The 126751-nt window shown below is 40.1% G+C and overlaps 5 protein-coding genes and 1 non-coding gene across 9 annotated transcripts; 4 read left to right on the top strand and 2 right to left on the bottom strand.

The window, feature by feature from the left end:
- The first annotated feature begins 25869 nt into the window (after positions 1-25869).
- Positions 25870-25941, top strand: trnaq-uug. The gene has a single exon. It is a non-coding gene; the product is annotated as a tRNA-Gln (tRNA).
- A 2993-nt stretch (positions 25942-28934) lies between these two features.
- calcrl2 (calcitonin receptor-like 2) lies at positions 28935-58588 on the bottom strand. The gene is made up of 13 exons (XM_044039207.1): positions 58475-58588; positions 41708-41765; positions 41001-41175; positions 37224-37331; positions 36448-36560; positions 35658-35749; positions 35047-35173; positions 34727-34880; positions 31644-31704; positions 31259-31325; positions 30306-30524; positions 30066-30107; positions 28935-29846 (listed from the first exon to the last, which is right to left on the bottom strand). The coding sequence occupies exons 1-13, from the start codon at positions 58522-58524 to the stop codon at positions 29544-29546; spliced, it is 1569 nt and encodes a 522-aa protein (XP_043895142.1). The 5' UTR covers positions 58525-58588; the 3' UTR covers positions 28935-29543.
- Positions 58589-59770: 1182 nt separating this feature from the next.
- Positions 59771-80195, top strand: itchb (itchy E3 ubiquitin protein ligase b). Its single transcript, XM_044037599.1, has 24 exons — positions 59771-59908; positions 64164-64255; positions 64524-64665; positions 67190-67314; positions 67859-67993; positions 68336-68381; positions 68478-68659; positions 69089-69359; positions 70276-70371; positions 70725-70899; positions 71118-71187; positions 71312-71396; positions 71505-71633; positions 72606-72678; positions 73933-74004; positions 74196-74284; positions 74629-74788; positions 74899-75032; positions 75514-75654; positions 75992-76112; positions 76235-76339; positions 77008-77104; positions 77421-77493; positions 77588-80195. Exons 2-24 carry the CDS (start codon positions 64186-64188, stop codon positions 77685-77687), a joined length of 2691 nt encoding a protein of 896 aa, XP_043893534.1. The 5' UTR covers positions 59771-59908; positions 64164-64185; the 3' UTR covers positions 77688-80195.
- Positions 80196-81006: 811 nt separating this feature from the next.
- znf341 (zinc finger protein 341) lies at positions 81007-93595 on the bottom strand. 3 transcript variants are annotated; one of them, XM_044037596.1, is made up of 16 exons: positions 93550-93595; positions 92243-92362; positions 91100-91290; positions 90060-90209; positions 88420-88734; positions 88143-88326; positions 87734-87827; positions 87517-87607; positions 86826-87036; positions 85920-86170; positions 84969-85177; positions 84465-84561; positions 84248-84380; positions 82332-82443; positions 82184-82254; positions 81007-81679 (listed from the first exon to the last, which is right to left on the bottom strand). In XM_044037596.1, exons 1-16 carry the CDS (start codon positions 93578-93580, stop codon positions 81129-81131), a joined length of 2811 nt encoding a protein of 936 aa, XP_043893531.1. In that variant the 5' UTR covers positions 93581-93595; the 3' UTR covers positions 81007-81128. The 3 variants fall into 3 exon arrangements, with proteins under 3 accessions (XP_043893531.1, XP_043893532.1, XP_043893533.1); XM_044037597.1 differs by having other exon boundaries at positions 87734-87824; XM_044037598.1 differs by having other exon boundaries at positions 92252-92362.
- A 564-nt stretch (positions 93596-94159) lies between these two features.
- e2f1 (E2F transcription factor 1) lies at positions 94160-103472 on the top strand. The gene is made up of 7 exons (XM_044038633.1): positions 94160-95559; positions 96306-96405; positions 96727-96946; positions 97091-97243; positions 98074-98188; positions 98283-98565; positions 99649-103472. Exons 1-7 carry the CDS (start codon positions 95308-95310, stop codon positions 99888-99890), a joined length of 1365 nt encoding a protein of 454 aa, XP_043894568.1. The 5' UTR covers positions 94160-95307; the 3' UTR covers positions 99891-103472.
- A 231-nt stretch (positions 103473-103703) lies between these two features.
- Positions 103704-117514, top strand: LOC122777407 (protein-glutamine gamma-glutamyltransferase 2-like). Of its 2 annotated transcripts, XM_044038631.1 has the most exons (15): positions 103705-103860; positions 104148-104336; positions 106077-106313; positions 106401-106519; positions 107729-107857; positions 108953-109130; positions 109550-109685; positions 109810-109913; positions 111214-111450; positions 111790-111846; positions 113192-113248; positions 114410-114622; positions 114779-114939; positions 115510-115649; positions 116859-117514. In XM_044038631.1, exons 1-15 carry the CDS (start codon positions 103779-103781, stop codon positions 117016-117018), a joined length of 2199 nt encoding a protein of 732 aa, XP_043894566.1. In that variant the 5' UTR covers positions 103705-103778; the 3' UTR covers positions 117019-117514. The 2 variants fall into 2 exon arrangements, with proteins under 2 accessions (XP_043894567.1, XP_043894566.1); XM_044038632.1 differs by lacking the exon at positions 113192-113248 and having other exon boundaries at positions 103704-103860.
- The last annotated feature ends 9237 nt before the right edge of the window (positions 117515-126751 follow it).

Below are 126751 nucleotides of genomic sequence, written 5' to 3'. Positions count from 1 at the left end.
ATACACCAATATCCCATTAAATCTGGTATAAATGAGGGATGTTTATGTGATTTAAATAAATCATAACAGCAGTTCATTAAGGTGTCATGTCTGTGTGTGTGTGTTTGCATAAATCTTCTCATCTGAGCAGCAGATATAATGGATGTTTTTTACATTTATTTGATTGGACAATTTACAGTAACAGTAGCAGCTTCAATGGATTCAGTCATAATTATCATGAATAATAAAGAGAACAAGAATAAACATATTATAGTAAAAAACAAAACAAAGGGAAAAATACATACAGTATGTACTTTAATTAATTTGGGGTATGAGGAAAGAGATTATTATAGATGTTTACAATTGTAATGCATTTGTTGGCGTCAAATAAGTAAGCAAGAGTTGTTATTTTTTTCTCAATCATTTTCCTTAATTTTTAATACACAACACATGTATCGTGTACTCTTTAAAATAATATGAAGCGTAAGAGAAATGTCAGGAAAAGAAAAGAAATGTTTCATGTTGCTGCTGTCATGAATTATTTTGTGAATGCAAGAGTTTGTCATCTTTAAAAAGTGGGTCCACATAAAAATGTAGAAAACAATGGTCAATTGGATTGGATTATATAGATAATGTCAAGGCGAAAGGAGCCTGCAAATTAGATGGATGATTTGAATATTTTTTTTATTTAAAATGTCATTGTCTCATGACATGATATTTAAGATTCAGATTATGAATAGAATTTGCAGAAACAAAAACCAAAAACAAGGTTACTAATCAATTCAGATTTTTTTGGGGTATTATTTAAATATTCATTACTTATATTCATTACTATTTTTGCAAAGGTACATGGAATATCAAGATTGGGTGGGTTTGCCTGCCTGCAAACTGATGAACAATTGATTTTATTTCTTTGTGTTTCAATAATGGTGCATCATTTTCTGAATGTTGAAGTTATTTCTCATCATGAATTATTCATGAGTCACCTATACATAATATATGAAAGTTCCACCATCCTCTCCCCCCACCACCCCTTGATCTCTCTGTCCTAGAAACTCATGGTAACTGATAGTCCACACATGCCAGGAGCACGTGTGACCATAGCCAGTGCATATATGGAGGAGACGCAGAATCCTTTGACTATATACTATACAGTATATGAGGAAGAATTCAGCGTGTGCTGCCTTTACTATACTGTGTTGATTTATGTCATTACATTTAATTTTTTTGTTTAATCACACCATTGCTTAATTAAAAGTGATCCCTTCTCTAATCTTTTCCACGGTTGAGCCCCCAAGAAGCTGAATTTCTCTCTCTTTTTTTCGTTTGTTTTTCTTTTATCAAGGACACACCAGATTGACGTCAGCGCTGTTGTTAAAAGGACTCTGCCTATGACCTTTTCCAGAGATGGATGTGCATAATGACAACATTCCAGTAAGAAAATCCACAACATGCTCAAATTTCAAATGAGAGACAAACAATCATCTTTTTCATTATGTGGTGGATGTGTCGTTATTTGGCTTGCAGGTTAAAAACAACAAACATGAGGAGCATGAAGAGTTCTACATGCAAACCTTGTACTTTCATGCTTTTAGCTGATTTCTCTGACTGCATGCGGCCGATGTAAAGCTGCAGAAACACACTTGTGTCTCCATCATAGATGGAGTTTAATGTCATTACAGACGTGTATAGAGTACAGTATATACTATACTATACTATAAGATGTATTCTGTTCTACTATTTTCTACTCTATCATGATATATTCCATACATTAAATTATACAATATAATACCGTCATCATTTGCTCATCCACAGACTTTTCATTTATCTCAACTGCGTTTTGAATGCAGACATTTAAAATGCAAATACAAGGCAAATGAATCTAAAACTAGATTGCACAAGTGAACAGTGACAAAAGTGTGTGAGAGTGTGTGAGATTTCAGTGAAATGACATTTCATGATTTTTATTTGAGCGTTTCCATTACAGTGACCGTAAGCTTTCGCCTTGACTGATGGAGCAAGTTAATCCTTTAATGCTGAAAATAAAATGTAAATGTCAAACATTAGTGGTTAATCACACTATGGTACATGAGTGTTTCCACCACGAGCCAGTATTGCATCAACAGAACTCGCCTCTCGGTCCTCCCAGAAAACTCTGAAACAGGTTTCTTCTGTTTCTGGTCATGTGTAGTAAAACACTGAGTCAAGTCAAACAACAGCAACACTTAAACTCATCATAAATCAATTTTTAATCTCTCTATAACTAGATATACTATAAAGTAATAATAAGCAGAGTGTACATGTGCAATCCATATTTGTGCCATTCATGTGTGTAAATGTGCACGATATACTTCCTTGCAGCCAGCCTGTGTGTGCATGTGCAGGAATCTAGGCCATCCCTTGTGGCTTTGTGTCTGAGAGGCGGATCAGTCTATATGAGGGGCAGCCAGGCATATGGGCGTGTTTGTGTGGGACATGCGCACACGGGGATTCATCCACCACTGAGCGTGTGTGTGTGTGTGTGTGTGTGTATATAAGAGAGGGAGAGAGAGAGAGAGAGAGCATATACTGTAGTGTGTGAGGTAGCTGAGTCTTCTGAGGGTGTTTCCACTGTGCCTGCAGACGCACTATGGCACAACAGGAAGAGGAGACACTCTCCTCACTTAAACTGTGCAAACAGACACACATGCACACACAGAGTCACTCTTTTCCTCACTATCTGAATCTCTCCATTTCATTTCAACATCCCTACCAACACACACCCACACACACACAGAGGGCGAGCCTAGGAAACAGCTGGAAAAGCAAATAGTCACCAGCAGGCCGAGTCCTGGCCCACTGGCTCGCACAAATGACTGGACCTTTGCTTGGATGAATGCAGTCCTCACACTGGTTTTTCAGAAAACACACAAGGTTTGTGCAATTGCACAAACCTAAAGGAATGCTGCAGCAGTTGGCAAACACGCTGTTTGATTCACAAGGCAGGGAAGATTGGTAGCAGTGTCATCCTGGTGCCACAAGTCTTGCAAAGGGCAGGCTGGCAGCTGTGGCCACACAGAGGGTCACACAGACCGGGCCCGGTTGCCATCCCAGTAAGAACTAGGCCTTTTCCTGTGTCCTGATTTTAAAAGTGGACCCTCCTCATCTTGGCCTCCTCGTCCTCCAGCCCCCTTGACAGTATCGTCATCGGCTTCCAGCATCAATAAACTCGACCCATACTCACAGCAAATTCACTGCATTCTTTCCGATCAGACACAAAGGAATTTGAACGCTGGGCAGAGCCGGAACACGGGGTCAGTAAGTCATGAAATACTGTACGTCGTAGCTACAGTAAGACTTGTTTTCAGCTGAACTCATAAAGAAAGAGTGGGAGAGCGTTCAACTGCATTTCTTATATGAAAGATAATATTATTATTATTATACATACTGACATGGCCTCACCTTTACACAGATTACACAGTTTTTCTGAGCATGGACCACGTTGGACCACGCAGCAATCAGCTCCCTGCAGTGCACGCTGCTTCCAATCCTCACAAGCAGCCACATAAAGGAAACTCTACTCCCAAGATCAATGTGCAATAAAACTAAAACCAAGATCTCACTGACTCTGCACTGCACTCTGTAGAATGCAAGCATCAATCCAAAATATCTGAGCTACAGAAAACACAAACAAAAAAACGTCCTTGGCTTAAGTGACCTAATTTCTTTGTTTGTAGTTTTATTAGATGTCATTATGATAATGTGTTTGATCTAACCGGATTGGTTGTTGTTGCTGTTATTTCTGTTCTATATCATCGGTTCATTAAATGCAAAAACCCAGAGTGCTGATGTCATTGTCCTTCCTTTTTATAGGGACACAAAATGACGTGCCCGACATTTCCTGACAGAGGGTCAAAATGCATCTGCCGTCCAGAATAAAGTCACTGTTCCTTACAGCTCATTTTATTTGTGCAAAATGAGCCATTCAAATGTGTTGTGCCACACTTCACTAGTCCTTTACTCTCGTAAAATGAAAGCATTTGACGAAACATCAAAGACTCCGAGTAACTCACAAACGCACAGCGTAAACAATATTTTTTTGCTTTACTGAATAGCCCCCTCGGCCGAGGAGGAAATATACTTGATGGATTATTTCCACTCACTTCACCTCTTCAGGAAGCCTTTAATGAGAAGTGTCTGGGTTGGAGAGAGGATACACACCCAGCTGCGACACTTTCAGCCAGACTGCAAGCAGCCAAGTGCACACACACGGCTACACAGCTGTAAATCAGCTCTACCACAACACACCACCTGTGTATAACACGTGTCAGCCAAAATAGTTTCAGACAGTGTCCCTGGAACTGACGGTATGTCTGTGTCTGTGTGTGTGTGTGTGTGTGTGTGTGTGTGTGTATTCTTCCATTTCTTTTTCCTATACTCCTCTGCTGACAGTCTACTTTTGTGTCACACACCACACACGACACAGGGAGTCTGCTGCAGAACAACATTAAAATATTCCATTATGAGCTCCATTTCTTCATTTAAAGCAAAAGCACTAATTGCAGTTTACTTAATTAAATTGGTTGCCCGACATTAAACACGCACCGGCCACTTCAGGCGACAACAAACAAACCACGTTCACTGCACTTAAATCACCTTTCTTCGTCAGTCAGTCGTTGCTGCCGCGTGACTGGCCGATTAAACCTTTGCGTTAAGGAGCAGTTGAACAGACGTACCTAACAAAATGGTTTCAGAGGGTATAGCTTATAGTTATGTGTCGTTTTATTTAAAGCAGGGTTCTCAAACTCAGCATCTAGTCTTGTCAGGAGGGGGCTGGACAAGTGGGGGAAAAATAAATAAATAAATAAATCCAATTTTTTTTTTTGGGGGGGGGGACTATTTAGTATTGTTGGGCGATATGAATTTAAGATTGTTTAACAATATTCCATTATGATAATGCAATAACAATATTGGTAAATTAGTAACAATAGCTCACAGAATATCAAAATAAAAGTGTTTGTTTTTAACATGCAACAATAAATAGTTCACAACAAAATTGTATTAAGAATGTAAAATGAATCTTTTAATAAAAAAATAAAAAATAAGTACATAAATAACTCCTAACTTGACCACATGAAATCGACTGGAGTGCCGCATGTGGCCCGCCGGTCGCGGGTTTGAGACCTCTGTTTTAAAACATCCCCTGATCTTGCACCATGTCATTGTTCTTTGTCTCCTATTCATTGAGTTTTATTATTAATATTATCATCAAAAACAAGAAGTAAGATGCTTACAGGAAGAGTGGGGGAAAAAAGTTCTGCAATTGAGTGTGTTTACCTTTTTTTGTTGTTCATTCATAGAATTTAAATTAAATAAAAGCAGAGATTCTGAGTCCAGAAAACAAATCATCCTTTGCACTAGAAAATGACTCACTAAAGTATAGAATGAGGGCAACTCAAGCTCACTTTGAGTAACACAGCAACTGCTGACCTGTGTTTGTCCTCTGATCACAGCCATCACACATTCTATTGATTCTGTATCTGGAATATGGAGACAAATGACAACGGGAAGCCTCCTGATGGGTGGATAGAAAGGAGGGGGGGGGGGAGGAGGCAGCACACTGCAGACAGATGAGACAATAGACTGCCGCGTCATCGTTTGACAACCTCGATCAATGTCAAACTGTTGCACAACAGCAGACCCCTCTGCCTTTGTCCTCTTCATCTCGTGTCTTGCTGCTCCCGCTTTCTTGCTCGGCAGAAGTGATTCCTGACATGTTGCAACAGCGTGGTGCTAATATAGGACAACGCGAGACAGAAATATGGAAAAGATCATTTAAATCACTAATCAAATCCTTTGCAGTTGTATACAATATGTCTGTCATGTCTGATTCTACAACACAATGCTTGGACGTGACAACGCAGGGACTCCCCCGCCCCCCTCGCTCTCCCTCCAGGCCCTTGTGACCTCTGCCCTACTGGGATTCACTGCAAGTGGTGAGGAGGAAGCACAAGTCACAGCTTTAAATGACTCTCTCTGTGTTTGGAAACACTGGAGATCCCCTCCCACAACAAAGCCATGGGACGTTATTTGATTTGTCAAAACAGAGTTGAGTTTCCCCTCTGAACGCCAGGCTTTCCGCACATACACACTGTCTGCATCCTCCACTTTATTAGCCGCACATCCTTCTGAGAATCGTACATATAACGTAGCGTAACGCAATGCTCCCGTCAGCGACGCGTCAGAATCCGAAATGGACCCGCATATGAGAGAAGTGCCAACGTGAGGAGCCCAGCGCCACAGAAAACACGCTTTCTCCTGAGGATCCGCGGCCAGGTCGAGCGCAGCGAATGTATAAAAGATGAGGATTGGCTTTTTATAACACAGAGCGAGCAGAGCCTATGCCCACAGCAGGGTAAGACCTTTTTCATCTGAGTACATTTCTTAGCCTTTATTTTGGATGTTTTGTGGCATTTGTTCTGTTCCCTTTTGATTCAATTTCAGTGAACTATGAAATCATACACTCTCACTCCACACCGGCAATTTCTCACCACAGAGATTTCTCCTTTTATGCAGCACACCACACGTCCCACACTCGTTCCCCACAGCTGTGAACTGGCAGCAGGTTTCAAAGAGGACGACAGCGCCCATGGCCTTCAACCCGTCCCTGATTTCATTTTTCGGTTGACATGGAGGCTCGGGCTTGTTGGCGTTTCCTTGCACACTGAATGTGCAAGGAAACCAAATGTGTTGTCAACAGTTTCTGAATTCTAATGATGTGCTTTTATTCATTTTCTCTTTGAAATAAAAGGTTTTATGTTAATATTTCAATGAAAAAACTAATAATTGTCATGAGTTCATACGATGCTGATTAAGCTGATCATCTCCACATGACACTTAACTTTAGGTTAAGTAATTAACCCTAGTTCTGTGAAACACACGTGCAGTAATGGTTGGAACATGTGCCCGGAGTCGACCTTTCATGAAGCTCTCCCGAGTGTTGTCGAAGTGTTGTAGAAGTTACATACTGGAGCTTTAAAAACCCTTTTATTCTGATGAGCGTTTCACTGACACAGGAGTCATTTGCCCTCTCTGCCTTTTACGTGTGATATTTTTCTAAAAAAGTTTCCCCTTTTATTGATCTCTTAATTGCTGCTTATTATTGGATGTTTTAATATGTTTTTAACCTGTCTATTGTGAAGCGCTTTAAGTTGCATTTTGTGAATGGAAGGAACTATACAAACAAAAGTATTGATATTAATAATACTGTCAGCCCAATGCAAAACTTTTTTCCCTCTTCATAAAAAAGATTTTGTTGCAGCCAAAGAGTCTGCAGTTCAAGAGTCTAAGTTACTCTTGACAACTTTGCTGCTCTCTGCAGAATTGTCAAAACCCTTCTTTTCCCCTTTGAATATAAACACTTTATTTTCATCGAGCGCACTGTTAAATGCTTTGTGTTCATACAGCATTTTTCTAGTCTTGATGACCACTCAAAGCTGCTTTACGCTACATTTTCTATCACTCATCTTTCATACCCATCACACGCTGCCGACACAGCTGTCAGGAGCATCGTGGCGTTAAGTGTCTTGCCCGATAGATCAGCACATCTTAGATCCGTAGTGTCCTGAGACTAGTGGAGCTGGGAATCGAACCCACAACCTTGGAGTTGAAAGGCGACTTGACTACCGTCGGCCCACAGTCTATGGGTCTATATGTGTGTAGTTGTAGTTGTAGCGATTGTGTTTTCCCATCCTATCTCTGCTTTACCCAGGTACTCAAAATCGAGATGTGGTGACAGGAGACCGGGGATCGGCTGGTGCCTGATGGCGGAAGGCATAAAGACGTCCTCCTCAAAGAATCAGTGATAATACCATTCAACCATTCACTCTCACATCTACGGTTTACAATTTAGAGTGTCCAATTTATCTAATACCCATATTGCAGGTTTTTGGACTGTGGGAGGAAGCCGGAGAACTTGGAGAAAACCCATGCACACAGTACACTGTGAATTATAATAAAGTGTTCACAATATTCACTCTCCATTCGTGTCCATTCAAAAGACAGAGTTTCAGTGTAACCACGTGGACGGCTCAGAGCACTAACTCTCTCTCTCTCTCTGCTCGTCACACTCGCTAATGAACATTAGTCTATTCATGAGCAGATGCATGTGACACATCACAACATCCTAAAGCACATGCTAAGCTGCACGGGGGAACAGGAGCACAGAGCATGTGACTGTAGATTATACATGAGCAGAAAAAAGCAAGAGTGATTGAGGGACTGTTGTTGTTATGGAACGTGTAAATCATGTTACTTATATATGCAGTGACGTGCGGTCAGGGGAAAAGGAAATCAATTTGTCCACTTGACTGTTCTATAAATTAGTTTTCTGTATGATTTCAACATTTCTATGTTCAAATACACGGGGGAACGGTGCTGTGCCACACGCACTGACTGAAGCAGGCAGTTGGCACATGGCCATTCTCTTTATATCGCCAATATACACGTTTGATGACACATGTACTACACATGCTGACGTTCCACAGTCCGTCTGATATATTTAATGAATATGTACATCCGACGAGTGCCTCCCCAGTCATGAACCTCACCACACGTCACTCCTTTATATGTAGTTGTCATAATGATACAGCTGCTATCAGACTCCATTGGTTCTTTCACATTAAGTGATCTGAATCCACTTAAAGGCACAGTGTCTAAAATGTTGCAGCTGAATATCCGTCACCTCACTCTGTCCTTACAAGTGTGTTTGAGAACATATGAAGCCTTCAGTTAGCATCAAAAGTCAAAAGATGTTTAGTTTGTCCATTGTGGGCTACTGTAAAAACATCCTAGTCCAAAATAGCAAAATATTTTCAATTTCTGCCAAATGAAAATAATTTCACCTGAATTGTACACACTGGACCTTTAATACAATAAACGTCTTACATACGGCTCCTTTAATACTAAACATAATGGAAACAATTCACCATAACTGCACTTATTCTGGGGTCATAAAACAACAATTCATACAACCAGGATTTTATACATTTTAGGTATAGGTACAATTATGTTATCTTCAATTTATACCAAAGTGAATTTCACCTATATTTTATACACTGCACCTTTAGTTTAATTGGCCCTCAATTCAATTTAAATTCCACTTTAATCACATGTGATTTTGAATGTTTTCCTTTAACTTTAAAATTGGAAAGACTGATTAAATTATGGATATTATGGAATTTATTTTAAAAGTGCATCTTATTGTAAAACAAAATAATGAATGTACATGTGTTTATCTAATGGCTTTGTCCTTGTTTGTCTTCAGCCTCTGTGCAGATGGTCACTGAATGAGTTCACTCACATGAACAAATGGATGGACAAACGGATGGCCTCTGTGTGTGTGTGTGTGTGTGTGTGTGTATGTACATTACTGATATGTCCCTGTAGGTTATCCTGGTAAAGCTGACATCCTCTCCTCTCTCAGTCATACTCCAGCAAAGTGCAAGCTGTTTCCGATGTTTTGTTCTCTTTCCAAGACAACAGGTGCAAATCTGTGTATAAGCTCAACTGCTTTCCACATTATCCAGTGTAATTTCTCCAGAGGGACGAGGAGCGAGGGGGAGGATTTGAAGAGGAAGGAACAGACTTGAAAAAGAGTTGGTTTTCTCCAGATGTTTGCCGAAGCCAAATAGAAAACTATACGGTATGTGTGGGTTCTCCAGCGTGAAGCGAGGTTCTGCAACGTGCTCGCATACATGCAGTACATTGTGTTCTGCATGCATTTCTGCTTTGTGTGTGGTATGCGCTCAATGCGCATGTTGAGAGAGAAAATCCAGAAGACGAGGACGCGGGGAAACATAAACTGGCAACCTTGGGTGTAATGCCTCGGAGCCAGAGTTATACATAGAAAATTACACACTGCTGTGCCAACCCCTCCTGACTCAGGCCTGCAACAGTGGTACACAAAGAGATGCACACAAACACAGACAAGCTGCACACAGTTACACAAGCACAATAAAAGTGGGTTAAGTACAGTTATTATGAATTGTGTCAATTCCGTTTAGGATTAAAGGAGCTGTAAGTGAGACGTGTATTGTTTTGAGAAGGTCCAGTGTGTACAATTCAGGTGAAATTCATTTTGATTGATGATTTTACAGTGGCCCACAATGGACAAACTTGGTGCTAACTGAAGGCTTCATAGTTTCTCCAACACACATGGAAGGGAAGAGTAAGGTGAGACAACATGCAATTTCAACAATAAATGTTTTACACACTGTGCCTTTAAGTCATGAAATGACCATGACATGTTATCAGAGATTAAGGAAACATGTTAAATAGAAATACTGGCTTCACTGACCGCAATGCTGCAGCCAGTATATTCACAATTTATCATTTCATCCATCCATTTTCTGCTACTTTATCCTCCACATGAGAGGTTATCTCAATAGGCGGGGTACACCCTAGACAGATCGCCAGTCCATCGCAGGGCCACATATAGAGACAAACAACCATTCACTCTCACACTCAATTTAGAATGTCAAATTTACCTAATCCCCAAATCTGCATGTATTTGGACTAAGGGAGGAAACTGGAGAATCCAGAGAAAACCCCACGTGCACACAGGGAGCACATGCAAACTCCATGCAGAAAGGCCCTTGTTCTGACTGGGTCTTTTATCATTTCATTATATTCACAATTCATTGTTCCCCTTATAGCCTGCAAATTCTGTTTCTGGTTCTATTTGGTTTCTCAAAATACCTGGCAACATCAAGTGGGAGCAGGGCAATTCTCTACAGTAATTGTAATTTGGAGTGCTGTGTCTGATTTAAACTCTAGCTGCATATTTTACACACAGCCCCTTTAATTATACTGGTATAGTACAGTAGTTATTTTCTTGACTACTGCACATTCACTACATATATCCATTATTAGCTAAACAAAAATTATTGGATGTATAGGTTCCATAAATAATTCTTCAAAATCAGTTGATTGTCAATATTAGAGTCTTTTATTCTGAAAAACCACAGTTTGACTCGTCCATACCAGGATGACAGATGTGCAGAAGCAACGGGCAAACACACTCAATGCCACGTCTATGGAAACACACTGAAATGATTCGGGCAACGCAATAAAGTCCTTGATATGCTCGACTTAAATCTTTCATGTGAGGGGCAGAAGGAACTGTGTGTGTGTGTGTGTGTGTGTGTGTAGGGAAGTCTTAGTTAAACACAATTGAGAGCTGCGCAGAGGGTAAACTACAGCTGTTGTGTAAATGTTTGATGCAGCTTACATTTTCGATGTGCAGACAGACAATTGGACTTGGAGGACAGAGAATAGACAGTGCTCTTGGCTTACGAATCTGCCTTGGGTAAATATTTGACTGAGAGTGTCCCTGCTTGTCGTATTTGTTGCACGCCAGTGTGCAGACTAGAGGAGGCCCAAGGAGGGGGAAAGAGAAAGTGTTAGGAATAAGTCAGTGGGATAAGCACACACACACACACACACACGGACGTTACCTAAACTGAACTTTTCACTGACGTCACTGCACTGTATGTAATTTTACTGGATCAACCAGCTGTTCACACACATTTATCACATTCAGTGAGCTTACGTGGAGGTTTTTTTATTTTTTATTATCACTCAAAATGATGTACTTAACTAAATTCTCCCAACATGCCTACTCTATAATGTATTTAATGACTTAATGTCTTCATTTATTGCTCACTTACAGGGAGTACTCAACCTTATGGGGACACATTATCAAAGTCTTAACAGCACGTCCAACTCATCTCGGTCAGACAATTTTAAATGATACCATACATATCCAGAGCAATGACTGCGAGGTGATCTTCTGGAATCAAAAACATGCATTTAATGGATTGTTTGGTGTTTTATACTATGTATAAAACAAATCTATACTCCTCTTTAGGATTTTGTATAATATTGATCGCTACTTCAGCAAATAGTGGCTTGTATTTTAATCATATAAGTTTCCATATTAAAACTCCCTACTTTACTGTAATTTATGTCTCAGTGATTTTACACTTTTTTACTCATACTTTTATTTTACTTGATGTTCAAATTGTATTATTTTTGTATTTATGTGAGTAAAATTAATTAACATATATATATATATAAATAAATATAATGGCTATGCCATTTACACTGCCTATTTCAGGACAAGCAAAGGCTCTGTTTTAAAGCTGGGGTAGGCAACACATTTTTGTTGCTATTGATCACTAATGATTCCATTAACACCTCTCAGCTTTTTGTAAATGACGTGATCGGACTGAGACAGAATAAGACGTCTGCAAATTCTCTCGGCTCCGTTTACAGCCTTAAGGGAATATAGTCCATGACAGGAGATTTGGACAAATCACAGGACAGTTCAGAAAGAGAACATTGCTATTGGCTGTTCATCCCTTTGGTGGAAAGGTCACTATTCCACTGACACAATAAATCTAAGATAGAGTTGAACAACAATGGGTCAATATTGGTCGAGCATTTTGGAGATGAATACATTACATCTGCACATCTGGTGGGAGGAGCTAAGGCCAGAAGGCCTCAATCCCAGAATATCACCCTTTAATGATATGGAACCGCCTCACCTCCTACACCTTTAAATGCATGAACTGACCCACCAAGGTAAAGTATGTGTATGATAAAGTGCGAGACAATGTAAGAAAATATGAGTAAGGGTGGGGCCAACATTCCACAGTGTATTCCATTTGCAGTCGGAACTTGGAATTTCCAACTGGGAAATGACTCAATACAACCTCGCCAACCCCAACATGGGCCTCCAGGATGGACGCCACCATACAAACACTGCTACTTTTACTACTAATAGCACTTTCGCACCAAATCAGACCTATGATAATTGCAGAGGATATCTATGAGGATATATCTGATCTTAATCCCACCACAAACTCCCTGCCATATGTGAGGAATCCGCTGATTTGTTTCCTTTGTGGCCTTCTCTCTGCCTCTTTCCCTTTCAAAAAGAAGAATGGAGGCTGCCTCGGAAGGTTTTGAAAGTGTTTTGGGAGCAGGGTTAACTTGGTACTCGTATAAATCAGCATAGAGACCAAGCTGAAGGCAATTAAAAGACCAAAACCAAGAAAAATTACGAGACTCACCAGCCAACAGTTTTCGGTTTGTGTGGTACCGAGACAACTGGGAAACCCCCCTACACCCTCCAAGGGGGAGTTGGGAGGGAAGCGGGCAATCCCGGGAGCAGACCGGGGCCGGAGGTGACCCTCTTCGTCGTTGGCCCTGGGAACCTCAAGTCTTAAAATCACAGGCTTCACTTTTTTCCTGTGAGAATGCGCCACACAGATGTGGAGGGGTCATTTCTAAATTAGATGAGGTGTCCCGATAATACCAACCCTGTGTGAATAGGGCTATACACATACTGTTTAATACAGGGTTTCTCAATCCTGGTCATGGGGACCTACTGCCCAGGGACACACACCTGATTCAAATGGTCAGCTTATCAGCAAGCACTGCAGAAGCCTGATAACGACCATTTATTTGAATCAGGTGTGTTGGAGCAGGGAAACCTCTAAAACATGCAGGGCAGTGGGTCCCCGGGACCAGGACCCACTGGTTTGTATTTTCAGTCCAACTCCAAACTGTTTGAAACCGTCGCACTTTACTAGCGTGATGTTGTCGTCGCCGGTGTTGCTGTAAAACAAACCACTTCCTCTGTGCAGCACTGGAATGTGACCGTGCAACACGAGATCTAAACAATGCTATGCTGAGAAACACAGAGCGTGTCATGTGGAGCGGATAGGCTTACTCAGCTTTGTGTGAACTCATTTGACAATGACTTTTATCATTGTTTTATTTATATCAATACAATTTTTTTTATTATTTTGTGATCATTACATATGTAGTTTTCACTTTTCATGTGCCTTACTTTCAAATTAAACATATTTGCTCACATCTGAAGTAAATTTCCACTGCCGGTCAACAATATTATAAATAGCCAGAATAGGCCTTCTCTCTAATATCTTAGATCTCCAGTATTCCTGGGGTTTCTCTTTCTCTGGAGACGTTGTGGGGGGTCAGCCACTCTGTCTTATGTAGCTCACAACCTCAAAGAAACCTCATTAATCTGGGTTTCACTGGAAACTTAATGTCTCGTGAATGAGTCAGGAACCACTGGCTTCTTGTAATTTGGGAGCATAAAAATAGAGGATCTTTAATCTTGGTTGAAATTCTGACATTGCTCGGGGGCTTTTAGTCGCCACAGACACAGTGTACACAGACCTCTTAAAAACCAAGAGCATGAAGTCCAGTGTGTGGTCACAGGGTCTTTAAATGCTAAAACGAGAACATTAACACTGTTCTTCTGTCGGCAAACCACTTAACCTCTCCTAACCTGGAATGGATTACTGCCCAAGACTTTCTAAGCCAATCAGACAAGAGGAATCCCCAGAGAAACTGTTTGACCAGCATTTCATCCATCCCGATTAGAAGGTTTGAGAAACTGTTGTGACCTAAATAACCAATATATCTTTATCTAATAATGGTATAAAGAGTGTTATGTTTGTTTGTTTTTTTTGGGGAACTGTGTACACGTGTACATGTATAGCAACTCTACATACCTTTCCACGTTTTTATCAAGTCATAGCAGACACAACACAGGTGTAGTTGACATCGTCAGAGGCAAGGTTTGATACGGTATCATGCATGCTGGCATGACTTATGACAACTCACATTTGCCCTACAACAAGCCTGTATTTTTGATCTACTGTGAAATATGCTGGATATTTGTCCTCACTTGTTGAGTTTAACTTATAATGTAAGCAATTGCCTGGGGGGGCCCTAAACTAAGACGGGGCCTCTGAGAGGGACTGATTACTTCATGTGAGAACTCACTTAAAACTTCAGTGCATGAGTTTTAAATGAAAACAAATGTCTGTTAGATTCAAACCATTGTCAAATGAGTTCATACAATGCTGATTTGTCACGACCGCTTGATTAATCCAGGCGCTCTTGTCTTTGGACTTGTTTTTGTTGATTAACTCGATACCCGTGCTTCTGAAGAGCGAAACGTAGTGGATCGGAGTCTGCTGTGCATTTTGTACGGTTACACATTCAAAGATGAAGACACAAAAACAGACTTGGACAGGGTGACGCAAAGGCCAGTCTCTTTACTCAGTGAAAAATCCATGATCAGTGAACAGTAAAACCCATAGAGGCAAAACGGGCAAAACACTATCAAAGAAATGCATAGATGAACTGACAGGGGACACCTGAAACAGTGGAGTATTTATACTAAAAGAGGTTGGCAATAACAAGAAACAGGTGTAAACAATAAGGGTGGGGGTTAGAAATCAGGTCACAGGAAGTAAAAGATCTGAAATGGGAACACAAATCAATACCAAAATAAAACAGGAAATGAATGAACAAATCAAATAACCAAAAACATCACCTTAACAGATGACGGATGTAACCTTTAAAATTAAATTCCACATGACTCATATTTCTCAGTATAGGTGGTAAGATCTTGTGTAGCCCGGTGACATTTCTACACTGCACACAGGAAGTGATTTGTTTTATTCCAGGACAGATGCAAGCATCAGCAACGTTGTGCTAGGAAAGTGAGACGACTACAAACAGACTGGAGTATGACTGAAAACTGACTGGATAAATGCTTCTTGCAATGTTGCGCCTCTGTTCAACAGAGGCCTAATACTTGTACTAACATCAACAAAAGTCACTGGAAGATGCGTCATGAGTCTGCAATGACAACATACATTTGGAAACGGGGGACCATATAAGACAGTAAATAAGAGGTCTTGCATGGAGACCCCAGAATCCCCTGAAACACCTCCATTTCATCAACCATTATGACCAGTGATCAAGTTCAGTCACTGAACATGCTCTTTATATAATCCTATAGGTCATAAAACAATAGTGTAATCTCCAAAATCAATTTTTTCCATAATCACCTCCATCGATCAACTCAGTCAATCCAGCTATAACTCTAATTTTGACACATTTCTGAGGCTATTTTTGTTTTACTGCAGAATGTTACAGTGCGTCATTAAACTGACCCGTTTAAAGTGCGCATACATATTTCCTTGTCTTCGACGTGTTTCCTTATGTGTCTGTTTTATTTGTCTGAGAGTCTGGCCATTTCCTACACACACAGTCTTTGCTTACAGTATGAGCCTGTCTGTGGGAGTTCTCCTCGGTACAGTGTGCAGTCTGTGGGTTTTATCAGAGGCGTCTCACCTCGAGGGAGTCTGGGAGCAAAATTACACAGCTTCAGACAGATGTAGAGCTCTTTCTGCTTCCCAGGAATGACTGAGCAGTGTTTGTGTTGCGTGGTGTTTGAATAGTGCTCTTTTTGGAGTGAGCCTGCCATTGGTAAGTGGCTCCTCAAGAGTGAGGATGCATAATGACGCAAATGGATAAAAGTCTTGCAGCTATGAAATGCCAACACGCAGAACTGACAAAACCTTGAGGAGGAAAGACGCTGATTTGTCAGTGAATGCACCATATCCCACATAAAATGTCTTTTATCAATTACATAAACAAAACTACTTCTTCTGGAGTGAGAAAAGTGGTCAAAAGGCTCATTGAAATGTTCAAGTATGTTCTTGGCCACCACGTATTACTCTCAAGTGAGCTCCCTTTTTACACGTTTGTTTCCTGTTGTCCTTTTTTGTCAAGCCTCAACTTTAATTTAAGGCAGAGATAATATGAAAGATTAAAGGAATACTTCAGCTTTATATTACTAGAATAGGTGTTGTGACGATTGTGCTTCCCAACCTCAGTTTCCCCTGAGTCGAGAAATATCTTCATTCTTTTTTTCTTAATTCTTCTTGGTCTGAGCCTCGGTACGAGGGTTGAAACTGCTGAACGTAAAACAGTGTCCGCCATCTTTGCTAACAGTTATGCTAACAGGACTAAGTGTCACTGGTGGGCACATAACAAAGAAAAGAATGAAGACATTTCTCAACTCAGGGGAAACTGAGGTTGGGAAGCACAATTGTTCACTTCCCCTATTCTAGTAATACAAAGCTAGACACTTGGTCCTGTTAGCGTAACTGTTAGCAAAGATGGCGGACACTGTTTACATTCTGGGAATGAGGTCCTGTCCCCCTACGAGTGGGTCTAAAAACTGCAGAATTAGCGTTGTATAATACAAAGCTAAATGCATATGGGTGAAGTATTCCTTTAAGACTGAGTGCCACATAACTGTGTCAGTTCAGGAGTCATATTGAAAACACGTTGCATTCATATACTGTGTGTGTGTGTGTGTGTTTAAATGTATAGTCACAGCAGTTTACATGTGGATGGATTAAGCAGCCAAGTGTGCAGCAGTGTTATGTGTTACAGAGTTTGTCTTCTTAAAATATAGTTCAGGACTCAGAGTAGGTCACAGGCCTGTTTCTGGTATGTGACTCAGATTAAATTTACTTAGTCAAGCCAAGACTGCAACCAAATTGAAAGCAGATAGCTCATAAAAACCTCACCTTGTGTGGGTTATTTATTGTTTTTAACACATGGTTAGAAGGGAGAGTTCACTTTCACTGTATATATACTACATTGCATGTGTGTAAGACAGTTTCAATTGTTTGCTCATGTTACACGTGTGTGTGTGTGTGTGTGAGCTTTATGAAACACGACAGATTGAAAGCCTATATTAATTAATTTTACAGTATTACAACATTAAGTTCATGCAGCGTTACACAATAAATTACTGACATGTATCAAAGTGTTTATGTTTATTGGTGCACATATAAACGTTGGTCACAATGACACAATCACTGCATGTATTGTAACATATTAGAATGATAGAGTATGTCAATAGAATTTTCTACTATAACTATATGTGTCTTTGTCAACAATAAAATGTCATTTATGACTTTTGTGAGGCACTTTGTGACACATTTTATATACAAATATTGTGAATGACGATGTCAGTGGTATCACAATGTCAGTTGGCCAGGTGTCGATCTTAAATAATTATTTAAAAAATTTTTTAAATAATTATTTCAATTCTTTGAAGAAATATGACTGATTATTTGGTTTAATCGTATTATTGATACTTGAAAGGATGAGCAATAAAACACTTTGAAGGGGCTTCAGTCATTCTTGATTAGTTATAAACAGGATTGGACCATGGTTATAGTATGCAACCGTCAATTGACTGACTTTTAGTGTATTGTGTTATGTATAGTGTATTGAGTATATTGCACACTGTGTGAATGATTGAACAATAATGAAATACAGTATGTTGAAACATGTTTCCTTCTATAGGCCAAGCCCTCGGGCTGCTTTTGACTTAGCTGGAGTCTGAATGCATGCCATAAAATCTATGAAGACAGTTACGAAACAAATCCACTCCAATCTAATTTATTTATGAAGCAGGCTTCATGTGCAGCACAAATGCTGATAAACAAATTGTAAATATGCTTATTTAAGCACAACGGCCTACGTACGACTGCTCCATGTAAAGATTTCTTTAACAGCTTAGAAGGAATGTGGCAACTTCTTGGGACACTTAAAGGAAAAATAATGTAAATGTTTGATTTCAATTCAAACCAGGGTGACCTAAAGACTAAGCCAACATATAAGCTGATTTTGCCCAAAGTGCTATATATTATTGTAAATCAGACGTTATATGATTAAGTCACTGCACTGCAGGGTTGGACAGTAACTGCTGATGTGGCATGGGCTTCATTTCAGGCCACAAAGAAAGGTGTAGGTTGGTAACGATCCCTTGGACTGCACTGCTGCAGCCTTTTATTCTCTACATTGATTCCAGCACAGGAAGTAGATATATGGGATTGCTCTAACAAAAAGGACAAAATAACACACTGAAGACAGTGATTGGGAAACATGGTGGACATGTTTTATCAGCGTGGTCCTTTCAGCAAACATGCAGTCGTTATTTGAGATGGAGATAGAAAAAAAAACAAAAAAAACCCTTGTGATAGTGATGTCATTAAAGTAGCTGTGCTCAGCTCATATAAGTCAAGACTGTGCCACAATGAGCCAGCAGGGACCCTGAAACTGAGGCAGCCAAATGGAACTCAGCCATCACTAATTTCATTACTTACACCTGTGATTTTCCTACTGTGACCTGCTAAAACACACACATTTTGTTGTGGGGTTACTTCATAGTTACCCCTTAAAGCTGCAGTAGGCAGAATAGTTTTGTTCACAGGTTATTGAAAGATTGATGTGTTAACACACGTTTAATATATTTGTAGACTCTCTTGTTTTAGGTTTTGTTGCAGCGCAGTAAGTTGTTGCTGGTGCTGGAGCAGGGACCTTTCCACCAAAGCAAACTGTATGCAATGCAGCTGTAGAACATCCCATAACATCTGCTCTCTCTCTCTCTCTGAACTCAACTGTGTTGGTCAAAGTCTCCCATTACAAGCCTGATTTCTTCACAGCGTCTACAACTTGTGTCTGACTTTGACTGAAGGTCAGTTTGTTCTGACGGTCTGAGCTCTTCTTGGGCAACAATTTGTTTGGTATCTCGAAATAACACGTTGAATAAACTCGATCAAGCAAACAGACAGATGACAAAAACAAATATATGACCAGGACAAAAAACATATGAGGAGCCTGACCTCAAGACACGAGCTGAGTCAGTAACGCTCACCTCTGCTCAGACTTCCAGCACCGATGTCCCCCGGCTGTTTCCCTCTTGCTTTTACATTGCCCCAGCTGAAGTAAGATGGAGTGTCTTGCGTGAGAAGAGGACACTGCATGACTAGATCACATGTGACAGAGATGCAGTGAGGGAACTTTGCATGTCAACCAGCCGCGAGGGAGAGGAGCATGGGGGGTAGATGGAAGATGGAGGGAACAAAGAACGAGGAGGAGATCAGGAAATTGCCGAGGGAAAAGGCCAGTCATAGCCTTGAGGAACTGAGAGAAAATGGAGGCAGGGGATGTAGTGTTCTCATATAGGCTACTATACATCTTCAGAGAATACATCAGTTATACGAGATAAGAGAGTGAGAAAAAGGAAGAAACCAAAGTAGGCATTGTGTCAATGTGAAAAAAGAAAATCATTAGATGTGGGTCACCATGGGACCACATCACACCCACTGGAGAAAGAGAGTGTGAGAGACGTCAAAATGAGATCAAGAGAGATTATACAGAAAGATCAAAGGTGAGAAGCCGACAGGGGTCAAAGGGTGCTAATCTCGGACTCTGTGTGCTACATAAACAACGTCTCTGCCGTCCTGTCAAGGTTCAAGTCAGGTTGCGTGATCCAAACGGAGCATGTGAGGTCACGTGAGAAAAAAAACACGGCAGGACACCACAGAACAACAAGGGTTCACCAGTGAGTTTATGTGGGTTTGTGCAGCAGAAGTAGAAGTGAGCCAGATCAACAGCTGTGGTCATTTTTTTCCTAGTCCACTTGGAGAAGAGCACGAGCATTTGGTGCCCATGTATCGCTCTGACCCTGCTGACTCAACAAACTGGACAGAGCCTTGAGTGCACCCTTTAGTAGACATACCAAAAAATCCATTTCCACCAAGCAATACTATGCAGTTCAGATTGGTATGGTATGGTTTGGAATGGTGTACAATCCAATCTGTCTTGTTTTTCCATGTGTAGTGCTGCATTCAGCTACGGAAATATGCCTGAAATCATACTAGTGTGACACAGTGAAACTTACTAATAAAGAGAGTGAAAGAAATATACATGAGCCATGTTTCCGTTATGGTACAGTACAGTACAGTTTGGAACAGTAAAGCCTTCGGTCAGGCTTGCGTTTCGACTGAGAATAGTACCGGAGCAGCTGGACCCAAATTGGCACTCACCAGGATTCAACCTCCTTTGGACAGATGAGAAGATGAAGTTTATGCTCTGTCAGCATTAAAGAATTTTTGAAGTTCATGGATGGTATAGGAAGACATAGAATAGCACTTGACAAGGCGCCAACGATTCGCAAGCTAATGTTGTTTTGACACATTGCACTCAATAAATCGATTTCCTTCAAGTGCCTGCACTAAAAGAGCAGGAGTACAATTAAATGTTGCTAAAACCTTAACTTAGTAATGACTGACACCTGAGCACCTGAGGTCAGCTGACTTGCCATCTAATGGAGACAAACCCAACCTTCTGGCACTTTTCCATTACACGGTTCCAGCACCCGACTATTCTATAGTTTTTATATATAAAAACTATATATAGTTTTTTGCTTTTCCATTAGGGATAGTACCTGTAACCTTGTGGTACCTGCTGTGGCGAGGTTCCAAATGAGCTGACACTTAAATGTGACGTCAACAGACCGCCGGCCACTGATTGGTTAGAGAGTGTCGCCACTGGAAGAGTCACAAGCTCGTCATCTGAAGGACAGGAATTAAACCGAACAACGCCGATCTGTAGATTTAGCAAGGAAATTTCTAAAATGTCAGTATCTAACAGAGGAATCTAGTGTATTTAGTGACATTTAACGCTTCGATCATTCAGGAAATACTGAACTAATCTTTTTAATTAGCCGATTCTAACGATTCAGTTACACTGAAAAATAACTGTTTGTGTCGAGTTTGTGTGTTTGTGTCATGTATAAAATGGCAGTTTCGTGCAGCCGCGTTGAGGAGGCACTATAGTAAAACGACAAGCCTGATACTAAATTGAGTAGAGTAGAGCTGAGTATAAAGGAAAATATCCCTTAGTTGACCACTTTACAGTTGAGAAGTCGGAAAAAAATCATGCTCTTAAACTTTGGGCGAGCTATTTTTAGCCACTGTTTGCGATACCAAACGATAGCAACCCTCTACACAGTATTGAGCTCTCACAAACAGTGTAGCAGCATAACTGAGTATAAATGAGTTAAAGTGAAACAAATAAGGCAGAAGTGCACTTAACAGTAATTAGCAGAGTGTGTTTACTGTTGATGCGAGTGTCAGCCATTTGGAACCCTAGGTTGTTCCAGCTGAACCTCGGACTTCCAACTACAACTGGAAGGTGCCTCTATTCAGCCCCTAGCACTTAATAGACTGGGCGCACACAACGGACACTAATACACTACAGGAAATTCACATTTTCAAGAAAGTTCCCCTTACCAGTTTATTTTGGAGTAAATGTTAGGGAAGACTGCAAGCTGAGAAAAAACTGGAGGGAATAAACAACAAGAAAAACTAATTGAAGCTAAAGTTTCCACATGCAGTTTTCACCTGGAACATAAATCTTTCAACCACTAACAAACTTTCTCTGCGGGTAATTTAGGACTCACTGCCTGTCAGTCTCATTCAGTTAAAACCAAACGAGGCAAATCACAGCAGGACACTTCTGGCATGTGAAGTTAAATGGAAGGTAAAACTACTGTTCAGTCCAGCAGGATATAAAAAAATGTCTTTTATCTATATATCTACACATTTCTTGAGATATATGGGGCGTGGAGTAGAGATAATCACATAAATAGTCACAGAGAGGCTTCATATGCTATCAGTGAAAACATTCATGGTTCCCATGAGAACACAAATACATTTAAAAAACAGGCAGCTTGCGTTGTTTTTGCTGTTAATTTTGATTTAATGTTAGCCTATTAGTGTGTTTACTCCCACTATTACTGAAACAAAGCTTTTAAAATTCAATTTATTGCAACACTGCAAGAGAAAACCTACGGTTTTGACCATTGTGTTTTTGAAAAATCTCACAAAGAAGGATTTGACTTCAGCGGTCCAAACGCATTAACATGATAAATGCTTGATTTACCACTGCGATTAGCAGGCTTTTAAAACGGTTAATGGTTGTCACATTGTGTGTAATGGCTAAAATCACATTTCTTTATTGCCTTTCAATGCAATTGTCTTGAGCACAATTATCCAAATGTTTCAGTCTATGAGTAATAGGATTGAATCATGACGGACACGTCTTTTTCTAGCATTTACTTGGCTTTTTGTCTGACTGAACATCCAGCTTGTACAATAGTGAAGGTTTTTGCTTTAATGTGTTTTTTCAAACCAAATAAAAAAATCCCATGGGCATTCGAATTTATGCAAATATTAATTCCAGTATGGCAAATTACCTTTTTTATATTAAACTCTCTTGGTTTCATGTTCTCCTTGTAACATTTCAACTATAGGAGAACTCAACTTTTAACTTTTTTAGAAAGAGTTACATTTCACAAGTGAGCAAATGTATCTGGGAAAAAACACTGAGCACTGAGGCAGGGTCAAACACAAGCACAGTCATATACCGAGGACATAAACACAAAGGACAATTGTAGGAGGTTTACCAAGAACACACAAGATGACCTGACAGGGAACAAAGAGAAACACTGAGACTAAAAGATGAGGAGACATTGAGGCACAGGTGAAAACAACTAGGAACAGGTGGGAGAAATCAAAGCGGCGGGGAAACACAGAGGGACATGAAGCAAAACTAGTACACGACTAACAACAATTAAACTAGTCAAGATACAAAAGCAGAGAAATCACGGCAGGCAGTGGCATAACAACTTAATATAAGTCTCACCCCCAATGTGAAAAATGATAACTTACATGAAATGAAGTGAGCTCTAGAAACACGAGCCTCTTTGACTGCAGTAGCATCACCCCAGTCTTCTCTTCTGTAGGGATTCTGAAGAACTGCCATCTACGCTACAAGTAGGCATCTCATGTGTTGGACTGTTTGGTACAAGTTAATGGTACAAGTGTGTGTTTTCTGACCCCAAACTGTGCGCACATATTTCTCGCCATACAACAATTCCCTGATTCAACGCCGCTTTATGACGTCATCAAACATAGGTCTTCTGTTATGGTTCATATTGAGAGACCCCTAGTGGTAGAATTTACATACTGTGCTTTTACACAGCTAAAATCTGTTTTTCCTTGTGCCATGAGGGGTGAGCATCTGTGTCACAGGCTGGTGTCAGTGTCAATATTTCATACAAGCTTACTTACAAGCTTAAACCCAGAAACTATTACATCTACATTTTTTCTGGCGGTGGTCAAACTTCTAAAAAGCTTCTGGGAGATCAGAGTCAATTGCATACTTGTCCTGATAGCTGATTAAAACACTCTGCGTCAACAGAATCTCAAAGTGGAGCAAAGGTAAATGCACTGTTTGTTTGAACTGTGTCTTGGTCAGGTTGTAAAAAAAAACGCTTTGTACTGAGCCGATAGTCGAGTGTTACGGCGGCAATAGTAAAACAGCAGTTGTAGTAAATGACAAATTTCCGCCTAGTGGTTGCTTACTTAGAGCTGACCACCAGTTTCATACTCATATAACTTGACTTAAACAGAATGTAATGTTCACCATCACAACACTGAGGTCCGACTTATGTCCACACTAATTTGAGCACCTGATCCGTGAGGTTTGGAATTATTCTCTCGAAGTCTTCAAAGATAAAGCATTTACAAAACTGGATCATCCTGAGAATTCCCAGCATTCCTGAGATAAAACATTCACGAGGTATAATGTGTGATTTCTATGACGTTAACCTTTGACCCTCCCGAGCAGATGGACCACCAGAGAACATACTGTCTCCAGCCACAGCTGTCGCTGGTGCAGGGTGGCTTAGAAAAGTATAAAACTGCAGAATGTGATGAACCTCGACATGAAATGTTAAGAATATTGTTGATTGGTTTTCCCTGAGATGTATCACACCACAATTTCTTACCAAACCACATAATTGACTCTCAATTTTTTTTTAATAAGAAGCAAAATAGTTTGCTCTTCATATATTCTCATAGAGGACTGAGTGTTTTGGATCATTCTGTGAAGTCACATAGCTGTGTCTTTAAACACTGAAGTCATTTAACATTAACTACTTGCTGTGTGATTGACCTACTTCCAGCTGCGTGTGGTATTTAGGTTGAACCAGCGATGACAAAAGTCCAACAGCCTCACATGCAACTTCATTGATTTCGTTCACATTCCCACAATCCATCAGATTGATTAAACCCCTGTCCGCCGTAGCTAGTGTGTACATGTGTGTGTGTGTGTTTTCTCACTGGTCTTTAATGGGGCTAACAGAACAGCAGGTCAAGAGGAAATAATGTACTCACGTGTAAAGGATTGTGATGACAGAGCTGGGAGTGTGTGCATTAAGCTGCTGGTATAGACTAAGCTGTGGGACATCATGTGAACGTGTCCACACAGCACCACCTCTTTTCTCAGCGTGGATGGAGGTTTAAGGGCCAGGCTCACAGACACACAGTCAAAACATCTGAGCCACTGTGCTCAACAATATACTGTGGGAATCTGAATTGATTTTAGGTTGTGTTCAAATATAATTCAGCCCTACTTAGACACCCAGTGTGGTGCAAACTAAAGTGAGCATCAAACAATAACAGGAGTGTATATGTGTATGAAATGAAAAGCATACAGTGAAAGACAGAGGATAGATAATAGTGCAAATGAAGCAGCTCATGCATCACAAAGACACAAAGAGAGTTCGAAAAAAGTGATAATAGTGCAAATGAAGCAGCTCATGCATCACAAAGACACAAAGAGAGTTCGAAAAAAGTATACAATATAAATAAACTCGATAGATAGACTCGATAGATAGATAGATAGATAGATAGATAGATAGGCCCTCTGCTGCCCCCGTGTGGCCATTTTATTTGTAAAAAAAAACACAAAATGTCCTTACCACAACCATGCGAAGTAACGTAGCAGATGAAATGTTCTTCTTTAGTGCTTGGTGGCAGCTGCTACCGTCATGTTGCATTAATGCCTCCTTCGAAATTCGATAAATACATACCATAACGTTGCGTCACGTCCGCGTTGTACGCAAGTCAAGCGAAACGTTGTAGTAGTACGAACGTTACCAACATTTGCCACAGTTAAGCCGCAAATATTGCTGCCTTCGTTTTCAGTTATGTAGTAACCGTCGATTTTATTAAACATTTTATTGAACTTGTAACTATATCTAACTTTATAACAACAAAGATGGTGCCCATCACACTACCTGGTCCTATGGTGTAATGGTTAGCACTCTGGACTTTGAATCCAGCGATCCGAGTTCAAATCTCGGTAGGACCTCATCCTTTTCCACCCAATACCGAGTGGTTTGTCGATGTTACATTTCAATTTGTAATTTTAAATAAACGACATTCGCGAAGACAATAAATGTATTTATTTATTTATTTATTTATTTATTTATTTATATAAACATACTAGTGTACCCGTTCAACGTCCCGTTTATCTAATAGCCTAGCCTGCCAAGTTGGACATACATTCGTTGCGGTTGTAAATTCACGAAGCAGCACTTTCTTGTATGACAATATCCACCTGAAAACAAGTAAAACATACAAAAAATATTAATGTCAAATTCAGCTGAATGGTTATATGAAGATATAAAAGCAGAGAGGAAATACTCAACTGGCTAAAGACCTAGCTGCCTCAGGCTTCTTCAGTGCATTACAGTATTGCAGCCATGTATTTAGTCATGTTATGTCAGGGCATCTATCAAACATTGCTAAACAAACAAAGCCACACGGTCCAAAAAAACAACTTTATTTCCACACAAGAGCAGCAGCGTTAAATTACAGACAAGTGCGTGAATCGAACATTTCTTTTGACAGTTTATTGGAATGTTTCTCGAATTTCTGTCCATGAGGGCAGTTTCTCTACTGGGCAGCATTGGCAAGATGTGTACAGAGTTGGGCCCTTGACTGTGCAGAAGTGAACATTACTCTTTAATAAAACCACATCATGCTCTCCTGTTTTCTTGCCACGATTATGGTAAATTCCCTATGAGTATACCCTGCTGTATCCACAGTATATTTGCTGCTTGCGCTCTATAAAAGATAAGACTTGCTCACTATTCCAGTCTGCTCTGTGTACATATAGCAAAAACATTCATGAAGGAAAACCTTTTCGTTAGTGATGTGGGAGTTAACAGTACTGTTAACTTTCTTTTTGTATATTTTATTAACAGTTATTAACAAACCATAAGAAACAATATTCTAACAGCCACAGTAACAATAATATAGAATTTGACAAAGCAATGGGTAAATGATAATAATAAAATAATCTCCTTCCCAAGTCAATTTCATAAAAAATAGAACAAAAACACTTATTTTTTCAAAATGTATGCACTAATTTGGCACAGTCTCACAGACTACAAAAAGCTTTATATACAGTATATGTACATATATATATACTGTATATATTCAGCGGAGAAACATTTAAAGATGGTTTTGAAGCCTCACATCAGATTAAGATCCACTGTTTTATAACAATACAATTTATCTCTCAAAACCAGATAAAAATATAACAAATTGTAACCAAAATGATGAAAAGCATGCACATGCCCTGTAGTTACACGCCATATCTGAATCTGCTCCGTGTGTGAACCCAGGCATTGTCAAGGAAGTGATTCAGAATTACAGACTTTGAGCGAGTGAAATGATTGCTGCACTCCAACTCTCTATTGTGTCTGTACACAAAGCTGGTCTCCTAGTTTGAATTAGAAAAGTCATGACTTATAAGCCACAATGTTTACCACTGCCTCATAGGCTGTGGAAACAAACTATGAAAGACAGAATCCATTTTAGCTTTGCAAAAACATTTTTTTTATCTATTTTTTAACTATTTATATAGGCAAATTGTGATTATAAAACGACAAAAAATGTGGCTCTATTAGCTATGTTAATGATGTAAGACAAAGGATGACAACCAGCAGTGAAGTTTAGGGAAAAAAGGGTGTCGTAACCCTCTTAGAAGGTAAATGTACATCACTTCCCTGAGGGCAATGTACCCGCAACCCAAACTCAGCCGTGCTAATTGTGTTTTTCTGTCTGCGCCAGTCAACTGGGAATCCTTTATTTAATTAACTAAGAACAAGTGTAGCTTTCCGGCTATATGTCTGAGACACCATTCTTATCAACCTCCTTCAAGCCATACCTGCCGCTATTTTGTCAACAATCACAGCCTTCAGGGAGGTTTCCAGCTATACATGAACAGGCAAACATATCTAAAACATACAATGTCAATGTCATTTTTTTTCCGAGGGCTGTTGAAAGGGTGAAGTCTAAGAATCAATCTCACATTTTGACCTATGCTCTTAAACAAGCCTTAAATGCCACCATCTTAGGCCTTGTCTACTCTTTGATATGTACATTTTGGGTTGGTTTTCCAAGTAAACTCTTTTACCAAAAAAACAAAACTCTGAGGCAAAAAGCTTTGTTTGGTGCAATGTGACAAGGAAACCAAACTACCACTGCATAAACACATGGCACTGCAAAGAAGAGCCAGCTCATCTCGACAGGAGTCATGTGTTCACCTACATCTGAAGGACAAAGGACACATTTTTGTCGACGAGAATGTACACATTCTTGTTGGTGTGTGAAAGAGGAGTGAAAGAAGCTGTCCATGTCAACCTGGAGAAAGCGCTGGCCTAAGACACCAACGATCTGTAGCCTACAATGCTGTCCTGAGCTCTCTTCCAAAAAGGAACAACACATGTGAACTCCTACAACCTCGTTCACACGTTGCCTCAGGTGAAACTTGCAACCTGAAACTGCATTGTTTATCATAACAACTCCCGAGCCAGGTTTCTAGCCTTCAGAGGCTAAATGGCTATGGATTTTTCCACCTGTTAGTCAGAACTGAAGAAGGATGAGAGGTGAAACGTCTTCAACTTAACGATGACTTTGACCTGGATGACTGCGAAGCCTCACATAATACCTCAGTGTATGTTCTTTTTATGTGTGATAGGAAGGAAACACATCTATCTCCCCCTCACCTGCCCACAGGAGTGCCCCAAGGCTAAGTGTTGGGGCCCCTTCTTTTTGTAACACACACCACCTCCTTGGCCTAATTATAAATACATGGCTTATGATTATCCTTATGCTTGCCTGCTGATTAACTTCTGGGAATGCAAGGGTGGAGTGGCTCAGTGGTTAAGACCCTACCTTGTGTACCAAAGACATCATGGTCGCGAGTTTGATTCCACCCCTGGCTAATTGTACTTGATTCCATTGTAAGTCGCTTTGGATAAAAGCGTCTGGTAAATGACATGTAATGCAAGGAATATTATGTGTCATTCAAGGCACTAACTGACTGATAATTTCAGTTACTTGCCAACAGGAAATCAGAAATCAAATGTGAACTATTATTTGGTTTGCTTTTATGATGATTCACCCAGTTAATACGATGATTACCTCAGAGTGCTGTCGTTTTTTTTTATTCTCTGAAAAGAGCTGAGATGGGAAGCCTGGGTTTCCAGTGAACAACAATGACCATATTTCTTAGAAAAAAGCATATATGTGCGTGTGTGTGTGTGTGTGTGTGTGTGTGTGATCACATGCTTAGGCAATGGCATCCATTGGTCTGATGTACAGGTAAAGCGTTTAACAGATTTCACAAACACTAACATAAATAGATAAATTGACTTAAAGAAACACATTGTTACATAAGGATTAGGATAACAGCACATTATAATTGAATCTACTCTTCAGTTTCCAAGAACTGAAAAAGTTGCTTTAAAAATGTGTGTGAACACAACATGCTTTTTAAGTGCTCTTCAGATATTAAGGATCTTATATACATACATACAGTGCCCGATCAGTTAACCTTTGTTTTGAAAACAAACACCCTACAGAGTCAGTCTTTCTGTGTCACCTCCATGCTTTGAACTGTCAGATGTCGGTGGTCTCCAGCTTGTTGAGCATCTCCAACTCCCCGTTGCTGCAAGTGCTGTTGTTCTTTTTCTGCCCGTTGACTTTCTGCTGCACCTTGGACAGAGAGAAGCCGCTTTTCCTTTGTTCAGCCGGCACAGCAGCAGCAGGCGGCTCAAAGCTGATGGTGGCACGGCTAGTTTCGGTGATGGAGGAGTTATTGTGGGAGTTGAAGTGGCTGTTGGAGTTGGGTGCTTCTCCCCAGCCTATTTTGCTCCTGGCAAACTTCAGCTGAGTCCACTTCCTCCGCAGTGCTGCCTGCGCCTGGACATCCGAAATATCAGTTCAGTAAAAGACAAAATGCAAGATCAGGGTCTTCACATGAAAATAAACATGTTACTTTATGCTACTTTTAACTCTATTTAGACTGACAAGCCATGCAGTATAATACCTTTTACATACAACAGATGCACCTGAGGTCAATGTCAATGTCTAGCAGTTAATCGTGTCATCTACTAGAATAGCAATATATTTTTAACATACCTCAGCATTGCAGAAACAGAAGATAATTGCCACCAGGAGTCCCTGCAAAATGGTGAAAAATAGATGAATTATTCACACAAATAGAGCTGTCAGTGAGATTATTTCTGTCTGATTCAAATGAAAGAGGAACAAGTGGTTCTATCATATATTGGAGTTGAAAATTAACATTTTAAGGGTTTAACATTTAAAGGGTTTGTGTCACATAATGGTCTGAATGGCTTTCTGTGCAGTGGACGTTACCTGGAAATGGCTGAAGATATTTAGAAAAAAATCATAGATGGCACGGCTGATGCGTTCCTCGGGCATCCAGGGGCAAAGGATGAACTGGACTCCCAGGAGAGGGATGAGGATGAGGGTGGCTCGCACTGCCTTCATGTAGGCCGTGGACTCGGCGCAGTGCGTCTCCTTCAGCTTGGTGATCAGAACTCGGACGATGTTCAGGAGAAATAAAAAGTTCACCTGTGTGTATTGACGGTGGGTGAGAAAAGAGACATTATTTATACGTATTTATATTCTTACTGAGTCTGTATATACAATATTCACTATATTTATTCATGCATCGACCTGCAACACTTCTCTAGCCTTCATTCGTTGTATATAATGTACATAACTTTTTTGGTTCATAATGCTTTTCTGTTTACCTTTCTTTACTCCCTTGCTTGTTTTGTGTTGTCTAATTTTGCTGCCTGCACACATCTATCTTAACTGTTTTTTGCTGCTGTAACAAGTTCATCTCCCATTTGAGGGAAAAAGTATATCTTATCTTATCTTATCTTATCGTATCTTAAAACTAATCAAAAGTAACTAATTTAACCTTGGTGTAGACACAATGTGATGCACTTTACATCACGGCTACGCCACTAAAGCAAGCGATGGAGTTCAGGTTAAGGAATTAAACCCAATTCTATGAAGCATTGTGAGGTAATGAGATAGTGGAACACATGTTTCAAGAGAATGGTTGGAATATGGATGTAGATTTGTGTGGGGTTAAGTCTCGGATCGTGACAGTAGCAGTGTTTTGGTGACAGAAGTTACACACTGGACCTTTAAGTGGTGAACTATTATCAATTATTTGTCCCTGCCATACACACTGAGTCTTCTTATGTGTGTTTACTGCATACTGAAACTGACTGTGTGCTTACATCTGCAGTGTGGAGTTTCAGGTAAAAGGAAACGACGTAGTCATTACTCACAAACAGTGCCGCTTGAATGGGTCCATGGATGATGTAGAGCAACTGAGTGTGTGAGCTGATCCAACATCTAAAACACACACACACACACAAACAACTCTAAACTCAAACTGAAAGTCCTGACTGTGTCTAAGGTGATGTAAAAAAAAAAGGCCCAGGGGCATAGTTGAAAGCTTGTATCACTCATCAGTAGCACGAGACTCAGCAAAGAAAGAGCTCACAGAAATTCCACTTGCTGAGGCAAATCAATACTAATACCTCTCAGGGGTATTAGCTGGAAACAGAGGAGAAGAGAGCAACAGGAAAGCAGAAAGAGGGGAAACTACTCTTGAGATTCAGGGGAGTAAACATGTGTAACATGTACAATTATCTCAGAGCTTCATCTTACGTGTCGTCATAGAATAACCCGCGAGCCACAGCATATGTCGCTGCAGGAACGATGGGGAAACCTGGGGATGAAAGACGGAGAGAGAGGAAGGAGAGAGAGACAGAAGAATCTGAATTACATCCTGAGATTTCCAGCTACATCACAAACATGATGAGTTAACATCTTAAAGTGGACATATTATACCCTATTTCCCCCATTAAAATAGTTCCCTGGTGTCCTAATGAACATGTCAGTGACATGCTTTGGTCAAAATACCATAAGGATGAAGAATCATAGTAGTTCAATAACCCTGCTAAACCCGCCCCTTTCAGAAGGCTCGGTTTTCGTGCAAGGTCCCTTTATATGCAAATGAGACACAGGCAAACACACACCCACTTCTTCCAGGGGGTTTCTGATTTGTCCTCTTTACAGCGCTTTACAGCTCTATTCGTCTCCCCCTCCCTCCACTAGTTCTCTGACAATATCAACATGGCAGCGTGCGCAGAAAACAGCGAGAGTGCCGTCACAGGAAGAGACGTCCTACATAAGGATCGAGCCGAACAGTGCCGAACTGTAAATCTGTTAAAAACACTTATGAACAGAACTGCTGATCACCACCGCTGATCGCCAGCGGCGCGCTGAATAAACTGTATGTTGCTGTATCAGACCGGAGACTGTGCTCCGGAGACCTCACCACCGCTGACCACCTCCGGTGCTCCGGCGAGCTGGCGATCACCGTGTAACGCGCTACCGCTGTATCAGACAGTCTCCGGTCTGATACAGCAACATACAGTTTATTCAGCACGCCGCAGTTTAGGCTATCGGTGACACAGAGAGTGTAGCACCGCTGCACAGAGAGTGCAGCACCGCTGATCGTCAGCGGCGAGCTGCATAAACAGCTGCTTTATGTGATTGTATCAGACTGAGTCTGTGCTCCGGTCATGGAGGACGTACTGAACAAATATGTTTAATTAGGACGTGTCAGAATGGTCAGTTATGAGCTCTATGTGATCTTTTCTTAACAATGTGTGTGTTTGTACGTCGGTGAAATACGTCCCCTGACTAAATACGGCGACCACTGGCCGCAGTCTGATGCGAAGTGGTGCGAACACAAGTTTGCTGACTTTGTCCGGCACATTAGCTTCATATATAAAATCCTCTGTAAAACACTGTGCTCCACTGTGCAGCCACCAACAGCACACTTGTCCCTCCACGTTGACATAATACCGCTCTTCCTCCCTTCGCCTGCACTCTCGCAGGGACAAGGTGGAGCTAAGGTGGAGCTTGCGAAGTAAACGTACTGGTGGGGCGGTAACATTCGCGGTGAAATGCGCATGCTGACGTCATAAGCGCAGGGAATTCAACATCGAGCGTTTTATCGCCTATACTTACACTAAGCGGAACCACGAAAACATGACTGAGTATTGTTTTTCCACACTTTGGCGACTGGTAGGGCCCCCAGAGTCCCAAATATCAGTATTAAAATGGTTAAAAAGTTGATTTGGCATAATATGTCCCCTTTAAAGGTGTAATTTAACATTGTATTCACGCTCATTCAATGAAGGGAAAAGAGTTGAGATGTGGAGTTTGATGCCATTTTCATGTCTCACCATTCGTAAGCCAAGAGTGGCAGTATGGAAATCTGGCTCTGTACACATCGACTGCATTTAGAAATCGGTGAAATCTTTGGGTAGAGAAATTGGGGCCAATGTTGAACTCTTTCAAACCTCCACCACATGAAAAGCGAGGTCCATTTTAGTCCATAGTTTTTTATGTTAGTCGATGAGGAAATACTCCTTCTTCAGTACAGTTTGAAGTCTTCTTCAAAATTGTCATTATTTTTTAAATTATAGTCCCATTTTGAATAAAATAGACAATTAATCATTATGTGCTTTAGGGTGTGGTGTGACTGACGGTAAGATCCACCCTCTCATTGCAATATTTTCCATGACTGAGTTAAAAATAAAGGAATGACGTGCCATGCTCATTACAGGATGGTTACTAATGAAAAAATGTCATAAAAATATGTGAGCTTTCAAGAGACATAAGATACTCAACTTCTAAAGCATAAGTGCTGGCTGAAAATGGTTGCACAGGCACAACAGCTGAAAGCCTGGATGAGAGTTTCTCATGAAAAGAACACTTGCACAGAACACACAGCTGTCACAATTACATTTTTGATGTTGGAAAATGGATGCTTTCAGCACAGTAAAATATATAGGCTACCTGTGAAGCTGCATTTATACACCCATATAGCATAATTACATAAATGGTTTACATTATATAAAGCTCCACTGCGGAGCCTCTATCATGCCCCTGTGGACTAAGAGAGAGATAGAAATGATGTCTGCTTTGACAGCAAATAAACTTTTGTCTACAGTACATCAGTAAATGATGTGCTGTATATTGTCCCATGTGCAATCATCAGCCTTTTGTGCAGCTTCAAAGGTAACACAAATGTTGTATTTTATTTTGAAAGAATTACTGCTAAAATGAAAGATAACAAAATGTGCATTTTATTTTGAAAGAATTACTACTAAAAGGAAAGGTATCATAAAAATGTGTATTTTATTTTGAAAGAATTACTACTAGAATGAAAGTTAATATTTTCTGTATATTTTGAAATAATTACTTCTAAAATGAAAGATAACAAATGTGTATTTTATTTTGAAAGAATAACTACTAAAATCAAAGATAACATAACTTGTGTATTTTATTTTGAAATAATTACTACTAAAATTAAAGATAACAATGTGTATTTTATTTTGAAAGAATTACTTCTAAAATGAAAGATTACAAAATGTGTATTTTGACTAAATTGAAAGATAACATAAACATGTGTATTTTATTTTGAAAGAATAACTACTGAAATGAAAGATAACCTAAAAATGTGTATTCTATTTTAAAATAATTACTACTGAAATGAAAGATAACATAAAAATGTGTATTTTATTTTGAAATAATTACTACTAAAATGAAAGATAATGCAGAAAAGTGTATTTTATTTTGAAAGAATTACTACCCAAACATGACCACAAGATGGAAGCATCTCACACTAAAACACCACAGGAACATGGCAGTGAAACGTCTCCAGACTCACTCACCCCATCCCAGGACGTAATACCAGAAGAGCTGCTGCTCGCCAACAAACACGGCCACGATGATGAGCGTGTGGAGGTAGATGCCTTCACACAGCATCCAGAAGTAATTGGAAATGGATGCATATTGAATCAATGCGGCCAGGACTTTACAGCCCACCTGAGGAACAGGAAACAGTAAAACCTTTAAATGTGTCATGATGGAAATGAACTCCCACTTCCACTCTTTTTTTATGTCGTTACAGCCATGTGTGTGTGAGATAAATACATAGTGAACTGTAATCCATTAGTGTCTCTACGATATGATATATGATGCAGCGGCTCACCGGGTCGCTGGCGTTTATGGTCTGGTTATTGGCAGTGAGCGAGAGCCACATTATTGTGACAATGGAGTTAAAGATGAAGGAGAGGAACATGTTCTTGTGGAGGGAGATTCTCTGGCAGCTGAGACTCCTAAAAGACAGAAGCAATCATTTATTAGTTATTGGCTTTTAAATGTTCACATGAATATTCCATTACATACTCTATACATTGAATACATACCTTCCAGGACCAATTAGAGCATGAGAAAAGTAGTGTAAACATAAAAAACTTGTACCAGACAACAGACAACTAAGACACTGCAATAAAAAAAAAAAAATTGCACTTATGACTAGCACTTCATAGTTTGTTCTACTTGAAGCTCGTACTTACTTCTAGCTCTTATTTGTACCCAAATGTTTAAATGCACTTTTGTAAGTCGCTTTGGATAAAAGCGTCTGCTAAATGACATGTAATGTAATGTAAAATGCAATAAATAGTACTAGTAGAGTGCTGTACTTTTTATGGCAACTGCTGCCCTTGACACGCACTGCCCTCCAAAGGCAACAAATATGACAGAAAAGGTAAAACACAAGGTCAATCAGACCAGACACAAGAAAACTGTCATTAGACTCACTTGAAGTAGGAGAAGATGATCAGACAGATAATCAGCGAGACAATAGACAGACCATGACCCACCATAGCCAGGTAGTAGAGACTGATGGCAAACTGTAGACAGAACGATATAATAACATGATAAATAGAGATTACATTAAAAACAGTTGGTGTTTACATAAGGAAACCTCCGTACAGGGAACATGTGCGAACAATTATGTGTTTCCTGACTGGTTATGTATTTAGATACATTAAAGTGAAATTTCTATTTCTTTGACTTTGTTAAAAGATCTGGATCTGTAGATTCTAGATATATAATATGAGGATGAAGGGAGAAATTAGTTTTCCTTTATTATGTCTAACTGTTGCATAGAAAGAAAATACGGACAACTAAAAGACCACAAGAACATTACATGATCTGGCTGTTACGGAATTTGATCAGATCTACAAAGAAGATAATAAAAAACATAATAGAGCGAGTTGTTTGCAGTAGTTTATGCTCTCCTGTGTGATTCACCGAGTGTAGACTGCGGTTTAATTGCGGGGTCATGTTCTTCTGTATGAGATCCAAGCATGTGTCGTGTAACTTCTGAAGATCAGATATCAACATCTGTTAAACACCCTTCTGGTGTTGTTTCCTGTGGTCGGCTTAGATTTCCACATCATGCCGATGCATAAGTGCGCTGTTGCACTTTGCATTTTGCCCTTTCACAGTTAACAAAAAAATACTCAAGCAAAAGTGCTGGACTTAACAGCAGTAATCTAAAGTTGTTGATTTTCATACACAGAACTCTCACTCCATTGTGTTTTACCTTGAGTTTATCTTTGGTGTAGGCCTGACACTGGGTGTAGTTGGTCCACACTCTGTTGCTCTCTGGATGATGGAACCACTGGCCATCAGGATTACACACTTTGGTAACCTTCTCTGTTGAATACAACATTAAAACTTGTGAAAATATTCATAGCTGTTCGATTTCGGTGACCTCAGGTGCAAAAAAGACTATTTTAAAACTCACAGTAAATGAAATCTGGTCTTATTTATGAACTTTGCATGAGTTGACTTTCTTCTTTCTAAGACTTTCTGATATTTGGACGTTTGGGACTTTATTTTTTAATGGTACAGTGTGTAAAATGTATTGGTGAAGTAGCATGTTGCCCCTGAATATCTGTCAAATCACCTTTCAAACGCTCAATCATGGGAAATGAAAAACAACAATTCACACAGTCAAGGGATGTGTACACTTTTTAAAACATTAAGTATGATTATTTTATTTTCACTTTCAGTCATTTTCTTCTTTTTTTTTACACACTGTACCTTTAATACAGAAATTGGTGCTTAAATTCAAGAAACAGAGGGTTTTTTCATGGTTGAGAGAAACATCCTCTTCAGTCCCAAAACTTTAGGCGCCATGTTTGTAAAAGGAAATATCTTACACAAAATTACACACTACACTGATGTAAACCCTGTCATATACTTTATCTCAAAAAGTGCTGAAGAAACAAAATAATATGCCACTAACCAAACACTTCACATCTGGACTGTATGTGGTTCTTCATGTGTGTGTGTGTGTGTGTGTTAAGGCCTCACCAGCTGGGTCAAAGTCATGAAAGTATGCAGGACACATCTGCATGGCAGTCCCTGGACCAGAATCCCCCCAGCACAGCCAGCCGTCCCACGTACGGTTACAGTATGTACCTGCAGGAAGCAGCAACATGGACTTACAGAGCTTAACGTGTGTGTAAAGCAGGGGTCTCACACTCAAAGCACCTGAGGGCCAGTGAGCATCTAGTCTGGTCAAGAAGGGGCCAGTCTAAAAACAGCTGATCAGTAGTGGGTGGGCAACTTGACCTCGAAATAATAACATGATATTCAATCATGACACTGCAATCACTAAAAGTGTGATGATATTTCATAGACTTTCAAAGTAAAAGTGTTTGTTTGGATACTATATGATGTATAGTTTGAAACAAAAAACAGAATTATGATGCAAACTGAATGCACATATAGCGAATTAAGTAAATAATAACATGGGGACAATTTTAATTAAACAAGCTATAATTTAATGTTGAATATCACAACTGTAGCATAAAGATCTTACAAAGAGTCACAACAGTTTCTCTCAAGTCTTCTGTTAAGGATTTTTAAGGCGTGTCTAAAAACGTGACTCCTCCCCTGACACTGTTACAATATGAAAACACTGCTCCTCCTCTACTGCCTTTGGTTTGCTAGTGAGCTGAGGTACTGTAGCCTCAATGCCAAAAATACACAGGAAGGTTCTGACCCTTTATTGAATTGAATTGAAACAGAGAAGAAGAACAGGAAGATGAGCAGACTCCTGCTGTGAAGCTGCAGGTGCCACTGATAGAAAAAGAGGAAGAGAGAAAGAGAGAGTTTGGAGGACTGCGGCTCTGTGTTTGTGTACATGATGTCCTTGAACTGCGACCAAAATGGTGAAAAAGTCACTGTCTACGTGCTTGTTAAACAAGTGGTTTGATACTGGAGCGTTTGTGTTTATTCTCGGTACAAACACTGACGGACAGCCGTGTTCTGCTGCTTTGGTCTGCAGTGTTCTTGTATAGGTATCTTTGTGAGGACCCAAAAAACTTCTGTCACCCCTTAGATGGTTAAGATTAGGGTAAAGGAATGCATTATGTCAATTACTATGAATACTGTGCAAACATGTGTGTGGATGTGTGTGTGTGTGTGTACATGCATTTATATCTTTGTGAGGACATTTTGACCTTGTGGGTAGATTTGGCCTTAACTTTAAAGGGCCTTTTCAGGGCTAAGACTTGGTTAAGGGTTATTGTTAGGCACCTTGTTGTAATAGTTAAGATTTATATCCTCACTAAGATATAAAAACAAGTTTGTGTGTGTGTGCCTCCTCCAGTGGACACGCCCCCAGCATCACAAAGGACAGATTGTTGCTGAATTTTACAGTACATGATTTGAAAACAAATATTTAAACACTTAAATTTGGCAAGATGGTTAGTCATACATTGTCTGTTTGCAACAACAATGGCACAAACAAGAACTGTTCATTATGAAATCTGTGTAATTATACGGCATAATTATAACCCATTAATTTCACAGCGATGTTTGCCCATGTAACGCAACTAACCCTGTCGTGTCCATTTTTCTGTGTTTGCGTGGGATGTGCTGATCTCTGGTGAGGAACTGAGGCGACAACACCCCTGCTCATGCCAAACACCCTGATCTTCTTTTTTTAATCAAAGGAAATCACAATGGACATCACACAGAACTGGATAGAAATAAATCCTCTGTATGAAAATGTTTAACATTAGCAGAAGTAGAAACTAATATCTGAAGCTAAAACTGGACTCATAATGTCTTTTTTTTATTATGGCTGCATCAATTCCAGTGTCAGCATAATAAAAGACAAAACCCAGTCTCCTTTTATTAGACATCACAGGCCTAAACCTTCTGTAAACAGAACTGTGAAACATGCAAAATGGCTGACTGTAACTGCCACTGCCATTATTATACTGTTGACTGTGATTTCAGTATTCAGTATGTTTATTAGTACATATTTAGTTGTTGTATGTCTTTATGCAACACATTATTTAGTGATGTATCCATTTATTTTCTATTGATTATTGTCACTATTTTTACTTCATGTGCCTTTATGTATTTCTAGATTATTGTTTTTGTGTTTGTGTGACTCTGTATGATGAGGTTGGGGTTGAGGAGAGAGTGATAAATGACGATGGATTGTGATAAATGTACAGCATGATGTAAAATACCCTAGTTTAATATCAACTTCTTTTCCTCTGTGCTCTTCTATTAAGAATGGGGGTCGGGTCATTTTGAGCGTTCTTTTTGTCTTATGTGTTGTTGAATCAAAGTTATGATTCATTTTATGTCACATTTTTAGTAGCAATAATTGTGCAGAAGTCACAAAATAGACCATTTTTCATTTTGTTTTGTTGATTTAAAAAAAAAAAACAACCCAAGTGAACTTTGAACTGTGACATATTTCCAAATTTCTCGAATTCAATCCGATTATAAACATTTTGAGTACTTATTGCTCAGGTGTACTTATATACTTGATGATTTTTTTTCATCAAATTGCCTAAGGATATAATACCCTCTGTATATACTGTATGTTTAAAAAGCAGCCAAAATGCTCTGTGTTCTAAGGGTTAACCTGCCTTTTATTGTTAAAAAGAAAACAAAGTGCTGTGTATAAGGCTTTAAAGCAGGGTAACTCAGCCTTGCTCCAGTGGAGCCACAGTCCTGCATGTTCTAGAAGTTTCCCTGCTCCAACACACCTGATTCAAATCAGCTCGTTATCAAGCTCTGCAAAAACCTGATAACGAGCTGTTCATTTGAATCAGGTGTGTTGGAGCGGAGAAACCTCTAAAAACATACAGGGCAGTGGACTGAGAAACCTTGCTTTAAATGTTATTTTGTTTTTTTAAAGAAACAAACTAACCACAACATGGCTGTAAGGACTTATGAGATTTTAACAGTGCGCGTTGTTTAATGAGTCCGTGCTGTCGGCGGCCCACATCAACTGAGAATCATAAAAGGTAGGCACTTGTTTTAGATTTTTAATAAACTGCCAGACTGAATGAGTCATAGATTATCTACTGAACATAAACGGCGTTACACCTACATAAACCACGTGCCCTTACTGCGGCTCGGCCGTCAACAATAGACGGAAGCCTGGCGGTACCAGGCTGCACAGTGGCATGTTGGGAAACGGAGCACAAAATAACATTTCAAAGGCAGCTACTGAGTACTGAGCAAGTGAAGTAGTGGTAAAGAGACAAAGGGCAAGTTTCCTTTCTTTCACACTCACTTCCTCCCTCTCTCCTTCTCCATCTCTCTTTCACTCTTTGTTAATACACAGCACAGCCAGCACTTCATATATCTAAATCTGCTGCTATTAAAAAAGAGTTATCAGCACAATGTCCCATTAAAAATATTAAAACCCTAGTTTTAGTTTTCAGGTGATTATAAACTAATGACAACCCTGTCCTGAATATTAGACTGCATTTCTGCAAATCCCAGTAGACTAGAAACACTGGTTGGTTTATTATATATGGTGTAAATATACTTGGTTTATTTCATGTTACGGAAAAACATCACCCATGATTAATTAAAGAGAAGCGGAATAAGCCTTTTAGACCATGTGTCTCATGCAGTGACTCGTTTTCCTGCCATTAGAAAACTTTTATTATGATTTTATTATTATTATTATTATTTTATCGAGTGTTACGGGAATACAGAAATGTTCTATGCACTGGAACAAAAATAAACCCTACCCTAAAAAAAGACCATTCAGGAGACATTACAGCTGAAACTATGATTTGTTTATAACCAAAACACACTTCCCACCTTCATCTGTCCGCGGTGGATCCGAGATTATCTTCAGGTAACACTCGAACTGAGCGGCCAGGATCTGGTGTCGGGTCGTTCCTAGCACTGTGGATATGTCGCTGAAATTCTCCTGCTGCCCGTGCACTTCTTTTTCAACCACCACCACGGAGCCCACGTCCTCCGCCTGGGACACCTGCGTATAAAAATACACATTTAATCTACAAGCAGTAACAGCATTGGTCATTTCAGTCATATAGTTGAACTATTTTTATGTATAGTTACTCAAAATGTATTTTAGCTGTCCACTATTTTACTAGACAGACATTTGATTCAGTCATGGTTCCTCTATGTCCTCTTTCGTGGGTGTCCTTGTCTATAAGAGTGTGTCTCCCCAGTGACTTTCTTGTTATATGTCATATTTCATTACTTTTTATTGTACCTCTTTGTTTTACACATTCTCTCAGAACTTACATGGAGACTGCCTCCAAGTGAATGTGGTCCCATCCTTCTACACAACAGAGGTGTGACTTCACTGGCTACACAGTACATTTTGCAGTGTTAAATGAACACTGTGAAAAGAGTTAATTTAACACTGTGTCCAAGTGTATTTGGTAGAATTGGTGTTATTTAATTTTTAGTTATTTAATCTTTACATTAGACAGTACTTCTAAAAGCATGTGTAAGAAGAAGAAGTAGAAGAAGGATGATCAATTAGTTGTACTCACCTCTGGGCCCAGCACCAGGGCAACTATCAGTGATATTATTAGAGTCCTCCACATGTCTCTGAAAATGAAAAAAAAGAATAAAAACATTGTCAATTTAAGATATTTTATGCATTTTTTTATATACACATAAAGAAAAAGCTTAAAAAATATGTCTAACTTTTTGACAGATAGACAAATCCCCATAAAACATAATATCCTTAATATACAGTTATTTAAAGTGTAATATTCTGCATATAAACTATTGAAGTTGCAATTTGCACAGCGTACGTGTGCGATGCCATGGCTTTGCATGTTTATTTACAGTATGTATGTTTTCTCATCTATCTGGACAGGAAGTGCATGCTCCAGTGGTCATTCCTCTTCGACGTCCACTAAGGGTCAGAGAAACATTTTGGGGCAAAAAAGGGGAGCAAGTTCCTGTCAGTGTTTCCTATTTAATGAGCCAAACAAGGGGTGATAGATACATACAATGATACAGAAGAGAGAAATAGGTTACAGTGGCAATAGTATATTAATAATTCCAGGCAGAAAAAAGATAATTTCCTTTATTGATGAGGAGGAAAACTGTCCTGTGTCTTTTATGTCAGGCGCTAATTTCAGACGTCAAATTTAGTATTGAATGAAAAATCTGACACATATTCTTTTTTTAATTTATTTTTATAGTGCAGTATAAGAAAATCATATATTTTGGGCTGTCCAAAAATAGATGCTGTCAAGGGATAACAGCGGAGAGAAATGGAATTTAAAACAGGAAATATGAAATAGAAAGTGGCTAAACCTTTAGCAGCAAAATAGGTTATGGTTGAAACGGAAGTCAGAAAGTTCTTCAGTGAGGCCACAGTAGTGAAAACACTTTGGATAACAGAACAGGGAAGAGAGATGGGCATATAAAGGAAGTGGAAATGTAGAAAACACTGTGTGTCAGGGGTGTGAGGGGTTTTCTGGATACAGTGTCTTAAATTATACAAAAAAAAAGAGCTCATTGTACCTGCTCTACTTATTCACATGCAGAAAGAAATGCACAGCACAGCAGTTTCATGTCCAAGTTATGGAGGTAAGAAGTCCAGATTTAACACAGAGACAGCTTTGTGATTAATCACACTCGGGTGAGCATTTTATGCTTCATTTAGTGCATAATGTTCAGTGTCAGATTGTAGAGAAGTAAACTCTCCTGATTCACTCCCAGACACAAAGGTGATTATTTAAACATTGGAGGCAAAATACCACCTTTCACTAACTGTTTGCAGTGACACATGATTTGATGATGGGAAGGCAAATCAGACATTTTCAGCATGTTGTGGATTTTGTTTGATTTAATCTGTGAAGAGTATTGTGAAAACCCCTGTAAACCTCCGCTTTTGTGAAGGTTTGTTATCTTGTAGTGTCAGACGAGCTGTAATCCCAGGTATCAGTCTCTCGCTACAGCTTTATATTTAATTAATGGTCAGACATGAACGTCGTATTGTATCTTCTTGTTTAACTCCGTGCCAAGAAGCAATTAGTCAACAGACTGAAATCAACAGACAGTACAGCTGTATGATTTAGCACACATGCAATGTAAAACAAAAACAAAGATATTTGAAATGAATTGTCTTTGTCCCTGAGCAGCCTGTCACAGCTAATATCTGCAATAACACAAACATCTGACATCTTTTTCTTTGGACAGAAAGTGTGGATTTCACTAGAACCTTCACTTTCCTTTTAATAACATATCACAGGGAGGGATTTCTATTCATTTAAAATGTAATTAGCAAATGAATTTCCTTAAAAGTTTATAAAATATACCACAGTCTCACTGGTCCTCATTTATCAAACTTGTGTACACCTGGTCTGAGCTGGCGTGAGATTTGACCGCACAACGTCCATAATGATAAATGCTGATCTTTGCATGGAAATGAGCATACACCTGCTTATGGTGCACATGTTTGATAAATGAGGACCACTGTGGCTGTGAGCAGCTCCTGCTGCAACCCTATATCTGCCTTAAATGCACCGTGCAGTTAAAATGGAAAGAAAAACAAAGGAAAAATAGCTAGTTTGTTGCCAAAATTTGTCATTGTAAAGAGGAGGAAAGGACTTATAATTCAGCATCACTCTGTCCAGACCAAACACTCCAAGTCCTGTGGCTTCCTCACAGCAAGTGTGAGTAATGACAACACGTGCATCAATACATATCTGTTAATTCAGCTGCTTACGGAATGAACTCTGTGTCCCTGCTCTACTCTGGAAGAGAACTGGCTGAATGGGAATATAATTGAATATTGTCATCTCCTGCTGTTCAAGTTATAATTCAGATGATAACATGGACTGTATTTCAATATGAATGTTTTATGGATAAAGTTAATTGGATTTACTTAAACTCATACACTTGAGGCAGGATCGGGGCATTGGATCGGGGGGCAGTGACAGCAGTGATGCGGTCTGTTGTGGTGATGAGGGAGCGAAGCCCGGAAGGCGAAGCTGTCCACTGATCACCAGTTTTGGGTAATAACCAAAAGAATAAGACCGCAAATACAGGCGGCTGAAATGAGTTTCCTCTGCAGGGTTCTCGCAGCTCTGGTTTAGGAGATCTCACAGCTTGTTCTCGAAACATCACCCGCGCAGAACTTTTTTCTTGTGTGGTGTCCGACAACTATGGTTGAAGTGGTTCGTGTAGAAAAGCAGAAACTTCCCCAAAGTTCTGCACTCGAGTTTCTTGTGAAGTATGAAATGTCCTGGCCAGAACTAACTTTGTTCTTGTTCTTGCCACCTTGACAGAACAAACTAATTATGTACAGGCCTTTAAAGATAGAGTGAGTGGCTTGGAGTAGAGCCACTGCTCCTCCACAAGACGACCCAGCTGAGGTGGTTCGGGCATTTGGTTAGGATGCTTCCTGGAGGTGTTTCAGGCATGTCTTTCAGGGAAGAGACCTCAGGGCCATGATGGAGAGATTATATCTCTCGGTTAGTTTAAGCCTTGTGATCCCCGCAGAGGAGCTAGCGGAAGTGGCTTGGGGAAAGGGCTGTCAGGGCTTCATTGCTAAGTATGCTGCGCCCGTGACCCGGGCCTGGATAAGCAGAAGACGACGAGGACAAGGACAGTTGGATTTATTGAAGCTGTGTTAGTCACAAAGAGAGAGACAGGGCAGAGTGCAAGCTGCTTTACAATGAAACATAATCTTTTAACATAACTGCGCTGATTTCTGTGTGTGTGTGTGTGTGTGTGAGAGAGAGATTGCTGTATTGCTATTCATGTGTTGTGTGCATCCGTCAAGCCTGATTTATCTATTTATTTCTATCACCCACCCACTGCGGACTGCTGCAAATTTGATGACTGCTTTCCCGCCTGTATAGTAAAAAAGGTGGGAAACCCCTTCTATAAATGATGGACAACTGCACACAGAGACATTCAAAACACACATTCATTTGTAATTACATCTCCATTCATTAGGCACCAAACAATGAATGTTGTTCTATCTGCTATGTACACAGTTGTGTCTAGCAATACATTGTTACATAGCCATGATATTGAAAACCCAAGGACACACACAATCTTGCATTAGAATACCTTGGCAGAACTCGACGTTGGCCATTGTCACCAATGAACACTACGTACAATCTATCTGTCAACTGCAGCCAAGTGTGTTGGCTCCTTTTGCTTTTTGGTAACAATACAAACTAAAAGGCCAGTGCTTTTGTATTTCCTTCATCACAATCCTTTTGTCCCTGATTTTCTCCAGGGTCATCACCTCTAATTATTCACCGGGGTGATTCAGAGCACCAGACATAAACAAGACTTAACAGAAACGAAATGTTGGTGCTTCACTGGTCTCATGATTCAATTATTCATTTGTATCCACAAAACACACACCTAATTTAAAATCTGTACAAGCAATCAGATAAACATGATTTCCCCAGACTCCTCCTTTAGAGATGAAACAAATCACACACATCTGCAGTCGTGCTGCAGCTTCTAGCAACTAGAAAATCAACCGGCAGTGTTACATGGAATCAATTATGTACTGTTACTGCATTGCAACTGAATCTTCCATGTCCACATCGAAAAGGTGCACCATAAGCCTCTTTCACACCAAAATGAGCAATTGTACCAAAAAACGTATCTCGGGCTAGCTATTATTACAAATACCAGTTGATTAAAAATGCTCTACATGGTATTTTGCACACTCAAATAGCATAGCAACATGTCCTCACATAAACATGTAACATTATTATACGTACAACTGACTTCATGTGAAACTAATGAGACAGAAGTGAAATGAACAGCAAAAGTATCATATACAGATACAGTATATACAAACCTTGAAATCAAGCCTTGCATATTTGAACCTGTGCGGCGCAATAATGACTGAAAAATCAGCAAAGAGGATCTGAACATTTTTGTTGAATTTAAATAGATTAGAACAGCATACTAACTTTTAACAAGAGCTTTTGAATTATTAATTTTACAAACAAACACAGCAGCACACACCCATGAGATCAACGAGCTAGTATACAACATTTCTTAACAATTAATTCTACAGTGGTGTGGGCGCAGAACTGGGAATTAAATAACTAAGTAACTTATTCTTATTCTGTACACTTGATTCTGAAAGTGTCAGGTAAAAAAAAAAAAACAGCATGGCATGGCAACATTTTATGAATTTATTTTAGGAATTTATCTTCAATTCTTCTACAAACTTCAACTAAATAACATTACCATGTTTCCAAACGTTGGACTTCTTACCCGACATACTATTTGATAAACTTGTACTACTACACAGTTCCTTTCAAATTGACCAGTGGGAATTGGGTTTTTAGAAATAATTTATTTCAACACCCAAGGTGATTTTCATCTCATTTCTCCTCTCATGTGGACATGGAAGAAATATGGCATTCAAAATTGTGTCAAACAAGTAAACACCCTCTCATTCACACTCTTGGTCAGTCTTTCCCTCCCTGCATGTCTGTCTGTTCTGTTTGTTCTCTTCCTACACGGTCATCTATCAACATTTATCTGTCACACGTTGAGATTGTGAGTGTGTGTCCCCTGTGCTTCCAAGCCACTCTGGCTTTCATTACATTTGTAGAGATTGCCTTGTTTGTCAGCTCAGTTGTGGAAAAAGATGACGACAAAAAACACCAAAATTGATCCTTGTTGGAAGTTGTTTCCTTCTTTCTAATAAAATATACAATTGGTGAAACAGTTAATGGAGCTGAGTGTTTTCATAAACCGCTTTTGCAAGTGCCATCTCACAACTGCATGATGGGAAGTATATTGTGTTTTGTCGATTTAAACAGATTAATGAGCCACAATGTTGTTGTGCACTGCAGTTCATTGACGTCAGTCCTGCACATGCACTATCCTGCTGCCACACTATTACTCACAAAGTATTCAAGTGTTCGGTGTAATGGATGTTTTTGAGAATGTTTGTGAGTCAATATCCGTGCTTGGATGGAGGGGAAATGCTTTATGAAAACGGCTTCACACCCCTCTGGGAAGTATGACCTGTGCAGCTTCTGAAAGCCGACTTGCATCTTGAGTTTGAGAATACAAACTCAGCAGTGTCAGTGAATGACCCTTTTACCATATGCAAAAAAAAATGGGTGTCGTCTTCCAGATTCCTCCAGAAGCCAAACAGGAAGGAAGTATTGAATATCCACCAGGGGGGCGGTTACACTGGTTGTAAAAAGAACTTAGATGATTCTGAAGGCTTCAAAACAAATGTTCAGATTCTTACGGGTGACATCATGACTGGTTGAGTTTGCATTTCCTTCCCCTGATGTACAGTTTTACCATGATTACTGCTCATTTTCCCTGTGCATAGTCTTTTTTTTCCCTTTTCCACTAGCGACAGTACCTGGTGCGGGGTACTTTTTGTAGTACCTGCTCAGGCAAGGTTCCAAGCGAGCTGAGGCCATACTATGCGTGACGTCGCCAGACTGCTGGCACTGAGTGGCATCACAGGAAGAGGCGTGAGCAAGACAGCCGGCGAAGACTTAACAATCCTAAAAACATGAGTTATTCTAACAATTATTTCCAACAATTACCAAGGAAATGTCTAAAATCTCAATATTTAACAGGAGTCTGGTGTATTTGTCTCTCCCTCCTTCTCATCACCTACTAGCCACTCCCTCCTCATTACATGTCATTTAGCAGACGCTTTTATCCAAAGCGACTTACAATGGAACTGAGTACAATCAGCCAGGGGTGGAGTCGAACTTGCGACCATTGCGACCATGATGTCTTTCGTGCTTTGAACTGTCCATTGCAAAGGTGAAGAATAAAAGTCATTTCCGACGTCTGCCTACGTTTGCTGCATTTGGTTCCTCCCCCGACCCGTTACAATATTTAGCGACAGCACTGCAGATCGCGATCTGCCGCTGTATTTCAGTCCAGTGACCGTGTCAGACGGAGTCTGTGCTCCAGTCATGAAGGAAGTACTGAACAAATACTTAATTAACTGATTCTAATGATTCAGTTACACTGCTTCATGAGTCCCTGGGCCCTCGTTTGTGTGTGTCACTATTTTGCAGTGGACCAAACTAAACCGTGCCAAGGCCAGGCGAGCTGGGACCATAGGTGGAAAAGGGGCTTTAGACTCAAACTTGGACAAATTTGCCCTGTTTCTGCATATACCAGCCTGGTTATTACAATAAGTTGGATAACCACTGCTCAAGTGCGACGTTACTACTGTTAAACATTTCCATGGTGTGCGTTGACAATAACAATAAAATGTCCATCCATGCATGTAAACCGCAAATAAACAAAACCTGTATAATACATAAAAGCGCCACAACCAATGATCTACAAAAAAGGCATGGTTACTGATTGTGTTGGGAAATCTTCCAAAAAGCGCAGCACTTTTCCTTTAAAGGCTGATTTCTTTCTCTGGCTTAATAGTTCGGTGGTCTGAACTGGAATGCACGGTTTTCTTGTCTGTTACCAGCTGTAGAAACAACGCCTAATCCAGCAAATGAAGGAGACTCATACTAACACAAAAGAACACACAATAATGCTACTGGCAGCTTCATTACAAAATCATCCGTAGCAAGCTTAAAAAAACCCTCATCAGATGACAGCGGTGTCTCCTGGCAACCAAGGTGCTCAAGGTAAGTGATGTTTGTAATGAATTGGCGTCTTTTGTATGCATGAATCACACACCTCGCAGCGCACACACACAGTAATCAAGGTGATGGAACTGCTCTATTGCTTTTGGAAGAAAACACACATTGATGAAAAAAGCTGCCAAGCTGTATAGACATTAAAAAACTGCTTTCAGTGATGGGGCATTCAGGTCAGCAAGGAAGTGGAAATTTGGACACGGTTAACAAAGGAAAAACATGTCTGTCTATTTATAGAGGAAGAAGATTTAATGTCTTCTGCTACTTTATTGATGGTGTCTGCACACCAAAGTTCATTATACATATGAACTTATAATGGACCCTAATTAGACAAAACTGATTCTGAGCTAAGTTGTCAACCAAAGATTTCCTGAGTGTGTTCACATAAAAAAGGACTGTTTTTCTGATGTCCAATGTTATGACCCCAGGATCGTTTCTGTCCCTCTGTCTCTATCTGCATGTGTGAGTGTGAGGGGTTGCAGGTGTGCAATATTGACTGATTGTGTGTGAGGGTCAAGGTGGAGCTGAGTTTGTTTGCTAGGAAAGTTGTTTGGTGATTGTGGATACAACGCAAGGCATCGTGGGTAAACACAACCAAAATATACACATGTGTAGAACAATACACATGTCCGGGAGAAATGTCTGAGCCCATTGTTGCAGCGTATATGTGTCATATGTTTGCATAAAACAAAATAAAAGACGTATAAAAAAAAAACAAGACCGATAGGAGTACTTCTACTCGTAGCTGAGAGAGATATTTTACATATTATTATTATTTCAGACAAATATGAAGAGGTTTAATCAAGGTTAAAATCAACACTCGTGGCTGCCAAATGCAGGAAGGACAGCAACAGTCTGACCCTCTTAAGAGATCCTGCACCAGATAATCTGCACCAGAGCAGCTTGTAAGTGACTGGCAACCGTGGCAATTTACTTTGAAGCGAATTATCATGGTACACCCAAAAACCCAGAGTTAAACCTGAGTTTTCCTCACTAATCTGGTTTTGTAGTACAGGCCTCAGGGAATAAAGGAATATAAAGTATTTTGGCCTCAGAAACCTTGACCTATAAGTGTAGAATTGCTCAAATGCGGAAAGTAAACGCACATTTCTTCAACTAAAGAATTCATATGGTGCTTATGGTTGCGGGACGAATCAATGTCATGTCATTCTGGAGGAAATTAGAAAGTGAACCTTTATTTCTGCGAGCGCAAACTGGAGGTTTTAGTGCACATTCACACTCCATAACTTGCCGTGTTGGGAATCTTGCTGTCATTATCACAAAAACACTCGAGTAGTGACATGCTTTGTAGTGCTCTCTCTTTCTTGTTTTCATTGGTTGACTGGAATTGTATTCCTGTACCCAACTACCTTCACCCCATCCTGGTTTCTAATAGACTGGAGTTTTTAATAACTTTGATCAGATTTGATTGGACGCGACACATTGGTCGGCCTCTCTAATCACATTTTTGAGGAGTTCACATAAAGGTGACTGCAGATTCCATACTGATTGGGGGCTTTTGTCAGCAATTTGTAAAACGTGTCAGCCACTGGAAAATCTGGCTAAAAAGTCTAGCACAGCCTTTCACAGAATGAAGGTTCTTCACATAAACATTCATGTCATAAATATCTTTTATAAGGTGCAACAAAGGCCATTTGGGTAAAAAAAAGGCTTCTAGGCTTTTAAACATTTCAACAGCTGCTGCAGAGCGTTAATTAATACAAAAAGCATTTGAGCTACAACTTCTCCTTTTGTTTTCCAACAAGCATGTGGGAAGACAGAGACCCTGGAGAGAGGAAATACAGTAAGTGTCTATGAGTGGCAGGAACTTAGGAACATACACTATATTTTATCAGATCGAAGCTGCAGCTTTCTCAGTAACTCATCTCTGTCACACGAGGGCATAATCAGACATAGAGTAGACTAACCACATGATTGCAAGCACATTTTGTGACTTCTCAGACTCTGTGTGTCCAGTGTGCATGTTCCCTTGTAGCACAACACTTTGCAGTCCAGTTGGTACTCTTGTTTTGGTTCATGGTGTCACATTTCTTTTCATCATATTATTATTATCATGGCAAACATGATGTCTACACATATGATACTGTATGTAGCTAATCTGGCTAATCTGTGAAGGGCTCACATAGACCACTGCAGGCATGGGTAGATGACCACATTCATACCACGCAGACCATAGTGGACCTCTGTGCGGATGCAGATGTGGAAACTATGATTCAGGCTGTAAAGCCTCATTGCTCTGGTCCCTGTTGTCCTTGCACATATAACAGTAATGGAGTTCCTCTTGTCTGATTGTTAGCTGTCTTAGAATGGATGTCAGCTTCTAACACAAACAAGCCCTCTGGTCGTCTTTATCCCAGTTCCTTTCAAGAATGGCAGCACCCCACATCCTTTAACCTCACAGTGAGTCATAAAGCTCCCATGGGATCATCTGCCATGTGGATGAGATGATGAGAAATCCAAACATTGCTGTTTTGCTGCCCCCGATTTCGGTTTATTGGCCCTTGCCCCCAATGAAATGGACTACAGATGCTGCTGTGATGTAAAACAGGATATTGCTGTGACCCCAGAGACTAATATTGTTTGAGGTATGAGCAGCATAAATGTAAAAGACGGCTAAATCAAAGATTCTAAATCAAGCTTTTAATCTGTTCAGCAGGAACACATTATGCTGATATTAGCTTTCGGGAAATGCAGTAAATGGATTCTAAGAAGAACTGTAATAACGAATTTGAGAACATACAGAGACATAAGCAGATATAAGATGTGCTTAGAGGAGAACAAAACAAAAAAACTAAACCTTTCAATGAGAAAAAACTGACAGCTGCAAAAGACAAAATGTTATTTTATCAGTCATTTGCAATTAAGAGACTTAAACACACATGTTCCAAATGAACAATCACAGAGCGTTGTGCTGCAGATTGGAATGTTTGCCAGAGATAAGATAAAATACCACAAACACAACACTCGGGCGAAGCAGAGGGAGCAGAACACACAGCCAATTACTCCAGAGCTGGCCAAGAATTAGAAGCAGTGGCTTAACCTTTCGTCTCTTTGCTGGACTGGGAAAATATCACCAATAGGTGGTCACTATCACATGGTCACGTGTGAGTACAGTACATTCAATTTCAATCATCTGCAGACCAACAGAAAGACCAAGACTTTGCTATCAAAGAAGACGTGCTGCTATAAGCCATCAAATATTGACATTTGGAGAGGAAAAACCAGAACAGTTTTTTATATTTTTGCTTAAAAAGACAACAGTGGGGATTAGAAAATGAACAAAAATATCAAAATAGACTAAAATTATAATATAATATATATAATATATAATATAATAATAATAATTTTCACACATTTACACATTTTTAAAACAATCCATGTTGATAATTATTTTATTTTATTTTATGGACAGAAGACAATAAATAATGGTTCAGGGGTAAAATATTCAAAGTGATTGCATGTGTCTTATTAACATGATATCGATATTGAACCCCTGTTGTATTACAATTGGAGAAAGTTATATGGCCCAGCCCTAATTCAGCTATATCATTCTTTCTTTGTCTCTCAGTCATGACTTCAATAGCTTCAGCACTGACACTGACTTGGTCTCATAGGTCAAACTGTCAGAGCTCTCTGTTGTATCTGTCTATGAAACAGAGAAAGCTCTGTGTGTGTGTGTGTGCTGCCCAATACTCATGTGCATCTGCTCACATGCTACTTCCATTTATTTGTATTGAAAATCCACAGACGAAGCAACTTAAACCTTAAGAATATGTGTTTGTGTGTGTCTGTCTGTATGCGAAGGAAGACGGAGGAAGGATGGAGGTTGAGGAGGACGGTTATTATCTTCCTCCGTCATCCTGCAACCACTTCCTGCCTTCATTCCCCTCTGCACGTTTTAAGAGGCCAGCAGGTTAAAAATAAGCCATTGTTAACACACACACAAAGGGACGTGGAAGGGGCTTTCACAGTGAGGGGACACGTCTAACATCCTCACAACCTCAATATGAAGTCACTGAAATGCAAGAGAGGTCACTAGTAGATGTAAAACCCCCCCAAAAAGATTTCATGTTTGAGCAGCTGGAAGTAATTTTATCATAGTTTATGTGGTATATTCTTTGTCTATTATTTTATCCTCCACATGATGGTCGTGGAGCCACTGGAGCCATTCACAGCTGACGTAGAGGTCGCCAGTCCATCGCAGGGCCAACATAAGCCGTGTCTCCATCATGGCACAGTTTGGTGCAGTTTGGAACGGTAAAGCCCTCGGTTTGACTGAGAACAGTACCTTTACTTGATAGGCGGGCTGTCCGCTGGAAGATACGTCGTGTGACACCAAACAACGACACAAAAACAACAGCTGAGGACATCCAGGAACTTGTTTTTTGTTGTTTTCTGCTTGGTTTGTCGCCGCTTGTCAAGACATCAAGCTTTGTATGAGAATAGACTGGGGGCCCTTTGAAGAAGGGAGAGATGGTTTTCTGTCGCCCAGTCAGCTGACTGTCGTGGGTCTAGCTCCACCTGTACTGTACCGTACCATTACTCTGGAACCCCAAGGGAAGGGTACTAAAAAATGGAACAGTTGGGGACCGATATTTTGGTGTTTATTCATTTGGTGTTTTTGGGAGTGTGGGAGGAAACCTGTGTGCCCAGAAAGAACATGCAAACTCCACACAGAAAGGCTCTTGAAAGGACTGACAGCTCATTTTACCCACAATTACTCATCAAGGAGAAGTGCAGACGTGTTTTTCTCTTAATATAAAAGCAAAGCTAAAACTAATGACATTAACAATGACTATTATTACATGCGTAAGATCTGGATCCTCAATAGAAGAGCATCAAAAAGGCAATCCGGCCATCATAAACATTATCAGTTACACCTGTGTTTGACGAGCGCTGCTGTGGGGAGAAGATTATATCACTGAGCAGCCCGGGGTCAAAAATAATAACATGCATACACCGTGTGCTTGGATACAAAGGAAGGTCAAATATTGCTTCCCTTATAACTCTTGGCTTTCATTACAATAAAAAAGGTGCTGACATTGTTGTGATGGCACAACACATGGAGAAGTGAAGCTGCCTGCGCTGACACAACAGACGCCACATGGCGTCAAGAAAAGTCCATTACTAAAGGAATAAAATCAAACTGTGCCTTTAGCAATAAAACGTATCTCGCTTATCTGAACCTCCACAAGATACAGAAAGTCATGATTGTTCATTTAGAGTCATGTCTGTGGACAAACACTAAAAAGCTGTTAAATAATCACTGTAAAATAGCCATGAAGAATCAAGTCAGGGTTTCCTATTTCCATATGAAACACACAGTAGTAGACTGTCTGGGTCAGAGGCATTCACAACAACAGGGACATTTAGGCGAGGGGTGAAGGCAGGGTTGAGAATGCAGAAAGCAGGACATTTGCCCTCTAGCTCTCTGTGAATTATCCATACATGTTTCTACTGTATTCTCACATGAGCTCTCCTGGACATTTCCTGGAAGCCTGACGGGGCATTGATGGACTTCATTGTCACCTCCAGTCCCTGACAATTAAGGGAAAATGTCCAAACTTCAGTGCACGTCCGAAAGCAGGAGCAAATCCGATCCATCTCCTCAGCTCTCCTCACCAGCAAAGCTTTTGGCTAAAATTAGCTGCTCACTGCTACTGGAAAAGAGAGTGATGTGAGTCCACACGCAAGACTGTAAAGCAATGACCCCCAAAGGAGTTCAATTACAGGTCAAAGAGAGAACTTCAGTGCAGCGGGTAGGGGGTAACTGGAGAATTCTTCTTCTCAGATGTTGTCACATCAGTTGATGTTAAAATCCCACTGTTAAAAGCTGCAGTGTGTTGGTGTTGTTGTTCTTATTCTGCCTGTTTTCTTATTTGTATGCTGCATCCTTCATATGAAAATGGGCTCTGTGAAGTAAAACTATCAGACCTGACTGAGGGAGTGTTTGTGTGTATACAGCAGCAGTGCAGCCGTGGGGGTAAGGGCAAGAGGTTTTTTGTTGAGATCAATAGGCAGATTTGTCTTTTGCTAATCCCATTGGAAACTGAAAACCAAAGCAGAAATTCTGGCCTGAGGAGTTCAGGTCAGCTGATGTCTTGCTTCTCCAGTTCTACCATTTCACTGATGACTGAACTGACTATTACATTACATGTCATTTAGCAGACGCTTTTATCCAAAGCGACTTACAATGGAATCAAGTACAATTAGCCAGGGGTGGAATCGAACTTGCGACCATGATGTCTTTGGTACACAAGGTAGGGTCTTAACCACTGAGCCACTCCACCCCCACTAGTCTGTTTTATTTTGCTGTTATCATTAAGCAAATGTTTCAAAATTTAACATTTTTAAAAAGTGCTACAGGAATGAAGTTTGGTATTTATTCATTAAAATCTGCAGATGATACAGTGCTAGGGTCACACGGTGGTGTAGTGGTTAGCACTGTTGCCTTTCAGCAAAAAGACCCAGTCAGAACAAGGGCCTTTCTGCATGTTCTGTGTGTGCGTGGGTTCTCCGGTTTCCTTCCACAGTCCAAAAACATGCAGAGGTTAATTGGACATGAATAATTTTGTTCCAGGTCTTTGTGCTTCATTTTTTTTCCCACTGTGAATGAGTGCACATCTTTTGTCCCCACTGATAAGTCTAGCGTTTCTTACTTTCTGCAGAAAGCTGGCTCTCATCGGTCTGGTCCTGTACTGTAAATCGCTAAAAGTGAAAAGTCAAAACAGCAGCCCCCGGGATTTACAGCGACAGTGCTGTCCATGTATGAGTGATCATGGACTTGCTTACTTTCCCATCACTGGACCCAAAATAGTTCCCCCAACTTGGAGCTGTGCCAAGTGGTGTTTTTCCCCCCACATTTGTATTTTTTTGTCCCCAGGGTTAAAGAAGCTGTACAACCAGTAGTGATCAGAGAATAGAGGCCTAACTCCCAAGACATGATGGTCAAACCATCCCCTCAAAAAATCATCTCTATCAAACAACAAGAAGTCTTTCCTGAGAGACAGCAGACGAGCGGAACCTGCGGGTTGAAGTAAGGAAGGAGAATATCATCACTGCTGCTGCAATAACCACAGGAGCCATAGAAGTCTCCCCCCTCTCAGTCAGTGTGGGAGCGGACACATGCCGTGCTCAGAGACGGTCAGCCTGACACCATGTTCACCACCAAAGCATTCACATAGATTCTTTGTCCATCATGCTCCATCTTTAGCCCATTTACTTTGAATTGTCACAGAGGAAAAAGAGATCTACTCTGTTTAAAATATGGGATGTAGTTAAAAAATTTCCATGAACAAAATAGTTCATTTGGATTCCACAACTCCAGAAAAACAACTTATGTTTAAGTCCTGTGGTTTCTTATTGTTTTTATTTGAGTTTTACTAACAGTGAAGCTGGCATCACCCACAAAGGACTATGAGAAACAGAAAAAAACAGTGTTTTAAGTGTTATGTCATAAATATATGTCTTATTTGTGAACAAATAATAACGTATGTTGTTGATTTAGCATGATTTCAGGGAACTGGCAAACTTGCAATTAGTACACATAGGGAAGGTTCTTTAAATAGAAATCTATTTAATAACAATACTAAACTGGACTTGAAATGACTTATCTTTACGTTGCTAGTTCAAATGAATGCTTGATAAGATCAGTTTAAACAGCAAATTATCATAAGATAAACATCTAAACCTTCTGTGTTGAACTCTGTCTTGGCTCAACCACCTTGAAATGTTTCAGTGAAGTAAATCTCTGCCCCTCAAACTAAAACCCTCACACCTCCCTATTATTTGCAATAATATGCTTTACAATATGCAGCCTTGACATGTCAGTCATCCAACACTGAGCCTAAAATAAGCACAAGTTATTTTTTCGTGCTTTGACATGAGAGAGGAGCGGGCTTGTTTGTGTTATGAAAAGGAGGGAGGGCTAGGAGTGGGTTGGGGGTTGGGACAAAAGTAGCGGCCAAAATACCTATTAATACACTGATGGCCTTCTGGCAAGAGCAGGCTGTTCCAGCCAAAGCCACAGTGGGACAAAAGTTTCCCACGAGCAACTGTAAAGACAGGGGTCAGTCCAGTTAGGAGCTGGTCTGGGATCAATGTCCTGGGAGTGACCGTTACAACCTGGCAACTCTACGCTCGCGAGTATTCCTGAAAACACTCTCTGCTCAGATGGCACAAGTCATAAACAGAAACGTCCAACGCAAACACAGAGAGAGCCTTTGATGGTGAAATAAAAGCTGCCTGGCAAGTTCTGTGGAGGCAGTTACAACGCAGAGGATGTCACTCTTTTAACATCATAAACAGTGTGTGTATATATATATATATATATATATATATATATATATATATATATATATTAATATATATATATGTTTATATCCTGCACTGATCAGGTACAACAAGGCAAGACATTATGTCCGCAAAGAGTCTGTAGAGTTTACTGGTGATCCCTGATGTGCATGTAAAAGTGGATGAAAATCACCCAGGTGAAATGCAAATTCTCAGAGAACATAACAAAGCACTTGTTATGTGAATCCAGTCTGAGTATGAGCACCTCCATCTACACTGCAGTGTTCTGAAACATGTTGATTTGGTGGGGGGGGGGTTGGTTGGACCTGGACTGGAGGATGGAAAAGATTACTCTCGCTGAACAACTAATCAAACTTTCAAATCAAAATTGAAAAATTAGGAAACAATTATCAAATGAAAGGGGCTGCAATTGAATCATGCATTTTTCTGTATTGTTTTATGCCATCATTAAATATACATCACATGCATATTTGATATCAATGCATTAAAGTACAGTGGTTACTTTAAAGGTGACTCATGTTGTTTTAAATCTACAACAGTAAATATTGTTATAATATAATATAATATGTAATTTTCCTGAAATCGTTCAGCCCCAAAAATCATATCAAACAACACAAGTCTATAAGGAAGATACAGTGTGTTTAGGGAGAGATGACTTTCAATAAATGACTGTCATTTTGTCCATCACTTCTGTCTCTCGTGGGTCACATTAAACACTGTGTCTGTTGACTCTGTCTATGTGTTACCTTATGTTGACCCCAAAGACCTTTTATCCAGCTGCTGAGGGTCATATTATCAGAAAATAATAACAGCTACACTCCAATATTTTCTTAAATTCCTATTTATATAATTTTGTAAAAGTACAACAGTAGAATAGGGGCAACAGACCAGCTGAGGGTGTGACCATCTTCACCCTACATGTAAACTGTGCTTGACCCCATACAGAAACCAAAAAAAACACCACAGTGGTGTGCCTTTAATTCTGTATAACATTTAGTGTCTCTGTCAGTGGTTCATCACAGTGAGTGGCCTCATTGTGTTTCATGGTAATAAACACAGACCTGACACTGTAATTAAATAACACATAAAGACTATCACTAAATGAACAGACATGTTAAAGTAGTGCATTTGTGATTTTACTGACATTTAACACAACAATCCCACAATCACCTGCGTTCTCTTTCATAAAAGCTAAACAGCGGTTTCATCCTGATTTACGTGGATGGACATGTATTTCACACGACCACAATTAAGTGATGAAGATTCCTAACAACAGTAGAATAAGTCATGCATGGAAGCCAGACTTTGTAGAAGCACAGACTTGTGTCTTACCTGTTCTCTGAGTGAACTGTCAGACTGATTTTTCCTCCAAATATCCCCATGCTTGCATGATCCGGGTGGAGAAATGTCTCATGCTGCCCCTCTGTCAACACTACACTGACAAACCTCGACCACTCACAGACAGCAGTCAAGCTGGGCACGATACCAAATGCCAGATTTCCTGTCAACACTTCCAAAATAAAACACTGCTTAAAAACAAATTGATTTATTTTTTTAATGAAACGAATTTATATTGTTTCTGTGACAAAATGCAAATTGTGCATTTTCATAATAACCCAAAAGTATTTAATTGAATTAGATTACCAAAACATTTACTTCGAAATTCCTAATGACGTTGTGTTAATGCAATTTTATTTTACTTTATTATTTCCATTGTAAAATTTTAGGCAATATAGTCCCAGTCCTCACTATTCCATTTTGAGTTTTAGCAGCAGCAGCAGCAGCGGCAGCAGCAGCAGTGACAGAATATTTCCACAGTCTGTCTGATTCAATATCTCAGTGGGCGTAATTGTGAAGAGCCTAACTGTGTCACACAATAGCCTAAAACCACGAGAGCAAAGAAAATCTATTATTACAGAGTATTAGACCACTGAGAAAGTTGTCAACACCCACCGTGAAGGGAGCACTGTGATTCATCGTGGGCTGCAGCAGCAGTAGCCTCCTGCACGGCGCAACAGTGCCACCTACTGTTAGAATTTGTTTGAAGTTGGATCGTCACAGTGAATAAAAACAGGTAGTAAAGTTTGAAGGGAGCGCTATTGATTGCAAATATAAGATCAGTTGGTTACATGATGTTTTTGTGTTTGTTGTTTTTTTGTTGGTCAAATTGATTTAATTGCTATTGTATTACAGTTTGTATTTCATTTATTTTTCAATCGTTTAAATAAAAACATTGTGTTATATGTGTTTCATTTGCCACAAACTTTAAATTACACAAAATGACATTAACACGCATAAACCTAAGGGAGGGTGAGCAATTTTGTCTCACTATATGTGAGTACATGGGATATATATTTTTTTTCAATTTACTGCTTAACTCGTTTATTTGTCTTCTTCTTGTGCTTTTGTTGTACCTTGGTTTTAAGTAAAACTTTCTGATTTGTATTTGTGTGAAAAAAACAAAACATGATAAGACGATGACGATAATTAAGTTGTGGGCACCTGAACGCACCAACAAGTTTCCTGGTCGTCCATTGGTCCGTGTAGTTCTAACTCTGGACCAATCACAGCATGGAGGAGGCGGAGCGTGCACCAGGCGCGCGCCCCACCTTGTTTCGGTCACGTGACGCGAGCATACGAAGATGGTGGAAGTTTCTTCTTCCGTGAAGTGAAACCCGGACTGAAACCTAAACATCCTGTTGACCCAGGGCTGGGAGTTGATTTCTGCTTCACCAGCTTTGTTAAACAGCTTCTCTTGTGATCAGGGTAAGCGAAACAATTAGTTATTAATTCCCTCTGCGGTGGTGGTAGTGGTTTTGTTTTTCACAGCCCTCGGACTTTGGGATTTCCAGACAGCCATGATGATGACATTAGCTCGCAGGCTAGCGGTTAGCCGGGCTGGGATGGTAGCAGCAGGCTGTCACAACTGACACTCAACACGCACAGCGAGCCCTGCGACCACAGCGCAACTGTAGATAAACAACTGTTTACGTTAGCGCACGTCGTCGTTACAAAAGAAATGGTACACCGTTTCTAGAAGTGCGATTAACTCAGTAAGTGTTAGCTCCATATCTAATGCTAGTTGCCTGGATTAAATTATGTAATCTTTAATGGCGTTATTGTGTTATTACAGCAGACAGTGGGGTAGATGTATAATGATTACAGAGGGGTGAACTTTGTCAACAGTCATTAGCAGCAAAGTTGTTCCTTTTCCTCAGCTACAAGCTATCACGTGAAAGAAACAACACTAAACTCAATTTAATAGTGATTCCTTCAACAGATACATAGAAATAAAATACTCACCTGAACTATGAGTTAAAAACTCAACGACCTTTGACACCAACCAGCACAACAATAAAACATATAATATTGTGACAGAAACACTATAGGTCAGTGTCCTGTTTTAAAAGTTTACAAAAAAAAATAACTATGGTCATTATTATGATAATATAATTATAGTTCTTATTATTTTAAGGTTCAATCTTTCTCTATGACATCAATGAAGACTCACAAATCAGCCACAGCATTAAAACCAAATCCTATATTAGACAAGTAAACTGACATTAGTGTTGTTTGTGTGGGCGGAACCAGTCGAAAGTCACAGTTTTCCAGTGTAGCGGCAGTAGTTGAATATTGCTGCTGTCAAACTTCATTTCTGAGAACTATGAGACACATTTTCCGCTTTTCAGTGTCCCCTAAATGCAGCTGTTGAGACTGCTTAGCTTCGTCTCACTGGATAATTGTCGTTTTGTGGAAGAAACTGATAACAGTTTTGTTATTGTAATTACTCATCTGCTGCAGCCTGGCACTTTTGATTGATTTTCGTTTTCTCCTGCCACTGTCTTCCTCCACAGTATGAACAGAGGCCCTGCTGTTTTTTTGTTTTTCTTTATCTTCTGTTACTTTCTTCCTCTGCCTGTAACGGAAACATCATGTTTGATTTTCAGTACTGAAAGAAGTGATCATACTAGATATCTGCAGTAATCCATGATGATTGTGTGGTGAATTATTTCAAACAACCCAGAAATTGATTATTTAAGCTTTTGACAGAGCTCTTGATCGATGTCTCCACATAACACAGAAACCAGTTTATCTTTTTACAACCACACTCAGTTGATCATTATGAAGTTATTTATGGGGAATATGTACCATTGTACCCATATGTACCCCAAAGGGTTTACAATTTATGACTATGTTATTCTCAGTGAGTGAGTATGTAAGACGTTCATATTGTTCATCAATGGCTCCTTAGGTGAGATTAAAAACAATCAATATGTAGAGCTCTATAGCCACATAAAGGGAGCAGTTTAAGTTCATATTAAATTTAAAATGCCTAACACATGCAGGAGCACCTCAAAACATTTTTTGGCCTGTGGCTGATTTTATTTTGCTGGTTTAAATAAATTAGTCAAGGAAGGTCATTTTAGAGTTTAATATTCAGCGAATACTCAACTAAACGTGGGCAGCTTGTTCATGAGGCTGCAAAGTCAGCAGTTGCAATGAATTATTGACAGAAACTAAAGCTGTAGCCAAAGTGAAAATTTAGCCAGGAGCTCCCTACTTTCTCCTGCTCTGACTTGTGCACAGTCCACATGAAGAGAGGGACTGATGAGCATGCATTATTCAGTGATCCACCAGACTAGATTTTACAAGATCACTGCAAGAGATTTCCCTTTGATTGACACATTTCTTGTGGCCTTAGTAACTGTTGATTTACTGAGAAACTGACAGAAAGTGTACAACTATAATTGATTTTGTTTTTAAAATGCTAATTAAAGTTAAAAAAAGCAAACAAGAAAACAGATAGTATTATTGCTATTGCCAGTTATCCTTGTAATTATGTTTCCAGCAGTGGAGTTTGTGAAAATGTTTCATTGATCTAAAATTAAAAGCATCAGGTCTCGGTGACGGCTTCTTTTTTTTTAAAAGCTGCCTGTTGACAACTATGTTTCTAAAACTGGACCAAGAACGGTCCATCACTGAAGATGTAAACAAGCTGTGCAAATTTTTCTACATGTTTTAATCTTCAGTCTGGAATCTCCAATAAGTGTAGCAGCTATGATTTGTAATCAAAGTTGACACCTAACTATATTTTAGCAACTAGTAATTATTTTAATTATTAGTCGGGTATTTTCTTAATTAATAAATATTTTCCCCCAAAACTTTGTGCTCCATGCAATTCATATAGCTCTCATTCTAGTTTGGTTAACATGGATATCCACATTTGTTTCTTTAAAACATGCATTCATTTCACCTCATCATTATACAAAATAAATTATTAACAATAAAGAAAAAAAACAACTAAAAATAGACATTTAGTTCAGCAAATTACATCTTCAAAATGTTTTGGTTTGCCAACAAACCAAAAAAAAAATTCAGTTTGCTGTCACAGAGGAGCAACATATTTAAAGATGAAAGCACAATAGTGTATGAAAACAACAACAACAACAATAAACAATCAAAAGTAGTTGCACTGGTCAAGATGTTTTATTAAACACACCTTCCTGACATATAATTAGAGGCAACCCACCACAACAATATGCTTCCATAAACTGAACACTACCACCATTGCAGCATGCTTAGTCATAAATGTGGCATTTGTAATTCTACAATTACATGTTTTTCCACTCGGTTAAGCCTGTCTTCTTTTTTTAAAAAAAATGTGTTAATGTTTCTCTCAACACATAAGCCTTTAAGAGGGGCATTTTTAACTTATGCAAGGATTATGCCACGCAATGTCTGTGTAAGTTATTTATAACACGGAAAGCTAACCTGAACCCACGTGACCTACTGGACAACCTGCGGGTTATGGAGCAACACAAGCATGACTACGAGTGTCGCTGCTTGACATTGTTAAAGTAGTATTTGGCAGGTGATGAACAGTGCGTAAGTTTCTCCAGACATGATGCTTAGAATTCAGGACAAGTAGTGTACCTGTGTTCAATAGACTGATTAGTGGAGTGCTGCAGTGATGACACAGGATCTCTGGAACTCACTCTTAGTAATATGCTTAGGAATAACCTGTTTTGTTGAATTGGGATAAGCCCATACAATATTCAGAATCAATTTTATTATTGTTAAGGAAAACATCAAATCTGATATCATCCAAAACCCAATTCACAGACTGTTTTAATCCAAAGTGATTTACAAAGTGGCACATGTTGCCTGCACGGCCATTAGGAGACACTTAGGGTTGAATGTCTTGCCCGGGGACACATCGGCATGTAGAGTAATGAAGAAAGGGATGGAACCCATGACCCTCCACCCCAGAAGTGGTTCATTAAACACAGGCTGTAAAGACAGACATATGCCACCAATGTCATGTGATCACAATGTAAGGCCTGTTTCACACCAGATGCGTGTGCAGCATGTGTCGCTCTTTTCATTTGGGCAAACATGTTAACAATGAGACTGTTTACACTGACTGCCTCTAGCCTGTTTTTCACGCAGCACAAATACACAATGAAAATCATCTGTCACCCCAGTTTCAGTGTCTATATCTGTCACATATGCATGTTCATTTCCTGCTTCAAAGTAGGGTTTCAGTTCCCCGTTTCTTTTGTTTGTTCAATGTTTTTTGTAGAATAAGTGCACCACTGACAAATGTTCACCCTCAAACTGAAGAGTCCTGACATTTCATTTAGTGCAGAGGAGTATTTAGAGAACCTATAAGAATATATTATAGTATTATATTAGTAGTAGTAGTAGTAGTATATTTCTTTTGGTTTTTGTAAGTGTAGTCATTAAAACAAGTCATCCAGAACCATTATTCTGAATTAATTAATTAAATCAGTGACTAAAGCTTATTATGTAACTCAGTTTCGGCCTAATGTGCCATCAATGTAAAATATAAACAGATGAAAGTGTTGCGTGGTAAAGCCGTGATTATTGATTGATTATTGAGGCGTGGTTACGTTTTCTTTCATATTTTGGGCTAAATATATACCTGATGTACAGTAAATGATCTCATCTGTTAGAAAACAGATGTATCACCTCTGTAATGACATTGTCTGTGCTGCAGGCCTTCATCCCAGCCCTATGTCATGGCCAGTGGCGTCACCAAGCCGGGCACTTCCAATGGACACCCTATGAAGGCACAGCTGCAAATCATTGGTAAGGACTGCTCAGTTTTAAATCAGCTGTGAACCGTTGCATTTTTCCCCTCACAAGATCCTGCCTTAATATACAGTATGTTTATTGGAAACATGTTTTTATTCTTGAGATTGTGAATGCACTGCTTCATGAGCCACATCAAATTTGACCTAGATGGTGCTTTATAGTTTTAATATTCTGGTCGTCCTACCTACCATACCTCATCTTTACTTCTGTGACATCAGTCCTGACTGACTTTCTGCTGCGTGGTCTCTTCTTACTGTTTCAGTGTTATCGGCGAAGCTGAAAGAGAACAAGAAAAACTGGTTTGGTCCCAGTCCTTATGTGGAAGTGACAGTCGAAGGCCAATCCAAGAAGACCGAGAAATGCAACAACACCCACAGCCCCAAATGGAAGCAGCCGCTCACTGTGTGAGTCTGAGATGATCAGAAACATATGATATTCGATCACATGACAATCACACCATAAATATTCTGTTAAAAGCTGATAACATAAATAATTCCAGTGTGACCTGTGTCAAAAATGAGAAGAGAAGGCTTATGTTTGAATGTTTTCTAACCTTAATTATTAGACATCGTAATAGAGCAGCTTCCTAAAAGCTGATGAATCGGCACATCAGTTGAGTTGACCCCGAGATGACCTGTGTAACTGAGCTTACACTCTCTCCCTTTTTTTTTTAACAGCGTCAGTGTGCACAGAGTCATGTAGGAGTTGTGCCATGTCTTAAATTACAATTTGTGAAGTACAAAACTAACTGTGATAGACGTAGAGACAGGTGATGGAAACAAACCAAGGGAACTGATTCCTTCAGCTCCTGTGTTCAATGCTGTCAGCAGCCTGGCAGAAAAGACTCTCAGCAATGGGGTTGGATTTTATGACTGACCCATGACCAAGAGGCCAACTTTCACTTACTCACACTGCTGTTTGTTTCTCGACTACACGGTTTGGTTGGTCATCACAGCACGGCTGCATGAAACTGCCTTGACTTCGTTTTATACGTGACACACACAAACGAGTGACTAGTGACTTGTATAGCAGTTGCTTTCGTTTAAAAAGATAAGTTCAGTACCTCCTCCATGACTGGGGCACAGACTTCATCTGACACAGTCACTGAATGTATACAGTTGAGGAAGAAAAGGACTCTTAGCTCTGCTCATACTGAAAGACCATGCACCCAGTGTAACCAGTGAAACTGCACTGGGTGAGGACGTCAGCTGAGGAGGAGGTAGTTGTTATCATTCACATGTTTAAAAGAATGTGACCACATGAACCCCCAAACCACTTGTGAATGTGGTTTTTATGATTGGATCCAAAGAGGCATTCAGGACACATTGGTTGCACGCAGACCTGTACTTAGTGCTGTTCACTTATGATCGAATCACTCGGAATGGATGTTAATTCCAGGTCTGAAGGGGTCTGTGGTTTTTCTCTACCCTGCATTCAGTCACTTCTCAACAACAGCTGCAGATCCTGGAAACTGCCTAGTTGGCAGAACAGAACTATATGTGAACTTTCTGTGGCTTTACGGTGTGTGAGACCTCCATCATTAGTTATTATGGATATTGCACAAAATATTAAAGGTTTTTAAGAAGAAACGTGTTGCTCATTAAGAGCGCTGTGGTAGTTCTGTGGTACTTTAATTTTGTTTTAGTAGCTTTTAAAGAAAAGGAAGCGCTTAACAGGTTTTTCTGTACTGCTGACTGAAGTGAGGACAAATCCATTGTTACATTTGAAGTAGTTTGAAGTATGTGGTTAATGCGGTCCTTAGAGTTTTGGCTTTCATCAAAGTAAGGGTTTGAAAAGCTTGCTCTGCCATTTTTCCACTACTTGCTTGCTAACTTCTGGCTGCTATAGTGATGTGTACCTCTGTGATTTGTTGTGTAGACTCTGGTAATGGGCTGTGAGAGCACAAGCAGTGTAAACACACATGAGCAGGTCGGTTAGTGACGGATTGGTACGTCAGCCAGTCTTTTCATACGGTCTGAAAATAACGATCGGTCATGTTTGTTATAGTATTACAAGGTCTTACTTCCTTTAATGAGTGCTTTCAACAAATGGCAATTCCAGACCCTAGCATTAAGAAGCATATCACTAGAAATGATTGCTGACATTATGTTTGCCTGTGTTTCAAAATATGATCACTAGATGTTGTTTTCTTGCAGATGGTAAGTGGTTTACAGTAAAATGCAAGGGAATGCTATATCTGTATGTTTAGTAATAGCCTGCAGAATGCCTCACAGTGGTGAGAAAATGAGTTTGGTTCATTGACATGAATATTGTACACCGAATCCACTTAGTCCATCTGACTTCCTGCAGTGCAGCATATTCACACATCAGATGTCCATTCAATTTTAGCCTGTGCGGGACCTTCTGCTGTGCACAGTGACCTTCTTAATATAGACTTCTCCTACAGTTTCTCTTACACCCATGTGGTTGGGGTTATTAAATGTCAAGTGTTTACTATGGGATGTAACGGGATCTGAGCCCATATGTCGACAAATGTCTTTTCCTGGGGGTGCTGAAGGGATCTAGCTAAACAAATGTCACAGTGATGGTCACAGACACTTATTGTCTGTGGCTTGTTTTCTCCACAGGACAAAGATTGTTCCTGTCCATTGTCCAAGTCACTTTTAAACCAGCTAAATGATTTTCATTAAAGCCCACTAAAAGCCCAGGAATGACATGAACTATTAGCATCTGTTGGTTATGATTACAGTGTCCCGCAGGATGTCCCATGTGGGGAAATGGTTATACATTTACATCGTTGGAGCTTAAAACTGTGATTGATATCATGCTATAGTGAGGACCTAACTGTTATTTCCAGGAGAGTGTTTTGAAATCAGATCCTCAGTGGACAAAAGCAATCACTCCGTCTTAAATTCCAATGGTAAATGCATCATAATAATCGATTTATTTATTTATTTGTTTCAACAGGATTGTGACTCCATTCAGCAAACTGTCATTTCGCGTGTGGAGCCACCAGACCCTGAAGTCAGACGTGTTGCTGGGCATGGCCACACTGGACATCAGTGACACGCTCCAAGCTAATGACATGAAAAGTGAGTGTATGAGACTAGGCCGATTACCTCAGTCTAGTATGACTCGCATTGCTCGATCATTGCTCGTCTATAGATGAAGGACACGGCATGCAAATGATGATGCATCATTTCTGTTTGTGAAGACCAGACAGAGGCATGTGAATAATATCAACAATGGAAATCACCCAGATGCAGTTGAAAAAGGGAAGTAGTTTTTCGGGGGTTTAACAAACCTTTTTTGAAGTAAACAATACTGCAAGATTTGATCTGGTAACTACGCTGAAGGTTGCTGCTTGGGTTTTTTTCTGCTGCTCCGGTAACCTCTCCCCCTAAGAGAGATGGACAAGTTAGTGTGTTAAACAGTGCAAGAGACACAAGGATGGGCCGAGTGAAACATTAAACAGTAAGATTCCACCTATTTGAAATAGTGACAAAAAATAAATCAATATGTGGCAGTAAGAGTTAACGCATTGGCAAACTGCCACAAATAAATCAATATAGCAAAGCATCAACACATTTTAGTTTTTGTTACTCTGACCACAGTGTGTGTTTTGTCTCGCTTTAGTCGCGGAGGTGGTGCAGACCTTACAGCTGTGTGCAGACAGAGAGCAGTCAGACGTGGTGGGAGACCTGTCCGTCTGCTTGGACGGCATGACTGTTGACCCAGAGATGTTTGCCTTGGCGAAGGCTGACCATCACAGTGAGTCCCTAGAACGGGTTTTCATCACAAACACACACGCCTGTTTGAATATTATCCAAGTTAACTTTTATCTGTTATCACATGCGTGAAAGATTCCATAACGATGCAATTGTCTAAGAAAATTGAAACTACTGTGTGTTCTAATATCTGAAGGCTCTGTGATATGACAGCCACCTTGTCCTGTTTATTGATTAGATCATTTATTTATTTACTTAATTTTGGTATTTCTTGTTTTTTTTTTTAAGCAATATGCTTTTTGATGTAGATTGTGGTTTGGATCGACATCATGTCTGAATATGAGCACCTCTTTACAGCTTTATTCATCTCCTGTTTTTACTTCAGGTTCATCAAACGGAGAATCACAGCCAAATGGCGATCATGCCTTAAGGTACAATATTTGTTCCTGTTTTCGCCCCAATTCTTTCTAGTCTAACATTTCTGTCTTTTATCATCATTAAGCCACATTAAAACTTGCTCCTCACAGGCGAAGTCGAGACAGCTCTCCAGCTCTGGGTAGTGTTGAGCACAGGTCTTCTCCCAGTGGTCGGAGGTCAGTGAGCGCCTCAGGCTCTCCCCTGGTGTCATCAGGGGGCTCAAAGCCTCTCCGGCCACCCAGGCCCTCCAGACCTCCTCCTCCAACCCCCCGCAGACCCAACTCCTCACCAGGTAAGACATTTACTGAAGGAGGGTCCTGTCCTGATCTGTCGCTGACATGATTCTTCCAACAAAAGGCAGGAAACAATGATCAAGTGCTCTTGTTCTTCCACTGACTCTGAGTCATGACCTAATTCCTGTCAAAGACTGAATTTACAGCTGGGCCAACTCTTGACTCACCCTGACTGACAATGCACAGTTTCCTTTTAATATGACCCATAATCATAGAGGCAGTTCACCGAACCAGAACTGATAATCAGGCTGAAATGTGTCCTGTTGCATTAAAAGTTAGTCCTCAGTTAGGTTTATGACCGTTTCATTGGCAACTGAAGTTGCAAAGCCAGTCTGTCTTGACAAAATGAAAGCTATATTGTGTTGTTGTTGTTGCACACTTGTGTTCCTTACAGTTTGACTCTTAGCAATGTCTGACTCTTTCCACAGCGTCTTCTAGCAACGGATCCACACCAGCTGATGGCAGTGATGTTCAGTCAGGTTCAGACACACCAGTACGAACATCGGCCTCAGCACCTGCATCAACGCCGGACTCGAGTCCATCCGCAAGCGCAGACAGGAACTCCACACCTGCCTCCAGCTCTGGAGCAGCAGCAGCAGCAGCAGCAACAGCAACAGCAGCAGCAACGAGACAGCCAACCATCACACCTGTGGTCCCCTCCAGGGTCCCCGCTGCCAACACTGGCCCGTTACCTCCTGGGTTAGCTCTCTTTTTTATAACCTTCCTTGTTCCTTAACTGATCATACATTGGAAGAGAGGGGTGACTGCTGTCATTCCTGTTATTACAGCAAAACTTCAGGGATGTGTCATCTAATTTAATGGTTTTAATGTCATTCCTCATCTGTGTGTGATACACACAGTAGAGGAGAAGCAGAACAAAGATAAAGAAACGGTCCACAAAAACTCGTCATGAATAGAGTTGTTAAGAAATAAATCATTTATAGATTCAGGGGAGGATTAGTGTGTTGCAAACAGATTTGGGCAAATTGGCTATAGGTGGATGGACGTACAGACACTTAATTTATTGGTCACTGTGGGGGAATTTGGCAACGGTAAAAATCTGAACATATTTGTCCTCATAAAATAATGACAGATATAGTTGCACTTGGCACTAAAATTAAAAAATTTACAGATGAAATTAAAAAGGTAAAGCAGTCCAAACAGAAAAAGGAATCTATGATCGTTTCACAAAAAACTTAAACCTAAAAGAATATTTAAAGAAGACTAACAAAGCAGCAATGTCTGCACACACAAGTGACGGATATATTCCTGGTTGAATGTTTTTCTCAATATAAGCACATCGTTATTAATATGAATTAGTTTGCAGAAAACAACACAGCCGTGTGTGTGTGTGTGTTTGCACACAACAATCACATCAGTGTTTTTAACATTTATACCCGTGTTTTAACTAAAACACCCTATCATCACTGTCTGGTCTTCCTTTGTTGTCTGTGTATTTGGCCTCTGACTTCAGTCCTTTTGAACTGTTACGGTGTCGTTATTATGGCAATATTGTGACCGTTCCTGTAGATTTTCTGCCTTTTTCATGACTCATCTTAAAGCTACTTTAAATCTACCTAGTGTTCTGAAGCTTATTGTTGATGTGTTTACCTAGATGGGAGCAGAGGGTGGATCACAATGGCAGGATGTATTTTGTCGATCATGTGGAAAAGAGGACAACGTGGGAACGCCCTGAACCATTGCCCCCTGGGTAAAAAGTCATTTTTTTGATCTTTCTCTTCTTAAATGCAGAGAGTAGTGGAATGCGCTATAGGTAAAATAAGACTGTGTCTTTATGTAGGAAGATGTGGTTGCTGAACACAAAGTAGGTGAAGTAGACATTGTCTCACACATATCCTCAGGCAGGAAGAGTGTCAATTTCACCTGCACATAATCATGAGCAGGATGTTACAGCCAATGTTTATTATTTGTAGTTGTCTTTAATTTCTCAAGAATTCCTTTTTCCAGTGTTTGTTTATTTTGTCATCTTGTCAGTCTCTTCAAATCCCACATTAGAGCGATGTAAAAGGAGCACATCTCTGATCGCGTTTCACTTGTCTTTAGCTGGGAACGTCGCGTCGACCAGATGGGGCGCGTCTACTTTGTTGACCACATCACACGCACCACCACGTGGCAGCGCCCTACGATGGAGACGGTGCGTAACTACGAGCAGTGGCAGCACCAGCGCAGCCAGCTGCAGGGCGCCATGCAGCAGTTCAACCAGAGGTTCATATTTGGGGTGAGAGTCCTTCTTTATGGAGTCATACTATGTGATGGTCGTTAACAAAGCTGCAGCTGGTTGAATGAGTGTGAGATTAACTCAAATCGAGGTTATTGTTCAATTCCATCTAAAGCAACCTGTTTATGTCTATGATATTATTGTTATGACAAACGCAGCATATTCTAAAACATCTGTATTTTATTCATTTTGAATTGTTCTGCTTATCTGCGCCATAGCTACAGGACCAAGTGTCAGCCAATCAGAATAAGGAGTATGATCCCCTCGGGCCTCTGCCACATGGATGGGGTAAGATCTTTTATTATTTTCAGGTTAAATACACACATATGATTACCTGTCATAATAAGTTTTCACTTTAAACCAGTTCAGGGATTATATGCCGTCTTCCACTAACTGTTCCTTTGTCTTTCAGAGAAGAGAACAGACAGCAATGGCAGAGTTTATTTTGTGCATCACCCCACACGGTCAACGCAGTGGGAGGACCCGCGAACACAGGGGTTCGTTAATGCGTTTCTGTCGCGTTCGAATAACACGCATGCGAGTCGAAAGTTTAAATCCACCTTACTAGAATATGACATGTTTTTCCTGATATAATCTTTCTTTAGGTTGCTCAATGAGAAGCCACTTCCGGAGGGCTGGGAGATGAGGTTCACAGTCGATGGAATTCCCTACTTCGTCGATCACAATAGGAGAACGACCACATACATTGACCCGCGCACCGGAAAGTCCTCGCTGTATGTATTCCGCCATAATGTGTTGTGATGTGATGATATCAAAATGTCAATTCCCCCCCCAATCATAGACATGTATGGTTTTAACAAGAAGCTAAATCTTATTTGTTTCCTGTTTTCGAAAGCCTTCAGGAAATGAGGATTGTTCATTACTAATGAATCAGTTGGCAAAGACACAAAAGTAAAACACATGGCCTGGGAGTTCCTTCATTAAGAATTATATTTGTTGCTTAGAGCCGGTGACAAACACATCGTGGAGTCAGTGTTTCCAGTACTTCTGCATGCCAGAAATGAATGACTGATGGTTGTTTCCATTCAGATAATATCATTCAGAATGTCATGGAAAGAAAGATATGAAATAATACATTTGATTTAATGACAAAATAGTAACTTTTAAATAAACTGTTTTATTAGATTGAGCTGTTAGTTTTTAATACATAACCATTTGCTTTGTTGTAACAACTAGTTATGTTTCAGCAGCTTGTTAACACCATGAGTCATTGTCTCTGTGTTTTTAGAGCTTGTGATGCCTAAGCTTGATGTGACAAATGGGTCACCTAGTCTCTCGTCCTTTGTGACACCACAGCTGATTCATCATATTAACCCGTGTGAACTTAATGTGACTTGAGAGTGGTTACTTTGGTTTGGTTGCAGTGGTGGGAAAACCAGTTTGTTGTATGAGTGTGAAGAGGTGCTAGCAGTAGCTTTTGGCTAAGCACCTGTCCGTGGCATTCCCCTCCGTTCTTACTGCGTCACCTCAGGATTATGTTTTCCTCAGGTGAGACTGAGTGAAGACTCTAGGTCAGTGATATAGATGTCAGAATATAATAGTGTATTTTAACACAAGCGTTTCACTCAGAGCAGCTTTCATTGATACTATATAAAGATACTATATAAAAACAAACATGTCAAAGTAACATTTAATCATTTATAATGTAGCAACATTAAGAGTCTGTTTGTTTCTCTTTTTTTCAGGGAAAACGGACCTCAGATCACCTATGTTCGGGACTTTAAAGCCAAAGTTCAGTACTTCAGATTCTGGTGTCAGGTATGGGTTACTGTGTGTCAGTGTGCTGCATGATGATGTTATTTTTTCATTATTCTTAATGGTAAACTGTGCATGAAGTGTCGGTTTCCTGTGAATTTGGTGCCTCTTTCCTGATCCGACGGAGAGATTTTCGTGGTCGTTTCCCAGCAACTACACATAAACCTGCCTACCTGTTTGTGTACAACCCTGTAGGAGTGGAAAGATGTCACATTGTTGGATTATGTGTCAGTCTTTGTGTTTGTTTGTGTGCTCCACACTGCCTTGAGTCAAACACACACACAGATCTCCACCCTTTGATGTGTGTAAGACACAGGCTGAAAGCAGAGGAGAAAGGTGGAGACAGCTTGGATTGTTGTCATAAAGGAATTCCCCCTGTGGTGATTTAGAGAGGCTTAATAGTGTGGAATGAGGTTTTATTGCAAACACACTTGTGTGTACGTTTACATGCAAATGAGCAGCAGAAATCTACCGTGGTGTGTCAATCACAGAGCCAGAACTGAGTAGAAAATCTTGGCTGACAGATCCGCTAATGTATTGGCGACTGTATGCTGTACTGTAACAATTATCTCAAATTAATTTCATACCATAACGATGAAGGAAATCCGTGTCCGACTGTGAATGAATAACTTTGAGTCACGTCACACCTGTGAGGAAAATGTAAAAACATTTAATCATACTTTGATGTAGGTGCAAAGAAAGAGCCTGTGTGAGGACGTGTCAGATTTACAGATTAACAGATCCATGATCAACATTTCCTGACCACACTGTCAGAATAACCCTTGAATTACTGTGAGGTTTAGTGTAACACTTGATGTACCATTATGGTAACGCCGTCCTATTTCTAATGCAATTTCCTGTTTTGGTTATACCAATGGGAAATGCTACTTAATACCTATATACGTATAACACCTAGTATTTGGTATACTAGTAAACTGTAGAATAAAATTGTTTTACTGTACAATTACTTGTCAATTAAAAACCCATTGACTTACTCTAGTATCATATTGTTACTTTACTGCAATGTATACATTATTTACCCAAAGCAAACAGTACTATGCATCTTTGAATCTGCCATTTCTTTAGAAATACCAATTCAGGGTAATTTGTTGAAAGCTTTAACATAAAATATGTAACGTTTCAAAGCCTCTTTTTGGGAACCACATCACTATAAAAAGTGTTGTTTTCCCTCAGCATATACTCGGTACAGTAAAACTTGTAGTGATAGCCGTGACCTTTTCGTCTTCTCTTCTCCAGCAACTGTCGATGCCTCAGCACATCAAGATCACTGTGACCAGAAAAACCCTGTTTGAGGACTCGTTCCAGCAGGTGAGATGATCCTCTGCAGCTACACGGCTAAATGAAAACCAGGAAGACCATTTACCACTATAGTCACATAGTAACTGGACAGCTTTTATGATGCAACTTCAATGTCCTAATAGTATATCAGTGTTTTAACTGCAGAGAATGGACACTATATGTTAGAAAATATGTGCTGATACTTTACCATTCTGTTTCAGATAATGAGCTTCAATGCTCAAGATCTGCGAAGGAGGCTATGGATCATCTTCCCTGGAGAAGAAGGCCTTGATTATGGAGGCGTTGCCAGGTACGGCAGAAAATATCATAGCAACATGGAGTGCAGAGAAGAAGTTAGAGTTCTCTCGAAATAACAAAATCAGATAATATTTAATTGATGACAGACTATTTAAACATTCTCTCTGCTGCTTGAACCCTGAGGGTTAGATAATTAGACTTACAAAACACAGTATTTTGAGTTTGACTTCCACAAGAAGCATCCACTATAAGACTTAAAATGAGATATAAAAAGCTGCAAAAGGGTTGCAAAGTCATATCGAAGTGTTAAATATTCATTAGTCCACTGCTCCAAAAACTATACGCCCAGAGAAGCGACATGGTTGTGTCCAGTATTCATTCCTGTCTCTTCTGCAGGGAGTGGTTCTTCCTGTTGTCCCATGAGGTCTTGAACCCCATGTACTGCCTGTTCGAATATGCCGGCAAAGATAACTACTGTCTCCAGATCAACCCCGCCTCCTACATCAACCCCGACCACCTCAAGTATTTCAAATTCATAGGACGCTTCATCGCAATGGTTAGTCATTTATTTATCGCTCAGTGAAATTTGCTTTGATGTGGCCGAAGCAAAACCAGAAACCTGTGGGATGTGGGAGGTCAACAGCGTTTTTGTTTTTGTCCCCTCAGGCTCTTTTCCATGGCAAGTTCATCGACACTGGTTTCTCACTGCCATTTTACAAACGCATCCTAAACAAGCCGTTGGCCCTCAAAGACCTGGAGTCGATTGACCCGGAGTTTTACAACTCTCTCATCTGGATCAAGTGAGTACACACACACACACACACACACACACAGCCCTGTTCAAGGATGATTGATGTAGTTTGTGTTACATTTTGTTTTTTAAAGACCCTGTAAAATGCCAGAGCTGTTAAATGTTTCCATATGTTCTGTAAAAGAACGAAGCTATGAAAGGACTTGCCACAGATATTGATCCTCATTTACAGCAGTAAACAGAGTTAAATGTGCATCAGAGCACTTGTGCGGCTGGAGTCAGCACTGATGCTAATGTCAGCCTCCAGGTTCACTCTGAAGTCATGAGTGCCGAGTATGGTTGATTACCAAACTCTACTACATTAAATCTCCTAATGAAAACACTGTAACTCCTGATGGATGAGTGTTTCTACAACTCTCATCTCTCTACTATCTGTATTGTATAGCTCAAATTTTAATATGAGCATGATGTATCACAGCTACAAAGTGAAAGGACTAGTGGTTAAACTTGCCGTGTTTGCTGCTCTGTAGGGACAACGACATCGAGGAGTGCGGGCTGGAGATGTTCTTCTCCGTCGACAAAGAGATCCTCGGAGAGATCACCACACATGAGCTGAAAGAAGGAGGTGGAGACATCCAGGTCACTGAGGAGAACAAGGAGGAGTACATCAGGTGGGTTTTATTACCATGTTACCCGTTACCTTACTTACACCACTATTAGCATGAATTTGTAGGTTAAACACAGATGAAAAGGTTGAGCGATTTTATTTCCTTTTAGTCATGCAAAGTAACTTTGTGTTTTGTTGCGTTCTTTTAGTCGTGAATGTGTGTAACCAAAGCCTCTGAATGCAACAAAGCAGAAGTGTTATACACAATGCTTACACTTTTTATTGTACCTTATAATTACCTGTATGAATAAAGGTTACATAAGAATATACAATAAAAAAATGGACAGTGAAAGTTTCGTATGACGGCTGCATGTATGCTTGTCTTTGTCTCGTGCACACAGGCTGGTAGCAGAGTGGAGACTGTCCCGAGGAGTGGAGGAGCAGACGCAGGCGTTCTTTGAAGGCTTCAACGAGGTCCTGCCTCAGCAGTACCTGCAGTATTTTGACGCTAAAGAGCTGGAGGTGAGAATGAATGAGAAACTCCGTCGCTCACAGGATACAGAACGTGTTTTACATCTCTGACTTGTCTGACACCTGGAGCTGATGCATGTGAAACGTGTCAATGCCGCTGTGTTCCGCTGCAGGTCATGCTGTGTGGCATGCAGGAGATCGACCTCGCAGACTGGCAGAGAAACACCATCTACAGACACTACGCTCGCAGCAGCAAACAGATCGTCTGGTTCTGGCAGGTCAGTGTCAAACTGAGTTATTCTGCTCATAAATATACAACGACTTGAGTGCTAATGATTAGATATTAATTGATTTCTTTACTAATTAACAGTGAGTGATATCCTGACTTCTGGTGACATTTTATTGAACATTATTCCCAGGAAGTAACAATTTGAGTCTTTTATTTAACTTTGTAATGCAGCACCTTCTGGTTTTGTAATTTTCGGTTGTTGCTGGTTTTTGTACACTGCTAAAGATGGCTTTCATTTATTTTCTTTAAAAAAATTCCATGCACAATATTTCCATGTTATTTTTATGTGTTTCGTTAACACATCATTAAAACATTGCTGTTGTTTCAGTGTCCATAAAGATTCCACATTTTCGTTCAAGTCAAAAATGGCGAAATATTAATTGCAGATGAATGGTTTGCATCTTATTTTGCAGCTATTTGTCCTCAATTTGTTGTTATTAACGGTCATGTTGAATTTTAGCTGTGGTGCTCAATGAATGTGTTTATAAAATGTTATTTCCTTAATACATGTGTCCCCACATAATAGTATTTTTCTATTTTAACTGATTTAATGAGCTGAATTGTCAGTAACCTGGTGACACACACTGTTCTTTCAGTAGCTGATCAGTGTATTTATAATGATCAGTCTTTAAAAAGCTGTCTCTTTTTCCTCTGCAGTTCATAAAGGAGATGGACAATGAGAAGAGGATGAGGCTGCTGCAGTTTGTCACTGGCACCTGTCGCCTGCCTGTAGGAGGCTTCGCCGACCTAATGGGTAATAATAATTATGTCGGAATCTGTCTTTATTTAGCTCCAAGGTGTGCATCGCAATCCATTTGTGTTCCAGTGTGATTTTGTGGGATCAAATATATCTGTCCAATATCATTTATCTTCACTTATAATGTATAGAATTACATTTATAATAACTTTTCCAGTGCTGGAAAAGAGCAGTTTACCTTTTACTAGACAAGACGGTAACATTGTGAAGCTCTGAAATGTTTTACTTGTTGTTTTACTGATATTAAAAAGAGCAAATTATGAGTTATGTTATGTTGTATGTGTTTGAAGTTGACCTGTACTTCATTATACAGGAAGCAACGGTCCTCAGAAGTTCTGCATAGAGAAGGTGGGAAAGGAAAACTGGCTTCCTAGAAGTCACACTTGGTGAGTTCATGCTAAAAAGTGAAGAATCCACAGGAAACTGAATGCAATCGCTTCTTTTTAAGCTGAAATCTCTCTTGTCATGTCCCTTCTCCAGCTTTAACAGACTGGATTTGCCGCCCTACAAAAGCTACGAACAGCTGAAGGAGAAGCTGATGTTTGCCATCGAGGAGACGGAGGGTTTCGGACAGGAGTGAGAGAAGCCACAGGTTTATTAGTGTGTGCAGGAGTCTGAAGGAGTTGAGATTTACCAGTGTTCAAATCAGGGAGCCTCCTCACAACTGAGGAGGGGTTGTTCTTGTGTGTCTGTGCTCATGCATTCACCTGCATGGTTCTCCTGCATCCACGAAAAAGGCTGCATGTCGTCACAAAGGGATGCGAGGTTTGGGACGCGGCTGTGGTCACAGCAGGCCTCTCGGTGCCTGATCATCTTTTTTTGTATTCTTCTAAACCAAAACACAGAAACTGCTCCTGCTCCTGTTTCTCAGAATGTGTCGCCGGTTTATGCATGGGATCCTGAACACATGTCCTCTGTGACATCTGTGGAACAGGAGTAGTTTTTTTCCCCCCTTCCACACACACACACACACACACGTGTGATTCATGTAACGGCATGTGTCAACGTGACTCAAAAATCTCACAACCAGGAATGTCAGTCACCTGATTTTTTTTTTAATCCTTTGTAGCTGCTCTGCAATAAAGTATCAGCTTAAAAACAAAGAGTTGACTTATAACGTAACACTGTGAGGCTGCACTTAACATAAAAACAGGGTTGTGTGTCACCAAAAAGCAACGTTTGTCGCTCAGAGACTTTCAAAAAGATTGCTGTACTTTGAGCGTTATTGACCTGTCCCATCACACCCTTGAATCTGTCATATTTAAACTCATATCTTTAATGATTTAAGATGTTGGATCAGTCATCAGTTAACACTTAAATAACAACCTTTTATGCTACAGTAATTTACATCTAATCAAATTAACAGGTGAGAAACAGACATGTGTTCCTGGCTCTTTAAGTATTTTTGATCTGTGAATGACTTGATGATTGTTTAAAGTGTTGTAGCCTCCATTATTTATTGGTGGAAGACTTAAGCAAAATCTTAAACTGACCCTAGTTTTATAGGGCCAGAGACCGTACTGGAAGGGACGTCTTGGATTAGAGTGCTCTGGGAGAATCTTATAGATTATTCATCTTATTACCAGCTTTTTGATATTTTTACGCTTGCTTGGGTTTAACGTGGGACTCTCTTTTTATAAAACAAAAAAAAAATGTGATCTCGAAGCAATCCGGTGAGGAACGAAGACAGTATTTTGTGAAAGAAAGAAAGTGTGAGTGTGTGTATTCAACACTCGGTACGCGTTTGACGTAAGGATCACAACCATAAAAAGTGAAAAACACCGAATGCAAGTCAAACAAATATCACGTAGCGTTGCGATGGTTAGTGTTTGAGCTGTTTTTTAACACTTCTCTCCCCTTTAGAAAACCACTAAATGAATAATAAATATTCATTACTGTATACATACATTTTTAAATTGGATTTAAAACAATATCTTGACGAATTTCTAGTCAAGAAGGTGCAGTGCAGTGTTGAAAACTTGAGTATTTCCATAAAACACTCGATAATTATTATTTTTGTGTCATTTGTGAGATACTGCTTCAAGATTCATTTGTGATGTGTGTGAAATGATTTTTTTTTGTGCTTTAATTTCTGAAGTTGATCTGATTTTAAGTCGAGATTCTTACTGTCGATTGTGGATCCCACGCGCGCTCAAATAACAGACGATGGGAACGGAAGAAACCAATGCTTTACCAATATCCAACCCTGAGTGTGTACATTAACACAACTCGTTATGAAGAACTGTGAATAATGACTAACAACATATGATCAACACTCACAGAAGATGAATTCATTTTATACAGCAGTTGTTCCATTTAGGAGCCTCTTGATCCTCTTGATTTGTTTATGAAATGCACCATAAACACAGATAAGGTTATTGATGGACTTTGGATTCAGCTGTTGTTTGTCTGATTAAAAAATTGCACTTACAAAACAAACTGCAGCATAAGAGGCTTTAAGTCTCTATTAGAAAGTCAAAAACTCCTTGTTGTGTCTTCTCTGTTCGTCCTCAGCCTTCATGTAGCTTTATTTCCACCCTCTGCTGTCAAGTGTCTCCTTTGTTTCAGCAGCTTGATGCAGCACAGGCAGACGTTCTTAGAAGAGCAAACTGCACCAGCGATGGAAAGCTAAAAGACTTGAGGCTGATTCATAAGCTTATTGTGAGGATAAACAAAAAAAAAATACTGAAACAAATTCTGCGTGATACAGCAAATGTAACGTGATGGGAAATTTGACTGGTAAAGTTTAATTTGACATTTATTTTCTGCCTCAGATTGTCACATTGTGGTTCTAGTCTAGTTCTGGGTGAGTGACATAGTAAGAGCCTGGGTATACAGTAGTTAAGTGAATCTGTAAATATGATAAATCTTTTTTTTCCTCCATGTACAACTCGACCACTGTCACTCTCCTGTATATTGAAAGTTGTAAATGGTGTCAATAACAAATTTTCTTTTGTAAAATAATGATGATTTAATAAGAGGTTTACGGTAACACTATATTTTCTTTTCCTTGTTTAATTTCCGATGTACATGAAAGATGTGTAATATAGAAATTGTCACCTCAATAAATTAAATAAAAAAAAAAAAATGTGTGTATTTCAGTCCCTGAACTATGAATACTAGTGCAGTACCTGTTTGTTGCTGCTGGGTTCGTTTTAAACCCTTCAGAAATAAAAGTGTAAATGATACAGAATAAGAAATTGAACTTGTGGACGTATAGAAATAGTGAGCTACAGATATGGATCACGTTGATTTCATTGATTGTTTACACACACAGTTTGAGAAGGCACCTGCTGGGGGAATGTCTCGTAGAGGAAGAACACATTGAGCAGTAAGTCAGATGTTAAAAGTAACCACATATATTGTTTAACATAAACATATTATTCGCAGTGATGAAAATAACGTCTTACGCAAATAAATTAGATCTTTTATACGTTACAAATTGTATTACAGCTATATACATAAAAACACATACAAATATACAATACGTGTATGTGAAATAAATGTCACAACACAATTATAAGTCTTTTACATTTGTAATTTAATCTGAAACCATGTATAACGTGTACGTAAAGCTGCAGTGCGTAACTTTTGATGACTTTCCTTTTTTGTTGTTGATGTTGTTTGGCCTCTGTTAGGGAGTGTGTGTGTGTGTATGTGTGTGTACAGCAGCACCACAATCACTTCCTGTGTGCAGTGGGAGAATGTTGCCGTGTGGAGCTGATAGTTTATTACTAAATATATTGTGAGTGAATAACGCACTACAGTTTTAAACTCATATTTTCAATATAAGACATTTATATGGAGACTTTACTGTGGCTACTAAAGCAGAAGGACGTGGCCGGCCGGTTGTCTCAAAGACTAACATTCACTGTGTAACAAAACCCACAAATGAGGGATTATAGTTTAAATAGCGTTTTAATTTAAAACAAATCGTTTCCCAGACTCTTTTTCTACTTCTTCTTTAAATAATGGATGTTCCGTCGTGTCCAGAAAATGTCCAGAGAGGATGCTAACATGGCTACAAACACGGCTGCTGCAAACAGTTTTGTCCATTGCTCTGAATCTGCTCCATTGCCTCACAGCCATGATCCAACCCGTCATCCTCCTCCTCCTCTTCTCTTTCAGTCTGCTCTTCCCTGGTGCTGATAGACATGGCAGCCTGACAACCCTCGTCGCTCCTCCTCTGCTCTCTCTCCTCCTCTTCCACCTCCTCCTCTTCATGTCTTTCTAAGTGGTCAGTTCTGCCCATTTCATCCTCATGTCCATCCTCTCCCACAGTGCCAGGCCTTTTTGCTTCTGCGGTGTATCTACCACACCTCCCGTCATCTTCCCCATCGTCCTCCTCTGTCATCTGGCCTCCCTCTGCCTCTCCGGCGCCTCCTTCAGTTCCTGTCCCGTTGCCGGACGCAGGGCATTTGTGGTCTCTGTAGTAGCTCTGTCGGGTGAAGCCCTTGTTGCAGGTGGAGCATCTGAAGCGGTAGTTGTCTGTGTGGGACTGTTGATGCTCCAGCATGTGAGCTCTGCGGCTGAACGCCTTCTGACAAAACAGACACTTGTAGGGTTTGATACCTGGAGAAGAGATCGGGAAAAATACATTAAGAAAAATCAGAGTGATAGTGCTGTTTATGTTACAAATAAAGGCTTTACTGGGGTCCACCTGTCTGCATTCTACAAAAAGTAATTCATCTTCCCGTACAACATATATGGGCATAAAGTTTAAGTTATACAAACAAATAGACAAAAAAATGGACAATAAAAATGTAATTTTAAGGTAATACTATGCTCATTTCATACAATATATACATAAAAGATGACAGGTTTACAGGATTTCTCTGTAACGAGCTGTTTTTAAAGGTGTAAAATTATCATTATAGGTCATTCGAGATCAAGGAAACGTGTTAAATTGAAATACTGGCACAGCCTTTCTTCAGTTCTGTCTCAGTTTGTTTTGTTTTCTCTGCTCTATGATGTGTTGGTGGAGGTGGATGATAGGTTTGTCTAAATGAGTGACTGATAGTAAACAGTGTCATTTTTGTTTAACTGCAGATACATCACTTGTATTTATTCACTCACCAGAATGTGACAGGATGTGGGCCTTGAGTTTGTCTGGTCTGTTAAACTCTTTGGTGCAGCCCACGTGTGTCCTGATGAGAAAACACACACACACAAGAGTTAGCATCAAGTTTAATAAGAGTAAAACAAGAGAAAATAAATGATGTACCTGAAGGGACACTTGTATTTCTTGAAAGGCTCGTGGATGAGCATGTGTCGCTTCACTTTGTCCTTCCTGTTGAACGTCGCCTCACAGAGGGAGCATTTGAACGGCTTTTCACCTGAGGAATGGGAGTAAGCGTCAAACTGGCGTCTACTTTTACTCATCATTTACACAGATGTCACGTCAGCTAACGTCAGCTAAATACTAACATTATGGGATGCAAAAAGCTCTTTTTCTGAATGAACAAGATAGTTTAAAACCTGAGAAACGCACATTGCCTTCTTGAGATCTCGATTTAATGGAAGCAAACAAGTTGTGTTTTTTTTGTTTAACTTTCATCCACTTTTGCTTTGTTTTGGGTTTGTGACTGTGCAGGTGGGCGTGGCTTGGCGTGGTCAGCTGCTCAGTCACAGGTGAACTAATTGGCACAGCTGACGCTGTTTCGTAATCATGCTCTCGGAGGGAGAGGGACTGCTGCACGTGATGGAGAAGAGTTTTGAACAATCTAGGTTTATTGTTGGTGTGTGTGCAGCCATCTCAGTCTGTATTGTGTCGAGAGAAACCACAGTGGCAGCGAGACCTGCTACAACACCTGTGTGTCAGAAATGCTCCACTATATTAACCCTTAGAGCATTGAGGCTGCTTTTTTCCATGACCGTGTTAAAACTTATAAAAAGAGTAAAGAGTAACGATATTTGCGTTTTTTTTAAACATGTATCGCATCGGCATCTATTGTGGTTGTTTTTTATTTTTGTCTCACGCGTTCACGCAGCCCTGTGTTGAGATGCTGAGAGCACGTGAGGTGCATGCATTGCAGCCTACCAACAACTCCTCTCCATGAGAGAACGGTAAGTTTTCAACTTTGAATGTATTTTTAGCTGTCTAACTTAGCTGTATTATTGCCTTATACTTTGGAAGTGTCACTCTGACTGAGAGCGGAGCACTCTTACTGAGCCAACATCAGGCAAGGCTTGGTGCAACATCTGCAATACATTGTTTGCCAACTGTTTTGTTAATAAATGTTTAGTTTTTTTTTTGGTTAAATTGAGACTTGTGTAACATTTGTTATCATCGTGTCATTTTTATCATGTAAATGGAGGGATTTGCAATGGGCTAATCTTCCATGTGGAAAAAAGACTGATGTCAGATTTCTTGACAATAGGATTTAATTCTTAAAGGGTTTACTTTTTCAATGATTGGTTAACTTTAATTCCCACCGATTTTTAAAAGTAAATTGTTTGGTAAATGGAGTCAGATTAAATGTTTACTTTATTTTGAAAAGGCTTTTTGGGGAGAGACTGTTACATGCTGCTAGATAATTCCTCCCCAACAAATGTGCAATAGAGAGCAGCACAACCTACAGGCAGTCTGATGTAAAAGATTTTCTTTCTGTTTAATTTAACCAACTATATAAACACACCTGAGCAAAAAGTACTCCAAAGTTTCGGATTGAATTTGTGAAATTTGGAAATGCGTCACAGTCCAAAGTTCCCTTTGTTATCAACAAAATAAAAGAAATCTGTCTATTTTGTGACTTTTGCACAATTATCGCTACTCCTGCTTTTTAAAAAACAATTTGCGTTTATAAAATGAATCATAACTTTAAGCCAACAAAAACTAATTTTGTAAAGCCTGAAGATTAATAAACACAGTTTTGTATCATTCCTGCGAGCAATTTACCGGGTGCACCTGCGGCACAGATCCATGCTGGGTGAGCACTAAGGGTTAATGTAGTGTTCCCCCTCTCGCTCTCTGAACTGCCCTGTGATTGGTCACTACCCAATAGTTTCATTTAGACCACAGGAAATCACTGGTGTACCTGACAGGCTGCATAGGTCAGATTTACTCAAGGCAGGAAACGGAGCCTATAGCAAGTGCAGAAAGCTACTTCTCTCAAAACTTATATGAATGAACTTTCAGACCTGAGTGGATTCGAGTGTGGAGTTTGAGGTAGTGCTCCGTCTTGAAGGCCTTTTTACAGATGTGACACTTAAACCTCCCTCCAACGCCGTGAGTGGGGAGGTGGCGTCTGAAGTACCGCTCGCACGGGAAAACCTGACAAGGTTTGAGAAGTGAACTTAATGCAATCAGAATCTTTTCAATCTTTTATCTCATCTCCCACACCAGTGCTTGTTTTACCTTTTGACAGTGGGGGCAGGGGAAGTTGTGTGAGGCAGTCAGCAGATGTTGTTCCAGTGCTTCCTGAGTAGAATATCTGCTCTGACACTTCACACACCTGAGGAGAAGGAGAAGAGAGTGTAAAGACAAGTTAAAGAGCAGAGAGGAAGAAAGATGAAACAGGTGTGACCTTCTGTAATGATCGTAGTTCGTCCACTGCAATGACATGTGGTACATGTCTGAGATGGTCTTCTATATACCTCGGTTGTAACCCAGGACATTATTGTGCATTAAAAATCCCAGTCGATCATCATCTGAAATACTTAGACCAGCCTGTCTGGCACCAACAACCATGCCACGTTATTTAAATCCCCTTTCCTCTCCATTCTGGTGCTTAGTCTACATGCTGCTGTTTGATTTGCATTGAGAAGCAGTTGCACGGGTGTACCTTATAAAGTGGCCATCTAATGTTGAGTGTTTGCACTACAATCAACTAATGCAATTCTGCTATTATTATACACTGACCTGTAGATGGTGGTTTCCTTGCGCGTGTTTTGCTGTGGGCAGAAACAGTGGGAGTACTGGTGGACGCCCAGCTCAAACAGCGAGGGGAAGACCTTGCTGCAGAGGTGGCAGCGGTAGGTCAGCTGCTCCTGATGCGTGCGGGTGTGCTCCAAAAACTGATCCAACTTCTGGAAGGTCTGTGAGCAGGACTTCAACACACACTTGTAGACCTGCAGGGAGGGAAGCAGGCGTGTATTCAGGCGTGTGTAATCATCATCAAACGCATGAAACTCATACTATGATGATCCAGAAAGTGCAATAATAGCCCCATTACTATCTATATAAGTGCAATACCTCATATGCACAATCCTCTGTTTATACTGTAAATAGTAAACACTCTTAATATTTAATATTTAGTGTATATTAAAATGCATGTCTATAAGTCATTACCTTGACTATCTTTGGACTATTTTATTTTACATACCCTTCAGGCAGGTGCTGCAGATCAATCTATACATGCACAAACAAACTAAGCTTTTTCCCTCATATCATCGCCTGTATCTCATCAGTCTGAAAACTTAGGACTTTGTGCACTTTGAACTTTTGAGCCAGAAAATCCAATCAAAGAGTTTAAGAATATTAAAAAGCATGGGTGTTTTTGAAGAGCAATAAAGTGGACTTGGCAGCTTTCCTCTGTAAAGATACTGTTGTTCAGCATCTCATTTTGAAATGTGGTCCTTTTTAGTTTTTAATAATTAATCTGGAGAGAGTTGCTTTTCCATCAGGGAGGTTTTACAGATGTATTTGTGGTTTGAACTACAGTAAAACCAACCACAATGGTCACTGTCATGTTTTATCTTTGCCTTGGAAAATCAATGTACACTTCTACTGTATCAGTATTCACCAAAAACAAACACAAAGCACATAGACTCACTGTCTTTAAATGGCTTTGTACCTTCTCAGTGTTCTCACCTGCTCCCCTTTGTGCTGGGTCAGGTGGGACTTGAGCTGGAAGTAGGTCTTGAACTTGCTAGCGCAGAACTGGCACTGGTAGGAGCTGTCAATCACAACGATCTGTTTGGTTTGACTTGGGCACTGTTGGCTCTGGTTGGACTGTGTCTGCATCTGTGCCGGAGGATGCCCGTTCTGCACCGCCTCCCCTCGGCTGCTCTCCACATCGGCCCGGGCGGCAGGCACGTTCTCCTCCATGCCAGCTCCTGCTTCTGTAATCAGTCATCGTACTTTACACTGAGGGCTGGAGCCATAGATGTGATGATACATGGTTTCAGCATTTCTTTGGTCCTGAATTTGTAGTAACTGTAACTTTAACTGCAGTGAACAGAGAGCAAAGGTCTGTTTGCTATGATTGTATTATCTTTTGTGGAGGTAGTTGTGTTGTAATTATCATTTTTAATGATTTCCGATTTGATCTTTAACATTTGTTAGCATTGTTCTACTTTTACAGTCTGCCCTTAAAATGTAACCCCTGCTGATAATATCATGGATTTAAACATGACTTATGAGTGTTAAAGGTCTTGTGGTGAGACTGCAGATTGTAACAAGAAGAAAGAACTCCACCTCCCAAGTGCAACTAGGGTCTGTTAGGTCTGCTGTATAAACACTGCAGTGCAAATCAAGGCCCACATTTAATGTTCATATAAAGAATTATTCTCAGGCTTCAAAAATCACACCGTTTGTAACGCAGTCATATACTTGTATAAATGTACTCATGGTTAGTTTATTCAAACTAAACCTGGTAAATCTCCCAAACCTGTGTAAATGTAATGGCTGAAATGGAGTTAAAAATCATTGAAATGTATTAATTATCATATCTTTTTACATTCATTGTGCATTATTTATTAGAAATGACTCATTTACCTGATTGGGCCACCTCTTCCTCCGCTTGTGTTTGACAGCTCTGCTGTTGAGGCAGTTCCTCCTCCTCTTCATGCTGTTCATGATGCTGCAGCTGCTGCAGCTGCTGCTGCTGCTGCTCAGCGCCGCCTTCCTCCTCTCTGGATGACACTGGCACCACCTTCACTGTGACTGGTAATCTTGACACTGTGCTGGCCACACCCATAGGCCATACCTGGAGGGTGAAGGCAGGTGTCAGGCCACATATCCTATCACACAATCCTGTTTTTGTTTAAAAAATGCATAAATTCTGCTCCAGAATCAATTGCGACCTATGCTACCGCCAGCATTTTAGAGCTCTCAAAATGGAGAAGTTTTAAAATGCTTTTCACACCTTGTCTGGTTCTCCAGTTTTAGCTTATGTTTCACTCTTTACATTTTTATTTTATTAAAGACTCTCTTGTCTGCTTTTACACACCTGTGACACTGATTCTTTCTTGTCAGTCACAACTGTTATAAAAACTGTCTTTCTTCTACTTTTCGTCATCGTTTCTAGTTGATAATACTCAGATAATTCCAGGTAAACAATTGCAGAGGAGGAAGGTAAAACCACATGTTACAGACGTAACCTCAAATCCTAGTCATTAGTTGTGTTAGTGATTGTATTTTACTGTATCACACACATCACTGTCCTGCAGATATCAGTATTTAATACCTTGTGTGTCTGCATGTGTTTCTTCACGTTGGACTTCTGAGCGAAGGCTCTGCCACAGACGATACACTGGAAGGGTTTCTCTCCGGTGTGGCTGTAAAATTAAAGAAAAAAAGAAAAGTCGTAAGTCTCAATTTACAGACTGAAAGAAGTCCGCGTCCTCTGGACAGACGTCAAATCGTAGATGGCTACAGTCTCTCATGTAGGGCCAGTGACTCACCTTCGAATGTGCTGCTGAAGATCAAAGTTTTTCGAGAAGATTTTGTCACAGAAATTACACTTGAGCTTTGGCCCCTTTCCTTTCAGCTGCTCTGCTGGGGAAAGAGATTCCGTGAAAGTGAATATTTATCCAACCATCATCATCATCATCATCATGATCCTTTTATCGACACGTGTGCAGTGTCATAAATGAATAACTCTATGGTTTACATTTTAAAACGTGGAGTGGTTTGTTTGTCTTGAGTGAATCTGAGAAGAAAAACACATCCTTTGTGGTGGAAGCCCTGGCACAAGCAGCAGTAAATTTAAATGTTTTAATGCACACATGTAGCATCTCTATGACTTTAAATGCAAATGTACGTTTGTATGTTTACAAACAAACTATAATATGTCTTTTCCTCCTTCCAGACCTGTTTCTCCATCTGGGCTCTTTTTGCTGCTCCTTGGCCTTTTGGGAATGATGACTTTTTCGAAATCGCCCAGCTCCGTCAGGCTGTTGGTGATGCTGCAGAGCTTTGTCTTGGTTCCTTGTTTTCCGGGGCTGTAGACAGGAGGAGTATTGAATGACTGGCTCTCCACACACTGACTGGGCACCTGAGGAACACGTACACAAACAGATACTGGTTTGTACTTACACATATCTCTTCATTACCATTAAAAGTTTCCTCCTACAGTTGCTTCACTCACTTGTACTGGATGGAAAGGCTGCAGACCCAGGGTGTGGATCTCAGCACCGCCACCTCCACCTCCAGCCATATGAGGCAGAGTGCTGTACACCTGAACCACAGAGTTGCTGTGACTCGCTGCCACCTGAGAAGAGAGCGACTGTGGCGTGGACTGGCCCGCTGACAGAGAGTGGGCCGGTGTTTGGCTTGGGGGGAGGGGGTGGGAGGACTGAGGCTGCTGCTGCTGCTGCTGTTGGTGATGATGATGATGGTGGTGGTGGTGGTGCTGGTGGTGCTGAAGGTAAGACACGCCCGCTGTGTGCATGCTCAGGTTACTCTGCAACATAAAAGGGAAATGGCTGGTATGAGCACAGTAACATTTAATCATTATACATTTATGTAATGTTTAAGCACTTTTAAGCAAGTTTGACACTTGTTAGGGCCCGAGCCACTAACAACGGGCAGTGACTGCGAGGGGACCCTATTGTTATCCTTCAGATTATTATTCTATCCGTGGTTTTCTGGTCATTTTTGAGGGCGTTAACGTGCATTAAAACTCCTGAAACTTGGCACGGCGGTCTGGTGAAAATGCAATATTTGCATGGTTCCCAGACCTGTGCGTTGCTCAAGGGCTCTATAGCGCCCCCTAAGGTGAAAACAGAATAACGACATAAAAAATGCACCAATTTGTACAAAACCCATCAAACTTGAAATGTTGTTGAAGGGTTTGGCGGATTCAAAACGGTGTGGCCACGGCAACCCTCGTCATTTTGATGGACAGTACTGTTGAAAAACCTTAGGCCACCACGACATTTGTTACAATAAAGACCATTTTTATTGACGTATTTATTAAAATACAACCAGAAAAAACAGGAAATATGTGTGCCGTATTATAATATAAATATATTAAAATAGGATATTACTTCTACAGGTTAAAGTGTCAAGTTTGTAGTGTGACAAACCCTTATACTTGAACAATAGCACGACCCTGGCCCTCTTAAACCTGGAGTGGAACCATAATGTTATCATGTGTCTACTATTTCATGTTGAAAATGACTGCTGTAAAAAAAAAAAAAAGCCTTGAGCCAGGTTTAGTCAAGACATACTTGAACGTTAATGTTCATGTTATGCATGTTATTAGAGCTGCAACTAATGATTATTTTCATAATCGATTCATCTGTCGATTATTTTCTCAATTAATCGTTTGGTCCATAAAATGTCATAAAACCTTAAATAATGTTGATCGGAGTTCATTAAACCTGGAAACGATGTTCTCAAATGTCTTGTTTAACTTTTAATGATTTCTTTGTTATCCAGAGCAAAGAAATGAAGGAAATATTCAAATTTAAGACGCTTAAACAATCGAGAATCTTGTTTTAATCGTGAAATTTGAACCGATTAATCGATTATCAAAATTGTTTCAGATCTACATGTTGAGTTTACCTCACTGAAAGCTTGCTATTATATGACAACTTTAAATCATATCATCCCATTCAAAATACCAAATAAGTACAGACACAAAATCCTAATTTTACATCAGCAAAGCCAACAACAATGCTAGTGCACAGTACTGTATATGAACAGCAAGCATCACAAACACTGGCTGGTGTCTTATTCTAGTGTCATAAACAATGTAACGTGTCACAAACACTGCTGTTTTACCTGTATGGGCGCCTGCATGGTGGCCATGGGCTGGTCGATGGAGGTGAAGGCCGAGATGGCCGACATGAGAACGTCGTCACTGACCAGCACGTTGCCTTGGACCAGAGTGTGTGTTAACGGGGAGGGAGGGACTGTGATGTAGGTGGATACCTGGTGTTTGAGGGCACAGTAACACGATCACAATCCACTGCAACTGAGACGACATGTCAGATCATTATGATTCTTATTTGCTCAATTATACTACCATTCCATTTATGATCCATATTGTTCTGACTCATAGACTGAATATGAAAATGGATGAAGCCGTACGGTTTGTAAAGCGAAGCCTGGTAAGCAGTAGGGCAGGAGTAGCACTTAGCCACCAGGGGGCGACTCCACTGCTTGCAAAAAGAACTGTTTGAATGGAAGTCTATGGGAAAGTGAGCCTCCATTTCACTTGATTTATAACATTAATAAATATTTTCTTGAGGAGTTGATGTCAACCACTAGTTCCAGCTCTTCTTCAAGGAAACATGAAGACAAATGTGTAAATGATGTTCCCATTCTGAGGAAATGGCACATATGAGTGGACATTAGTGTATTTGACTGCTAGGACCATCCCACACACGTCTGGTTGCAAGTGAGACCTGTGAATTTATGGTTTCAAAAGCAGACACTGTCGGTCAAATCACAACTTTTATATACAGTCTATGTTCCTCCTTCAAAAGAAGAAAATAAAGTTACAGAACAATCAAAGGTAAAACATAGTCTGTGCATTGTCTCTTAAAGCAGCTGCAGCTTAAACATTTTTGGTTTTCAGTTTACCAGTTAACCCTTGCCATTACTGTTGTCATTTTACAAATATTTAAAAACCAAACATTCCTACAGTTTTGCTTGATCTACATAGGGTTTTAAATTTGTCGTTGACAGAATGGTCACTTTCTTCATTGTCTGTCAAATAGTTAAGCTCATATTTACAAACTGTTACAAGCTAATGCTCAACTGATCTAAACATTTAGCAATCGGCCACAGTGAAAAAAACAAAACACATCTTTCTTCACCTGTCTGTTGGCAGGAGTCTGTGGTACAGAGCTGATGGATGGGACAGGTGTGTAAGCATTGGTGGAGGCCAAGGACACAGTGGACAGGGAGGGGGCATTAGACTGGCACTGCTCCCTCTTGTGTGTCATGAATGCTGGCAAAGAGTTGAACTGTTTTTTACACTTCCCACACAGGAACACATCCTCGTCGTCTGCAGGAAGCACAAACACAGAGGGTTGAGGCGATCGCAGCAGGAGAGATGGACTAACCCACCTGCACTGCTGTATGACACGGTTATAAATGGCCCTTTTGTTAACACTACTGTATTCACGTGTGGGATACAGAGTGATGATGTATTAATTAATTAAATGTATTAAAAAACTGAAAACTCTTTGAGAGTCTCAAAATAGATTGGCAACAGGTTCTCGTTGTATGGAGAACATCCAACTTCAAGGCATTCTTTTAAAGTAGGGAGTCAAACATGCATTTCATAGGGTTGCACATAAACATTCCTTTACTTTAAAGGCATTTTAATAGTTTATAAGGGAGCATCTTGGAGGTTTTTTTATCTTTATTGTACTATTAGATTAGAGTTGCAGTTGTCAAAAAGTGCAGTGCAGAAACAACACCTCACTACGTGTGACAAATGGAAAGTAGTAAGGACTGCTGCTAACACCCACAATCTCATGGTTTCAGATTCAACATTTTCAATATTTTCAGATTCAGCATAATTGGCACCTGGGATCTGATTCCTGTTGCCAAAGACTTAAATTGTAGTGCCATCACAGAGAGGGGCTAAAAATAAATGGAGCTCATGAACGAGCAGTAAACATGCCACTAATAACTTATAGCTATAGTCAAATAAATCAATCTCTAACAAACATTGTTCATATTCTGAATTTGATAAAACTGATGTCTGATTTCTGTTCTTGCTACATGATCTCCATAAGTATTAATCACATTACCTGTCTTGAAATTGTACCCGATTGGAAGTACATTATATAATTTGTTAAGACAGTATTCTTTTGAGTTAATTTCAGATACCAGATATCTTTATCTTTTATGTTTCTATCAAGTCAGCATAATCGTCTGATTGTTGGATTTGATTAATGTGTTTGTCTTGTCATCACATGGCTGTTACATGCTATGTTTGCAGTACATACAGTTCATACCCATAGACTGGATTGCAGGTGTCCCAGAAACATTCTGGTTGTTGGGGTCAGGAACTCCACCTTGACCATCCAGCAGAGACTGGACTGCCAACACTGTCTGGTTGTCCATCCCTTTAAAAGAAAGAAGAAGAATACAATGTGAATGCAGATTTTAGATTTTTAATGGGATTTGGGTAAATTAACTGGGGGTCCAGGACTAGCTAAGAACAGTGTTTGGCTAAAGATGGTGGAGAAACTGAATCTTGCTTGATGACAGGACACGTTTGCTCATCCATTAATGCTGTCGACAGGAACTTACTGTCCTCACGATCAATCTCACTATACCTTCTGTTCCTTCAATCCAAAAACAGGCACCATACTTCTTTCATCTGGGAGCTAATACTGCAATCTTACAGTATGCACAAAAAATATATAGAACAATGACAATAACAACAATAATAATAATAATCAGTTAAAGGGTTTTTTCTATACAATACAGGTCCACTTACTCTAGAGATCTTATTACACATTAGTGGAGCAAAAATGTAAAATATTTCATTGTACATTTAAGACCAATCTTTCTAACATTGTCAGTACTGCTTGATGTCGGCTGTTTAATGCTTTCTGTGTGCTACTGCCTGCATGCTCTGACTGATGTTTTTCTCCTGCTGTTTGTTTTATCTTTGCATAAAGTTATGTAATACCAGTTGTATTATCATTCATTCTAACATGGCTTTTTAAATAATAGTGTTAAATGTTAACAGTTGCAGCTTCAGTCTAGTCATTGTGTTGTATTCTTACTTTGCATTTTAGGTGTCTATTGTACTGCAGATGAAAAGCAGCCTTGTGACTAACTCATATTTACAGAAAGTTTGATATGCATATCATAATGACCAAATGAACAAATACATTATTGTTATAAAATATAATCCACACAGAATGCAAACACACTACTAAGCCTCGTACAGGAAGTATATTATGTTGCATATTACTGGACAGCAAGAGTAATGGGCCTGCTGCTAAGATGAGACATACTGTATGAATAACAGAGGGACATTTCACTGCCTGACTGCGATAGATGAGTATAATTTACAGTCAAGTGTCCACTAGGTTAAATTACCAATAATCTACCAATGTTTGTTTGTTTACAATTTTTGTCACTGTCATTCATGAAATGTTTTGATGGTTATTACAGTAATACACAAATTCGCACGGCTTCTTCACTCAGAAATGGGGGAGGTGAACTGATGTTGTTTGAAATACCCATTTACGTTTTAATTATATTTGTAATAACGCCGTAATAAAGAACAAATCCCTACCTTCAAGCACTTCAAATATTGCCTGCGCCATCTTGTCGCGCTCCAGCTGCACGATAGGCGTTTGATTAACTGGGGCTGCCTATTGACATACGCGCGGTTCAACACAGTAGAGAAGACAGAAAATCTTCTTAATCCAAGTAGATTGAGGCAAATATGTGCCGGTTCAATGTCCACAACACACATGAAAGTGTTTAATGACTGTAAGTACATCTTATTTGCCAATATAAAGCCTCAAACTGTGACAGTGTAGGTTTTAATTCTATACGTTCCCAAATTACAACAAGCAAACACATTGGGCAGTTTAATTTTAGAAAACAGTATGCAGACTATGTACTTTAAATGTGCAATATCAAAATGAATTATTAGTAATGAGTTAATTTGAAATATATTCGCAAAATGAAAGTGATATCAATGGATTAACAATTATTTTTGTAGACCTTGAATGCACCTTCTTATCGATGAATTTGTGCTCGACAACGAGACAGACAATCGTTTGCACCAATCAGAGCGCGCTGATCCCACCCTGCGGAAACAGAATCTTATTGACCAATGGAAAGCATCCGTTCTACGCACGTGCCCGTTTCGCGGTAAAAAGGATTTCGCGCGAAAACGGTCAGAGCCCTGTTTAGATGTAGATCAGCTGAGACAATAACAACAATAACAGCCGATAACGGGGTCTGGACGGCGCTTTTGTGGATGGACCGCTCCCGCTGTGAACAAGCAAAGCACCAGCGACATGTACCGTGAAGGATGCGTGTGTATTTCACCGCTTTATTCTCTTTTATTTCCAGTTTTGTAGGTGTGCCTCCTGCGTGCCCCAGCAAAACGAGGGGGCAGAAGAACTGCGGCTATTAACTTAGCTAGCATGCTAACGTGCCACATATGTCATAGTAAATGATTATCTGTGTTTTCTCTGCTGAACCAAGTGACGCTTCATGACGTTAACTCTCTAAGATGCCTTGTGATGTAGAGATTGGTTTTGTATAATAGATATTTTTATTTTGATGGCTCACTTCAAGGAAAGCAGCTGCAAAGTTTGAATAGCCGTTTAATGAAGCCCCGTATGTGGCGTCGGTGGCTATAACATACAGTTTTATGTCTGTTATCAGATTAAGTGGCTAGTTTTTGTGTATTTGTGTTTGTGTGCTGTCAGGAACTAAGCTAATGTCGTTAGCAGGAGGCTCAGTGTCTGTGGTGAAAGTCAGTGTGAGTATGTGAGTGATTGTGTGTGTGTGTGTGTGTGTGGCCAGGCCTCGCGGCTCTACTGTACTGACAACACACATGAAAACAAAAGATTAGCTTGTCCCTTTGGCTAGGTCGCTCTCCCCCTCTGCGTTTACTTAACATCGCGACCAAAGTGCGACTCTTTCTTCGATCACACGGCAGCGACGGAGCCTCTGCTCGCACAGCTGCTATGCGTTTAGCAATATTATATTACTTGCCAAATTTCCTGTTTGGCAGAACAGCCTGTCTTGTTGTTTCACCATAACTATAAACCCAATGTAGTACCTGCTGTAGTTTCTTATAATCACAACGTATACATGAGTAGTAGCTTGTTTGTAGAGAGACATGTTGGAGCTGCATTTGAACACCTTCAGGGAATCGTGCTGTTCCTGCTTAAATTCACTGAGTGTAACAAATGCAAAGGGGTGTGGATCCTCTATCTGACCACAGCATCTCAGTGTGTGACACCACCGTCTCCTCTCAACACCTCAACAATAGTCCAGTGGAGGGCAACTCAGTGACTGAGACAGTGCAATGTCAGAGACTCTGATCTCAGGGCAGACATCGGAGGATCTGTTGGCCGACTTTGAGACTCTGCTGAACTCTGGGGGCATTGACCTGGGTGAGGACCACCAGATAGTGATCATCACCAGCCCCAGCAATGATGGACTCCACCCGACCATCGCTCCCACCAGCACGGGGGAGATCCTGCTGTTTGCAACGCCACAGGGCCCCGCCGACGTGGGAATCCAGGACAAGAGGCGACCGGCTCTGGGACGACCTCCGGTGAGAAGAGGGACAGATGAGAGAGGGTGTGAAAGAGCAAGAGGGAAGTGGTTGGCTATGGTGGAGTCCATAATGTTTTGAAATGTTTACATCACTGTGCTGCTCCCTGCAGAAGACAACGTTTTGACTTCATCCACCTGTCATTAGTTTTTCTATTTAAAAAGTAAAGGATTCCTCTGAGGTTAATTTTAATTGTGTGTTATTCAGCCTTAAATTTAACCAGGTTAGTCCCAAGGATCTCTTTTACAAGGGAGACCTGGCCATGATGGAAGTAGCACAGCGACAGTAATACATAACATTGAAACTTACTTGAACACTTTTCACTTGAACACTTTTTTACTTTTTCAGCATTACTAGGTTTTGAAGTTGGGTTAGGATCAGATTGAGTATCAGATGAGGTAAGAACCTCTCCTTCCACACAGACAGTCAGCAGCACAAATGACACAAGTTACAGAGAAAAAAAATAAAATGAACTTCTTGACCAGTTTAACTAAAAACAGTGACATCTCAGGGAATCTGCCTCCAGTTCTGTCGTTCTTTTAGGGAGATTAACTCGATAAATTTCGTGTCCATCTGCAGTCAATGTCATGCTACATTTGCAGAATATTCAATTGCCCTCTTTCCAGTTTCAATAACATGTGGTTTTGTTTCATTCGTGTGAGTTTTCCTGTCGTCTGATTAGAATTAAGCACACTTTATAATGTGCAAGTCAATGTTTTATGACAAAAAACTTTGTATTTCTTCAGGTTAAGAGGAAGTTAGATCTGGACAGTGACCATCAGTATGTCAGCACCACTCGACCGTCCATAGGCCAAGCACCACCGTCCACACCTGCCCCACCCAGAGGTACACACACACACGTCTTATTGTCAACATATTTTGTACTGAAAGGGCATTTTTAATTTATGTCAGTTGTTGCCTTTTGGTCATTGTTCATGTGGGGAGAATGTTGTCGAAAAACAAGTCAGAGCTGATATTACAGAGTTCAACTCAACTGAACTATAATTTATTTTTTATTAGATTTCCTCCGGATTTTTATCAGGCAGTTTGTTATTACACTCCTCTGTGAACAGGTTTAAAATGCTCCACTGACACTGAGAGAGAAAAAACAACAACTATCATTTGGCTCAAAACAATCCTGATCAGGGGAATTCCTTTTCTTTCCAGTTCCTCGAATCACGACAGAGAAGTCGCGGTACGACACTTCCTTGAACCTGACCACCAAGCGCTTTCTGGACCTGTTGTCCCAGTCGGCCGACGGCGTGGTGGATCTTAACTGGGCCTCGCAGGTCCTCGATGTCCAGAAGAGACGCATCTATGACATAACCAACGTCCTGGAGGGAATTCAGCTCATCTCCAAGAAGTCCAAGAACAATATCCAGTGGCTGTGAGTATGAAACGATCTGTTGCCAGACCTAATAATGCTAAAATAGTATAAACTAAGAAAATCCAATTGGTCCGTGAAACAACAATTAAAAATGTTAAAACCTGACGACTGTAGTAAAATATTAGTTGCTCTCTTCCCCTGCAGTGGTAATCGAATTGATGCAGCGTTGGTTTCCCGCCATAAGGAGTTGCAGAAGGAGGCGTGTGACCTCACGGAGGCTGAGGAGGAGCTGGACGAGCTCATTACCAAATGCAACCTACAGCTGCGGCTGCTCACGGAGGACCCGCAGAACAAGAAATATCCTTCTGACCATGATAATTATCCAACTAAGCCTAACCACATTTGGCCTGGTCATGCACGGCAACTGTCCCTTCAATACAAATGGGGTTTTATTCGCCGCACATTTTTTGTTTCCCAATCTATGGTCCAATCTAGGATCAGTCCAGGCAGTCATTGTCCCAGGCAGTGAAGGAAAAGTGATGACAGACGTCTTGTTTAAGGAGCGTTACCAGCCTTAAAAGACCAAAACAGTCTGTGGTCTCTGAGACCCTGTGGTGAATGACAGTTTTCTCTCCCCCGGCCCCAACCCGATCTCTCTCAAAACAGTGTTTCCCTTTAGGGCCAGACACACACAAACACTTCCAAGGAATCATGGTGCTCATGTGTTTCTTTTAAAGACAGCAACAACTGAACAGTTATTTTATTTGTACATTGAATTAAACACCGGAAACATTCTTTTAATGATGACCAAGCTGGGTCAAAGCCAGTTATCTGGTGGTGACTGGACCTTAACTGCTTGCCAGGGGCAGGCAATGCAGCAAGTACATCTTTTCTGTACTTGGACCGGGAGCAGGAGAACTACTCCGGCTGCTTCTCGCAGGAGAGCGAGTGTTGCCGTCTTCTGAAACATTTTTGTGGCTGCTTCTTGGTGTTTTCATCCAGAGTGCCGCTGTATGAAGCTGTCTCACTTTACGCGCACTTAATGCTGCTTCTTCTGCCTCACCTTTTATTATTAAAAGTTACAAATTACATCTTTAAATTGCAGATAATGGGTCGGGTCTGGAAATGGAAATCTCAGTTCTCTCAGTCACTTGCTGTTGTTTTGTAGTCCTTAACAGTTGTGTCACGTTGGGCTACGTGCGCTGTCAGGACTTGAGGAAGTCCTTTGATTCTCCAGACCACCTGGTGATGGTGATCAGAGCTCCACCAGAGACCCAGATGCAAGTTTCAGAACCCAGCGAGGTGGGAGCCTGAAGAATAAGTCGGAATAGTACTCAGCTTGTTTTTTTTTTTTGACGCATTGAGGTTCTAACACGATTTGGTCCACACCTCTCAGGGTTACCAGGTGTCGCTGAAGAGCTCGCGCGGCCCGATCGATGTGTTCCTCTGTCCGGATGACAGCTCTGGCGTCTGCAGCCCTGTGACCGGAGGTAGTCCCACAAAACCAAATGCTGACCCCCCGCTAGTGCCGCCTCCTACACAACCCACAGACCAATCACACACTAGAATTTCCACACCTGCCCTGGAGGTGGGTTTATCGTCCCCGGGGTCAACGTCTTCTACGATCACAGCAGCCTCCCAGCAGGACCCAACGTCACTGGTGTTAGGTGGGGACACAGGTGAGTGTTCACGTCTGCCAATATAGAAGTTTGCATTACTGTGTAAAACATGTATGTAATACTGAAGCATGTGTTGAAACAAACTTTTGTCACATTAATTAGGGTTCACTTCAGGTTTAAGAGAGCCAGGGAATTGTAGGTCACACTAAATACTCGACACAATTTGTGTTTTGTGTTTTATGAACTACATTCATGTATTTTCTGTATGTATTCCAATTAAGTGATTGAGAAATAATTATACAATCTAATGGTGGCCTGGGACTTTTCCACAGTACCGTGCATTACATTAAATTCACAAATAATGTACATAAATAACATTGCATTCTCATAAAGGAAGTCAAAATGTTCCACCTAAAATCTTGATAGGTACTGTAGCTTTAAAAAAGTTGTTCTTTGAGGTGTGATTGTTTCGATTTGGGAATACACCTTCCCCTTGCAATACGCTAATCGATATAAACCGGGGCAAATGCTGATATTTCAGTTCAGAGTATATTGATTATCACAGAATCGCTGTGTCGCATCGCACCCACCGCTAACTCTGATGCAGGAGACTGAGAAGCACTTTAGTATAGGTCACACTGTCCAACTGAAGGCTACCCTATGATCCTTGATTACAAATAGTTGATTTTGCCTAATGCCAAGTAGGTTAATCATTAAAATTGGGATAGACAACATATTTTTGATGTTATTGATCCAAAATTCCATGTTTACTTCTCAGCATAATGTAAATCTGAGAGAGATTCCTTGTAGCCCCTGACTTAAGATCAAGTTATAATGCCTTATTTGTGTATGTTTTTGTTATTTATAGGTTTATTTTGCATGAATCATAAATAGTTTTTCCTGTCATGAACTATGTATTTTATTCCATATCAAAACACCTTTATTTTGAAGTTCTGGGAATCACAAATATTAATCGTTAGACTAGCTGTATTAGACTGTTTTATTACTTGAGTAAAGTTTTGCTCTGTTCACATCTTCTCCAGTGAAAAATAAAAAATATTGTATTATCGACATTAGTGTCAGGGTTAAAACTCCACAGTCTTTATTAAAGTGAATGACTGTCTCTGTGACTTTCTTTGACAGAATCACTGCTGGGAGGTGATCCGTTCTCCAGCCTCGGAGACATGCCTGACTTTGACCTCTCCCCTCTCTCCTCCTCGGACTTCCTGAACGGAGAAGGCCTCCCTCTCCCGTTAGACGGTTTCATCAACTTGTCCCCCCCTCACAATCACAATTACCATTTTGGACTGGAGGACCACGAAGGCATCAGCGAACTGTTTGATTGCGACTTTGGTGACCTATCGCAGGTTTTGGGGGACAGTTAGATGAAACAGACGGAGGAGGAGGAGGAGGTGAAACATGGGCAAATGTGTAGGACTTCTCTCTCTGTTTCCGTTTGCCTGGTAAGAAGACGACAAGAAATTGGGATTTTTATGGACAAATCTTGTTTAGAAAAAAAAGAAAGTAAAAATGAATGTTTAAATTGTGGGGTGAAGGAATATTTTTTACGTAGTAAATGCCAGTGATCCCCAAAATACCAACCTAAACTACGAAACCATGAAGTCCCCCAAATTGTACAGCACATTATCAGCACTTCTCGTTCGCCATTTTAAAAAAAAAAACAACAAAAAAACTTTTAGACCAAGACTTCCAAACTATAGTATAGCTATTTAAATTATTTATATGAATGTTATTTTGATATTTTGTACTTAATGAGGTTTTTGTTGTTATTGATGATAATGTTTTATCCAAGTTGATTTTGCAGGTGTGGTGTATGTGTATGTATGAGGAGGAGTGTGTGCTCATTAGGCTGGTTACCTTAACACTGATTAGGTTTCGTGCAACGACTAACAAAGCTGGTTTCTTAAGCTGTGGAGGTTTTTTCGGAGTTTGATGTTCACGTATGATGAACGCAGCAGGAGATTGTTTGGGAGCTGGAGAATTTTGTGGCTCGCAGCCTCTCTGGACAAATCCAGGTGAATGTATGAGCTTTAGTGCATTCAGCTGTCGTTGGCTCAGTCTTAACTGTCACACATGTGCATCCCACTCCTGTAAGTTGAAGCCGCTGTAATGAAACCAGCATTAGCAGAAATACACATTCATGTCCAGTCTTTCTAAAAGCATCTTGGATATTGGATGTTTCCCCTCACAAATGATTTGAGTCTAAAACACTGGAGTCCTGGAAAACTGGACCCTCAAACACTTCTGGAATTAAGAGTGAAATCCCAGGCCCAGACAAGAGTTGCACATGTTCCCCACTCTTATAAGAGTCAATAATATATTTCCTTTGTGATGTCAGTGAACTCAAACACATTTTTAGTGGGATTTACACAGACCCGGTTCTAAAATTATTATTTTTTTTAATATTATAAATCAATATTTACCATGAGATTTTCAGTGTCCGGTATTCCATCCTTCCAACCATCTGTTTAGAGAATCCAAACAATGGTAGAAACTCCACAGTTAATTAGGTCTTGGAGAAAAGTGTGTAGGAAATCAGGTGATGATAGACTTCTACAGTTATTCCAATGAGCAAAAAACTAATACTGAATGTATTGTTCTCTATTAGTTAGTTAGGCGTTTAGCCATAGTCTCAGGTGTTCGGAGCAAAGCAAAGTCTTAAATCCACGTTTATAATCAACGTGAGAGTTTTAGATGTATTTCATGGGTGACATGTAAAGTTGAGTTTAGATTTTTAGAGGTTAAGATGATGGATGCGTAAAGATACTGCAAGTCCCCCCCATCCCCCCACCGCCTCAACCTTTCAGTCGAACTTTTAATGTGAGAGTAGTTTTCCAAACTCTTATTGTCATGTGGCGAAGTTCCCAGCAGGTCTTGAGCTCTGGTAGGATTGTTGATAGGTTCAGTAATTCCCCCACAAACCATTCCCTCTTTGTGGATTCTGGACAAAGTCAGTGTGGTTTGTCTATCGTAGGTTCATTTAGATCAATCTAATCCATGTAAACAGTGATGGCGTCAGGGAGTGAAGTGGAAGTGATATCGTCTCGATGGAATTCAGGAGGGACGTGCGGCTATTGTTCAGTATATGCACATCAGGTCAGTTCAGGAAGTTAATGTTTATGCCTTAAATCAATGACCTTTCACCAAGTAAAGGGATGCACATCTTATCTTAGACCTAAGGTGATCAATTCCTCACTGTTTTCCTAGGACAATGGCATTCGGCGTCGTCTCCACATGCTACTAACACGCCTTCATTGAATTTCTGTTGAAACCATGTTGATTCGAAATAAGCAGCAATAATGTCTTCATGTTATGTTTTCATCGCGACATGAAAAAAACTGTCCTGTGTGTTCTAGTTAGAAATGTCTTTTTTCTTGTTCTAAATTATGTAAGCCAACATCATGTTTGTTTGCTTTTTTCGCATTCCGTGTGTGTGGGGTTTTAATATCTGTGCAGGTGCACACGTGTGTGGATTTTTGTTGTTGTTGAATTTCATATTTATTTTAAAATAACAAAATGTTTTTTCTGTCAGGAAGGGGCTTTATACCCATACATTTACTCATTAAATCCAAACAAGTCAGACATTGTTAAATGTGTTTTTCAATGAGCTTTGCTTGTAAAGTATAGCGTCTGATTAGTATCACATTTCTTTTTAGAATTTCCCCCCCTTCATAAAAAAATGTCTTTGTATGTCTAATCTTTTTTGCAACTTTTGCATTGGCTGATGCCACAAATGGTACTTTGTGGAGAAATCATTTTTCAACTGATTCTGTAAACGTCATTTGTCATACCTGGTTCACTCACATCATATATGATTATCATCAGTTCAGGGGCAGAAAACAAGTTATGAACAAACTTGTTGCCAGTTATCTCATCTTGTTCTTTTTTTTGTCCCCAGGTCTGTAAAAGTAAACAACAAAGGGTGCACTATGTAAGTGTTTTTGCTATCGCTACATGGCTATCATTAGCAGTAGCAGCTGTTTATCTACGAGTTTAGCATCAGACTTTGCTCCCATGTGTTGCAACGGGAAACAACAGGTTTAACTCTGTTTCTTCCTTCTTCTGTTTTTTTTACCGTCATCCCCTTTCTTCTCCTGCAGTTAGCATGTTAGCAACAGGAGCGTGCTAACAAGCTACAGGGGGTGGCTGAAAGACATGCTAACAGGCTAGCTCTAGCCTGGTCAGCCAGTCTTGCCACTTTCCACTTGAAACCATGTTTGCTGGCAGAAAACACTTTACACCTGAAAATGTTTTAACTGATAAGCCACTGAAATGTCAAGCTTAATAGAATGTATCTTTTTTAAATGCCCGTCTGTCTGTCTGTCTGTCTGTCTGTCTCTCTGTCTCATTAGCCTCCATCAGCGGCTGTACTGAGTTCATGTTGTCCGTGAGAAAGTTTGTATGCATTGTTTCTCTGCAGGACAAATGCAGTGCCTTTTTTTGTGGTGGGGCTACATAAAGTAATGCAGTGCAGGTTCCTTTTCTGGGGTTTTGTCTTGGGGTTTCAAGACATTTGTAAATCGGTTGAAATCAAGTCACCGTCAGTTTTAACGCCACAAAGATTCTTCTGTTCAAATAATGTTGGAAAGTGAAGGAATCGATGTAAGTGTGATGAGACAAGCAGGGTTTTCTGTAATGATGTCCAAACTAGAGTCAAATACAGCGTACGTAACATTATCTAGTGTTGAACACAAAAGTCTACAATCTCAGTCTGATAACAAATGCAGTGAAATCACAGTGATGATTTAACCCTGATATAGAAAAAAAGTGCTTTTGAGGAGAAACTGTGGTTTATCCAGCAAAAAAAATCTTTGTTTTGCAGATGTTCCTTGTGCTGCATTCTGGGTAACAATACATGTTTGTATTTGTCTATTATTAATAGGCTCCATTATACCCTTTTGTATCACGATTTTTGGACAAAAATAAAGTTAACTATTTTAATTTGACTTATTTTCACGCCCTTCTGTTAAAGTATTTAACCCCCAAAAAACAGTATTACGTTCAAACATTTGCATAACTTGTTCTAAAGGAAGACATTGTAATAAATACTATTATTATTATAGTGTACCACATTTGTTTGAGCAGTTTGCATTTTTTGTACCTTTTATGTGGCTGTGCCTTTAAATCTGTGAAGCACTTTGGTCAACGTTGGTTGTATTTAAATGTGCTCTAGAAATAAAGTTGACTGACTAGTTGGCATTGGGGGTGTGTCAAATGAAGTGCACAGATGTTTGTCAGTACTGAGGTGGTGCATGCTTGTCATACCTTCAGTCGATCGCAGCTCCTGCTGTCAAACCATGGACCACGGGCAACAGACAACGCACAACTCTGGCTGTGAGTTTACTTTGCAAAACATACTGTGTCAGGCTGTTTCTCTAGTAGTATCATAGCTATATGTAATTGAGACAAGTTTATACCTGCATACAGTGAACCTAAAATGTATGCACATTTCTCCACATTCACGTTGTTCACAAAGACAGAGTAGTTAACAATGCTTGTCTGTTTGTTGTTGCAACTAAATGTCATATTGTGTTGTATTTTACTTGCTTTTACCCTAGATTTCCAAAATTACCCCTCTTCACTCTTTCCAATAATTAATTTTGCATTATCTGTTTTTCCAGCCGGTGGCCATTGCCGGCTAAAATTAGTCGACTTTCAGGTGCATGAAAATCACACTTCTCATGAGACAGAGGGCCTCAGCCAAAAGCTCCTGGTGCTGCGACGTGGGAAACCATTCAGAGTCACTCTGCTGTTTCGTGACCAGTCATGGAATCCTCATGCGGAGAATCTGGTCCTGCAGGTCATCCTAGGTAAAATCTGCTCATGCTTTCAATAAGACCCAAAAGCACAACACAGCTTTACTCACATTCATCAGTGTGGGTTAAACACCTGCGTTACAAATTGTCAGCTCGATCTATCGATTCAATTCTTTATTGTCTAATTTTTGGAGATGTTTTGCTTAAGGTGCATACGGTCATAAAATGAGATTAAAGTCGTAAATTTACAAGAATAAAGGCGTACGTTTATGAGAATAAAAACGTAGATTTACCAGAATAAATTCATGGATTTACGAGAATAAAGTGCTCATTTAGGAGAATAAAGGTGTACATTTATGAGAATAAAGTTGTAATATTCTAACCTGTAGTTTGACTTAAATCCCGTAAATTAAGATTTTATTCTCACGACTTTAATCTTCTAAATTAAGACTTTAATCATGTAAATTAAAACTTTAATCACGTAAATTAAAACTTTAATCACATAAATTAAAACTTTAATCACGTAAATTAAAACTTTAATCACGTTTTCTCAATGTGGCCCTAATACTCCGTCGTAAGGAAGCGACTCCATTGGTTGCAAAAAAAAAGTCTTTGGGTACTGACTTTACAAATAACCCAAGAAAGTAGTTTATTCACTATTCAATTGGCCCCATGCACATTAGCTACTGGTTATGTTTCATATCTCATTTCATATCTATAAGGTTCTACAAAGGTTGAATGAAGATAAAAGTAATGTGAATGTTCTGGGAATCAAATGTGAGAAAACTTTCCAGAGCAAACCTACAGGTTTCAACTAAAATGTAACTTTTCCAGAACCTTCAAGGGACCAGAAATTGTTAGCTGGGTCAGTAAGACTAAATATCCCCCACCCATTCATTTAAGATAAAAGTCAAAGTCGGGGTGTATAATAAACATGTCTGCATGTCTTGACAGTATATGAAGCGTGTCTTGTAAGTCGCTTTGGATAAAAGCATCTGCTAAATGACATGTAATCTGCAAACCTTATATTGGTGACATACAGAGAGACAGCAACATGCACTCATGCATCAACCCAGTGTGTGAGGGATAGCACAGTCTGAGGTGAGGCTCGTCGCTGCCACACCTCACCTCACAGAAAATATTCGAACAGCAAAATTGCAAGTTCGGGGATTTTCCAATCCACTCCTAATGTATTCCTATTGCACAACCGAGTTGACCAAAGTGCTGTACAACCCATCAATACTGTACATAAAACAGACAGGATATGAAACATGTGAACTAAAAGCAATATAAAAAAAAACGGAATGTAACATCAACAAAACACAAATACCAAAGTCAATAAACAATATAAATATGTAGATAATATAAAAATTATCGGAATCATACAGAAATGTTAGAGAAAGGTGGACTCATTTATTTTATGTTATCATTATTAGTGTTTTTCCTTTTCATGTACCTGGGGTAATAGACCCTACCTGACCTCTCACCTGACAGTAAACACTTTCTTTCACTTAGACTTGGAGACTTAGACTTCCTTTTATTGTCATTGCACAGAATACACAGCAGTGAAAACTGGCAACGAAATTTCGTTGCTTGGCAGCAGATAAACCAACACATAGCATTGAATTTTGTCAATTTGGCACTGGCCAAATAGTGATTCTGGATTCTCAGATTCTTATGGGTGATGTCATAACTTCTTCCTCACCTGTCTTTATGACAATTTCATCATATGTGGTATTAAACAGCCTAACACTGCTGAGTCCTGCTTTAAGTATGTTTTTATTCATTATACAGGCCATCTGTCACAGAAGATCCTAGTCCGGTTCACTGACAAACTGCCCAGCATCTATCACTGGTCAGCCACAGTCCTCTCAGGTCACGTGGATCTCATGGCTGTCACCATCAATGTCTGCTCTCCTGTTTTCTCTTCGGTGGGCCTGTATAAGCTCCTGGTGCACATAGAGTCCAGACGGGGACGGAGGAGCTACGCAGTGGGGTCATTTGTGCTGCTCTACAACCCTTGGCTGAAAGGTGAATCATGAAGTTGAAGCTCGTTTTACAACAGTTTTTTTGTATTTGTCGCGTGCATGCAAGTCACCCCCACATGATACCTTTCAGGAGATCCAGTGTACATGCCGCAAGATGCCCAATTACAAGAGTATGTCAAGAGCGACTATGGGCTGGTGTACATGGGCACCAACATAAATGTCAGTGAGCGCCCGTGGTCGTTTGGACAGGTATGTATGCTCAATCTATTTACACCATGGTATATCGCTAAGAATTCAGTTTGAAGTGTTTTATTTCCACAGCAAAACATGATGAACAAAGATGATTAGGCTTGGTGGGAAGGTTTTTTTTTTTTATGATGCAAATAACTGACATAATCACATTCAACAAAAATGAATGCACACAGCATTTACCGTTTTGATAAAAACGTCACTATTCTATGAAGCATCCAACTACACTTCTGTCACACACAACCTCACTCATGTGCAACTTAACAAATCTCTCAGGATTGAAAGAAAGTTAAGAGGTTTTGTACAAAACAAAAAGTTCTATTATATAATCTTTCGCATACAGTCATCATCCAGATTTTTGTCCAGACTGATCCTTTCAGGCTGGCAACAACTCGAGTGTCTTTATGAAGATCTATTTCACACACACACAGTTAGTGCTAGTTAGCCAGCAGTTAGGTTATAAAACCGACAAGTCAGGTACAGGTTCTGATGATTAGTAGTTTGACAAAGTCACATACGAAGGTTAATATAACAAAAGAGCTTTGACGATGCATTTTGATGGCAACAGTGCTTTGTTACCAACTATAACAATAAATAGATAAATAGAGTGATAGATTTACCTGCTGGAAAGTTCTACAGTAATGTCACAAGGGCATAAGTTATCTTCATAAACTTTTTTCCCGAAGCTGTTGTCCTCAGTGCACCTCTCTTTTTCATGTTGACTTGATTGACCGGTTTTCAGACCTGTTCCTTTTGATTATCAGGTGATATGAGAGTTCAGATTTGCCTCGTGGTTTTAAATGTTATTTCAGTGTTGATTCATATGCACCTATGAATCTTCATCCTCCTTTATGCGAGGAGTGATTTTTGGAAGCAAAACTTGCATGTAATGTGCCCTTTTGTGTCATTATCTGTGTAAAAGAGGAAACTATGGACTTAAAAATAAACACAAAAACTCCTGTGCCTTGGCTGCAATATTGTAGATACTATAGATATAGTTTAAATTGATTGTCTTATTATTGCTCTTAATATTTATGTTTGAAATTAATCTTAAGAGAAATCGTTGGTGTATATCTAAGACACAGTGTAGTGGAAGTGGGTGTTGAGTAGTTTGGTTCTATTTTACAGTGATAGCAACGTGCTCCTATCATCAATGGTTATTGTGTAATCCCAGGATTTTTACACGTGTGTTTCTCTGTGTGTGCGCAGTATGAACCCGGGGTCCTGGAGGCCTGTCTGCAGCTCCTGCAGATCAGCCCACAGCACCTCGACGACCAAGACCAAGACTTTATAAGACGAGCGGACCCCGTCTACCTCAGCAGGGTGGTGTGTTCTATGGTGAGAGGCAACACTTGTTGGACGAGAGGGCTGAACACTGAATGGTTTTCAAAATCGAAATGGAATTTGGAACTGCACAAGTAGCACATCTCCAAGGCTGAAATTTAATTTTATTTATTTGTGCCAATTTAAAAAAAAAAAAAATGTTCTAAAAAGTTTTTTTAGCTGTTTCAAGTAACTTCACTGACTAATTTCCTTTCCAATGACTCAGAGTAATCAGAATAATGGTATAGCTCTCTTCCACTAGTCAAATACTTTAAAAAGTGGTGTGAAACTGATACATCATCATATGATGATAGCATATCAGGCATACACTGCCTTTCAACCTGCAACTGTGAAAGGTCTGGGGGTCCTCCTCCCAAAACATTCTGAATTTAGTAGATGTGATTTCCTATATTCTGGTGTTTTTTTTTAGATGGCCAGCTGGAGAAGGGCAATACCTACATTAGTTAAGATTCATTCTTTTTGACTTATTGAGGTAGTGACTTGGGCTTTAGGGCCCCTTGACCTCTTGGGCCCGGTCAGCTCATTCAGTAATCCATCCTTGCTCACATGCCAAACATGTTTTGGGGCTCCCCTCTAGACTTCTGGCCGTTGGTTAGACACCCTGTACTAATGTAGTCGTTATTTACACCAAACCAGACATCTTTTAACCTTAGAGGGTGGGGGGTATATTGATCATGAAATCAGAATTTTTTTGTATTGAATTATTCATTCATTCAATCATGTCATTTGTTAGTCATTTGTAAGTTATTTAATATGTTTAAAAAAACAAAACAAAACAAAAACATTTCTTGGGGCCCACTGGTAACAGCCGCTTATGCCTCGGGCCAGCCCTGCATGTGTGCTTTAGAGTACAATAGATAATAATAGTAATCCTGTCTTGCTGTAAATCTACAGTATAACAAAATAAATAGTGTTCCGAGGTTTGACTTAAACAATTATATCACAACTCAAGAATAAACCTGACTTGTAATGACCAATAAATAAGCACAGACATACCCTCTAATGCCAAAAGTGTGATTGATATTAAAAACAACATGATTAAAAGTGAAGAAGGAGAGAACGCTCATCATGTGTATCCTCCTGCCCAAGGTCAACAATGATGATGACATGGGGATTCTGATGGGGAAGTGGCAGGGCAGTTATGAGGGTGGTGTTAACCCGACAGCGTGGAGTGGCAGCGCTGACATCCTTCACCGCTGGGTCTCATCCAAATTCAAGCCAGTGTGCTTTGGACAGTGCTGGGTCTTTGCATCCGTCCTCTGCACAGGTACTTTTAATTCACTGGCTCACCAGGGTAATGTATTAAATTTATCTTATAGTAACTAAGTAACTTAAGTGGCCAACATTTAAGTTTCCCTATGTGACTGCATTGCAAGTGGCCTATTGAGTCCACACTCACAGGAGAACACAAAATCAGGCAGATTGCACAGGGACAGGTGAGTGGAGAATATACGCTAAAGTCAGAGGTGGAAAGTAATGAATTACATTTGCTTGTGATACTGTGATTAACTAGGTTTTTTGTGTACTTGTACTTTTTAAAGTACTTTTTAAAATGTGTGATCTTTTAACTAATGTATGTTTTTTTGGAAGTGATAGATAGATAGATAGATAGATAGACAGATAGATAGACAGATAGATAGATTTTGACTTCACATGTCATATTAAAGACTGATCTTCCTTCAACAGTAATGAGAGTGCTGGGGATTCCCTCCAGAGTGGTGACTGTTTTTAATGCAGCCCACGATGGTAACGCCAACATGAAAATTGAGGAGTTTTACTCGTCTACTGGGGAGAAGCTCAACCTGTCAAAGGACAGCATTTGGTTTGTGTGGCCTAAACCCTTCAGATAACACATGACGTATTATTGACCCTTTAACACTGAGCGTGTCGCAAAGGACACTTGAGAAGTTGCACATTAACACTATCATGGTCATTTTACTCTGCAGGAACTTCCATGTATGGGTGGAGAGCTGGATGCGAAGACCAGACCTCGGTGAAAGGTTTGATGGCTGGCAAGTAGTGGACCCAACCCCACAAGAGAAGAGCGCTGGTAGGTCCTTGCCCCAAACTGTCCTGAATATGGTAATGTGATGTGCTTGGATTCAAAGGTGATATATGTAAAGTATATGGAACAGTGACGTTCAGTGTTTTAAATCGTTACTGCAATCCTTACTGAAAGCGCTGCAGGGACATGGGACAGAAATAAGGCCCTGTACTTAAAGCAATACTTCACCAATTTGCATTTAGCTTTGTATTCCAAGAATAGGGGTAGTATTTTTGAAAAATTGTGCTTCCCAACCTCAGTTTCTCCTGAGTTGAGAAATATCTTCATTTTTTTCTTTGTTACGTGGCCACCAGTGACACTTGGTCCTGTTAGCGTAACTGTTAGCAAAGATGGCGGACACTGTTTACATTCTGGGAATGAGGTCCCGTCCCCCTAAAAAAGTGGGTCTAAAAGTACCGCAAGGCGACAATAGCAGGCTGTAAAAATGTTACACATGTTAAATACCCTCCAAAAAAGTGTATGAGACAGCAGAAGAGAAAGCTCTAGTTAACCTTGCCTGAAGTTCCTCGCGTTACATCCTTGTCCAGGAGAAAAGTGTCCATGCCACATGTCTGTCGCAGTCTGTCATCAAACTGGGATGTTTATGAGAGGGGTACCAAGACCTTTTTGGGTTCAGTATTTCCAACACTTGGTCTCTGTTCGCTCCACTTTGAGCTATGTTTTTGGGTTGAAGGTGATGGTGGCACACCGAACCAAAACCAAGAGTCCATGGTCCGCAATTGCAAATATATTGTTTGTGAATAAACAGTGAAGCCAGGGTTTTAATTGAGGATTGCTTTCATCTCTAGTGATGCATAATTTAATTTAATATTTAATAATAATTTAATAATTTATTGATAAATTATTAATAATCTAATGGTAATTTGATGTCTTAATAGTTTGTTACATATGTCACCTTTTAAGGTTTGGAGAGAAAGGCCGCCATCTTAACCAGATGCACTTGATCAAAACTGAATGTGGCATAAGAGCTTTTTTAGTAAATGAATGAATATTTCATTTGGACAAACTAAAAGAAGAGCATTTGGGAAAGTGTAAATAGAAGCAAGAATAATCAGAAACATTAAAACAAATGTTCAACATTTGTAAACTCACAACAAAATGATGAGATGAGTAACTGAACTGAAACAGCGAGAAAAACAACATGACTCCATTGTTCTGTGTCATATGTGTGTCTTTAAACAAGTATTCTCATTATTATTGAGATTTTCCCATACTTTTGCTGTTAGTTTGTATACATTTTTGACATTTATTAAAAAAGGAATAAGTAACAAGTCTTTGTCTGCAGGGGTTTATGTCTGTGGCCCTTGCCCAGTAGCTGCTGTTCAGCAGAAAGTCTTGCGTGCCCAATATGACACGCCGTTCATCTATGCCTCTGTTGATGCTGATGTGGTTCGGCTGATCGTGCGCCAAGGAATGGTGGTGGGCAGGACGGTGGACACCCTGTGTGTGGGGCAGCTGATCTACACCAAGAGTGTTGACTCGGACGATCCGAAGAATCTGACGGACACTTATAAGTTAACACGTAAGGAAGGGTTGTGTGGTTGTGGCTTTTCTGAGAAAGATTTGGTGGGAAAACACATCATTTACATGTCGTAGTGTGTAATTAATGCAATAGCTTTATTTTATTGTTGTGATTGCTCTTCTGGGAACTCAAATACTTTTAGAGAGAGGCTTTTATTTGGCTATTCAGTTGAAGGAGAACAGAAGAAGTTTTCCCTCAGCTGGATAACCCACATTTTCTAATTTGCTTAGAGCGTAAAGCATATTGAGTCACTGTGACATATGATGGGACAAAGACATGCATGTGGAGCATTTGGTAGATGTTGCTCTTCAATAACAAAATCTCTCTCTTCTTTTACAGGACCAGTAAGCACGAGGATGTGCACCAGGTCATCAGGTGAAGTCAGTGGAAGAGAAGGCAAGAATTCAAACATGTTTTAACTTAACGACAGGGGCAACATTGGATGTGAAATCCTTGAGGGATTTGGTGTGCCAGAGAGATTGATCTAACAAGCAACACAACAGGCAAAATCGAAATTTACGAGAGCAATGCAGGGTTCAGAACACAGAAGGTGTCCGAGTGTCCACAACAAAAGAAACACAGGAGAACAAAATGAAAGAGTGGTGGGAAACGGGTTGAGCGATGGGTGAGCTGAAATAACAGGAAACAGGTGTAACTAATACAACACAGGTAAAGGTATTCAACAAAAGAGAAACACCAGGAGGTTAGACTAACCACCTAAACGTGACCAAAACAAACCCACAGGTAGAAAAACTACAAAATAAAACACCAATAAATTGTGGCAAATACAAAAACTCTGACCAAACAGGATAACAAATTTAATTTTCACTATACAGTTCCAGCACGACTCTACTCGGTTTGGTATAGTTTCACAATAGTTAATTCTTAACATGGGCAAAGTCATCATAGCACGGCTGCATGAAACTGCTGTGATGTCGTTTTATACACGACACACAAACTAGTGACTTGTGACTTGTGACTTGTAAAGCAGTTGTTTTGGGTGTAACTGAATCATTAGAATCAGTTTGTTGAAAAGATGTCTTCACACAATCGTTCAGTACTTACTTCCTGCGTGACCAGAGCGCAGACTCCGTCTGACGAAGTCACTGAACTGAAATATGGCAGCACGCTTTGTGATCGCAATCTAAATACACCAGACTCCTCTGTTAAGTATTGAGATTTTAGACATTTCCTTTGCTAAATGTTGGAGATAGTTTTCGGAGTTTGTGAGTCTTTTTAACTGATCTACAGCTCGGCATTGTTTGATTTGATTCTTGTGTCGGACTTCGCGCTCTTCAACTCTTCTCGAACAGAAGAAGTTTTCCCCGGCTGTATAACCCACATTTTCTAATGAGCTTCTTTTGGTGACAACATAAATACATTCGCTTCAGGCAAACACCTGTTCAACAGATACATGACACCAAAATAAATGTGTCAATACTAATTAACTTTCCAATGGAAAGAGAAAGCATCAAACATATTCTACAATTAAGCTGACATAGATTTAATAAGGTGATTATTTTGTATAATGGTTAAAATCAGTTTTTCCCCAGTTTTTACTAAGAGGGAAACTGATGAGTGACATAGCACAGTCAGTGTTACCTGATAGTGCTACTCTTAAAAAAAACTGAACTATCACTTTATATTGAGTCACTGTGACATATGATGGGACAAAGACATGCATGTGGAGCCTTTGGTAGATGTTGCTCTTCAATAACAAAATCTCTCTCTTTTTTTACAGGACCAATGGCCATGATGATGTGCACCAGGTCCTTAGCTGAAGTCAGTGGAAGAGAAGGCAAGATTTCAAACAATAAAGTCACAAAATAACATGTTTTAACTTAACGATAGGGGCAACATTGGATGTGAAATCCTCGAGGGATTTGGTGTGTCAGAGAGATTGATCTAACAGCAACACAACAGGCAAAATCCAAATTTACGAGAGCGATGTAGGGTTCAGAACACAGAAGGTGTCCGAGTGTCCACAACAAAAAAAAACACAGGAGAACAAAATGAAAGAGTGGTGGAAACAAGACAATCGGGTTGAGCGATGGGTGAGCTGAAATAACAGGAAACAGGTGTAACTAATACAACACAGGTGAAGGTATTCAACAAAAGAGAAACACCAGGAGGTTAGACTAACTGAAACGTGACCAAAACAAACCCCTCAGGTAGAAAAACTACAAAATAAAACACCAATAAATTGTGGCAAATTTTGGGGTTTGTAAATCTTTTTAACTGATCTACAGCTCGGCATTGTTCGATTTGATTCTTGTGTCGGACAGACGAGCAGAAGGTAATATTTAATACTCCTCATACTGTACTCATACTGTATGCCTAAGTGTTTTTAAGCACTGACACTGTCAGAGACAGGAGTTAAATTGCCACTGACCTGCTCTTATGACGATGTACAGTATGTTGGCTGTTACCAGACAGCACTTCCCAAGTGGAAACTGAAGTTTGTGTCACGTTATAAACCCATCACTCTTGCAGGACTATGGACTGCCTTGATAGGTATATTTTTGTTAAGTCAGTACATTTAAAAAAAAAAAAAGGGATTTGAAGGATTTCAAATGCCAATGTCATAATAAAATAGCAGCGATTCCTGTGTACTGTGATGTAAAATCGTTTAGATTTTCTCTGGAATTTGGTCTGCTAGAGAGATTGGTTTACAAAGCAACACAAACGTCAAAATTGTGGATGCAGTATGTGTAAGGGTTTTAATGTTTATTATTGTGAGTAGCCCGAAAGCTGTTATGGCAAATACACACTTGTGGAGCATTAGGGATGTGGACCAGTTCTGATATATTTTCTTGTTTTTTAATGATGATTAAAAGCTTATACATATACATTTACACCTTTGACTGAGGCAAATGAAGATGCTTTATTGTCAGGGCTTTACACATAGCACAGTTTACCCATGAGCCATTTGAACAATGTACACCATCTTTATTTTCAGAGGATTCGACATCTGTTCTGGACGTGTCCCTGAAAATAGAGGGCAAACCAACAGTGGGCGAAAGCATTCGCTTGTGCATAAATATCAAAAATAACACATTCAACAAGAAGGTCCTGATGGAGCATGTCAACGCTCAGATTAAAGAGTACAACAGCAGCCCACAGGAGAGCTTCTGGAAAGTCCACCAAGAGGTGCACATGAGTCCATCTGAAGGTAAGAAGTATCTGTATCACTCTGAACACGTACACTGTCTGTGTGGATTTGTACAGCTCTTGGCACTGCTGATTTAATTTTTTTACAATTCTCTTGGTCACATTGATATAACGGATAAACCAAACTTATTTTGCTGGTCCTGTGCACTCTCTGCAGTGTTGACACTCCGTCACACCATCCCTCCATCCGAGTACGAGTCGTTCGTGTCGTCTGACGACATAGTGAATGTTGCAGTGGTGATGAAGGACATGGTGACTGAAGAAAGAGTCCTGGAGACACTGGAGTTCAACATGACTTCACCAAAGATAACCATAGAGGTATAACAGCATACAGCCACTCTGTGCCAGCTGTGGAGGATAAAACAAACACACAAAGACCTCAGACGATGTAGACTATCTGGCTTCAATCATATTTTTCTCCACTGACTGGTGGTGCAACAGCAAATGCTGTATATACAGTACACTGACATGATTTGCACTGTGCTACTGCTACTGTGTATTCTGCTTTTAATCCACTGTTTCCCAAACTTTGGGGACTTACATTTTAAACGTGACCCCAATTCACCAGTTAACACACGACCGGAGGAAAATTGTGTATGATAAAATGTTTCTGACAATTTTACTGCCCTTCCTGTAACATTTCATATTTATATTAATTTAACAGGAAATTTCTACCAGTTTTTCAGTTTGTTAAATGAATTAAAACTTAAGTTTATGCATGTTATTTAAAACATAAACACATAAATGTATCCTCAGTCTCTGAGTAAGACTGCTTTATTCATCCATCCATCCATCCATCCCTGGACAGGTCGCCAGTGCTTTATTGAACCTTGAGGGATAATGGCTCCTCTGCTGCAGCATCTGATCATGTCCTCTGCTGTCCTACAGGTCGAAGGAGGGGACAGCATCCAGGTGAGGATGGAGCATACAGCCCGCGTGTCCTTCACCAACATATTTAGCAAGGCTCTGAATGGAGCTGTGCTCACTGTGGAGGGATCTGGCCTGTTAAAGGACAAACAGGTAGAGAGGTATGTAGAGCTTTGTGAAGAACAATGGCTCCTCATTCCCAACTGTCAAGACGCTGTTGCTATTGCCTTGCTTCATTTGACTGCTCAACTGCCACTTGAAGTTACTCATTTACTGCTACTAGTGGTAATTCCTTATTTAACTTACAGGAATACTTCACTGATTTGCATTTAGCTTCGTATTACTAGAATAGGGCTAGTATTTTTGAAAAATTGTGCTTCCCAACCTCAGTTTCCCCTGAGTTGAGAAATATCTTCATTCTTTTCTTTGTTACGTGCCCACCAGTGACACTCGGTCCTGTTAGCGTAACTGTTAGCAAAGATGGCGGACACTGTTTACATTCTGGGAATGAGGTCCCGTCCCCCTACGAGTGGGTCTAACAAGTGCGGAATTAGCGTTGCAGTTTCAAGCCTCGGACCATTCAATTTTGCCACGTTTTTATTGACAAAAAGCTAATTCCGAGTTCTGTGCTGTCCCCGTGACTGGAACACTATAGTAGCAGTGCACAGCCTGTACTATGGTGCGTAAACAACTATGCTTACAATGAGCTTCAAGTGATATCTAACTTTTTCCATATAATCCTATATAATCCTCCTCTTGCGCTTGTTCCTTTATTCATCATCCCGGTCTTTTATGGCGTTAACTGGAAAAACGGGTCATTGGTCATTGGAAGTGTGGACCGTTAAGTCCAACCTTTCCTGCTTTGGTCATATTTGGTCCCCGTTATTTCAGTTCCCTGGAGCAACAGTGGCTTTTTATTGGCTCAGACAATAAAGTCAGAGTTCCACCTCAGAGAGTAATAAGCTAGCTAACAAGCGAGGAGCCTCAGCAGAATTATTACTAGGTGATAAATCATCAGGCAAAATACTGGAACTATAAAACTGCTTTTGCATTTGTTTCTTGGCTTAAAAAAGAGTCAGTTTTGGGAGGCTATACCTGGCAGATGACTGGTTGTATAATTGGTGGTATTAATCAACACAGTCATGATTGTCTGTCTTTTAATTTTTTTTGCAATACATTGGATCTGCACATTTGGGCATTTTCTGGCATAAACACTGGACCAGTTGTCTAAACTTTTTCGTTTAGGTCTAAGACTTGAAATGAGGTTAGGTTATGGTTAGGGTTAGGTATTAACTGGTTATGGTTAAGGTAGCACAAACCTGTGTCTGTGTGTTTAGTTTACATTTCTCCTCTATCCCGTCTTCATGCAGACTGACTTGTCTAAAGCCCGGTGAGAAGATTGAGAAGACAGTGTCCTTCACGGCCAATTCAACCGGCACCAAAGTGCTGATGTCCACATTCTCACACGACGGAAGCCCCACTGTCGTTTCCAGGGGTTTCCACAAAGTCAAAGTCACGGCTGCATCATAAGGAGAAGACAAACAGTATGTCCTTCCAAACATGTTAAACCTCCTGACTACATAAGACCAATCAAGCCTTTGGGACCAGTGATATCTTTACACTTACTAGCCTACAATGCTTTGTGATTTTTCTTCTTCTGTGATTATTATCAGCATTACTGTTTTGGCGTCTCATGCTCAAATTGTTGTTTGCTTGATTGAGCTCGAAGCATGACACTATCAGACTCGTACAGAGGTGTGTTTGCATGTGCCCTAAATGTACTCGCACCATCCACTTATATAAAATCCTCTGTCCTACTGATTATGAAACGTATTAATGTCAAATGTAAATGGACAATCAAGTATCTAAATATTTAATTCAAGTTGTATCGGAAGCCCGCAGCCAAGAGAAAAGGAATTGGGCTTGTAACTTTAGGGTTGCTGGGTAAAATACCAAGGGTAGTGGTGCCCCTAAGCAAGGCACCCAATCCCCCATTGCACCCTGGGTGCAGATAAGTGCTGTCCACTGCTCCTGCTCCCAGTTGTGTGTGTTCACTGCTGGTGTGTAATAAGGATGGGTTAAATTCAGAGGTGTGTGCAAGAATAACTCATTCTAATTCTTATCAATATTTTATAATGAGTATTTGCTTTATAGTGCATGATGTTTTTTGTTTTTTTTACAGATCTGATCCAACTATATAGTTATGCAAAACATTTTGTGCCAAACTAAAAATGTTGATGACACACTATGTAACTGGTGTAGTTTTGCGTTCTGCGTTGTGAAGTGTGTCAAATTCGGCGTGATAATCTCCATATATGCATAATGACAACGCTAAACAATATGGATAACACACAAGCGCACATCACGTACCTCTCCCACAGTATGCAGCGGCAGAAGGGGAGAGGTGAGGGCCAGACACACCCTTAAATATCAGGTGGGCACCCCAAAAGTGAACGTGGGGGACAGAAAATCACGAAGGTTCCACATGACAACTTCACCTCCCGTGGCAGGGTAAAATATAAAAACTTAACATGCATTTTGTGTAATTATAACATAAAAAGGCAAAACAAAATAAATATCAGGTGTTAAATAAATGGCAGTACTTACAAATATACTATAGTAACTGACCCTGTTACAACTACACATCACTGACATCTGCTCACTTTGAAATAAAAAACAAACCAACTTGAGGTTTCAAAGGAATCAAACAGATGCAGGTGTTGCATCACCTGCATCTGCACCACAAATGTCTGTATCTGTGTTGGTTTCACTGACAAGAATTTGATGGACTTGAGCCAATAACGAATCTTTTCAATTGTACTTTCCTGCTATGATGAATGAAACTATGTGTGGGAGCCGGTGTTGAGTTAATTTAGTTTAGGTAGTTAACTGTTGGCCTTAAGCCTTCGATTAACTTCTTGCAGGGAAAGAAGCTTTGTGGCCCTTCTGATATTTAGTTAATTAGATAAAATGTACTAAGTTGATAGCTTTGACGGCTTTGATGGAAATAGCAGTTTTGTAGGTGGATGTGTCCGCTAGAGGCTGTACTAGGTTTGGTGTAATAAGGTTTTTTGAACGTCAAGGCAATATTTCTATGTGTTGTTGATCCTCAAGAAGCTTGAATACATGTGGATAGAAATGTAACTTGGATGTACGGCAAGTGGAAATAAATGTGCAAACCCTTCACATAACTCTTTCTTGACTTGGTGATTGATGAGTTAAAACGGTTCCTACGAGTCAAGCCCATAGAAACCTGCCTACAGCTCACCACTTTTGGTGGCATTGGAATTAAGTGTGCGTTCGCCCCTACCACTCTACATCCTCTAATGAAGACTGTGAGGTGAGGATGAGAGGCTGAGAAAAGCTGTCCACGCTCCACCAAATGTGTCATCTTATCTGGTTAATTGGCGTAAACAGCCACACCTTTGTGTGAGTACTGAAACAATTCTAACTATTTGGGTTTGACTTAGTCAGGGAGTGATTTAAATATCTTGTTTTATCTTGTAAAGTCTTGCCAGTGAAAGCTTTAACCTCTGTTATTTCCCCCAGATTTCCTGCTTCTCTGGTTTATAAGGTAACGGCATGTTCATAAAACCGAAAACCTGTTTATACATGTTTTTGCCTTCCAAGGAATCTATGCACTGTCACAAAGTCAGGGGACATCTGCATGCTCACTTTAATTTGGAAGGTTCAAGTTCAAGATTTACCTGTGGGTCACTCAGTCACTGAGTCACCCCAGAAAATTCTGAAACCTCTCATAATACTGCTCAGTAGCTTCAGGGTGAAATTGTCATCATCATCATCATCGTCCTCCGCTTATCCGGGGCCGGGTCGCGGGGGCAGCAGTTTCAGCAAGGGACCCCAAACTTCCCTTTCCTGAGCCACAGGGTGAAATTGTATTTTGTTAAATTCTTTTTGTCACATTATTAACCCTCTCAAAAGTATTAAAGGACCTTTTTATATGACTTTTTGATAGAAAACTGGTGGAATGCCACTTTACAGCCTCAGCTGTGCTGCACTGCATTGCATTGTTGTAATGCAATAATGCACACCATTAGGTGGCAGCATTGAATCATCCACTTTAACGCCCGCATCCATTCTTTTACTACTGAGACCAAGAAAACATAGAATAGATTATAAATTATAAATGTATCACGGTTTTAACACTAAACAGATATTATTTACTTCATGATTCTGACATTTTTCCTATATGATGTTCATTTTTAGCTTCTGTTAATGCAGCAACAGTGAGCCGAAACCCTCACTAATGTTTTCTGTCCACTGTTTCTAATGCAAACGACGAGACGTCAAGACTAAAAGTCCGTCTGAACGATGACAACATGGACCCACAAACATTTAACAATGTATTGTATGAGTTTATACAATTTTTGTTGTTGTAGCTTTCATTTCACTTCTGTAAGAGACTTATCTGTACAAGGAGCAAATAAAAACTCCTTCTAATCCTCCAACAATCCAGGAATCAGTTTCCAGAAGTAGGTTTCCTCATGGGGAGGATGTCCCTGTAAGGCAAATACAGGAGTCTCTCCTCTACACACATTATACATGTTAAATTATGTATTATTATATTATATTATTACATGTTAGAAAATAGTGGCTGATGGTGTGAGAGTGAATGGTTGTTTGTTTCTGTGTGGCCCTGTGATGGACCGGTGACTTGTCCAGGATGTACCTCGCCCTGCGACCCTCATGTGGAGGATAAAGCAATAGAAGAATGGATGGATGGTGGCTGAGAACATGTGAAAGGATTTATGGTGTGAGGACAGAAGACATTATCTCTCCAGTCCTCTTCCATTGGTCCAGTCCATTATCTCAAATCCTATTCAGGATTTTTTAGGTGTGTCTAAAAAAAAAAACAGCTTGATGAGCCATCGTTAACATAACTCCTCCTCCTCAAACACTGTAATGACATGACAAAACGCTCCTGCCCTAATTGACATGTGTTTGTTCTGAAAATGTCCTGCAAAAACACACAAAACAGTGCAGGAAATGTCATTTCTCTTGTTACACAAGCGGTTTGATACCAGAGTGTTTATATATCCCATATACTGTATATCTTTCATAGCTTGTAGCTCATCTTTATCTCACTGACCTGCTCCTCCTCAGCCTCCCTCCTCTCCGTCTGTCCACAATGGGTCATTCAGCCTGGAATACACTCCCACAAACGCATCCGAACAATAACGTCACTGTGTACTTTCAAATCCCAACTAAAAACCCCATAGCCATCTTTTTCAGTATTATATATATTCATTTTTACATTTTTAAATTGGTCTGTTTTATTTTCTGTTAACCTTTGTGTGTTTGATGTCTCTTCTGATTTTAAAGTGTAAAGTGACCTTGAGTATTTGAGATCGCTTACAAATAAAATGTGATTGTAAATTATAATTCACCTGCTTCGATCCCCACCAATCTGTCTATAGGTGTTATTTGTTACCTCTTTAGGACCTTTTCTTGTCAGGTCCAGTAGTCCTCATGGAGACCAAAACCTGGTCCCAATGAGGCAGAACCCATTGGATGACAGTTAGGATGAAGATTAGAGGTAACGCTTTGTTTGGCTCTCCAAATTAATGAATAAATGGAAGCCAATGCCTAGTGTAAGAATGAGAGTAATTACTAAGAATACCTGCACAAATGTGTGTGTGTGCCTGTATTTATATCTTTGTGAGGTCCAAACAATCTTTTGTGGGGAGATTTTTTTCTGCATTTTTCAGGTTTAAGATCTGGTTTTAGAGTTAAGGTTAGGATAAGGGTTAAGGTTAGGTTTAGTTGTGATAGTTAAAGTTAGGGTAAGGTGCTAGGGAATCATATTATGTCAACCCTCACTAAGATATAAAAACAAGTTTGTGTGTGTTTCAGAGCAGCGAATGAATGTTGCTGAATTTTACATCATTTGAAACTTAATTTTGATGCATTTAGTGACTTTTGTTAATCATTTCTATTTGGTATGGTGGTTTCCTGTGGCGTGACAAAGTCAGGAGATTGTATCACTTATCGCACGCTTTCATTTCTACTTCTCTGTGGTGAAGGAGACATCAGTGGAGATGCCAAAGCCCTTTTGATGTTAAGAGGAGCACTGAAAGAGCAGGATATATTCTGTCACCTGCTCAGGAATAGCCTGTAAGAAAACTTCACAGACTTTACTGCTCATGCCACACATATTTCTCTGTCAAGTTTATAGCCTTATAAGTGGAGTGATAGAGAATATTTCAGGGTGAGTTTCAGGCAGTTGTGAGAGGCGCAGAGATGCTTTATAGTCAGGTTTGTGGTGCAGGCTGTGTCTGTATGGGTGCAGCTTTCAGACGAGGGTTAACCATCCCAGGCTGAAGTGTGTGGAGAACAGCTTGTGATCCTACCTTGGTGTCAGGGAGATTGAGGCAGAGGCGTCGGCAGACGGAGACGATAATCAGACTCCACGCTCCCTGATTTTCAGACAAATTAAACGTCAGGGGAAAGCAGAGAGCGGGACCGCTGGGCTGCTTTGAAAAGCTGAGGCCATCATAAATTATTAATGGCTCCCCATCACGGCCTCCCTCTCGTCATCCCTCGCTCTTTACAGCCCTCCCTTGCTTCATCCATCCTTCCTCCCTTGCTCCTTTAATCGACTCTTTCTTTCTTATATGCTTCCTTTCTTGCTTCCTTCCTTCCTTCATTTGTCTCCCTCTTTCCTCTCACCCCTCTGTTCATTCTCTCCTCTTTGCCTCCCTTTTGACTTCACATATTTCCTTCCCTCCCATCCATCTGTTCTTCATTAATTTTCCCTCCTCTTTATCTTGATCATCTTTCCCTCCTCTGAATATCCTCTTTTAATCACTCATTCCATTTCATTGTGCTGCTCCCCATCCTCCCTCTTTTGTCTTTTTACCCCTTCATCCGCAGCTGCCTTTCATTTGAAACCTGCCCCCCCTCATTTCTTTATTGCTTTTCTTTTGTTGCATCCTCACCTCCTCTCCCTCTTCGTCCTGTCATGTTCTCAGGGAGCAAACTCTTTCATTGGCTGTGAAGAAGATGCCTTATACACCCACATTTCTGCAACATTTTTAGAGTATTTCTTTTCTACCCACACGACAAGTAGAGCTTTATTTTAAATGGCGTTGGTTGGTGGTTTGGTGGTTTGTTAACTGTGTGGTGCTGCAGATACTGAGTGTTTCTGCTTACCTGCAATCAATGTTGTTGTGATATTTAACTTGGCACGTGTAAATGCAAATGCGCTTCATCTTAGCTCCATTCTTGTTCTCACGAAGCAGAAGAACCTGCAAACACATACCGCTCCTGATGAAATGAGACATTTATGTTTAGACCTCCCTTAGTCTTGTCCCACTTGTTGTATTCTACTAGTTTTATATCATTTATAGGTCGCCCTCAAGTGAATGTTTGTGCATCATCATCGTGTCTGGCTTTCTCCACGTCAACCACCACATCCAGGTGTGTCCTTGTCTCCAACAGCCTGTGGCTCAGTTCCCCGGTCTCTAGTCCTGCACCACCGTTCCTTTCCCTCATCCACACTGAAGTCTGACAATGTGTCAGCAAAGCTACCACACTCATCTGCATGTCACCAACAATACATTCCCTTATTAGCTTTTTCCTGGCTCCAAGCTTGACAGAAAAAAAAAGTTCAAGAAAAATGAGAAAAGTTTTGACACTTACCTTGTGCAGACCGAGGCAGGATCAGGCGGAAGCTCGGGTTAAATTAGTGTGTCATAGAACATCAATCATTATGTCACATTTAATTTCAAGTCGGGTAGGTTTTTATTGTCATTCCAGCTGTACACACACAGTACACAGAGAAGCAGGTGTGACATAAAATGCCATGCCGCTCATGGCAGGCCACCACTTATTTACATGTAAACCTAAAAACATAACCACAGCAGCATCAGTTATAAGTGTCTATTCCTGTCAGTTTAGTGTATTTGTGTGAAGGATAAATACACGTAAAAGGCAGGAAAAGCAACAGGAGAAAGTGATATCATGTCATTTTATTTGCAATTTCTTTCATGCACAGTTAGAGTATAGGAGCCGAAGTTAGCAGTATAGAAATATTAATACTCAGGTTGAATGGGGTCAAGTGTTTGTGTTCCTTCTATAAAAGTACCTTCAGATTTAGTTTCATATGATGGACAAAGGTTTTTTTTCATTGTCTAGAACAACAATGATTCATTGAGTCACATCATTTCTGCAGAAACGCTCCGTGCAGCTAATCCCCCCTGCACGGTCTGGCAGCCTGAGAGGCAAAATATAGCTACTAGACAACAAGCAAGGGAGTAAGTAGATTGATAGATAAGCGTTAGATGGATTTTTATGAGCGGCCGGAACAGCTGCAAGCCTCTGAAGTGGTCGTCCATCGTCGAACCTGTGCGAACCAACCAAGACAGGTTTTGTAATGGGTCCATTTAACAGATTTAGAGCCGGAACTCGAACATCTAACTGTTTGTTGTATCAAAAAGAAAAAAAGAAAAAAGAACATTCATTTATGGCGTGAAATGATCTGAATGTGCTCTTGTTCTGTGAAAGTTGAGGTTTCCTCATTACAGTCGATAACATATGAGAGAATTCTAGTCAAAATGCTCCGAGCTAGCAAATGGCCACAGAGATAATTTTTCACAGAGCTGTAATGGTCTGGAACTGCTGGTAGCACTCTGTCATGTGCTTCCGTTACACACACACACACACAGTAGTATGCACCTCAACAAGCAACCCCAGCGAGCTGCAATAAAGGTGGTGCTGATAATTATGTTAATGAATCTAGCTTCTGTCTGCCGTCTATTGTCACTTGGTAATGAGTTTGTCCCGAAGGTCACTGGTGTAATAGCTCATTTGCAACACTGGCTAATGCTGCTCTGTGATTTTCCCCACAACTGCCGGAGGTGCACTGGTCAGCAGCAGTTATTTGTTTGCTGTATAGCTCGACCGGCCTGCCTCTCACCATTGATCAGTGTGAATTTCATCACTGGTCAGTGTCAATGTAGCTGTGCGCTTGCTTGTGTGTCTGAGTCCCCTGCATGTGCTGTATTTCCAAGCATGGTTCATTTGTATGAATGTCTGCGTATTTGCAGTTTATCTAAGTGTGTGATTTTTTTCATTTGTTTTATTTAGTTGGTCTCTTTGCACACATGCTTATGGAGGAACACACAACATTAAGGCAAAAACGTCACTGTCCATTTTAAAAACGTATCTTAAAAGCCATTTTTACTCTTTGGCTTTTGACCCAGTATGAGACATTGATTTGACCTGTTTTTATTGTTTTTATTGTACCATTGTTGTTTATTTGTGTTATTTTTATATTTGACTAGGATTTATCTATATTTTATTTATTTCATCCATCCATTCATCCAACTACTACCACTTTATCCTCCACATGAGTGTCCCTCCATGCAGAAAGACGCTTGTTCTGACCGGGTCTTTTTGCTGCGAAGGCAAAAGTGCTAACCAGCACATTTTATTTATTTATTATTTAATATTTATCTCTGATGATGTACTGCGCTTGGTTTCAGCTGCTTTTAAAGTGCTTTATAAATACAGTCGGGTTGGATTGGATTGGAGTGTTACATTTTCATTTATACATACAAGATGTTTCAGTTTGAAAATATTCTATATCCTATCATGCAACATTTTTACAAAATGATGACATTACAGTGCAAAAATGTTTCATACAATTTGACATTTTGGAGGAAAAACATTCAGAAAACGTCATTACCGAAGCAGCATTTCAGACATTTCATGGCCACTGTAATTTTGGACTGTTTCTGTGTCCTGTGTGCATTAGTAACAATGTGTGTCTCAGTATGACCAGTATTCACAAACCCAGCACTGCCTCATTAGCGCAGTGTAGACGGATGTCCCTGGTCACTGCATTTTCCTGTACACAAAACTCTACAGGGCGTCCTAATATAAATGGATTGGCCCCAGCAGGTTCGTTCACAGGCTCTTTGCAACTGACCGAAAAACACATTTTCCCCTCTAATATGGGACCTATTCTTCAGCCTGGAACCTCAATCACTAATTCATAACTCACCGTGGAACCAAGACTCGTGAAAACATATCACTTATCTTGTCATAGAAGCATAGGTCATTTTAACTTTCTTCATATTCTGTGTACAGTGAACAGAAGACAGGCAATTAAATGGAATAAAATGTATAGTTGTTTTAGTGCCGGACATTTTATGAGTGAGACTTAATGTTGGTGAACACTCGCCAAAAAGATATGAAAGATTTACATTTAAGCGTTTGGCAGACGCTTTTATCCAAAGTGACTTACAAAAGAGGAATAAGCTACATTCCTAGATGCTCCTGGAAGAGCTGGGTTTTCAAGAGCTTCTTGAAGATAGGCTGTTCTGGTAGGGCTCGGTAGATGATTCCACCAGTGTGAAACAACGCATGAAAAGAGTCTGCATTGTATATTGTACATAAAACTGTTGCTCTCCTAAATTCTTATGTTACTCCTCGACGACTCCGTTCAAAAAGAATTGTCGTCTGGCAGTGCCAACACCCCGCACAAGACAATCCAGACTCTCTCCATGGGTCGTTCCACGCTGGTGGAATGACCTACCGAGCGCAGGACAGGGGCGTCCCCGTCTATATCTTCAAGAAGCTCTTGAAAACCCAGCTCTTCCAAGAGCATCTTCTGTTCTAGCACTTGGATCCACCTCTGCACTCTCACCCTCTATCAGTCCACTGTAGTGGAGATCTTTCCCAGACTACTTCTCTGTAGCTTATTCCTCTTTTGTAAATCATTTTGGATAAAAGTGTCTGCTAAATGCCTAAATGTAAATGTAAACTCTATTGTTGGGAAACAGATGGTATTTCCAGTATTTGAAATGTTATTAATATTGTATAAGAAGAACAGATGTCCTAAAATGGAGATCTAACACCCTCCATTATAGAAATGGCATCTGACATGATATTACACCTTTTTTTTTATATATATATATAATCTGTGAAATAGTTTTTTTCCACTGGCTGACCAGAGATTCTAAAGGATTTTATCAAAACTTTTGATGGTATGACCATTCTGTCTCTCCATAATTATAAATATCTGGAAATATGGATGGACAGAAGCTTATACTGATCATCTAGCTAAGAAATTGAAATTCATGGTAGGCTTTTCTGCACAGACTGAAGTCCTGCTTTTCACTGGCCTTGTTCTATCACTGTTACCTCTCTGACCACCCTTTCCAAACCAAACCCTCTGCATCGCTCAGGCCTGAGGTACATCACCAAACTCATGACCCGCCCAGTGGGACGACCGCCC

The sequence above is a fragment of the Solea senegalensis genome, linkage group LG11 (assembly GCF_019176455.1).
Source record: "Solea senegalensis isolate Sse05_10M linkage group LG11, IFAPA_SoseM_1, whole genome shotgun sequence".
NCBI lineage: Eukaryota > Metazoa > Chordata > Actinopteri > Pleuronectiformes > Soleidae > Solea > Solea senegalensis.
Note: the sequence above shows the minus strand (reverse complement) of the source record. Positions and strands in the feature narration are given on the sequence as shown.

Bases quoted from the DNA above. Each gene is read 5' to 3' on its own strand.
- calcrl2 (XM_044039207.1), bottom strand. From the start codon at position 58,524: ATGGGGATATTTGGAGGAAAAATCAGTCTGACAGTTCACTCAGAGAAC. The intron at 37,332-41,000 runs GTGGGAAGTGTG...TGCTTCCTGCAG, and splicing joins TCCACCGCGGACAGATGAAG to GTACATACTGTAACCGTACG. The intron at 29,847-30,065 runs GTATGTTAAAAA...TCGGATGTCCAG, and splicing joins TCTGTTTCTGCAATGCTGAG to GCGCAGGCAGCACTGCGGAG.
- itchb (XM_044037599.1), top strand. From the start codon at position 64,186: ATGGCCAGTGGCGTCACCAAGCCGGGCACTTCCAATGGACACCCTATG. The intron at 67,315-67,858 runs GTGAGTGTATGA...GTCTCGCTTTAG, and splicing joins CCAAGCTAATGACATGAAAA to TCGCGGAGGTGGTGCAGACC. The intron at 77,105-77,420 runs GTAATAATAATT...TTCATTATACAG, and splicing joins AGGCTTCGCCGACCTAATGG to GAAGCAACGGTCCTCAGAAG.
- znf341 (XM_044037596.1), bottom strand. From the start codon at position 93,580: ATGGCGCAGGCAATATTTGAAGTGCTTGAAG. The intron at 92,363-93,549 runs GTAGGGATTTGT...TTTCTTTTAAAG, and splicing joins AATATTTGAAGTGCTTGAAG to GGATGGACAACCAGACAGTG. The intron at 81,680-82,183 runs GTGAGTGAATAA...TCTCTTCTCCAG, and splicing joins CCACATCCTGTCACATTCTG to GTATCAAACCCTACAAGTGT.
- e2f1 (XM_044038633.1), top strand. From the start codon at position 95,308: ATGTCAGAGACTCTGATCTCAGGGCAGACATCGGAGGATCTGTTGGCC. The intron at 96,406-96,726 runs GTACACACACAC...TTTTCTTTCCAG, and splicing joins CACACCTGCCCCACCCAGAG to TTCCTCGAATCACGACAGAG. The intron at 98,189-98,282 runs GTGGGAGCCTGA...CACACCTCTCAG, and splicing joins AAGTTTCAGAACCCAGCGAG to GGTTACCAGGTGTCGCTGAA.
- LOC122777407 (XM_044038631.1), top strand. From the start codon at position 103,779: ATGCTTGTCATACCTTCAGTCGATCGCAGCTCCTGCTGTCAAACCATG. The intron at 104,337-106,076 runs GTAAAATCTGCT...TTCATTATACAG, and splicing joins GGTCCTGCAGGTCATCCTAG to GCCATCTGTCACAGAAGATC. The intron at 107,858-108,952 runs GTGAGAGGCAAC...CTCCTGCCCAAG, and splicing joins GCAGGGTGGTGTGTTCTATG to GTCAACAATGATGATGACAT.